Source organism: Trachurus japonicus, chromosome 1 (genome assembly GCF_045865225.1).
Source record: "Trachurus japonicus isolate A0001 chromosome 1, Traja_1.0".
Lineage (NCBI taxonomy): Eukaryota > Metazoa > Chordata > Actinopteri > Carangiformes > Carangidae > Trachurus > Trachurus japonicus.
This window is the reverse complement of record NC_140907.1, coordinates 13,564,016-13,673,142: the sequence shown is the minus strand read 5'-3', so window position 1 is coordinate 13,673,142 and position 109,127 is coordinate 13,564,016. Positions and strand designations below refer to the sequence as shown.

The window sequence follows — 109,127 nt, the reverse complement described above, 5'->3', positions numbered from 1 at the left end:
GTGAAATCACCATGTCAACCTCTGAGGGCAGGCTGAGGCTGACCCTTAGGTGTTTTACACAGACAGACCGACGTAACATGAGTTTTTTTTTGTTTATAAAAAAAAAATTAAATTTTGTTTTGGAAACGTGCTATACAGTATAAGGAGGTTATTATTATTTGTTGTTATCGTGTCACGCTGGAAAGTCCTACAGGTTGCACGACATGAAGGGTGACGCTAGCGAATGAAATGTTGCTGATTATCACTTTGACACGATCAGATGACGTGAGTGTGGACATACTGTAGTGTAGGTGTGTGTGGTATGTGACCATGTGAACAGACCTGCTCCGTCACCCTGAGCAGGTATCTTTCAAATAGGACACATACCACACACACCTACATACACACAGGTAGAGATGTTCTCACTCACTTGATCTGTTCTAAGGAGATATATTATAGTAAGGGCATTTTAGCAGATATTTGACCAATCTGGGAACTAAATCCTTACCAAGAAATTTCTTCACAATTGTCTTTAGGAACGTGCGTAATATCATTCGCCTATCCAAGGCGTACCCAAAGTAAATTGAATGCTGTTCTTGAACTGTTTGGAGAATATGGATGGGCTTGGTCTCTTTTGAAAGGTAACACTCTGAAGTTTTTCCCCAAACTGAAATAATCACTATAAGTGCTACTATCATTGAGTAATCTAAGTGGGAGCACACTGAATTAGAATGTTTTTATTCTCGCCTGAATTTTTTTGTTGCAATCAGATGCCTGAAGATGAGTGTAGCTGAGAATTTTAGCTGGAAAACACAATGGGACTACAGCATGAAGCCTTACCTGGCCCCAGTTCAAATTTGATAACAATCCTGCTAAAAATGAGTATTTTACACATGTTTTTCTAAGTGTATATCTAGGCGTTTTCCTAAAGTTGCCATTGACAAACAATACATGCGCCAAAGTGCAGCTTTTGCAAAGTTACGCATGGAAATGGCAGTGCTGCCTTTTCCCAGGGACCGTGAATGCAGCACATCGTTTTTTCGGAATTTCATTGGCTATTCAATGCTACAGTGTCATCGGGATCCGTTTCTATTGGCTGAAGCCATTCAGCGCTGTCGGAGGGGATGTTCCTCATACAGACACAGCCACTCATTCGCTATTGCAGGCGGCAGCCGGAGAGAGGGAGCTTGTGATTGGTCGAGTGAGCTGTCAATCGAAAGCTCAGAGTGCAGCGCCATTTTGTGAAGTGAAATAAACATTGGGTACGTTTACATGGACAGTTTCAAACGGTTTCAGAAAGGTTTGGTTTAAATCAATCTGTTTGAAGATTTCAGCTTGAGCGTATACATGGGTTACAAAGTAAACTGGTTGGGTGTTTACATGCGCCGACGAAACAAACGCTTCGAATGTGCCCGCAGCCGTGAGTGATTGCGTTACTATGGTTACAACAGTATTGATTATGGAAGTGCTACAGCTGTGCCGAAATACATCGTTTGTTGAGCGCAGTCTTTGCTGTTATAATATTATTAAACAGCAGCGTGGCATGTTCCTAATTTTAGCAGGAAAAGAAGAGAGAGTCTTTCCACTTGTTGTCCGAAAATTCATGCAGAGAGAGGAGGAGGAGGAGGAGGAGGAAGCGGTGCGCCGCCGGTGTTGTGCCGAAAAGAGACTACCTGCAGAAAAACGACTGCCCGGGCAGGCGGTCTCTTTTCGGCACAACACCGGCGGCGCACCGCTTCCTCCTCCTCCTCCTCCTCCTCCTCTCTCTGCATGAATTTTCGGACACCGAGTGGAAACAGAACTTCGTATGACCCGCCAGTCCGTTATGAAATTTCTTGCTCGACATTTTCCCATATTACACGGACATTTTCACTGAGACAGCCAGGCAGGCACGGCTCGTACGTGCTCAAGCGTGCGTGCGTACGTACGTCAGGTCCTGAACGAACGCAGCCAGGGGCCTCATTTATCATTGTGGATACACGCTTTTTTACACGCTCTTTCCCCCATTTTGTGCGTACGCACTTTTCTCCGCCTAATTTGGGATCTATCAAACCAAAACTTGTCGGGAGTAAGAGCAAAAATTTACGACCAGTCCGACCATGGCGTACCGGCATTTACACGCTTTTTGAAGAACAAGAGGAATTGGCGACACCGCTGCTGAGTCAGAGAACTGCAGTATGCGAGGGAGAGAGGAGCGCGGACACTGTTTTGAAAGTAGCAAGTGGTGGTGATGATGACCCCCCCCCCCCCCCCCCCCCCCCCCCCCCCACCACCACCGCACACGTGTTGACGTCGGCACTTTACATGAAAAGCACAGCGACTCAGATTTTTCCCCTGTGCATTTACACTAGTTTGCTCCTAAATACTGGCTTTATAAAACGAATTTCGTTTTCTTTTGATATCATATTGATAATTTTCCCCTGCATGTAGGCTACACCTCTTCCACAACCCGTCTGTCCAGTCTGGAAAATAATTTCTGCGACGTGCGTGTGTTACGTAGCCAGACTGGACACACACAAGCAAGCAGCAAGCCCAATAATGTCGGCACAAATCAAAGCAAATGAGAAAACATGATCGATATTTTTTGTGTGAATAATTATTGTATTTAACAAAAATGGGTGCTGCCCAACATCATTTTAGGAAAAGTCACAGACTGGTGGACTTCAATGTTTGTTTGTTTGTTTTTTTTTAATATATAGCTATGCACAAATGAAAATCAAAGTCTTCCAGTGAACGGAAGTTGGGGGTTAGTGGAAAGGGGTGCAAAGTAGTAGTACTGACTGGCAGTGGAAACCCTGCTTTAAATTATTATGACATTATCTAAAATAAGGGGCAGAATAAATATGATTCTTCTTCTTTCTGTTCTGTTTCATTTAGATTTGGGAGTTTTTTGTTTTTATTGAAGCCTTTCAATGCAAGATGATGTTTCTGACTGATATTGCCGTGTTACCGTGTATCTCGCTTTCAGAGAAATTCCGCTTCTTTCTCCGCTCTCCGTCCGTCTGTTGTCTTCACCGTCTTCCACTGACGTCATTCCACAGGTTTCCAGAGTGCACATGGCTACTTAATATGCACGTAACTGATTTGCATTGACCACATATGGTTGTGTGGGGCTGTTTAGGGGGCTGGGTATGAGGCGTGTTCTCATCCACGCTTTTCTCAGGTCCGTTGTGATCTATCAAGGGAAATACCGTGCAGCCGTGTGTCCGCGGAGTTTGATAGATCTGAAAAGAGTGTATATTTTTTGGTCGTACGCACATTTTGCCTTTCCGTCGTACTGAAAATTTAAGAGGACTTTTACACGCTCTTTGATAAATGAGGCCCCAGGGATCAACCCGTTTCAAGTGTATACATGACAGACAGATCTCTTTAGAAAAGGTTTAAACCACCCCCTTCAATCTGGTTGGAATTTCAACCGGTTTGGGGTAATTGAAACGGTTTGAGGTGTTTACATGAAGTATTTTCAATCGGTTTGGTCTCCCAAACCTTTCTGAAACCGATTGAAACTGTCCATGTAAACGTACCCACTGTTTTCATGTAAACGCCGGACTTATGAGGAGAAATAAACGGATTTACTGGATATACAATGCGTAATTTCATAAGATGCAGCAGCGGGATGAGGTTATCTACCGGTACAACCGTGTGTTTTGGACTAAATACTTTACTGGATTGAATTTACTGGACTTTTCTGAATGTAACGACACCAAGTTTGTGGGGAAACCCTGTGATCCTGAGCCTGCCCTGACACAAATCGTGAGTTATATCGGCTTTTTACGAACTTTGTTAGCATGTTTATAGTCTGATTCGAGTGTTGCTGTGATGATTATATTTAGGAATGGTCGGCATATCTTTAATCACAAGAGTTTTAGCTTTCCAACGATATGTGGCATGACTATTTCAAGTGACTGGTGACATCCTGATGACACCTCCCTGATTAAAACCCCCCCGACGGCCCGCCGGCGGGCCGTCGGAATGGCAACAGGTTAAAATGTTGAAATTCAACTCCCATGGGAAACCCCCTGAAAAACTACTCAAAGTTGGGGTACCCGTAACTGGATTATTGAAGTAGGGGTTTTTCATGATTCTAAATTGATCGCAAACATTAGTTTTACGCCCAAAACACTCCTTGGTGGAGAAAAAAACAGCCACACCCACTTTTCTTGTTCATCGGAACCCCCACCACCACCAATAGAATGTATTGCAGAGAAGCCATTCCTTAGCATTGCAGAGGTTGTGTTACATAATATTACTAAATACTCAATATAATGTAACTTTTATTCTACCATTTTTCTATAGGACATTATACAGACCCTTCAGGATTTTGTGGTGTCGCTAAATTTATTTAAAAAGTTATTATAAATGTAATTTATTATGCAGATCGGTAGCAAGCAGCGAGAGAGAAAAGACAGTGGACATGCACCAGATTTCACACATCAGCAACAACTGAAACAAGTTTGTTTGAAATGAAGATAGGGAAAGCACAAAAAATACACAGTGGTGCCATCGAGCATCCAGGCTCTTTTTGAAGAATGGAAAAAGATAGATGTTGCAGTGTGTCACAAACACGTTCATTCCAGCTTGGGCCTATTGCTTGGTCATGACCGTATGGTAGCTGTTGTAGTGTATTATGGGATTTGTAATGTGAGTAATGTGAATGCTATATTGGTGGGCCATTATTAACATAATATTTTTCTTGAAGGCCATATAATATATATAACATATCGCAGGACAGATCTGGCCCCCAGGTTTTTGGCATGAGATTGACGTGTGTGCTAGATTAATGTCCAACAATGTAAAAAGGTAGAATATAAGTTATATTAAGTATTCAGTAGTAATAGTAGAAGTTTTTTATGTGACATTAAAGAAAACCTCTGTCATGCACAGGAATAGCTTACTGTATCTCTAATGTATTCTATTGAGTATAGTAGATCACCGCCTAAACCTAACTGCAAAAATCCTCGTGAAGACAATAGGCCTACACCATGTTATCCTAGTTTGATAGCTAATGGAGCAGTCAGCTAGAATTTAGGAAAATAAAATGGTCAGATGGTCATCAGATTCAGTCGCACATAGGAGTTGGCTAACTAACCTATTTACTGTTAGCCAACTAATAACCATTTTGGTAAGACTTTGACGCCTATCTCTATAATGCATTATAACCATACTTATAATGAGTTTAATGTGGTTATAGCATTGTATAACTACAATTATAAACATTCATAAATGATCATAATATTTTATAACAATAATCAATACTTCATAACAATAATCATAACACACTATAAAACATTTTATTGTGACTTATAAGGTCAGGTATTATAATACGTTATAATTGTTAGTAACTCGCTGACCATGCCCAGGTCGATAATACATTTTAAATATAGTTATGTGTTATTATTGGCTTATAAAAGTGTATAACCATCATTATAAATACTCATAAATTATCATAAGACTTTATAACATTTAGCATAACATATTATAGAGCATTTTATAAAGTATTATAATAGAGTTATAATGCTCTATGATGTGTTAAGCTTATTGTTATAAAGTCTTATGATCATTTATGAGTGTTTATTATGATAGTTATACACGACTATAAGCCAATTGTAACACATTATAACGTTATTTATAATGCATAAATGTGGGCATTGTCAGCCAGTTACTAACAATTATAACGTATTATAATACCTGACCTTATTAATCATGATAAAGTGCTTTATAGTGTGTTATGCTTATTGTTATAAAGCATTATGATCATTTATGAGTGTTTATAACTATAGTTATACAGTGATATAACTGCATTGTAACTCATTATAAGTATGATAATAATGCATTATAGAGATAGGCATCAAATAGTGTTACCACAATTTTTTTTTTTAAGTTTCTTATGCATGTTATCAATAACAATAACCAGTAATAAAAACACAGACATGCAAAAAAAACGTAATGGAAACACTGTGGCAGCTGAAAACAGATAACCATAGCGTGCCATGATAGCAAATTTGCTGAAAAGTTGCAGTGGCAAGGCCAAAGAATTCATGATTGAATTTGCATCAATAGTTGCAATCGTGACATCATAAAATCCTGGAGGGTCTGTATAATGTCCTATAGAAAAAAGGGTAGAATAAAAGTTATATTATATTGAGTATTTAGTAATATTATGTAACACAACCTCTGCAATGATAAGGAATGGCTTCTCTGCAATACATTCTATTGGTGGTGGTGGGGGTTCCGATGAACAAGAAAAGTGGGTGTGGCTGGTTTTTTCTCCACCAAGGAGTGTTTTGGGCGTAAAACTAATGTTTGCGATCAATTTAGAATCATGAAAAACCCCTACTTCAATAATCCAGTTACGGGTACCCCAACTTTGAGTAGTTTTTTAGGGGGTTTCCCACGGGAGTTGAATTTCAACATTTTAAGACATGATATTACGCACGTTCCTAAAGACAATTGTGAAGAAATTTCTTGGTAAGGATTTAGTTCCCAGATTTTCATATGTTGCCCTTACTATTATCATCACATAAACACATCCTCTGGATCTATGAAGATATTTATCTCAAATAATATTGATTGTAAAATATGTTTGTTGTTTCTTTATCTGTTGTTAGGGTCCAGGCAGCTAAGCTGCCAGGACACTACTGTATTCCGAGGAATTCTTCTTCTTCTTCTTTCTTCTTCTTCCGAGGAACTTCCCATGGGCGAGAACTCACCAAACTTGCTCAACTCCAAGGACATGTGCCCTGGGCACAATAAGCGTTTAAATTTAAAAACTTTTAAAATTCCTACCAAAGCAACGGTACATGCTACAGTTTTGCAACTTTCACCAAAATGTCGCCCCAATACTGCTGAAACCCGACCCATCGCTGCGCAGCAGCTATAATTATTTCTGTATTTCCACATTTCGGCCTCTGTATGTGTCAATAAACGTGTCCTGCATCTCTGACATTAAAATCCAAAATGATGCATTGAACTCACTCTCCATGTATCCCAGGGATGTACCTCGTTTTTAAATTCCACCCTCCAGCAAAAAACACTACATTATTGGTTCTACTCTGGGTACCAGATGCATTGCTGCAGTGTAAAGGGTGGCAGAAGGATACAGTGATTATCACTTTATAATTATAAGTTACTGTAAACACTGAAACCTGTCTTATGACAGGCCGGCATTATGTTCATCACTTGCTACCAGCTGACATGATCAGATGATGTCAGCGAGGAAGTTAAACTTGGAACAGACCTTTTCTCCACCACCCTGAGCAGTTATATACATACTGTCCGTATATAGTATATATAAATATATATAGACAGTATAATGTATATATATGACCAATACATCAGACAAGCTATTTACTATTTACATGCTGTGATAGACTACTGTAGTTGCCAAAGGTGGGGCTATTACAGTTTTTCTCGATTGTTTACACACATTTTCTGAAAGCATGCCTCATACTCTCAGAACTCTACACACAAATCCAAAAAAACACACACAATGGGCAAAACCCTTAACTTCTCCTGCAAAATGAAACTTTACATTCAAAACAATGTTATTTATTCCCAAAATGCTATTTTAGTCTCAAATGACACACACAAACCATCATATGACTAGACATTTATAAGAACCAGTTGAACACTGATGTGCTCAGTGTAAAACACTATGATGAATGGAAAACACTTCTACTCCATTCCTCATAATGACTTAGGTTTTTTTTTTTTACTGTAACTACAGACAGTACATAAATGTGTTGTAAAATTTTAGAATATTGTTTTGATACTCAGAACACTCAAATACATGGTAACAAATGAAATGCGTGAAGACGCGACCAAGGTGGTCGTGTGACGATGCAGCCGTGCTGATCTGACCACAAAAGAAAAAAAAAAGTGTTGCTCGGGGTCAGCTGGGTTACGGCCGAACAAATTTGAAAGACTGAATACATGATTTTGACAAAATGAGAGACTACTGTAACATGTAGCTCACCTAGTAGAGCAGCACTCTTTGTAGTCAAAGACTTTGTTCTAGTCTGGGTTTGAATCCCTCTATCAACATGCAATTTTGGTGATCAATGCATTTTCTTTTGTCATTATCATCATGATCACTGCTATATATGTGTGTGTGTTTGTGTTGTGTGGCCTCTCTGTTTGGTTTCTCTCTTTTTGGTGTCAGTCCATCACTGCCTGTTGCCCTTTTTTGCTAAAGCTCTGATTGCTAATTGTAAAACTGTGTGACAAGTGTTTACCCATGTGATGAGTCAGTGTGCATAGTAGGGAAACTAACTTTAGAATTTTGAATAACAGTGTGTTACTCATGAACACAAGAGATTTTCTTCATGAAAATTGTGCCAAATGCAGAGAATTGTGTGTAGTGTTTTGAAAAAAGTGTGTTATAGAACTGCAAACTGAGTGTAAAGCAGGAATTGTGCTTGTAGTTTAGCAGATTTGGTCAAGGGAGTTGGTGCATGAGTTAGATGTTGAGGCCATTGTGTCTCAAGTACCAAAAATTGTGTGTAAACAATCGAGAAAAACTGTAAAGGGAATGTGTCATCTGTAACTCTGATCATTTCACATTACAGTAAAAGAAATTTTGACCAATGTTGCCCAAACTTTTTCATGCCACTGCAATACATCCTCTTGATATATGAATATACTATATTTATCTCAAATACCCATTGTAAAATAAAAATTTTGTTTGTTTGTTTTATTAATCTTAATATATGTATTTAGTAATTTCTATTTTTCTTAATTTCTGCTTCTGGATGTGACATTTAAATCTAAAATGATGCAGTAAACTCACTCTCCATGCAGGCATGGACCTCATTTTCAAATTTCATCCTCTAGCAAATTCCACCTGACATTGTTGGTTCTATTCTGGGTATCAGATGGTATCAGGAGAACAGATTTCTTATTTGTTTTTTCAGCTTGAAGATTTTCACCAACTATGTTTCTGATTGAGACGTTGTTCTGCGGTGCAATGTCACTGTTTCCTAAAACTGCATCTCGCTCTCGCTCTCTCTCTCTCTCTCTCTGACGGAGAGTGTCATAGGGCAGGGCAGCTCTCTCACACACCTGGCAGTACCATACAGCACTGACACACACACACACACACACACACACACACACACACACACACACACACACACACACAGGTACATTTATGTGATTACATTTAGGATATTTTAAGTCGTAAGCCTGAGTTTGAGACATAGGCCTATTTACAATTTGAATCTCACTCAGTTAAGTCTCAAATCACCATGGCAACCCCCGAGGGCAGGTTGACACAACTTTGTTTAGAAAAGTTCCTTATGAATAAAGTTATTCATATTTATTGTAATTATGTTACACTGGAAAGCCCTACAAGCAAAAGGGTGATGTGTACAGGTTGCACTACTGCAGCATGTTGATCATATGATTATGTATGTTTATAATTATATGTTTAACACTAAAATCTGTCTCATGACAGTCAGCCATTATGTCTATTGTTCTCCATCAACTGACACGATGGCGTGAGTGAGGAGGACTACCTGAATGTAGGTGTGTCTGGCATGTGGTATGTTCCATGTAAAACTTGGAACAGACTGTACCACCACCCTAAGCGGGTATCTTGAAGGTTACACTTAAATCACATACCAGACACGCCTACACTCAAATACAGGACAGTATAGATGCCTTTGATCAAAGGATCTATCTATCTAGTGTAGCCACATGTCTGAGCTACATTGTCCACTTCATTTACATCAGTGAAGGAGATCTCTGGGCATCATGTAAAATTACAAAGTAGCCTACAACATAATAGCAGAATACATTTGATACACCTGATATTTAGTAAATATAATAAATGACTTGGGGAAAAGTTTGTTTGTTTGTTTTTTGACACAGTATCTCAAATCAAATGATCTGAATATAAATGTCTTATGTATGTCTCACAGGTGAGGAAAGGATGTTGATTGTGTTGTTTTCTGTTGTGTGCTATGCTAAGTAATGCATTGCATTGCACTTATTGTACTGCCTGAGTTGTCAACCCTGGTGAAAAAAAAGTGTACTTTATTGTATTTCAAGTATATTCGTATTTTGAATAGTATATTGAAAATGTAATTATACAAATTGTACTTTATATAAATATATAAAAATTACACTAACATCACACTTTCACGCTAACACTTTTAACACACTTGAAAATAATTATACTATATTACACTTTATAGAAATATATTAAACTAAAATATACTTAAAGTGAAATTTATGTGTAATTTCTAAAGTGTACTTATTTGAAATTTGTTTTCACACATACTTTTGATATATTTTAAAATGTATGCTAAAATTGTCATTGTAAAATACAATGATAACATATTTTGAAAGTATACATTTTAATATCAACACTGTAATATTAAGTTTGAGTGTATTTTAAGTTACATTTGAGTTTAATTATAAAGTGAAGTTATTTATGCTTGTAGCCTACTTCAGGACATTTTGGAAAGTGGTATTAGCCTATGCACCTAAACCCGTTTATTAAATTTTGTGCTGTGTGTTTGGCAAAAAAAAAAAAAAGATAGGCTACAACCTTACACGCATGAAATCACATGAAACAATACACTTAATTAACACTTAACAATCATCCACAAGAGCGTTGTAGAGTTGTTGGATTGTGTGTTTGATAGTCTCCGTAGCGGTAGCTGAGCAGCTCATGTCTCTGCCCCGCCGATCTAAAAACAGCTTGTAGGTTACCGTCAATTACAGTAAAAGTAACGAACCCTATCCCTAAGACTAGGGATTAACGGGCAAATCTGCCAAAATGTTGAAATATCCCTTTAAGCACATTGTTTTAATGTTATAATGTCTGTTGTAACCAAGGTTAAAGCTGTACAGAAACGGCCGTTTGTCCTGTTTGTCGCGCCGAGTTGTCACGAGCTGCAACACGAGTTTTCCCGAGTAAGGAAAACGAATTTGATTGGTCGTTATCGAGCGGGCGGGATATTCAAAGCTTGGGGCGAGACCGAGCTCCGTGTGTGTGTGCGTGTGTCAGACGTTTGAATGACGGATGACGGATCCAATATCAGTGGCTGGTGAATCGTGTACAGGCTGACGCATAATCCGTGCGCCTGCATTATCCAATGCGAAAAAAAAACTACACTAAAATACATACTTTCATCCCGGATTTACTCAAAAATAGAATTTTGCACAAAGTTTGGCCTACATCGTCTGATAGATGAGTTATTACACTAATTATATGACCCAGAGTGGGCTTAAATTCAATTTTCTTTTCTGTACACCTTTAAAAGTCTGTATTAAAAATTAGTTGATTGCATATTAAAACAGCTGAATTCATATTTAAAAAGTTAATTAATAAATACTAAGTTATGTTAATAATTAAAAACAGATACTTACCTATAAAAAGAAATTGAACGGTGATAAAATATTTTTTTATACGTTTATTTTGAAAGAGATTGGCTGGAGATGAGCTGTCAGCCAATCGGGAAGAAGCTCCCGCCCCTTGACCTGCTCAGAACAAGGTTCACTTCCTCCGGAGCCGTTGTCAGGAGAGCGAGCAGCCCCGCATCGAGCACGACACTTAGCTTGTGAAGAGGAGACACTAGTAAAAGTTGATAAAAGTGATTAAAAACTACGGGATAACTCCGGTGACGCCCTGGACCTGTGAGAGTGAAGCTAGAGGGACCCGACATCTCCACCAAGAAGAAAACGCATCGGTGAGAAATCGTTTTTTCCATGCTAAATGCTAACCGCCAGTGCTAATCAGTGCTAATACCAGAGACCTTACCCACTCGTGTGAATCACTAGCGTTAAAGCTAGCACTAGCTTCATTTTGAAGGTGCAATATGAGACGTTTTGAGAATTTGTTGCACACTGAACTGTAAAATCTGATGATTTAGTACAGTATCTGCGTTTTTAGCACGCCGAGTCACTATTTTATGCTAAGACATGGCAGAAGGTGCACACTGTACGTCTTCTTACTGGTATTAATGTTATATTTGCATGCTTATTACTATGTGAAGACGTTATTTTTATATTATTGATGTGGAGAAGTTATTTTAATAACTTAATCTCTGATATTTTGAGAATGTTGCTATGATATTATTGGGTGTGGTGTCATATTACAATGTTTATTCAGTTAGAAATATTCTCTGTGAATTGAGTGGATTTAACATGATTTATATATTGTATTTCATGATTGAGAGTTGAGAGAATTAAGAGAATGTTCTGACATTACTCATCATAGGTCAGGTTTTCCTGTTGGATCCTTTGAACCTTGGACCTACCCGGATGTTGGAGCCTGGATCGAGACGTTTGATGGCGAACCACAGCCTGGAGGACAACTAGAGATATGGTGCCCGCAAAGAATCAAGAACCTGGATCCTTTCATCACTTCATTACACACACACACACATACACATATCCAACACATTCAACCATGCGGTAGGATAGATCCTCTTCACTTCCTCAGTGGACTGAACATTTCATACTGGGAGTGACTGAAAAAAGAGGTGACTTGAACTTTCAAACATAGCTGCAATTTTTTTTTTTTTTATGTTCCTACTTACCTGGGTAAGAATTGTGTTACACTGTGTATGTACATGTGTTTTGCTTATCCTTCTTTAAAGGACAATTCCAGGCAAATTCAACTTGAGGGTGTATGTTCTTATCATTTTAAGTCTAAAAGAAGGAATGTGAAGATTTTCAGTTTAACGTCTCCTGTTTTGCGGTAGCTGCGTCTGTCCCCGCATCGCTACGGCAGCAATGAATGGGAGTGGATGCAAGTTCCGCTGGTTAGGCTGTTTACAGCCCTCAAAGCCGCAATTTTTTTCCACAGACAGCGTCAGATGGCTACTCAAACATGCACCGAGAAGTTTCTTTACTTCAAGCAAGCCGACATGCTTGTAAAACTAGATCTAAATTCAAAGTCTCACGCGAGACCCTGTTGCCGTGCTCGGTGCATTCAGGGGTAGTCAGAAAACTACCGTTTGTGTCATAAACACAGGAATATCGACTCTTGACTTGCTTCAAGTAAAAAATACGTATCGGCGCATGTTTGAGTCGCCACCTGACGCTGTCTGTTGAAAAAAATGTACACTTGAAGCAAGTAAAGAGTCGATATTCCTGTGTTTATGACACAAAAGGTAGCTCCTACTGCACCTGAATGCACCGAGCACGGCAGCAGGGTCTCGCACAAGACTTTGAATTAGATCTAGTTTTACAAGCATGTCGGCTTGCTTGAAGTAAATAAACTTCTCGGTACATGTTTGAGTCGCCATCTGACGCTGTCTGTGGAAAAAAATCTGAAAAAAATGCGGCTTTGAGGGATGTAAACAGGCTAACCAGCGGAACTTGCATCCACTCCCATTCATTGCTGCCGTAGCGATGCGGGGACAGACCAAGCTACCGCAAAACAGGAGCGATTAAACTGAAAATCTTCACATTCCTTCTTTTAGACCCAAAATGATAGGAACATACACCCCCAAGTTGAATTCACCTGGAATTGTCCTTAAAGGTTTATTTGTAATGTTTAGGTCTGCTGCCCGAAATAAACCTATTTCTATTTTCGATTTCCTATGTACGAAAGAAGCAATATTTGAAAATGTGTTATTAAAGTTTTCCTTTGAAAATGTTTAAAAGCCATATGTAAATGTTTATACATTTAGAGATAGTACAAGTTTCTGTATTATTTGCAATGTATTATTATAATTTGGATGTGGTTTAAATACATTAAAGTATGTTTTTTTACCTGGAAGTAGTCCCACAAGTCTTTCAGCCTTTAGTATACTTGTAACACATTTGCATGAAGGTAGAAAGTAGTATACCAAAAGTATAATTAAGTATATATTTTAATACACTAACATCTAATTTTAATGTACTTATAATACAAACAAAGTACACTTTAATTTAACTAATTAGGCATGTATTAGTACATGAAATGTCATGTACTTAAAGTGCACTAAATATACTTTAAGTTGTTCCACTTTAGTACACAAAAGTACACTAAATACACTTTAAGTTGAGCTTTTCTACAACTTAATTACAATTTAAATATACTTAACACAAAATTAGTTGTTCCAATTTAGCACTCTTCAAGTTAACTAATCTTAAACACACTTGAAATATAATGATGATTAGTGCGGCTTGAAGTACACAAAAGTATGCTAAATTTTAGTACACTTAGTACATTAATTTTTCACCAGGGAATGCTTGTCATGTTGTAGTATTGTGTGTTGGATGTTGTACGTACAGAGTGACAATCAATTTCCCTTCACAGGGATTAATAAAGTAAACCAACCAACCAACCAATAAGCATACATGGAAAAAATCAACATCTTTATCTGTCTCATGAAAGTAGATTTATTTTATTATTATTATTTAATGAGTCTAAGAAAATTCATTATTGTGTCAGCTCTAGTTTTATAACAGAAAATGTTCACACATTTTTTGTTTTACAAACATGTAAATAGGAAACATTTCCTTCAAGACCAACGGGAAATAAAACAAACAAAAATCAAACAGTAAAAGCGGGGTAATCATATTACTTGTCAAATAAATAAAAGTAAATATACAAACATACACATAGAAGGCAAAAACATTGTAAGAATAAGTAGGATATTTGCATCCATCATCGTTTTAGGGAGGGCCCTGGATTCCAAGCATATTACAAGCAGAAGGCTGATTCACAGGTCACAAAATGTTTTGTACAAAAAAACGTTTATAGACTCCCTGACAGCTCCTTCTGCGCGTTGAGAGGAATTTATGCATCAACAGGTCAGAATGACAGTCTGATTTGAAAGTAGAATGATTTGAACAGACTGCTTGTTGTCTTTACTTGAATTTATTGATTTTATCGTACATGTATATGTGTGTATATATTTTGTGGTTACCTTTAAATACATGGGAAGACAACACAAGTGTATGTGAAATCACCAAAACTCAAATCAAGAGATTGGTTGCTACACACCCCAACAGACCAAATACCAAACACAAAAACAGGGAATATATTCTAAAAGCAGGAACTGAACTGAAGAAAAACATGCATCATAACATTATGGGAAAACACTGGGGGAAGTGAGAAAATGTGTTAACAGGCTAAAACATAGGAAAATATGTATAACTGAAATAATAAATAAATAAAATAAAAGATTAAATTAAAAACGTGAGAATGAACTAAATGCAGGAATAAAAACATAGGTCTTAGTTTGCTTTTATAACAGAATCTGATCATTTGACTCGTATCAGCATCTTTATACTCCTGTTTCTGTCGCTTCACACATGTTCTTGGAAAAACCAGACAACAAGCGTTTTGCAGCACACTAACTTTGAGAGGAACAGGCATGGTGATGACACACTTAAAGAAATAGTTCAACATTTTGGCACATTGGCCCATTGTCATAATCCTTATAGTTTTAGCAGTAGGTTTGTTACCTTTAAATGTCAGTGCAAGCTAATTTTAGAACGGCGGAGCCGAGCCGTGAGCTGCTCAGAGCTACGCTACGGAAGCTAATGGGATTTTCTTGGTTTTCCTCATCAAACTCAAATACACAATCCACCAATCCAAAACACTCTAGTGGACAAGTTGTGACCAGCACATTCACCAGCTAAGAGATAATAACAGAATGTTACATGCAAGACAAAGTTGTTTTCAAGGCAAGTTTATGCAAAAGGGGTTAGGGTTCCCGTCGGGGGCAGTTTTTCGGCAAGCAGTCTCTTCATTTGCCTCGACAGTACAGTTTAGCCCCAAAAACCTAATTACTGAGGCTGTAAATGTCCTTTTCTTTATCATTTTAATCAAGTCACAGAATGAGCAAATGAACAGTCTTGAAGAAGAAAATGAAAATGCGGTTTGGAATATTGATTATTCATTTTATTTATGAGTCAAAAAATGCAGCTATATTTTGAAAATGAAAAAAGGATTTCTGTTGAGAGTGAGACACATTTGCTTCGATAGTGAACACACACACACACACAGGTGGAGCTTACAGGGATCAGTAGTCTCCTCCCTTTTATACTCTGCTCCCTCCACAAAAAGACTGGCCACTAGATGGCAGTCATTCACTGGCATTTACAGGCACTGGAGTGAAGGGAAAGGGGAGATCAACAGACAGGACACAGAGGAAGGCTGAGGTGGCAGCCCACAACAATTTACTGTCATTTACACCATCCTCCCAATCCCATCAGTAGTGGAAACCAAAAGGCTGCTTGGTTTTGTTAACCTCCTGAACAATGTAGCCTACTGACATGGGATCTTGAAATTAGGACAGAGAGGAATTGAGGAGACATGACCATTGATGAATATTACAGTAAAATGAATAAATGACAGATCAGACTATTTATTTACCATCAATAAACAGCACTGCCTCAAACATTAGAGATTAGAGATTAGAGGCCTTTATTGTCACTGCAATACAATTAAATTGCAACTGCCCATCACAGTGGTGGCATACATACATAAAATCACACACATCATAAAAGCAGGAAAACAGAAAAGAAGAAAGAAAAAAACACAAGTTAAAAGAAGATGAGGAGACGAATACAACATGGCAGGTTACGTGGGTTAAAGTGCTTGTGCATGTGCTTGTAAGTGGTGGTGTATATGGGTGTATGGAGACACACACTGTAAGTGTAATGCTGCATCTACTGTACAGGAGCCAGACTTATTTCATGAACCGCTCCACATGTTCACTGTCACTTTAGCTACCACTTCTAGTTGCTCCACTTCCAATCATTTCCTCCCTCTTTTCCAACTTTCACTTTACCCTTCTTCCCTTTAGCTTTAACTGCAGCTCAAACAACCTATACATTCACGGCAGGAGGCACGTCTACGTGCACAGACGGGAGACTGACAGGCTGCTTTCTGGTTCATTTCTTTCTTATGACATAATTTCATAAAACTCGGAGAGAGCGTGGCGGACAACTGCGGACTGATTGAATAATCCAAAACTGTAATCCGTCATAATCACAACTCAAGATCCTTTCACAAACTAACAGTTGTGCACTTTGCCTTCGTGATGAGCAGTGGAAGTTGATTCATTGCACAAATCTCTGTAAAGTTCATAGAGCACAAATACAAGTGGCCAAAAGTGCAACAGGTAAAACTTAAAGCAGAAGTAAGCGATCCGGTCGTTTTGGCTAACTTCTTGTCAGCCGATGGAGTTAGCAGTCCCCGCCCTCGTCATGGATCTATTGGTCCTCGTCCCTACATCACCACATGCACGCGCATCCCTTGGCTGCACACACAGCCCTTCATGCCGTTCTCTCTCCTCATTGGATAAAGATTGTAGGATACAAGGAAGTATACAAGAAGTTTTCTCCTCGGCTTACAGCAGAGCAGAGTGACTGACAGACCCGTGTTTCGGACAAAACACTCTATGTAAGTGATTGATGTCGGAAGATATACGTAACTATTTAAGACTTATATTAACACAAACATTCCGCTTACTTCTGCTTTAATTAAATATCAGAACATTATGCATGCAGTCTGATGTTTCAATAAATTGCTGATAATGCTCAAATGAGGAGTATAAATTATTTGGAAGGTGTCTGCTCACATATTTAATTGTATTCTTATTTTCTTACTTCAACCAATATTTGGGCCTATATATTTTGTATTGCCCCTATATATTTTGTATAGCCATAATAATAATAATGGCTTAATACTCACCACCTTATTGTGAATGTGAAGAAGATTGAAGAAATGTTCCTATTAATCAGGATTCAGGTCACCTACTACAAATATCTTGGTGTCTACATGGACAGCTCCCTTTCATGGCATGTGCAAAAAATTAAAAAAAATTATTAAAACACATTTGCAATGCTCACAAAAACAAACTTTGTGACTTGTGTGAAAATCATTGTTCTTTATTCTTTTTCTTTAACATAAATCAGAGCAGAATTTACATCATCACATTAAAAATTTATTTATTTATTTGAATGGGACAGTGCACATTAATGGACATAAGAACATGCAAATATGCCGGTTTAAATAATAATCTGCCACACAAATCAGCTATATCACTCTCTTTGATAAAGAAGGAAATTGTGATTACATAATTCTGTGGATTCATTCTTCTATTCATTGTATGTTGTGTGAGAGCTTCTGGAAGCTCATTTGAATAAGTTTCCCAATGCTTTAAATCCTTGTACTATTGATTTGCCAGCAAAATCTACAGCTTTTACCAGAGCAAAGAGTGGATTAAATCCTTCAGCTTCATCTCTGGCCTCATTTTCATGTCTGGACTGCAACTTGTGCCTTTCCTCTCTCAGTTCTCTCTCATGTTCTTCCTTCATTCTGTTCATCACTCTTTCCATCTCCATTTCTTTCTCCTCTCTCTCTCTGCTTCTCTCTGCCGCTCTCTCTTCCCTCTCCCTCCTTCTCTCCTCATCCATCTCTTCCCTCTCCCTCTCCCTCTCCTCCTCTCTCTCTCTTCTCTCCCTCTCTCTCTCAGCTTGCAGCTGCTCATTCATTTTCTTCATCTGTATTTCATATTTTTCTTGAAGCTTCCTCTCCAGTTCTTCCTTCTCTTTACGTATTTTCTCTTCTTTCTCTTTCAGGATGCGTTGTTTCTTCTCCTCAATTGCCCTCTCGGCTTCCTGGAACATCTCATTGGTGTAGTGGCTTCCTCCGTTCCTCTGGACCAAAGCCTTGATCTTCTGGAGCAGCTCTCTGACCTGAGAGCCATCCTTCAGCTTGTTGTCAAAAACATGGTATTGACCATTACACCTGGCCACGAGTTCTTGGAGGTCTGGGCTCTCATCCAAGAACGCCTCAATAGTGTTGCCTTCAAGAAGGTCACCATGTGTGAAGAGGACCATGCTGTATCTGTCTGCAGCCTGGCCAAACATTTCCTGAATCCTTTGCACCGTCTGCTTTTCCTCTTCAGTGTATCTGCCCAGTCTGATGACAACCAGGAAGACATGGGGTCCAGGAGCAGCAAAAGAAATGCACTGGCAGACATCTTTAGTTGTTTTATCCATGCCAAACCTGGTATCAAACAGGCCTGGGGTGTCAATGACAGCAACCTGCTGTCTATCTACTGTAGCTCTGCCTTTGGAGCAGTCGACAGTCATAGACTTCGCACTGAACTTTGACTCAAAGCAGTGTCGACCCAGGATGGTGTTTCCAGTGGCACTCTTCCCAATTCCAGTCTTCCCCACCATCACAATCCTCAGCTCTTCATCATTTGTCCTGCTAAATCCTGTGTTGAGGCATTTAAGACAAAGAAATCCAATCATTCAATACATAATATAAAATGTTTACAGTAACTGCTAGCATATCTTAAGCAACTTCAGACTCAAAAATGTCCCAAATCCTGAACATGTTTCAAGAATCCATCTATTGATCATTCAGTTCTATAATTTTTTCAGTCACACATCATAACTGAAAAAATACAAATGTATATGCCCCCAAGAATTTGTTTTCAGATTGTGGAAACAACAGAAATACAAAGTAATACATTCCATTGAGTAAATACATGTATAAGTATACGTATGTCTGTAGGACCTGTACATTATACAGACTTAAATTTTTCATTGATGGAATTTACTTAAAACATTTAAGCATGACCTACCTGAGTTGTTGGCCATGTTTGGGTTGTACAAGTTGCTGCCCGTGTTCCACTTAAAGAGATCAAAGTTGGCACTGCAGTCAAATCAAAAGTGTTGAGAATGTGTTAGAACAACTTCTTTTATTAAAGCCAGACGCACCAAACACACCCACATACCACATACACAATGAAAGAGAAACTAAAGCCGTATGTGACCTTTTTGGTTGTACAAGGGTTTTTAACATAAGTAGAAATGAGGATATATTAAAAGCCATCTATCTAGCTTTCTTATTTCCTATATATACAAGGGCACCTACTGTACAGTCTGCACGCCGCTGTCAGATTCATTCAGTAGACCTGTGACTGTGGTGTAATGTACTGCTGCTGAGCTTGTATGTGGGAATATGGTTAAAAAGTAGTTCTGTTTTCAATGGAAGATAAGAAAAATACTCATGAAGAGATATTGAATTGTTTCAGTGGACAGTTTTGAAAGTGTTCGAAATTTGTTTTCCTTGTTGACCCATGCACATCAACACACAGCTTTGCTTCTGTCCCAGTGCTCCCAGTCAACTCTCCTAACTAGCTGGTAGTGTACCGATGATACTCCCACACACAACCCTACACTCTCCCTTTAAATTGTCTCTGAGGGAATGACTCTACTGGGCTGAAGGAAGTGCAGAGAAGATTTTCTCAGGAATAATTTCAACTATGCAGCAGGACCAGCATCTAGTTAGATCAGCAGCTCTCTGACAGTGTACATTCCAACATGCTCATGTAGCCCAACTGGTCCAACATAGATTTCTAGCTTTTTTTTGCCTTTTTTTATTTGATAGATCAGTAGAGACAGACTAATAATATATAGAATAAGGGAGGCAGAGAGAGGGGGAATGACATGCAGGAAAGGGCTGCCCGACGCGGGAGTCGAACCGGGGCCGCCTGCAGTGAGGACTATAGCCTCTACATGGGGCGGCCGCCTTAACCACTGCGCCACGCACCGCCCCCCCAACACACATTTCTATTTAAATTGTATTTTAATCAGAATAACCTTCAGCTCCCTCTTTTCTTCGTTGTTTTTATAATATGTCAATTGCTCTTAGACTACAGCTCCATCCACAACAAGTCAGCATGTGCAAACCAATTATTGTGCATATTCAAACTAAACAGCTGGTAAAGATAGCTACTTTTCCTCCTGTTTTTATTACAGCAGACAGAATTGCATCTTATTTACCATAAGATGCGTAACTGTTAACTTCTTCTTCTCCAGAGGAGGGTCTGGCGAGTGAGACTACTGTTTACATGAATGGAAAACCCTTGTCCATACCAAACATACTGTATTTTGATTGGCTTCTTTAAAACTCAACTAATGACTTGTAAAGGGCAAGATGGAAAAGCTCTTACCTATATTTTTGCCATACTGAGTACTGTACAGTACTGTACTACCTTTTTTTCCATTTAGGTCAAAATAGCTCTTTTCATGGTTTCTAAATACAGTAGGCTACATACTTGACTCTGCATTAACTGTGATGGACCGTGAACTGTGGAAAAAAACACAAACATCTTTGAGCTGACTATGGCTCTCTTCATTATGATTAAATAAGACTCTTATTTTATATTTCAATAAAATTGAATACTAAATAATAGTGTAATATGATATAGCAATATCATGATATTAATGGAAACCCACTGTGGGAAAAGCATGGTTATTCCAAATCAGATTTGTCCTGGACATTAAGTCAGTTTTACAGGCATTGATAGAGACATGTTGAAGTGATGAGATTTTGTATGTTACCATTACAAACTTTAAATCATTACATTTAACAAAATGCTAGTTTAAATTTTAAGTTTGTTATATTGTGAGGCATATTAGTAACATTGATAAACTAAACTATTGCCAGACTACTAGAGCCGAGCCGTTCAGCAGCTGAACATATTGTGTGAATTTGAATACACAGACATTACACACATATTGGATTCTGTGTGAAAAATGTTGTATCATGAGCTTTTGTAACACTGAGATTGGGAGCTGATAAGTGGCTGTTCAGTTTCTTTTAATGGGTGTGACCTACAGTACAGTATTCCAAATATGCAGGTTGGGAAAACCAGTCTTACAGTCTGCAATTATACCAGCAGCTCTGTTGATATACTGTTAACTCAAACTTATGACAGGAGAAACAACTTATTTGTGAATTTAAAAATGAATTTTGACATACAATATTTTCACTGGCCAAACTTGTAATGGGGGGGAAAACTATAATCAGTCTGTCTGTTTGTGCTAGCTGTGTTGTTGATGCCATGTATTATTATCAGATCTTGTCATTCAAATCACACAGTTTCCGAGCTGAGAGTGAGTGTGTCCGCCCATCTGTCTTATGCTCATGGTCATCATAAGTTACACTTTGATGAAAGCATTTAATAGGACTCAAAGAAGCCTTGATTTGATTTTAGTGGATAAAGGTCAAAGGTCAAGATCATGGTGATTTCACAAAACACAGTTTTTGTGAAGGTAATATCTTAAGAATTCAGCAATCTGTCATCCATGTAGCCTACAATCTACAGACATAGACGTAGCACTCAACTTTGAAAGCAATGTTGCCTCAGAGTGGTGTTTCCAGTGGGACTCCTCCCAACCCCTGCATATGCAGGAGGTCGGAAGATGGTTGGATGATGGATCTGAGCTCAGAGTGTTTCTGCTGTTTTGTCAGATGACTGTGCAGCAAACCACTCCCACACTCAACATCAGAGTGAAAGTGAAACTGAGGTCTGTCCATTCAAGCAGGTATATTTGCAGTCTAAGGGGAAACGATATTATATTGTACTCTAATGGCAGTACAAGCCTGTTACTGAACCATATTTAGAATCCCCTTATTTAATCGCCTCTATTATATAAGGTTAACCTGATTTAAGATTGATGTGTCCACAGAACCAGGTGGTCAGCAACAGTATTAATAATATCTTTGCCTCATTCTGATCCTTATAATACTCTAATTTGGTTGTAGTAACCTCTTAAAGAGAAAATACGTCCTGAGAACCAGAGAAAAAAAGTGTCTTACAATTTCTTTTTTTTTTTGATTTCCTATCTGTTTGGGCCTAAAAGAACACCTTACAATTTTATTTTATTTTAATATATTTTTAATTTTAATTTTACAGCATGTCCACTGTAGAGGACAACAGGACGATTTCCGTGTGAAAATACAACTGAATTGAGATAATTATAGTAATATAGTTATAGCAGTGTAATAGTGATATTAACCCAAGAATACATTTAATTAGATAAAAAATACTAACCCACACACCTCCAGTCGCTTCTTGCTAATGCAGAAGCCCTAACAAGTCGATTACAGAATGCAGTTGAAAAGTGAGGAGTCACAATTAGTTCCAAAATACACACACACTTTGCTGACTGTGACAGTATTAGCAACTCAACCTATTCATTTCCCTGTCAATACCTGCTAGTGTTATGTTAAGAAAACAGAGGACACACTGGTTTAGTGTTAGGCTAATGTGGCCATGTTTAGTTTTTTCTTGAGCTCACCACAACCTGGTAGGCCTGCTATGGCAGCCTCGCCAAAAGTCAAAGTAAAAACAACAGGGTCCATACTATAATCAAGTGAACTAACTATTTAACTAACCCAAATACTAACTGAGAAGCATATCTAACTTAAACACTTAAACTACGTACTTAAACACAACAACAGCTAGCTATTGTTAGAAACAGATAGGGAAGACAGATAGGAACATTGATGCATTTGGTAATTGACTTGTCAGGGATTCTGCATCAGTAGGAAGAAGCTGGAGGAGAGTGGATGAGTTGTGTTTTTGTTTCTTTTCAATAGAAATCAGTCAAAGCTAGCAGGTGTTTGATGCCTTGTATGGGATGGAACCCTGTTTGCACTGCTGATGAAATTTGGTGCTGTTCTGAGCATTATTTGTCGCTATCAGTGGCTTTTTTGATTACGTTGGCTCGTGGCTCCATAGACAGCAGTGTTTTTCTATCTGGCTGTCTATGCTGAAGTCACTACAGCTAGAGAAGTTTGCAGTCTAAAAACTTGATCTCTGGAGGGGGAGTTCTACTGGGTCTGATGGTGCATTAGACCATAGGTTAAACTTGTGCCGGAATATCCCTTAATGCTGTGTTTTAATTCCAGTGTCATGGATGTGATCTGACTCCCTACTGACCAAACTCATAAGCATATTTTTGGCAATTTGCAAATATTCAACAATAGTGACACATAGTACAGCAATAATCTAACATATTTAAATACATTAACCTGAAACAAAGCAAAAAAACATAGCCTACAAGTTAGTCTGGCCAACAGAGCTAGACGACTTCCTTCTCCCTCTCTGGCTCTGAGTCTGTCTCATCAGATTCTCCTACATCTTCTTCCTCTCCTTCTTCATCACCACCTTTCCCTATCATAGGCTGATTCTCATCCCCATCCCTTTCCTCATTTGACAGCTCCAAATCTGAATCTCTCTCTATTATCTACTAGAATCCCCTCTGCTTCACTTCTTTCTCCTACAACGATGTGCAGTCATTAAATACATTAAAATGGTCCCGGTGTCCACTACAGTTGACATTCATAAGAGGACTGTTATTTCAAAACAGAAATTATGAAACTGTTTTCAGATGTAATAATATTGTTATTGACATGTTAATAAACAAGAATATATATAATTATCCTGGTAAATATAGCAATAGATAACAAATATTTGTGTTACCCCTCCTCTCTCCATGAAATGTGTGTTTTGGTATGGCGGCCATCTTGATAGAGAAAAAAAGTAAAGTTCCCACCATGCAAACCCATCACATGACACATCACTGGAAAGCCCAGGATGTCCTCTACAGAATACTATAGGGCTTGATAGGGTAACTCCAAATACTTAAGGAAGATACAGGTGAACAAAGTGTCCACTACAGAGGACACACATGCATGGGCCGGGTCTCAGGAGGTTAAGCAGAGGTAATGAAAAGCTTAAAAACATGAGCCATATGTTGCTATAATTACTGTTTGATTTATGTTTATATTTTACTTCCAAAGGAGTGACACTGATTCAGTCACTGATTCAGACACAGCGTGACCTGTTGTCTTGGAAATCCCCGGTTTAATCATACACACCCAGTGTTGCTTTGCTCTTCCCTCTACCTTTTTCCCACTTCCTTCTTCTTGTGTCTCTTTTCCCCCTCAATTTACAAGAAATGTCTACTGGACTCACTGCTGCACAAAGAAGCACACAGCCCAAACCTTTTTGAAGCATTTCTATGCAGTTCTTCTAGGCTCCACATTGTTCCCCTGTCAAATTGATTGATGATTAAATGTATTTGTATATCAAAGCAATGTAGCACTTAGCCTACACATGACATTACAATATACCAATGTAGAAATAACTTCAGTTATCATTCATCTGAGTTGGTCTGAGTCACATTTGAAATTAGTGTTGCCTTTAAGGAGTGAAAAACTTTTACAAGACCTTTTCATGCAGTTATGTCACCTAAACACATGCTGTTAGCATCACCTACTGTATGAGTGCAGTTCTTGTTTTTTGTGGTTATAGCTCCTGAAGAACTTTTTTTTCCAAATATATATGAATAGTTATAGACATAAAACATTTTCAGAAATGGTAAAAGCCTTAGTGCACATACATGCAGTATGGAAGCTCTTCTATTGTGTCCTGTTTCTCTGTGATATGTTTGAAAATTGGAAAATTTGGTGTTTGAAGGAAGCATGCAGGAAGCAAGAATAGTGCCAATGCAATGATAAATAGGCTACTATTCATGTCTATAATTTAGGAAAACTGAACTCAGAAGAAGACAAAAAGAAGACAAAATTTCTTGATTGTGTTTGGATGAGAATAGGTTATTGTTAAACAAAAATTAATTTATTTTATAGCCGCACCAATTTGTATTATTCGACCGTGTGCTCCAGCGTCCTCTCTAATTTATTTTATGTTAGCCTATGGAAATTCATTGGAATCTATTGTAAGGGGAAACAAGTACCACCTCTCTCACTGTAACTGATTAACTTAGTGCTCTTTTTCACTTCTTCATTAACAAACTACTGTATTTTACATTAAATTAAGTGGTGGGTTGTAGTAATGTCTATCTTTATGCAACAGGGGGCACTATTCAAACACAGTAAAATGGGTTGCCTGTTCTGTTACAAAAAAAAAAACATACCGCAGCATTTTTACAAAAAAAAAAAAAATTCCTGGGTCTCCCATTGAGACAAAGGGTGAACTTTTGCAGACTGCAAGCACCTCATCCACCCGACATTGTGGATAATTTTTTTATTCTTTCAATTTATATTATTCTTTTCTTCAGGGTTTGTTTTTATGATGTCATACTCCCATTGTATTCACATGCATTTGCCTTTGTTTAAATTGGTTGCTAAAAACACAATATAGGCCTATTATTATTCAAAATAATTTTACGAGACGAAATAAGATAAAGAAAAGAATGAGAACAGATAGTATAACATGTCATTAATCACCTAGGGGAAATTAGGCATTGACATATAAAATGAATAAGAACTGAGATTGGATAGGCTGATGCTGGGTTTTTCTCTGTAATGTGCCCTTGAGATTATGTATATTATTATGGCACTAATAAAACTGAACTGAATTGAATTGAAGTTGGATTTAATATGGCATAACATAAAGTCCGGTGCGTAATTTTAATTATTCCAAGATTAATTTGTTTTTGTCAATTTAATCGAAATGGTAAATACAACTAATGTTTCCAATATGAAAAAAATCTGTGACAAATTGATGATCTTACACTGTCTACAGCCAGCAGCATCCATCGGCTGCAGGTGTCGGTATCTTGGGCGGCAGGCGTGAACTATCAAAGTTTGGGGATGGAAATTATTTTTGCACCAATCACGGGAAGAAAATAAGACTTTGATGGCCAATCATATTCCAGAACAGCGTTGTGGGCGGCACCCAAAAAGAGTGTGCGGCGGTGCGGCGCATCCATCCTCCCTGGCCGGCTGAGTGAGTTCGGTTGAGAGGGTGCTGGATGGTGGGGGAGTACCACTGATGAGAGAGCGGGCCAGAAGGACGGACTGATTTAGCACTATTATACACATCCGCTGGATACTGTTGAACGCCTGGGCAGTGTTCCTTCATCTTCTGTGTGCGGTAAGTTCAGCAGAAACGCCAGGGCCGGCGGTCATTTCGGTCGGGATGTGGTGGTTAGCAACAGTAACCGTTATCGTTAGCTAACGGATTATTGTGCCGTGACTTTTCAATGATGGACGACCGGAGTCAGCTTTGCTAATGTTAGCGGCGCTGCAGAGCCGCGGCGCGGTCGCTGTTCGTATGAAATAGTATTGAATTAAAATGCGTGCCGCATGTGCCCCTGTGTAGAAGTTTAAGCTTGAGGAGGTACTGAGAAACGGTGTGGTCGTGGTCCGCCTGCCTTTATCCGCACCCAGACGTCTGTGAGCCACCCACACCCATGATGGGGCTCTGCCTGAGGAGGAGGCTGCCCGGTTCATCCCCTTAACTCCCCTCTGCAGGGAAACTGGACTATTTTGGAGTTGTGTTCGCCTCACTTTGGTATAATATAGTGGTAAACACGCCATTATAGACCCGCCGGTTGTGCAAAGCTGGTCGCTCGGTGCTGGGTCCATGCAGGCATCTTTTCATTTCCAAGCGGGTGGTGGGATGTGGAGCTCAGCAAAGCCAACTTTGAGCTAACGTTAGCAGGCTAACCTAGCCGATGCAGCTGTTTGGCCTGGTCGGTGTTTGTCAGTCAGCGGCGAGCTTTTTTCACAGCCAGTGTTGAAGTATCCATCGGGGGTACGTTGTGCTGCATATCCCCCCCGTGGTGTGATTCTGTCCGAGGGATAAAACACCTAAAACTAGGTGTTTTCATGCTCAGAGTGAGGGGATGCACTGACTAGGCAGCCACACTGACCCCCCCCGCCCCCGTCCCCGTCCCCGTCCCGTGACCTGACCCAGATTCATGTCTAACCAGCGGCTGATTTAAGCATGGGACTTGATTGTAGGTTAAATATCTCTGAGCGTTCATCAGCTGAGGTTGTCTGAGATTAATAAGAAAGAGGCTGAAGTTGTATCGTCTGTTGTGTCTCATATTCAGTCTGTGCATCAGCTGTTGAGGGCATCAAGTGCCAAGTATAACAAACTCACCACGATTTGTCTGCTTCTGTTAGTGATGCTGCTTTTGTTATTATTACTGTGTCCTATATTTTAAATGTAAAATCACTTTCCAGTCTTGTCACACTGAATGTAGGCCTGCAAGAAATTATTGAAATCATTTTGACTTAATCTGGTGATTGTTTCTGTGATTAAGAGAATAGTTTGCTCTATGAGGTGTAGGGAAAGACATGGAAATAACACTTTCTGTTTAATTAAAACCATGGTAAATCATGTAGCAGATATATGTTTGTTTTGTCTCACCCACATTGGCCTGCCACCTGTAATGACAGATTCTTTGAGTCGCCCACTTCCACATTCCACCAGTGTTAAAAAAATAAGAATAAAAAAATGGCATATTTACTGGTTGCACATGTGCATGTAGATGAAAGATTAACCTGCACTGCCTCAAATTCTGGGGGCAAAATGCCCCCATTTAGGGGCAGTCTGGAACCCTGATTTTTTAAAACCATAAGATTATATTTTTTAGATATTAGGTATACTATTAAATAAGACAAAGGGGAGAAGCAAGTACTGAAATAAGAGGATATTGCGATTTGAATAATTAATCTATAATTTGAATTTTGCTTATTAATATTTGTCGGCCAATTCTTTATTAATATTATTTGGATGGCAGTTTAGGGATTATTTATCTGCCTTATTATCATTACAAATCACAGTCAGGCTTCAAGAGGCTCAAATGCTGAAGTCAATGTACAGTACATGTGTGTTGCCCTAAGCAAAGAAAAAGAGAAAATGAATCCAGCCACCAAACAGAAAACACAAAATTCCGCCTAATTTTAGTTAACTTGCACTTATTAGGTCAGAAAATTATCATATCTGACATGATGGTTGTGGAAGTGCTTTTGTATTTCATGTTTAATTATCTTTATGTTTTTCAACAGTTAGTAATGTATGTCCAGGAGAGGGCCTGGGAGCTTCCAGATCAGATGACCCACATTTTTTACTAGCAGTATACCCTCTTAGTCATCATAAGCCCCTGCTGAGTTGTGACAGACGAGCAGCAACCGTCCATCACCATCACTGAGACACTTCATTCAATCAGACATGCCCCGAAATATTCCTTTTTTGTATTACCTCGATCAAACAATAATGTGGTCACTAAGAAACAATGGCATTAGCTATTACCATAACATTTTGTGGAAGAATTGCACATATATGACAGATTACAGTCACTTAAGATACAATGTGGAGGCTTTTCCAGCATTTCTAGCTTTTCCAAAAGCCATTTGTGTAGCTCCATCTTCAAAGCACCAGCATCAGCATTCAGCCGTATTTATTGAACCATAGTCTAATCTGAATCTCACCTCCAGTGGTCAAACTGTTAGTTATTGTGACACCATCATCTTCTACCTTCAACATATTTTAAGTATTTGGCCTTTTTTTTGTTGAATATCGCTGAGCCATATTATAGTTTGACAGAATTAACATCAGTTTTGAAGGTGTTTCTTTTTACAGAAGACAAAGGAGATAATCTCTCTTTTAAAGACTTTTATATAGGGATATATTCTTATTTGAAATAACGTACATTCAAATCGGTCATTTTGTGTTGGTTCACCGTCATACTGTCATGGTTGGGTCGGTCACATGATCACAGTACAGAGCCATCATTAATGTTATTAGTAAGTAGTTAACAAGATTTTTGCACACTGGTGATCTCATCTGTTTTGTACAGAGTGAAACACAGCGTTAGTCAGCTGTGTGAATTTTTAACAAACAGGTTTTAGTTCGCCAGATGAACATTATACTTTCTCTTTTCACCCCAGGTGGCCGAGCGTGCTCTGCTTCTGGTTTCCAGCAGCAATGTCACAGAGGAGTGGGCAGGAGGACCCGGAGCGGTACCTCTTTGTGGACCGGGCGGTGGTCTATAATCCAGCCGCCCAGGCTGACTGGACTGCCAAGAGACTAGTATGGATTCCGTCAGAACGCAATGGCTTTGAGGCTGCCAGCGTTCGTGAAGAGCGTGGAGATGAAGTGGTGGTGGAGCTGGCAGAGAACGGGAAGAAGGCCGTTGTCAACAAGGATGACATCCAGAAGATGAACCCACCAAAATTCAGCAAAGTAGAGGATATGGCTGAACTGACCTGCCTGAATGAGGCATCTGTGCTTTACAACCTCAAAGACCGCTACTACTCTGGTCTCATCTATGTGAGTATTTCATAAGAAGTGCACTCACATCTAAAAATGCTCGAAGATCTTTCACATTCTAGAAAAACTAACTTAAAGCAACTACAAAGAACTTTTAACTGGGTATGCAAAAGTCTCTCGTTTCTGCTGATGTCTCTGTATGACCTACAACAGCAAATGAGGCCATCGGTGGGAGGATAAGCTATTTCTTAATCGTGTAACTCTATACCTTCGGGAGGCAGTGGTAGTGTCGGTCCACCGGACGAAATGATTTACGGCACTCAGACCAGAGATGGCACACGCGAGCCAGAAGCGTCTTTACGTCAATACGCGCTAGAGCTCATAGGAAATGCAGTCTTCATTCTGGCAAAACACTACTGCTTTTGTCCTCAGGGGCTGCTAAAATCAACACAAAATGAAAGTTCTTTGAAGATGCTTTAAGGTCAAGAAAAATATAATTTCATAGTTCAATTCTAGTGATATATCCCTCTTGTCATTTTAAGACATAAAACAAGGCTGTTAGTAAATGTCACACAGAGAGATTAACTCACAAACAGTCACACTTGACCAAGTGATCAATAAGAGCTAAGAGGTAATTTTGGAGAACATTGACATTTTTGGTATGTGCAGGTGCATCCATCTTACTGGCTGTAAACATTAAGAGGAGTAGCAGCAACAAAGTGTGGCGTCACACCTCCTTAGTAAGGAGGAGTCCATATATCCAGTCCCTTCTCTGTCCCAGTAACGTGTGTGAATTGGTGGTGGTTATCGGCAAATCCAGCACCAGAAAGAAAGAATTTTACTATATTCATTGCTTGTTTTTTGAGATTATTTGTCCACTTCATGTACCCAGCATGCTTGTTAAACAAGCCTTACAATTGTAATGGCTAACATATCCATAGCATTTTATATATGAGTCTCTGAAATTTCCTTCACTGTAGAAGCCATCATGTCCTACATAAGATGCAGATTTCCCCTGTGATTATGCCCCACTTAGTGACATGCATTCCTGGAATAGCCCAGACATAGAGCTTGTGGGGCTCTCGAGACCTGAGGAGGAGGCAGGGGCCGAGGGTTCACACTTAGAGGCCCAGTCTCAAAGACAGAAATGAATTTGCTAATCTGGATTTTTAGATGTTTACCATTTTGACACTGGGCATGAAATCATTTCAGACTGAGGGGTTAGGGCTGAGATTGTCTGAAATCATTTGCATCTTTTACTGTAGGTCATGATTCATTAGCTGTTCCAGTTTTTTAGGTTATAGTGATTTAAAGATTAAGTTAAAAGTATTTTGTGGTTTTCTGCATTGGCGAGCCAGATGGATGTTTGGAAACGATGCAGATTAAGTCATGGCATTTGAAAGTTTAATGAAGACGCTACTGTATTCTTTGCGTCGATGAGGCATGATTACGTCAGTGTCATCATCCAGCAGGCCTGCCAAACCACAGGGCATTATGTCCCTCAGTGGAATAGCTAAAGGAAATAATCCACTGATTGAATCCACACAAACTGAATCCAAGCAGAGTAGGAATACCTGCATATTCCTATTCTGCTTGGATTCAGTTTTCCTTTTTGATAGTTATGTTTTGTGCACTTTGCCCTATACTGCATATTATTTAACCAAAGTTAATAATTTACTATATTTCCCCATGGCCTTTACGAGCTCACATAATGATCTTATGGTCACTTTCTGTGAGCATTTTTTTTATTGACAAAAGAAATTGTGATTAAAACTTCCCAGAGCCCAAGGTGACTTTTACTTGTTCTATGCAACTAACAGTCCAAACCTCTTAAAGATATTTGATTCACTTTTGCAGAAGGCATTGAAGACCAGCTATTCACATATAAGTATTATGATAATTGAATAATCGGTTTGAGTAGTTTTTTAAGAAAAAAAAAGTCAAAATTCTCTGATGTCAGCTTCTTAAATGTGAATATTTCTGGTTTCTTTGTTCCTTTATGACAATAAACTGAGTATCTCTTTGGTTTGTGGACAAAATAAGAGATTTGAGGACGTCATCTTGTAGTCTGGGAAACACAGCATTCTTTAAGATTTTATTGACCAAACAACTAATCGATTTATCGTTTAAATAATCGACAGATTAAAAAAAGCCTGCATATCGGTATCGGTTATAATCAGAAATCAGAAACTAAGTGCTGGACAACATCGGATTCGGACATCCCTAGTAGCAAATATACAGCAGCTACAATAAGGGGAGAAATGCGGACAAAATAAAACCTGGAAGTGTTTGCAGCAAAATTTAAAAAATAGTATGGATTACATTAGAAGTTGATGTCAAGTTCATGAAAGCCATCCTGTTGATGTCATCATGATGGGGGATGTGAAGTCCGTGCGATGTGTAGTAGTGTCAGCTCTGCCATGTGGTCACTGTCTGCTGATGGCTCACTGCCAAGAGTCTGTTTGGTCTGTTTGTATCTCCTGAGACCAGAGGCGGTTTGTCATATTACAGGAATAATGACCTTCACATGACCATGACCTGACTTCACAAGAATTGTCAAAGTTTTTTTAATTTTTTTTTATTCATTTATTAATTTCTTTGTAGCTCTTCACAAAAGTTATTAACTGGTTCCAAATTCTCACTCTGCACGACCTGTGAAATAAAAAACTCAGGATACAGTGTGACCTCTTGTTTTAGCCTTTTTCCAGCATGAGCTACAACAGTATTGTCATGAAGCTCACTTTTATTCAGTCTAATCAAAATTCAGCCCAAGTATTGTAATTTTTGTATTTTCAGAGGGCTTACAATGGAAAAGGAAGTGACCCCAGCCTCATCCCTTAGCTCAGGGAGGCTTGTGCTGAGTCACACTGTAACCAAACTATCTTAACAGAGTTCTTTGTGTTCTCTGATAAGCAACAGCTGTCTGCTCAAATAACTGATTTTTTTTTTCCACTTTTGCTGTCAAAAACTGTTATTAACAGTCAATCTATGCCAGCTTTTTTATGTTTTTGCTGTTCTGTGCGGAAAGAGACATGCTTTTGTTCTGATTTCATTTGCACGCATGTTTTTTTTATCATGATTTTTCCTCAAAGCTAAAGTGTGACGCTATTGACTTTTAAGGACATGAATTTTTAAGAGCTTTGACTATAATGCATGAAGATCTCTGCTGCCTTTGCATTCCTGACTCTGCGTGTTTTCCTGTTCTGATTTTGAGGATTGTGTGTGACCTTTTAAGTCAGAGCAACATAGCCTAGCCCTGACTTAACCTACTTTGGGACTCTCATCCACACAGAAGCCAGTGGATAGAAATGTAATAATCATAATACAATCAAATGGTATCAACTAGAGAAATAGAAACTTTAGAAATGTGTAAGTCATTGAAATTTCAATAGATAGACTACACCACACTTCCATATATCATGCTGCTGATTATTGTGTGTGACAAAATATGGTTCAACCTAGTGGCTGAGGAGAAAGGAGGACACAATATAGTGATGTCACTGTGATGTTTATTGAATGAAAGCCTCTATATGGTCATCCTTTGTTACATTGTTGGTGCAGAGTGTACATCCTGAGGAGGATGAGTGGCAGCTCCAGGCTGAGAGCTTCTTGTGAGTGCCTGTATCAGGATGCTATTTCTCTGTTCATTAAGTCTGCCTCTGGTAGTAGAACTGCTCTGTTTATTCAAAACTCAAACCTTGACAAGACCATTTCTATTGATATCCTCAAACCGGGGCCGGTGGCAGCGATGACTGTAGCCTCTGGGGGGCCTGCTGCTTAAAACAAAAAAACTTGGGGCAGCATATAACTCAGTGGGTGCCAAGTTTTTTTGTTTTAATGAACATTGTGATAATGTTGTGAGTCAGCTGAGCAGAAGTTTCTAACACAGTTGCTTCACTGGTTCCTATTCACATTTAGACCATGATGTTGTGTAATGTCATGTCATCAGTAGACTAATGGTAGTTATAACTCCGTTTTTATGGTCAGGGTCAGGGTTATGAGTAAAAGGAGAAGTGCCATTTTTTTTACAACCTGGACCTTATTTCTGGCATAAAATAGGGTTGTTTACTCACCCATATAACTTGGTGTCATTAGGAGTCCTTTATACAGTATATACGATATAGATCCATTCGAGAGCCACGTATATCCATATAGTGGGAGTGATCGGGGCACCGAAATGCAGCCTTTAAATAACGCATTATCTGCTGCCAAACTCGTTCATTTCACCAATATTTTGTTATGATTCGCTTGTGCTATTCCACACAAAAAAACACCAATTACCATCTACTCGCGGAGATGCAGCGGTTTGTTGTTCTCTAGACAGCTGTTCCTCTCTCTGCCTTCGCATCCTCCTTTCAAAGAGCTCCTCATCCTTATACTCTGGCTCTAAGGGTAAGGACGTCCATCATATTCAAAGTCGTCGTCCACAACCTCAAAATCTAACAAATATTCAGTCATATTGTACAAAACTAGCAGTAGCAAATTCCAGGTAAACAAGCTGACCGTCACAAAAAAAAGGCTGACTGTCACAGAGTGAATGAACCTTTTTTTTAACAATCATATGTAGTCATATGTAATCATATGAGTGAACGTGCCTTGCTGCGGCTGCACACGGCACTCAGAGATGACATAATCCAGTTCAGAAGTTAGTAGGTCAATCTGCAGACCCCGGGTGACGATAACAGTCAACTCCGGTCTCAGGCTACGTTTACACGGAAACGATCTGAACAGAAAACACAAAAGTGGCGTTGCGTTCTCACTTCTAATTTCGCATTTAGACGAGCGTTTTTGGGGTGGAAATCTGTGTGCATACGGTGACGCAAAAGTCTGTGCAATTCAATGTTGTATGCACGCCTATGTATTCTTCTTCTTCTTCTTGATTTCTGGCAGGCTGTACGCCGGCCATCGTAATGCTGCCCTCCATGCCCTCCACAGGTAATAGCAATCGGCGCAGACGTTTTGTGTTTTCACCCTTTACATGGCGGAGCGTTTTCAAGATTTCCACTCTGGAGGGTGGTTTTCAAGCCCCCAAAACGCCGTCGCCGTCTAAACGAAAGGCGCATCCGATGAAATATTTTGCCGTTTTCATCCGCGACCGCGAGCATTGTCGTGTAAACAGGGCATCAAAGGGGAATAGCACAAGCAAATCATAACTGATCTAAATACCGTCCGAAGGACTCCTAATGACACCAAAGTTACAGTATATGAGTGAGTAAACGACCGTATTTTATGCCAGAAATAAAGGCCCAGGTTGTAAAAAACGGCACTTCTCCTTTAAAAGACTCTGTTCCAACACCATACTCACTTGTGTATACATTAGCAGAACTGTACTGTTTGAAGGAGGCACATGATGTTTACACTGAAATTACTCACAGATTATTGTCATTCAGTTTTTCCTAATTTTTCACTGTTTTCCATCTTCCTTATTGCAATGGTTGTTCCATGTCGCATCTGCTACTCTCAGCTGTCACAGCCATTTGAATCTATGTTGGCTCCCTCTCATAAGCACCAAAAAGCAAAGTAATGAAAGTTTTTTTTTCTTCCAATTGCTGTTAAGTGTTGTAAAGACTAGCTCATGGTTTAGCAAAAGCAGACGTGCTTTATTTTCTGAGTTGCAGTTAGCTAAAATTTTCCGTTTTGGGCCAGTGAACTTCCTCATTTACTTGGGTAAGAGATAAAGATATCTGCTTAGTGCTTATATGGTTTTTATGGTTTAAAACACATTTAAAGTCCATGTCAGAATGGGGAGCATTGATTCATGCAGTAGCAGGACCCCTTTTCCCATTGAGAGGGGCCCTGTTGCTAAGCACTGCCTAGTCCACAGACGTTTATTTGGACATTTCCGGAGAGAGTTGGGATGCCTTTCAACTGTGTCAGGGTTCTCATCAGTTGACTATAGTTTCTCTGGGTAGCCGGCTCATTTATGAGCTCAAAATAACCTGCATTCAGTATTCAAGCCATCAGTGGATATTGACTGAATAGATGTTCCTGTGTGCAAACATTGCATTTTAAGAGAGGGAGCACACCACAGCACACTGGCTGTGTCTTGGTATGCCTGGTTGTCTGGCGTCCAGCCTCCTTGCCCTCAAAGCACCACTAATCCCCCAAATGCCTTCTGGGGTCCACCGTCAAGGACAGCCAGCTGAGTCATCCCTCACCCCATTGCATGTGGCCCATGCTGGGTCAGGGGCACTGATCTGTCTGCCTGGCGCTGTGCCCACCATAGGGGGCCTGGGACAGGGTTATTCTGACTGCAGCCCCACAGTACATCCTGCAAACTGTGCTTGATGTTTCTGGTCAGTGCCAGTTAGCAAGGCGTAAGAAAGTTGATCAATGTAAGAGTCCACTGACAAATACCAACTGGTGATGACAGATTAACAAATACATTATATGACCAGGTTACAACACAGAGCTGTTTCTAAAGCATCTGTGCACATGGTAGAGATTGAGGAGGGGGCTTGATGGCCATCTGGTGATCTTGAATCCACCCTCAACTCACAGGCTACAAACAAATATCCGCCACCACTATGACAGCTGTAAATAGGCATTTCTGCAGGTTATTCTTTAACCCGTTTTAGTCATTATCAGCAGTTTGTGGATTAAATTTAAATCTGTAAAAAAAAAAAAAAAAGCTTGATTTGGAGCAATTCTTTGAAATTATTATTTTATAGGACTTGAAACTGACACATCTTGTAACTCTGGGTGAATTCAGGTCAATTATAATAGACAGAGAATTGAGCTCAATCGGACTGTGTGATTGCATTGTTTAATCATGTTTTCCTGAAATGTGTGATTGTATTTTATTTGAGTCTTGTGTGATGTGCAACTGAGCTGCTGTGTGCTGCCGTCTTGGCCAGGTCACTTTACCTGGTTAAATAAAGGAGATTGATTGATTGATTGATTGATTGATTGATTGATTGATTGATTGATTGATTGATTGATTGATTGATTGATATTAAGCTCTGTGCATGATTAAAAATAACTTAATTTCTTTTTGTTTAGCCAAGGGAAACTTTTCTCTGTTTTTATTGATGAAATCCCTACTTTGTATGTGACTGCATGGAGGTGGTGGTATTCTGACTTTGTCACTGGTTTCAAATTCTGCCACAACATGGAATTTGCAATACTGTCAGTACTAGTATAAAAGACAGACACACATTTTAGTTTAGGTTCAACATGCATTTTGGTTTTAGCATACATTCAAGGGAGATCTTTTTCCCACAACACCGGATGAACATACTGTGTCACACTGGTTGTGCCCAAGCAACGGGCTCATTCAGTTTTTGCTGACACTGCAGAATATTATCATGTTGCATATCATTAAAGTCATGGGAACCCAGCGGCTGCAGTTATCTGGGTTGAGTGGCGCAGTTTTTCTCTGGCGACTTTCAGTTTCTTCAAATATGTGAGTTGCTTTCAGTACAAAAAACTCCTGAAATGATAAAACACAAGTAAACTTGAAAAACATATGATTTGTCAAATCAGGTTGCTCAGTGGTGGAGTTAACTGCATACAGTTTAGTCAAAACAGCAGCATTCAGATGCGTTTCTCTCACTCAGTCACTCAAAAACCATTCTGTTCCCACAGCATGCTTTGGTCATGTCACCACTCTTCCAATTCAACTACCCAGTTAGCTGGCCCTGGGCCCCCAGAAGCCCACTGGCCACCACAGACAAAATGATTAAAAGAATGTGGCTTTGCAGCCCAGTCAAGAGCAGAGACCAGAAAGGTGGAAAAAGAGTTAAGAAAACAGTGAAAAGGAAAGGAGAGCAGATGGAAAATTGGGACCGTTTATGGATGAGAGAAAGTTTTCATTGGCAGATGATCAAGATTTTTGATCTCAGTTGATATGTGATTCAGAAAACCCTAATCCAGTAGTGTCTACTGTTTACTGTTTATCCCTTTAGTTCATGGAGTCCTCACGGAGCAGCAGACATGTAAAGGATTAACCCTGTCCTCGGCTGTCTGACTATGAATATGCTGCTGTGAATTAAAATCACCACTCCTTCAATCTCAGTTTTGATGTCAGTCAGTGGCTGGTGAAATTTGCACCAGTTTAAAAGTAGTAGCAAAGGAGATGGGGAATTGCCACATACTGTATTAGGAGGATAAGTGAGTGGAGGAAGAATCTTAAATGCAGACTGTGGGAAAGTACAGTAGGTAGTGTGGCAACAACCTGCAGCGATGCCGTGATCCATGAATTAGTCCTCTAATGGCTTTTTAGCTTTGAGCATCCACTTTTTATGTTTTATGTTTCGTTCATGAACATGCACTGTCCCACCTCAAATAAATTGAATTGATTGATTCTACAGTGATATATCGCTATGCAAAGGGCGTACTCCACCAACTATTGTGATGTGGTAGTGTTTTGGTAGTAGGCTAACTAATAAACCAATACATTGTAAAATTGAATCTTAATTTGTTAACATCACCTGTGTTCAGTAAAAACCACACCGATTGCTCTTTGCTCCAAGTTCCTCAAATGTGATTCTGCTCCCATGGCGCCGCATTACAGAGATCCTTTTGTGTTTGTTCACTGTCCATTTCATGCTCAATGTAATCAATGCATATGATATATACATACTAGAAAGTAGCAACTGTAACAGCAGTGACATAAGGACTGTGTGATGAATTAATAGTCAACCGTGTTGTCTTCTCTTTTTCTAGACATACTCTGGTCTCTTCTGCGTGGTCATAAATCCTTACAAAAACCTGCCCATCTACTCAGAGAACATCATTGAGATGTACAGGGGCAAAAAAAGGCATGAAATGCCCCCTCACATCTACGCCATCTCAGAGTCTGCATACAGATGCATGCTACAAGGTAAGTCACAACAATGTCAAAATTATATTTTAACATATATATTTTACAACATATTTTGTTACACACACACACACACACACACACACACACACACACACACACACACACACACACACATACAGTATATACAGTACATATGTATATATACAGTATGTGTGTGTGTGTGTAATGAAATATATAGGTACTTCAACAAGTTTGTTTTCCCACTTGATCTTGTCACCACCATTTTCTAGCATTGTCCACTTATTGACTTATTGTTAGCCTTTCCCTGGCACTTTTGCGTTTTTATTTTTTGACCAAAACTGGTGGCAAAAGCCTTTCGGCAGCAGCACATGCCATGTTACATTAGTTTTATGCTGGAAACAGCAGCCATCACAGTGTTGTGAATATCAACTAGTGTTCATGTGTTCAGCTGCAAGTGAGGGGAGGGGCCGCATGCCTTCCTGTCTGCAGCGGTGCTGTGTGAAGGTGCGTGCAAACTAAAGAAAGCAAAGAAGCCACTACTGGTATTGAGTCCAATGCCAATGAGTATCTCATCTCATTTTTGATATCAAATTAGTGTCTGAGTATCTTTATTTCTCAGAAATCCCTTAAAATCATTGAATGTCACAGACGACTTATTTGAACATCAATCTCATTTAATTTAGGCTGCCGACTATTAAGGGCCGATTGTTTTAATCTTGGATTATCTGTGTTACAGTGTCTGGGTTTGTTGTTGTGTCAGCGTTCATGCTGAACATTTATTTAGAAGGTGTGCAAGCATCCAGTAATGTTTTACATCCAACAGATATTTATGCCAGCTCTACCACACAAACACTTTGTTATAACGCAATAGCACATTTATGTCTTAATCCAGTAATCTGAGAAATGCAGAGAACAAGGGCCCCAAAAGTAAACATATACAAATGTAACTAGTGTAATATTTGCCCTGAAATGTTTTGTAGATCTTCTTCGGTTACATATAATATTTGTGTTGTATCTTCTGTATATGAGTGCAAGTTGCAATGCAATGCATTCACAGCTTGACGCTGCAGTCACGTGTGGCACCCAGTCTGCCTCAGTTGTCACATTTATTCAATCTGAATTCATTTAGGGACATAAAATCTTGGAAGTGAGGGCGCTCCATGGTGGATGAGGTCTTCAAACATCCTTGCCTGTTGTTGGCAAGCTACCAGGCTCTATGAGCAGTGACTGACTGGGATCAGACCAGCAAGAACAGAGAGGGTGACCCCATTGCTCTCCACAATAGGCCCTTTGTGTGATTGTGAGGGCCGACCAGTGGGGGTGGTGACAAACTGGACAGTCCCATCAGTGCTTTTAGGCTTTGCTTTTCCCATGTTGGTACACAGAGCGAAGTTTTGGAAGTGTCAACAAGTAAACTTACGATATCTTGGTCTGTTTTAAACTTAAACTGCAGTAAATCATTGGCAGCAGTCACATTAAATTAGAATTTAAATGCATTGCTTTTTTATTTCTATACTTTGTAAACTTTACGCTAAAGATGCTTATAGCAGCGTTGAATCACATTGTCTCTGCAGTCTATGACGTTGATCCACGGGAGAACATTTTCAGTAGTAGCGTGACGTCGCTGTAGTTGTTGTTGAACTCTGCCAGCTTGTTACTTTGTCCAGCTAGTTTCTTGCCATCACCTCCTCCTCTTCTTTTCACACCCTCTGTTCTCAACACACTACGCGTTTCTACATGGATGATCATGGATGGCCATGGGGGTAGGGCTGGACAACCCTGTCAGTTAGTGATGTTTTCATTGCAACATATTTGTGCATTTTCTTGCTTTGTTTAATTTGAATGAAGCAATGACCTCTGCCCTCAAGCTTCTCAAACTGCTGCCTTCGTTTACTGTACATCTTTGAGAGTGCAGGGCTGACCTGTCATTTTTAATGCATTACTACAACCCATTTCTGGGCCCATCAGAATTAACAGGGTTGTGGTTGAAAAGGAGGTTTGTAGGTTGGAGATTAGTGGTGGCCAGCTGTTGTTCAGCCGTGGCCCTGAGCATTTCAGCAACCTGGTTAATATAAACACATATCCAGCTGTATAGATTAGCACTGGTGTTTTTGTTTCTTGATTGTTAAATTACCAGTGAGCTCTCTCCTATCACCCTGTTGTGATTTTCACAATGTGAATATAATTCTCTGGATGAAATTTAATGTTAATGTATTAGGCTACTGTATGCAATTTAGTTATTTCTTTGGGGACATGAATGAATAGTAATTTGGTGGTCTAAACAGACAGGAATGTGTGCTTTTGGCTCCTTAAGCAAATCAATTGCCTGGCAAATGAAAACACTTCAAAATCTAGGATTGCCAAAAAGTATTCTTGGTCTAATTAATCTATTAATTGATTAGTCAATTACTGGAAAATGTCAATAATTTTGATAAATTTATCATTTATCAGTCAGTTGACATCCACAGTTTTTATCTTGTATTTTTATCAATCTATATATTAGTGTTTCTCTTACTATTGTGCAGGTTTGGCCAACGGCCAGGCCTATGACACCCCCTGCCAGGCCAACGACAGGCCCAAAAAGATTTTTCATTATAGATTCCAGCACCCCACTGCTGCCAGATTATGAGATTAGGGGAAACACTGTTGTATATAATTTGGTTTTGCTGTAATAATTGATCAAAGCAAGTGATGCTGCTATTATTATTTTTCAGTAACATTATTCTATAAATTGTAAAAATGCTCGTCAGATTAACAAAAAATTAGAATAATCATTAGTTGCATTGCAGTCCATTACAAACAAAGATATCAAATGGAGAACTATCTGACTCTCCCATCCCAATCTTAGTCTCCCTGATTTCAGATTGATTTGTTAAATTTCAGTGATTACAAGCACTTCCACTATCATTTTTAGACTTTTTTAGTGTCAATTGCCAGCCGACCAAGAAAGAACATAAGGGGCAAATAATTTGTTGCCTCTAATGTAGGACCTTTACACCTTGTACAGATGGGCGAATCATATTTACAGCCGACGGGTGTCTAAACCTGACAGGGTTCTGTTAATTACTGCAACATTGCTGTGAAGCCAGTCAGCGCTCAGTTTGGGAGGTTAAATGAGGTGTTACCTAACAAAGACAGGGTGTGTAAGTAGACCTCTAGAACTTGCTGCACATCTGTCAGTGATTAGAGGTCCAGATACTTTACATAACTGCCCTCACTGCTCGACTGACGTGAACTCACTGACGTACAAGGAACTAATTTTATCATATCCGGAAATGTGTAGTTAGGAAATGCTGATGTACGCTTGAATGAAAACATGTGTCAGAGGAAACGGTCATGTCAGCAGTAGTGATGGATTCCAAAAGTGGACATACCTCAGCAGCACTGCAAGTGTCCCTAGGTGTGGTTGTGAATCAGGGTCTTTGTTCAGCGGGAAAGGAGAAAGACCCCCTTCTCAAGTCGCTCCCTGGTGTTTAATCAGGGCATTAGGTCAAGTCCAGCAAGATCCATCTGGGCTCAGTGAAGATTTTCCCAAAGCAGAGGTCTTTCATTTCTCCCCTAGTGGTACAATTTATCAACAATGAACAAAGTGCTCCTCACCTCACATGTCAGCACCATTAATGATATTAAGATCATGAAGAATGTAAAGTATGTGAGCTGTACAGTGTAACCTGTACTGTCAGGAATGTGTGATAAACTGGGCTTGGGAATGTTTATAATGGAGCAGTGTACACTCTCCACGGACACCGGTCCACCTAGCACCAATAAGGTCCATAGCAAACAATAATGGCTTTGATGGCCTTTTGAACTAAGGCTTAATACCAGACTCTTTCCACCTCAAACCTCCATTGCAAACCAGAGCAGACACAGGACATTTTTGCTTATCTTTTGAAAAGGGCAATCCACTACCACTTTTCTACAAGGAGATAGATAATAAGCTGTGGCTGGGACGCAGATTTACAGTCACAGAAGCTATTGTTCTTTTTCTTTGAAACAGAGCTCTATTTTTTCTCCAGAACAACTAGAACAGATGTGGTTGTGGACAGTGAAACTGTTCAGTTAGTAACAAGAGGAGCACTCGTGTTTCATTTGTAATAGATTGCAATAAAGCTAAGCTAGTAGAGCTGGAGCTCCAAGTATTGCTTAAATGTTTTTTCTCTGTCCTTTAAATCAGGCCTTACTGGACAGGAACTAAGGCGACCAGAAAATGACTGCAAAATACAAGTGTGTCTGCTCTGTGCTACTGAATTCAAGGGGATCTTACCTTAGCCCTTGTGCATACTGCCTCAGTGTTGTCAACCACAATGAAAAATACTGTGGTCTTGGTTTACATGTGTGCAAATCTAATGCTTTTTCTCATTTTTCCTTCTTAAAAAGAAATAGTAATATTTTATAATACAGTATTATATTGAGCTAAAGTACACTTACTCTGCTGGTTCCTCTTCTTGTTCACTTCATAAATATGACCCTCTTTGTGTCCTGTATTCCCCTTTCCACTCATCAATTTCCTGTCTTATTCCACCAGTCATCTTTCTTTGGCTGCAACGCTAGCTGTCTTCACTGATTGATTTTGCACCTGACAGAGATATTAGGTACAGACTGCCTGAATGATTTCCATCAGTTCATTTTGCATAAATACCTTGGATTAAGAATCAAAATTCTGTCGTCAGTGTTCCTCAAACACAGTTAATCTTCCTATCTGATTTCATAATTTTCCTTCTCAGAAATGCTCTTCATGAGAAACCAAATTCTCTGGATCTGCACTGCGTTGTTTCCATTTGTAGATCCTCGACTGAAGCATCAACCGCAGTTATGGCCACACTGGAGCTCTTTGATATCCAAGCCCTCATAAGCATTCATTACCTTGACTTTTACAACCATATTGACATGTACTGTACTGTAGTTTCTGTCAGGGACTAGCCTTGTCCATTTTTGACCAACCACCGATTTTCTTTAAAATAGTAAGTTGTGAGTCAAGTACGTCACTAAAAACCTGACTAAAGCCTTAATTTGATTGGCTCAAAAGACAGACAGATTTGACAGAGCAGTATAATTGCTCCGACGTGTTAAACAAATTGACAATCACATCTGCGTCATGAGATTGCTTTTTTTCAACGCAAGTAAAGACATTATCCAGTTCTTCAACATCAGCAGTAATTCATATTTCTTTTTTGATGTTATAGTTGAGATTCATGTCAACACTCTTGTTCTATACAAGTGTGAACAAAAAAACCCTTACTGATGTCTTCCTTACCCTGCTGTTGGTTTTTATGCACCTGTCAATGTGAGACAACCGGGCTGAACTCTTCTGCCTTTATATCCTATATAATGTAGATTTGTAACAATCCACATTTCACAGAAGAAGACCACCCCAGACAGGCTGTGTCCGAAATCACTCACCCATTCACTACTCCCTACTCACTATATAGTGAACTCACTGGTCAAATGAAAAAACACTTTTGTGCACTACTCAATCGCACAATTAATTACGTATTACGTCGCATAATTAAAACGTTCCAGATCAATGCCGACTGCAATCATAACTGCGATCCGTGACCGTAATGCATGATTGGATATCTTGCTTTGGTTAGTTACCATCGGACGTCCACTACATTTTGCGGTGAATTGTGGGATACAATGAGTGCACTATAGTGAATATTAATAATCACTAAACATTCAGACACCGCTACAAAACGGTGTAGTCACTATAGTGCACTATATAGTGAGTAGTGAGTGATTTCAGACACAGCCCTAGTCAGAACAGAAGTGTAATTACCCAGGCTCATTGAAAATTCATGAAATCATGACGTACATGTGTTTGTGTTGGTCCTTTTTAAGGAAGCATCTCCATTATCTTTACAGTTCATTAATAATTAGTAATTAGAATTTAGTTTTGCATTCAGAAGAAGAAAGGACAAAGAAAGGAGAAAGGACAAGAAGCTGTGGACAGTCCCATATGGTGCTGAAGAAGAGACGAGGGATGAGGGCTTTTTACAGTCATTTTTACCCTGAACATTCAGCCAGTCTGTCCCTCTGTTTATTCCATGGTGCTTTTGTGGAGGTTTTTGTCCTGCTGCAACACTAAAATAACAGCTAGATCAGCGTGCAGGTCTGGTTTCTAGGTGAGTGTTTGCACTTTATTCCCACTCCTAAATACAGGCATTAGCCATCAGTGGTAGACACTGGCCTAAGCCCAGCATGCCACAGCTTCACAATGAGCTCACTGTCGTGAGCTGAGATCAGTCCCCCCCCCACTTTCCCTCTCTCCTTACAGGGAGAAACACCACATGCAGAGCTGCTGTGTTTATGTCAAAGCCGCAAAACCTCCTCAAATTTTTCACTGTCACAATTTTGTTAAACCATTGACGCTGACCTTCTCTATCTGAGGACTAATTTCAACAACATCTGTATAGCCCGTGGCAGAGCCATTGTATTAATCTGGTCTGACAACTTTTTTCCTGTTCATAAGATTTGAATCCAGTACTAATGATGATATTCAAAGTTCTTAGTTTTCCCTTAAACTAATAATATTATACATCCTGGGGGAATGTTCACTGCCCTCAGACATAATGGAGTCATGTGAAGCTGGCAAAAGCATTACCAATCATGCGAAACCCACAAAACAGTCCTTATGACCATCAAGTAATGTTACAGAAATAACAGCCCTTGTTTGGGTAGTTCTCATCCACACAGACTAAGATGTGTTCTGCCAGTAATCAGCGCTTTACAGTCTGGAAAGGCTGTTATGGGTGCAGCCATGCTGCAAAGCTGGTGAATGGCATTGAGCAGTCTCACAATGAGTAGATCATATCTTTCCACTGTGTCTGCAGCCAGTCTGATAAAGAAGACACAGGCTTTCTGAGTGCTGTTGTGTTTGTGTGTGATTCAGATAGGGATGTGAATGTAAAGACGTGTTGAAGAGGTGGGGCTAATGGGGGATTGCATGTGTTCTGTCATGCATGGAGCGGCAATTGACGTCATTACATTTAAAGTGCTGTTGCTTTGGTGTGTGCTCTTGCATGCACGTGTGCGAGGTCAGTCCCTCTTGTTTAATATACTTAACTGCAGGAAGCGCCTGTTCGAAGTCAGGAAAAGCCAGGTTTGTCCCTAATAAGCCATCCAGCTGTGTCCTCGGTCAGATAACCTTCCATCATTTTACCCCAAAGGAACACAGTCAGCACTTCACTGCAGGAAACCTTCACCTCTGGCAGAACAGTCCAGCCCAGGTCATAGCTTGTGTGACATGAGCTGAAATATTCACAGCACGACTTAAACATAGCCATTCTCAATCTTTTTTGCGATTAAGCGATTGTGTCAACAGCTTAACTACAAGAGTGTCTGTCTTTGGTTGTGTTAATTCATCTATTTAAGATGCCTAAAGTATCAAAAGTGACCAGCATTTCACAATAAAAGAAAAATTGTTTTGTGCAACAAATTGTCCTCTAACTCCTAAGGTTTATATGACTCCTGGGGCGGTTCACAGCCCACCAGAATATGTAGTACATCTAAGTGTTTTTGCATGTTTTTAAGTAGTCTGGAAGCCTGAATATGAAATGAGTGTCCTAATTCCTCCTTCACGAGAAGATCAGAGAGCCATCAGAATTACGACACTGAACTAAATTGGTACTGTCATGGATTAGACTCCAGCATACTGCTAAAATGTGATCTGCTGCTCCATGTGGTTAAATGATCAGGCCTTTCATTCAGCTACCTCAACCACTGTGTTTCAGTCATGGATATTACATTATCCTGTTGCGCAAATGTGAGAGGAACCTACAGTGAATTTTCTCTTTTCTGCTCTAACAATTTCTTAGGAAACGATCATTCTTCAGAATAATAATAAAAAAAAAAATGCTGGCCTCTTTGGCTGCTGCTGCAGAATTGACTTGTTCAGTTATAAAGCTGTATTTAAATTCAGATAATATGTGAATTCCCTTGAGTTACTGATGGCGTACCTCCCCCAAGTCAATCTACTTAGCCAGCTTGCCAATCACCAGCTACTGGTGACTCCTTCAATTATCTAACATGCAGACTTGGCAGTACAGATACAGTATTAATGGCCTGTGAGTCAGCCCCCTTGATGAGTAGGCACTTGCTCATCAAATAGAAATAAAGGAAACAGGCTTGGCTGAAATTAAATGGGAGTACTACTGTATGTGCAGGAGTTTCCGCCTCCAACATGCTTTCAGAGACAAACTACAAGTATAATGTTGGTGTTTTTTCCGTTAAAGGATAAATTGATTCGATTTTAATACATCTTGTGTTAGTATGATCATAAATTAATGATTCAAGATGATACTGGGATTTTATATCTAATTCCAATGAAAAGAGTTACATACTTCACTAAATCATAACTTAACTGCTGTTCCTATTAATCAAATCGTACACACAGGAGGCAGTGTCAAGTTAAGTCCAAGTTTTAGCTCTGAATGAACAGTGTAGAATCAAGTCGGTTTGCTGCAGAGAGTCTGATGACTTTTATCTAATCTTTGAACTTCTTGCTGCTTAGCCAGCCATGTGACTGACCAGGAGGCCTGATCCATGGTGGGGTGGGTCTGTGTGTGAGCACTGATGGGAGGACAAAGAACTGTTTTCCCATGACATCAACACTATTTTCCCCAATAGGGCCTTAAGAAGGACGTGCACCACTGTGATACCCCAAAGATTTATGGAGACGCATTAGATGTTACCGTATATTTTGTAACCACATGACCACAGGGCAAATATTGTCATCACCACAGCACACAATAACATTTTCAGTAACACTATTTGTGACATTATACTATAAAGGCCTTCGCACACTGAGTCCGTTTTTTTGTGTCCAAAATCGCCACACGTTAAAAAATATATTTGACCTCTTGTTGTGTCGATCATGCTTATACACCGACTCCGAAACTTTAGTCCGTCATTTAAGTTTTCGGAACAGGTTCGATTTTCTGCGTTTTTCGCATCCGAAAATGCTTTCTGACCACTCACGTCAGCATTTTGAGGCTGTTACAGTAGGTCCCACTGAGCTGCCTGCCTGTGTGTAAGTGTGTGTGTACCAGTGTGCCAGCCGCTGTTCAGAATCACGGAAATTGGTCGTCTTCTTTTTAATGTGTGGCTTCAGGAGAGTTAATAATCTATGAAACTGGACCACTGACATCCTAAAATAAACTGTTGAAGTGATCATGATAATTCTGCTGCTCATTTACAAGCAGGTCCCCTCGCTATTGATGTCCTCTCAGGATTGGATGGAAACAATATTTTCTTTTACTCTTTTTATTTCTCGACAAGTGAGAGGACCACAAAGTCATCCTCACTGCGTGACGACTTTTGTCTCCCTTTCTTAAGTTTGGAACAGAATATAAAAACGCATCGGACTCGGACTCAGTGTGTAAGGTGTCTGTGCGTAACGTTTTTCTGATTAAAATAACGCATACAAAAAAAACTGACTCAGTGTGCAAAGGCTTTAAGTGGTTGATGTCATGTTCAGTTCAACATGTGTACTTGTCATTTTAGTTTCAGACTAACATTTTTATAGATTATCCATTATAATAGTCTACACACAGGACATCCTGAAGAAATGAAAGTAATATGAAGTACAGGTCCAGGTCCAGGTACCTTTTAATACCTGCCATACATCCCCAAATATTGCTATATTATACAGTTAAAAGTACAAATGTATAGCATCAGTTTTTCATATGTGTTTATAAGTTGCCCCGGTCAAAATCATTTAAAAAAAGAAGACGAATATAGTTGCTGATGGTAGTGAATGTGTCTATAGATGTTTTAATGTCATTCCATTAAGCTCTATGCAGCCTGAAATTGATCAAAAGTGTTTTACTTCATTGTGCTCCAGTTCTGGGTAAATGGGTAATTTAAAGTCTTTTTTTCCTAAGTTGTGGAATCTGTAGCTGGTCTTTGTAAAGTCAGGGTTACTAGCAGACAGTCCGCGCCTTCTGTTTGCCTGTGTGAAGCAGGAATACAGTTAGCTTATCTCTCCTGTGCAGTGATTTGACTTCATAGTGCTGTTTTTCTGCATTTCTGACATTTCATCCCAGTATACAGTAAGCTGTGTGCCTGAACCCACTGAAGAATTTGCCCTTTTAAAAGTAATTTTGCTATTCTGATAAAAGTGTATTGCAGACTGAAAATGTGATATTTAAGACATTTGATGACAAGTTCACATACGCACACCAAGCTCAGCTTTGACTGATAAAAACTAAAACTCTGTTTTGCTGATAGTGTTGACAGCAGAGTAGAGACTGAAAGAAAGACAGATTGCTGAGGTTGACTTATCACCCCCTCTTGTCTCCACAGATCGAGAGGACCAATCTATTCTTTGCACGTGAGTATACAGCTTCCACTACTTTAAACGAATAGCCCAGCTTTTACATGCTTTGTATTTCCTTTTCCTAATTAAGATGTTCATGATAAAACCATTTTAGGTACCCAGACCTCACATAAGGTTTATGGTTCATACATTACTGTCATGCATGGCTTCTTTCCACTCAATATACTGTAGCTTCACAAGTGACTGTATATTCCCCTTTAATGTGTTTGTGCCTCTGCGCTTGACAGCCAGAGTGAGAGTTAATGGTTCATGGTTTCATTCTTTTCTCGTGGACACGATTTCTCACTGATACGTGGACAGAACTTCCTCAAATTTGGCACAAATAACCACTAGGACTAAAGGATTCATTTATGAAATTTGAAAATCAAAGGTCACAGTCAACATGGTTTTGGCCTTGTGAACACAATTTCTGCATATTGCATTGAGGGAATTTCTTAACATTTGGCAAAATGTTCCCCCTTTAGATTTTGGTGGTTCAAGGTCTCAAGGGAGTTCTGTGAGACAAAAATGCATTTAGACTCAAGGACAAATTAATATGACTTTGGTAGGCCAGGGTCACAGTGACCTCAGGAAACACTTACTCAAGCCATCACTCAGGACTTCACAATGCAATCATGGCAAAATTTTACAAAAATGGTTCATATTCTACATGATTCTGGGCAAACAAGGATGTTGAAAGTGAAAGTGAAAGTGTGAGTGATGGAGGCATCCTACCACAAGGTGCTAATTCTTGTTTATGTTTACCAACTGGTAGTTACAAACATGGAGCCTTGATAGTTATTTTAAACTACAGTATGTATGTTACTCAGTGATAGTGAATTTTCTGCTACACTGGCCTCTGATGACTTTTCCATGACAAGCATCCAAAGATGACAGGAATGTTGCAAAGAAAATGTCAGAGATGGTATCAAGACATAAGCCATGCAAAAGCTTTGTTCCCCATCTTGTGTGAATAGTGTAATTTGTCACGTAACAATATAATTGTATTAAACAAATAAGTCACTTGAATACAAAGCCTTTACAAACAAAAAAATATTGAAGTATGTTGTATTTAAAAAAGTAAGTTTGAATTTGAATCAAGAACTAACATGTTTAATCAAATGAATTTAACCTCAATCCATGAAACTTAGTCCTAAACAAAGACCTTCATTCGCGGTACTGTCACTGAATGACTACCAGCCAAATTCAGATTTGTTGTTTCGGTATTGTGGCAATATGAATTTTACAAAATTGGGTAAATAGCCTTATGCATGATTTTCCATCTATGATGATAAATCCAAAATGCTCTCATCAACACTCTTTTGGTGTCATAGTTATTCATGAAGCAAGGCATTTTGTAAAGATAACCTAGACTACTGAGGGCAACAGGCATGCAGTGAAGTCACCATACTTTCTGTGAGGAGGGCAAGATGCATGATCCCTAGTAGAGTTAGTAGCAGTAATTGCAGTTACCAGTATTGGTTATTCTGCTGTACTGAATTGTGTTGCTGCTGTTGCGCTAAAAAGATCATGTACTTCATCAAGGGCTTTTGCACTGAGGTGCGAAATTGCAAATCAATTGCAAACTAGCATGGAAACACTAAATGTGGCCTCACTACACATGATGAAGTCAGCACTCCCTGTTCAAATTGCTCGTCTTCTGAAGTGCAGGAGTTGAGGAATGTTACACCCAGCGGTCCAAGGCCAACAACAGAGACATTTGACGCAATCCCTCCGTGATTACCCTGTGTGTACAGTAGCCAGTGAGACACACTAACCCTTAACACACCACTCTGCCAGTGTTTACTCTCAGCCACATCACACTCCATCAGTTTGAAAGCAAAACAATATTTTGTGCATACTTGGTGTATGCAAATTTGCACTTACTGTAAAACCGCAGGTATGTTCTAAATCTAAACTGCTCCCCAAAGTTTTTGCAAGGCTTGGAGGACTTGAGAAGATTTCTTTCAGCCAGTGTATGACAGACCAGTGAAAAGCAGGCTGAACATCCACACCCCCACAGCCACAAGCCTGAAATTGAAACTGAAATTTAAAACAAATGTATACACCAGTGTTGATTTTAATGAGTATGTCTGTGATACAAGATCACCTAGTAGCTTTAGTAGTATGCTTTATTTCAAACAGTAGTATGCTTTATTTCAAACAGTTTCGTATTTAGCTATTCTGAAGATGTCTCTTTGTTTGTTTTTTGCATGGGTTATCTTCTTCTTTTTCTTGCAGAGGTGAGTCAGGAGCTGGCAAGACTGAAAACACAAAAAAGGTCATTCAGTACCTGGCACACGTTGCCTCCTCCCACAAAGGAAGAAAAGACCACAACGTTCCTGTGAGTATTTTCCATATGCATACTGTAACTGTAAGCCTTACTGCTTTCAGCTTTGATTTAAACATCCTATTATTATGTTCATCATGTTGATGGCAGATTTGTGTGAAAAATGAATTACCACCTCTATGCTCTGTCATACATTTTGTACACTACTGCAACTCCTTGAAGACCAAGTTATTGTTTTACCACTATAGAGATAAAAACAGTCACCTGTAGTAGGCAACATGGCTTTGTGCACCAGACCTAGTATGTGCGCACAATCTAACAATTTGCATTTGTTTATCTGTAACAAACAGCCAGAATCACCTAAACCAGTGAAACTGCAGGCAAGTCTTTGTGTTTTGTTTTTTGTACACTATCTTCATGTGCATGCTACGCCAACATATTCCTGTCAAATAATATCTAATATAACAAATACCTGTTGAATTGTGAGCCCACTGAGGTGAGTCTGAGCAGTCTTCATCAGTAATTCCAGTGGTATTAGTAATTATATTAAACAATTTTGTTAAAAATGCTTGAAAATAAACAAAAACATAATTAGTATTCACTTTCATCTCTCTCTGTCAGGCTCAAAATGCAGTTGTAAGTAAATTTTAAAACTAGCATGATTATTCAGACGCTATTGTTTTAAGGTGATGTGCCATCATGTAAATTTGCTTGCCGTTATTGTGATTCAGTCAAAAAAACATTTCACATGCATGTTTTTATTTGTTGTTGTAGTCACATGTTAAGTCTTGACTGCCATCTTGTGCTGTATGAAGCCTAAATAGAGTTAATATGCTCGCACAGTGAAGTGTTATGTAATCTGAGTTTTGGACTGTTAAGGTTGAGCTTCTTACCCGTCTGTCTTGCCAAGAAATGTCAGCTGCAAAAATCTACATGAAGCAAGGGTTTTGGTTTAAATTTACCAGCTGTACTGCAGTGATTTCCCTATCCTGGTCACCAGGACCCAGAGCCCAGCAAGGTAGTCCTTGTAGCTGGTGACTGAATTATACCTGAGATGCAGGGTGCAAACATTTAACTACGTGTTAACCTAGAACACCAGCAGTAATCTGGGTCTTGAGGGTCAGGATTACAGACCACTGAGGTATTATAATAACACCTGTTGCTAATTCCATTTTCAGACTGCTAGAGTTCGTGCTTAGATTTGTGCTGTAATTAATCATATCAGAAATGCTCTGCGTAGACTACCGGTTCACTTGTATCCATGATTAATGCAATGTATTATTTTCCATAATAACAATTGAATCTTCCCATATCCTACAGAGTGGACCCCTGTTTTATGTGAGTAGTATGTAGTTTCTCACCTACAGTATTGTATTTCACTTCACTGACAATAAAGGGGTAATTTGCCCACTCTGTTGCCACCTACTGTTTAACAGAATTACCTGACTATTAACTCCCTAATACTGCCTGAAGTTGGATTGTAGATGATTTCCATCCACTTCAAGCCACCTGCTTCTAGTGTTGCCTTGCATGATTTGTGCTGACTAATTTAATACCACTTTAATCTTTAACAGACAAATAGGCCCCATGACGCTGATGGATAGCATGTTTATTAGGTACCTGAAATGAAGGAAGTCGTAAACCTTCCCATGTGAGAACCTTGGCGGGTTATCACTGCAATTTATATTTAGGGCAGGGTATTGCCACTAACTTCCTGTATGGAATCAGTTCTTAATCACAAGATCCAGATACAATATCAGTTTCGTTAGAGATATTTCAGTTATAATAATAGACATTTTGGTTGGATATGAATGCTAAAGATTGAACCTCTGACCTGCTGTATTATTAAGACCTTTAACGGTTTTATCATGAGTGGACATGTATGTACAAATCAAATTTACGTAATCATAACATTCAAAAGTGGTGTTATACTGATAACAACTGCATAGGTGGCCAGATATAGCACAACTGTATGTTAAATACATCAGACATAATATTGGATTAACCCCAATTAACAGTGTTGACAGATGTGTAACGTGTGTTAACAGCTTAGGCAGCTACACAGACCGACTGGGTAAACAGAACTAAATCTGTTTTTAAGGTGCTAAAGAAAGAAAAGAGCTTTAATAGAACCTAGGTACTAGGTAGTACAGGCACTGGTATGAAGAGGTTATCAGTTGTTGTTTTGGCAACTCTGTGAACTGATTTTATTCACAACTCAGTAAAATTGCACACAATTGTCATCATAGAGGGTGAAATTAACAGTTGGTGTAAATTTGCTAGAGCCTGTTAACACTGTTAATAGCATAAGTGTAATACATTTTCAATTTTTAAAAAAAAGACCTAAAATTATCTAAAAGGGTGACTAAAATGCAGAGCAGCAATAAGCAGTAAATAATTTAGCTATACTGCTGGGCTTCATGTGCACTGCACCTGGCCATAAATGACTTGGTTTCAAATCATCAGAGCTTTTTATTTCACAACAAGATATTTAGAACATGTCAATGCTAATTATGATTGGAGAAGTTCACGGGGTTTAAAACTGGACCATTTTAATCACTTGATCTTGTGACCAATGCAACATCTTGAGCTTTGTTACATTAAATTGCGATCAGCCAAGAGGATTCTGGTGGTTCAAATGAATTCTCCACCTTGGCTTGTTTTTCTCCACATTTAAACTTTATGCTATGTTCAAAGAAGTCCACTCTTTTTTCTTGCTGTTAGAAAAAGGGACTTGTAATATCTCTCAGGCCCCGTGACCTCTGGAGCAGATGTTGAGCAGTGAAAACACATCCACAACTGGCCTCTGCCTCAGAAGATTTAGTGTGACAGTTTTGGCTGATCCTCTTTGGCTTCACTCAATCTACTCTAAAATACTGCTTTATGGTCTGCCTGACACACACACGTGTAGCTATATCCTGTAAAGAGTTTTCCATTTTAAAAAAAGTGTTTGAAGGAGTTTTTTTTTTTTCAGCTTCAAAAGCTTGGGTATATCTGTAGTGTTGACTGATAATTAGTCAGATTGCTTATCACAGTTACTTAATAATTGGCCTTTCAAAGTAGAGGAGCCAGCTCTGTTGGCTCTCAGATGTCTGACTTACTCATTTTGTTGTAGGAATGTGGGTCAAACCTCTAATGCTGCTAAATTGGACCCCCCCTGGTGTTTGTAATCTGCTCTTTGTTTTTATGTGCGGACGGCAGACCACACAGATGAGTAGAGGTTGCCAATGAGCAATTTTAACTACCAAGTTGCACCCCAGGCCTGTGTTTATGTAGAAACAAAGGCTTTTGGTTTAAATACTCTGGCCTCTGTGCGCTTTGCGGCTGCTCTGAGACCTGGAAAAGAACCAGGTTTATCCTGTTCAGCCCTGCTTCATTCCAGCTGCTCAGAAACTCAATTAAAAGCAGCCCATCATGCACTCCTGCCAAAGATCACATTACGTGTCCCACATCAGTAAGCACAATGCTGATTCCTCAACTCCTTTTTGTGGAAAATGGCCCCCACATACCCTTCAGTGTATGTACCAGCTTTGACATAATGGGAACATTTTTCATGTAGCCACAAGAAGAGAAAAAAAAGTGCAGAAGAAATTATTTTTCTCTCTGTCATCTTGGTTTCCCTCGTCATGACGAAGCCCACGATGTGTCTTAGATGGAAATATAGCAGGCCACCTGTCCAAACATCTGTATAAGTCGTTTGTTTGTTTCCTCAGCCACTCAAAGCGTCCAGTCTGACAAGAAGAAAGCCAGTGTTTCCGTGTTGCAAATTCACTCAACCCTGCATGATAAAGTGCCTATCCAGCTAAAAGTTTCCCCAGACTTTGTTTCTCTATCACTATAAAGCACTGCCGTCTTAGTCCTCCGTCAACCAGAGCGAGGCCCAGACCAAGACCAGTATTGATTTTCTCTGCAGTCTAAACTTCTGCAAATGGAATTGACCTGGTTGTGGAAGGGAAGCGATGTCGTTTAGGAGTAAACCGTGTTTGCAGAATTAGTGTAGATTTTAGTCACTTGAGCAAGTAAACGCATCTTCTGCATTTTCATTCTTTTTGTATTGGTATGCATTAATGTATACTGTATGATCAGATCAAGAGCTGCTACTGTCTATCATTTACTTTCAGTTGAAATTGCTGGATTTGTTGAAACAACAGTCCAAAACCCATTTATGTTTAATTTGCCATTTTGTTGATGAGTTAATGAATAACATGTTTATCAGAATTAATTGGCAATGGGTTTTTTTTTTCTGTTTGTTTCTTTTTTGGGAAATTACCTATCATTTAGCTACTGATCAGATCAGTGTGGAACTTTTAATTGATCTGTAGTTGGATTTAAATCTATCTTGATGATTGAGTAGTCTTTTGATCATTCATTTATTAACTGCAGCAGGTGTTTTAATTGTGATGTTTCATTATACTGATTGCTAAATGATGGGGTCACATTTTGTCTACCTTTGCTTTGGATGAAATGACATGGTGAAAACTCCCTCACACATTTTAGATTCTGCTGCAGATCAACAGACTCAACAACCCTGAAAACCACTGAACGTTATTGTAACATGTTTTTCCATCACCTCACAAAAAACCTCAATATTATCAAGCTGATTTAGGACCTAATTTACTTTCGTATTAGTCTAAATATTTCCACATATTATGTTGATCTGCACGTCTGAATTACGAAATCTTGTTTTAGGTTCATCTTTATAAAACACACACCTGTTTTCTAGATTTCTGCTGCTTTTGCCTGCATGTTTGTGTTTATTCAGTTGTCAGTGAAAGCCACAATTAGTCTCAACATTTTCCACCATCAGTCTTAACTTGAACATGTTAAGACAAGGGGCTGCTCTAACATCCCTCTGTTTTTACAGGGTGAATTGGAACGTCAGCTTTTACAAGCCAACCCCATCCTTGAATCTTTTGGGAATGCTAAGACAGTGAAAAATGACAACTCATCACGATTTGTAAGTACAAAAAAGTCATATTTATTAAGTGGGTAATCTTTGTACTCTGTTGTTTCCAATCACTGTCTTAAAATATCTAAATCAGTGCTTGTGATTGTTACTGTCTGTGATGGCCTCCTCCTATCTCAGCACTATTGTGACTATTTATTTGACTTTATAATCAGATTATTTTTCCTTGAGCAAGTGGGGCAAAACTGATTGAAAGTATTTCAATCATTCTGTTTTTCCTGTAAGCAATTACACAGGCCAGGCGCCTGTTTGTCATTAATAATTCCATTGATATACTAGAGTCTTTAAGACTGGAGACAACTCCATTCAGCAGACTTCTTAATAGTGATATAGGAAAACAGGACATGAGTAAAGCCCTGGCTTAAGTGTTTCTGTGGTAAATGAATATAAAATTCAATGGAAGGTTTTTCTCCAGTTATTGATTCATGAAATGTTGGCTCAGGTAAAACTTAATCTACATGGACAGTAAATATTACCCCCATTCGTCATCAATGAAAACTTAGTAGCACTTCTGTGATGTCATATTGCATGCCCCACGCAATCCAGAAAAACAAACCAATATGTACTACTCGTGTTAAAATAAAGAAAGCATATTAATGTAGGAGAGGCCTCAGCGGGTGTTGAAGGAAAGTCATTATGTTTGAATTGATTTCTGTGTACCTTGTCTTGTGCATTTCCTGAACATTTGTCTTGTGTTAATCTCTGCAGGGGAAATTCATCCGGATCAACTTTGATGTCACCGGATATATTGTTGGAGCCAATATTGAAACTTGTATCCTGTCTCAAACAATTTTTGCTGACATTTCATTGCAATTGTATGTAATATATTTGTAAACAGGGCAGTCAGTCAGAACTGTGATTCTACATCAGACCTGCTCAGCAAATAGATTTTTATTTCCTTGACCAGTCTGTATCAGACTTATTGGAGAAATCTAGAGCTATACGTCAAGCCAAAGATGAGCGCACCTTCCATGTTTTCTACCAGCTACTGGCTGGAGCTGGAGAGCACCTCAAATGTGAGTAAACTGAACTTGAATGTAATGAAAGACTTGAAAGACGATTATACTCTATACAGGAGGGCCTTTTTCTTCTCCTCTGTCCGTCTACTGTCCAAGGCAAATATATAATTGATTATGTTATTCAGCATGTGTTCATCTCTAAAAATCAAATGTTAACACAATCTGTCACTCCCTCTTATAAACAATCTGCCATTTGATCATTTTAATTTTGAAGAGTAACTGCAACTGTGTTATATGGTGTTTATGTACAGCACTAAAAATGATCTGTCATCACCATTCAAAGGCCTTCCCATTTTTCTGTCCACAGCGGACCTACTTTTGGAAGGGTTCAACAATTACCGTTTCCTGTCCAATGGTAACATCCCCATCCCAGGACAGCAGGATAAAGACAACTTCCAAGAGACAATGGAGGCCATGCACATCATGAGCTTCGCCCATGAGGAGATTCTAGGTATACTTTATAAAACACCAGCACAAAACCTGCAGACACATGAGTTTCTCCAGGAAGTTGCTCTCACTTGTAGTACTACTTGTTTTCTGGTGTACCATATAATGAAATCATTGAAAAATGGTTGACTACCAGCACTACATACAGTACTGAGCTATAGGGCTCTGTTGGCTTCCATCCTCATTATAGAGAAGGTAGAAATTAGAGTACAAATATGCTCTCTTGGAAATGTAGACAAAAGTTAATGCCATCGATTCAAAACTCTCACCTCCTCCTCTGATGTTGGTCTGTTAGCTGCTACTGTTTATCCCAAGTGCTGACACATAAATGACAGATAGGTTGAACTAGTCTCCTCGAACCACATACAGGACTAGTTTTATTTTTTATCTGGTTTTAATTCATCCAAACAGCAAACTAATGTGCAGGATAAACCATCAGAAATATGTTGAGGGATTGTAGGGTAGACTGGAAAAAATAATCAGTCATGAGGTTCGACATGTTTGTTACAGTGCATCCCAAGGGAACAGAACATTAACACTGGATCATCTGATTACAGTTTGAAAAAGGGTATTGTTTTATTTCACTTGGTTCTACATTAGTGAGTACTAATGTTATTACTTTGATATTTTCTCCTAAAGTGTTAGAAATCTGTGACTGACAAACTCCAATGAAAAGACATTCTGTCAAGGTTTTGTACCTTTACGGAGATGAAGTTGAGCCATGTTGATCAGGTTGGCTAACAGTCATGTGAAGCAAATCTGATGTCTGACTCTGGTAATTTTATTTTCTCTGCATTCTTATATTTGTAGCCATGTTGAAGGTCGTGTCCTCAGTGCTTCAGTTTGGTAACATTGTCTTCAAGAAGGAGAGGAACACTGACCAAGCCTCAATGCCTGATAATACTGGTAAATACCTCTCTCTCTTACACAAATTCACTCATACACACTCTTTCACCTACTCACTGCAATCCTTTTGTGTCTGCTTGACAACCTTGTGGCTTGGAGCTCACAGGACAAGACACTCTTTTCCTCTTCCCATATATACTTCAATCCTTCTCCTCCCCTTTTTCCTACCTCCCTCACTCTGTCTCACAGTGATTTATGTCTGTCCTCTGCCCGAGCCTTGTCAAACTGCCATTAAGCCCCACATCATTATGAGGATTTACTCCTGAAAGAAATGAGGCACAGCCCTCCAGTTCCTCCACATGTGGCACAGCATACTTGGCACTCAAAGGGGAGAGACGAGGAGAGAGGATGAACCTAATGCCAATAATGCAGCTCCGCCAGATATTCCCAAATGTGACGAGCAGAATCCAGGGCTGAGGCAGATGTTGTTTGTTTTTTTTTTTCTTTGTAGAAAGTTGATCTAGACTGGATTCTGCCTTTTCTGCTTTTCCACAAGCTCCAGCCATGTAAAATATTACATTTTTCCCATTGTATTTCACATGAAAGCTTAACATCTTGAAAAGATTTGTGATAAATCTTAATATTATTCAGCAATAAGAAAAGATTACAGTTAACCTATTATCTTAGACCGACACTTCACTTATTGTAACTGATGTTTCTTGGGCTTTTAAGGTGGTCTATGAGAATGTCTTATAAATAACATTCTTGTTTGACTGCCTGGATACTGTCAAAATAACACAAGGAAAGATCCTCATCTCCTCATTACTCTCGAAAAATAAAGCATAGTTTCCACACATGATTTCTGCTTTTTGTTTTATTTCTCGGTTTGACAAAATAATTTTTCATACAAGTGCAGAAACCGCTTCAGTTCTCCTGGTGTGTTCTGGCCATCTTTCATTCTGATTTCAACTAATCTTTCTTCCCTTTGTGTACTTTTCCACTTCCAATTTCCAGCTGCTCAGAAGCTATGTCACCTGCTGGGTATGAATGTAATGGAGTTTACCAGAGCTATCCTCTCACCAAGGATCAAAGTGGGAAGAGACTATGTCCAGAAAGCACAGACTAAAGAGCAGGTCTGCTGGATGTTTTTTTTCCCATTGGCTTACTAACATGATTTATATCTTCTTTTGTTGTTGGCTAAGATCCTCAGTGACACTAATAATGATCTATCGAATAGAAAGGGAAATGAAGTTGGGCTTTTGTAATGCAGCTCTCTTTGATTATGAAGTAATAGAGTTACATAGTTGTATCCTCTCAGGGATCAGGTTGTAGAATTTGTTTTATATTCTGCATATAATATTCTGCACTTTGATGGTACATAAACGTTTTTTTTTCATCATCAGTTCAAAAGAAAATGACTGCCAAAAAAATAGTATATATTAAAAAAAGACAGAGTCCTGTACATACTGTATAATTATGAAAACACAGTAGATGAGTCAACTACAAGAAATATCCAGTCACAGAGGATTCAGTTATGTCTGCCACTGCCCAGAAACAAAGTTCAAAATAATTACCACTTGTGGCCAAAACGGTGTAGCTGTGCTGCGCAGTTTGCTTTATTATTGTTATATATTGTACGGTGCAGAAGACAATATTAGTGCACCTGCTGTGAAAGCAGTCCAAAGCATGTCACCTGTTTATGAATCATTCATTGACATTTAAAGTGCAGTACTCTTGCAGACTTCTGCTCGACAGTTCGATGGATTCAGGTTTTGCTCCAACAGTTTGAGAGAGTCTGACTCAGAGAAGATATGGAACATTAACAATATGCAGACTTGCCAAGATGAACTTGTCCATTTGTCCAGGCTTGAGTAGATTTTACTTGTAAAGGTTTGGCAGCGTGTCTGAATCCTACTATCCCACTGACTGGCCTCACATGTTTAGACCCACTGCTTGTTCAGCACACACACATTTTTTTTTATCATCTTTCCATCATTCCTCTCTTCCTTTATTGTGTCACCAATCTTCCTCTCTTGTCCTCTCTGCCTCCCTCCAGGCTGACTTTGCTGTCGAGGCCCTGGCTAAAGCAACATATGAGCGTCTGTTCCGCTGGCTGGTCCATCGCATTAACAAAGCCCTTGACAGAACCAAACGACAGGGAGCCTCCTTCATTGGTATCCTGGACATTGCTGGTTTTGAGATTTTCCAGGTTTGGATCAAAATCTCTCTCTTTTTTTTTAAATCTCTGAATAAGACAATATGTGCAATTGAGGTTTGAGGAAATAATTATTTTGTTTGTTGGTGTCGGTGTTGTTAGAGGGTATTAATTTTTGCCTTGATTTTAAGAACATTTGAATGATAAAGCATTGTTCTGTGTCTTCCTCCTCCATTCCAGTTGAACTCCTTTGAGCAGCTGTGTATCAACTACACCAATGAGAAGCTGCAGCAGCTCTTCAACCACACCATGTTCATCCTGGAGCAGGAGGAGTACCAGAGGGAGGGCATCGAGTGGAGCTTCATCGACTTTGGCCTGGACCTGCAGCCCTGCATCGACCTCATTGAGAGGCCGGTCAGTCTAAACCCTAACTCTAACCATTTAACTAGTAACTGAAGCACAGAGATTGTTGAAAATACACAGTTAAAATATGCCACTCTCAATACATGAAAGGTCACTTTTGCAATGTGATGGGCTGTATTCATTGCTCATCTGTTCTTCTTTAGTCTTCCTTTTTCTTTAATTCTGTCTCGTGCTGTTCCTTCAGGCAAACCCTCCAGGTGTGTTAGCTCTGCTGGATGAAGAGTGCTGGTTCCCCAAAGCCACAGACAAGACTTTTGTAGACAAGCTGATCCAGGAGCAGGGCACACACACCAAATTCCAAAGGCCCCGTCAGCTCAAAGATAAGGCGGACTTCTGCATCATCCACTATGCTGGCAAGGTACGCTGGTCTAATCCCCTTCAAAATCACACTCAGCAGATTTCTGTAACAGCTTCATTGAAAACAAACAGTTGTGTGTAGTTGCTTCTTTTCAAACCTGGAAGTCCACAACTCACAAATCTTCAAAGGAAAAAAAAAAAGAGAAAAAAAAAGATTTATCTTGGACATTACAGTTGAGCAGTAAATCTCTTATATCCTAAAAACCCCTCACCAGAAGTAATTATGTAAACAATCATAGCTGTTTCAGGTGATTCTTATTGCGTGATATATAGTATGTGATATTTTTTATGCACTTGGATATTCAGTCACTTCAGTTTATCATGAACTGGGATGTCAACACTACATAATCAAAGCACTGATTGAGTTCCTGGAAGAGTACATTTAGTACATTTACATGGGTGTGAGACATGACTTACCCCTAAATCACTTGACTACACAAATCATGTGTTGGACCAACTTATTTATTTCTGTCCACTTTCATATTTTCCAAGCGATCTCTTTACCTCCATGATCTTCTCCTGTAATAATCAAGTGAAAGATTTCTGCCTGTCAGGGCTGTGATAAAGTAATGACACATGGTTCTCCTGTCGGGGGGTCCTAGAGAAGTACTGAATCCTTGATTTATATGACATTATATGGGAGTGAATCTGGACATTGTCAGTGGTGTTATGCAATAGAAGAAACAGCAGCATTTGCCTCACAGAGAGACCAGCTGAGCAGCACATCTGCTTGTCATTAGGTGGAGTGTCGTTTTACACCAGTCACAAACTTTTGAGGTCTAATAATGTCGCTGTGGAGAATTAAAACACTGTGAAGCTGTTGTAAATGTTGTCAAGATTGGCTTACGCAAACAATTAAATGATGTGTACAGTCTGAATCATTTCAATAAGACAGACTTACAAATATGTCTTTAAGTTTTGCCTTCAAGTGATTCTTTCTATGTTTATATAACCTGATAGGTAACACTGCATGGAAAGACATGTCATTGTTAGTGACATTATCATTATCACTGAGTTCCACCACTCAATTTTTACAGGTGGACTACAAAGCCGATGAATGGTTAATGAAGAACATGGACCCTCTAAACGACAATGTGGCCACTCTTCTGCATCAGTCAACGGACAAATTCATAGCTGAGCTGTGGAAAGATGGTATGTAACTGCCTTTTTATCTCCAAAAACTTCACTCCACACTAATGCCTTTATCTGTGTACACTATACATCCTATGATATTCATTATCTGTTTGCTTTTCAGTTTACAAACTCTCACTCAACCATACTAACAACAGCTGCCTGCCTTGTTGTCTCAGGCTTGTACGTCTATGGTTTCCAAGAAATAATGTAACATGGCCTCCCCTCCCTGTCTCTTTCTCTGTTGTAGAGATTCAGACCATTCAAAGGGCTTCATTCTATGACAATGTCACTAGTCTGGAAGAGCCAGCAGGTGAATGACTGGGTCGTGCTGTAGCAGACCTGGGCCAAAATATTAATAGCTGAAAAATGAACAGTGTTGACTCTTGAAACGACACTGCTCAAAGTCTGGGGAGACTAAACAGAAATGCTCTCTGAGCAGGTTCACCTCTGTATTTGTATATTTTTGCCCAGATCTGGCTCTATGGTTCATGCTTCAGCCGGTACTGTGTTTGCCATAGCTACAATGGCTCCCATTTGCTTCCAGGCTGCATGGCTAATGTCTGCCAAAAGCAGTAGTGCCTATATCCTAGATGAGTTGAAGTAGCATAGAGTCAATAGTTCCCTGTAGTTCAACCAATGTGCCTTAATTTGTGTCAGTGTTTCTATGGGCCAGCACTGGTCTTGTGATCTTTATATGGTTAGCAATCCTGACGCAAGCATTCAGGATGTAGTGCAGCTGTTTGGAGTCGTCATTGCTTATTTCTGATCGAGTCCCTCCTCTGTGATGTTATACATCCAGGAGCAAATTAAGGATTTGAAGCTTGACTGAAGGATTTTTAATGATGTTAATTTCCCGCCTTCCTCCTTCCTAGATAGGATCACGGTAGCAGGGAAGTGAAACCAGATGTTGCTCTTGGTATTTGCTTTGGCTCTGAGCACAGACGTCAGTGCAGAAGGTCCAGACAGCAGGCCATGCATCACTTCAGTTCAAACTTCAGCAGTGACTCATAATACTTGTAACTTTAATTTTGCCAGTGGGATATTAATAAGTGACATGGTGTATATTTATTTCAGTGTTAAGTCGTAACTCATGTGCTGGGTCATTTTGTTGAGCTGTTGTAGAATAGTTCTGCTGACAGAAGTGGGAGAATATAAAGACGTAACATTTGTTGGATAATTCTGGTGATATTCAGTATTTTTCCTCTGTCAACAAATTCCACAAAAAGTCCAAAACTAACGAAGTGATCCAGTTAACAAGTGTTGTCATTGTTGTTAAATCCTGATATACTGTCCAGAAATGACAAAAAACTGATTAGTCAGCCAATATTCTGTCATTACAGTGAACAAGGGCACTGTATTTTATTTGAGTTGGTCCCACCTACTTTCTTAAATAGTCACTGCCGTATTAAATGCATACAGTACCTGTAAGTAGTCCCCAAAAACAGGTAATTCCTTCCTCTTTTGAGTAATGTTTTCTTACCATGTTGGTGCAGGTTTTGTGTTATAAACAGTAAAATGTTATATAATATACAGTAGCTGCCATCAAGCATTGTTTTTCATTCAGGTGGACCCGAGAAGAGCTTTCAGGTCTTGCAGACATTAATTTGTATTGAGTCATATTAAAAACAAGGTTCTTCCTTCTAAGGTACCACAAATTGCTGTGTATGTAGGAACTAATAGGCTTTATGCTCCATCTCCATCTGCAGACGCTAATGGTAGTGGTAGACGTTAATGTTATTAGACTGCTGCTGTTTGATAAAAGTGTGTCATCTTGTCTCTTTCATCCATCTGCACTTTGGTCATGTAGTTACATTATGTCACTGTGTTACAACCAGTGAGGGTGTGCTGCTCTGTGTGCTATTCGTGCACTGACAAGTTTTCTTTTCTTTTTTTTTCATCTCCCCTACAGTTGACCGTATCGTTGGTCTGGACCAAGTGGCAGGAATGAACGAGACAGCTTTTGGTGCTACCTACAAAACGAAGAAAGGCATGTTTCGCACAGTGGGGCAACTCTACAAGGAGTCACTGACAAAACTCATGGCCACACTGAGGAACACGAACCCCAACTTTGTTCGCTGCATTATCCCCAACCACGAAAAAAGAGTAAATATTTAAAACTTATTTGAAAGAAGCTGTATGTCAACCAGCAGAAAGTGATGGGCCTGTAACTTTTTAAATTATATCGGAGACACTATGTACATTACATGGATTATCTCCTCTCTATAATATTCGACACACATGATGCATTAGGATCCAAATACAGTAGTTGTTTTAGATGAGAGATGAAACTGTATCTAGCAGTTAACACATTCATGTATCTCTTCCTTATTATGTCTTTTTTGCCTTCAGTCGGGTAAATTAGAGCCTCACCTGGTCCTGGACCAGCTGAGGTGTAATGGAGTCCTGGAGGGGATTCGCATCTGCAGGCAGGGTTTCCCCAACCGCATCGTCTTCCAGGAGTTCAGACAGAGGTAACAAGCAACAAAGAAGCTTTTTGAACACGGCAATTCCATTATACACAAAGGAAAGATTGGCTTCATTTATTTTCTTTTGTTTGCAGATATGAGATCCTGACACCCAACGCGATCCCCAAGGGGTTTATGGATGGGAAACAAGCCTGTGAAAGAATGGTAGCACATTTGTCCTATCACTTGCAGTAAAGCAGTAAACACAAGTTTTAGCAAAAGAGATGGCATAGAGTTTTCCACAATCCAAATCATGAATCAAGGAAACAAGTCAATTGAGGCAAATGCTGAATTTGTAGTTTTGGGCTGGCTGTATGCAGATACTTGATTAGCTACTAACCTACATCCATGAAAAATATTGACAGAAAAATGGAGCATAGGTAAGTTTGACTCAGCTAGTCAATCAGTGTAAAAATGTAAGCATCATTATAACTGCTGCTTAGCAACCACTGTCACAACTGCGTGACAATGACATTCAATCACTTGCTTTTGATTGTAATGCTAAATTATATGTCAGACTTGACAAGAAATATTTCCTTTCTTGTTAAGTTGTTAAAATATGAGGGTGACCACAGGGACCACAGGCCACAGGGTTTTTTTTCTCACCAACTCTGTGTTCATTTTATAGATCCGAGCCCTCGAGCTGGACCCCAACTTGTTCCGCATTGGTCAGAGTAAGATCTTCTTCAGAACAGGTGTTCTGGCTCACCTGGAGGAGGAGAGAGACCTTAAGATCACTGACATCATCATCTACTTCCAGTCTGTGTGTCGCGGATACCTGGCACGCAAGTGAGTCTCAAGTCTGCATTTCTGGGGTGTATACATACATGTATAGCTGTATTTGGATAGCCAAGATGCATTTAAGTACAGTAATCCCATTGTTCATAACAGAGTCAAAAAGACACACACAAAAAAAACTTGTTATGAACGATCTACTCAGCACCAAATAGCAGACACACAATGTTAGCAGGTAGCTGGTTAATGTATCTATTTAGTGGCTGAAGAACCAGATATTGTATCTCACTCAGGAGTTGGTGGGGACCAAAGAGGAGCTAACAAAGAGCTGACTTTGTCAGATGGCTGACTCCAAATGTGAATAAGCTATATAACTATTTGTCAAGTATCTTAAGCTTAAATGATAAGACTCCGGTGTCCAGAACTTGTTTTTTGTTGCATGTCCCCAACAGGCAGAAAATATCATTGCAGACTTAAAAACAACAAAAACACTGGTGTGCTCTTACATGGATTTGTTTTCTTGTTTATTTTTTTTTCCAACAGGGCCTTTGCTAAGAAGCAGCAGCAGTTGAGTGCACTGAAGGTCCTCCAGAGGAACTGTGCTGCTTATCTGAAGCTACGACACTGGCAGTGGTGGAGGCTTTTCACCAAGGTGCCGTTATAAAACCTACAGTCTATGTATAAAACACACTTTTAACACTAGGTGATAAACTATTGTAGTACAGTGACAACATCACTAGCTAACATCCCTTTGAGTCAACCAGATCCATGGAGAAAACATGCAGTCAGGTTGCGCCCGCATCTGCCGTGTTGGTAAACAAATAATCCTTCTATAAGAATCTCTCACATGTTCTTCATCAACAGGTACAGTTTGCTCTATTACCAAGGAATTTCAGACATTTAAACTTTCTACACTGACTTGAGAAAGGAGCTCAAACATCTACATTTCCATGGCAACTAAGCAAACTCCATCCACTCGCAAACCATCCTCTAGAACAAGCCAGCAAACGGATGTTGGGTCAAGGTTTTTCTAACTTACAGTATCAGAGCAATAGTATTGGAGTATGTGTAGTGTTGGTCAGCACCATGAGGGACCGTTTAGTAAATTTTTTCAAAAGCTTTTTTATTTGTTTAGTCCATTTCTTGGCAGCCTTTCTGGGTCCAGGTCATTTTGATGAATTAATTCATATTCATGGAAATTGTTATTAAATGCAGCAGTGAGGAGTTCTGATGCTGTGGTGATGTCCATAAATACTAACACTAAATAAATAGTCATGCCTTTTATTTCCCCTGCCGGTTTTTTCATCAGTCTTCCAGTGAAACTGTGAAAATGGTATTTAAGATTAAGATTAAGACATTTTAAACAGGCAGAGGTTCACCCCCCACCCCTCTCTCCCTCAGGTGAAGCCTCTGCTACAGGTAACCAGGCAGGAGGAGGAGCTGCAAGCCAAAGATGAGGAGCTGATAAAGGTGAAGGAGAGACAGCTTAAGCTGGAGAATGAGATAGTGGAGATGGAGAGGAAACACCAACAGGTAACCCTGCCCTAACCCTTAACATGTCATCTGTTAAAGTGAAGCATTATTTCAATTTGTGAGAGGAAGTAAGGAGGATAAGAAGTCTAGGTTTAAACTGTTTCCTCTCTCCAGCTCGTCGAGGAGAAGAATATTCTAGCAGAGCAACTCCAAGCAGAGACGGAGCTGAATGCCGATGCAGAAGAAATGAGAGTTCGCCTGCTTTCTAAGAAGCAAGAGTTGGAGGAGATCCTTCATGACCTGGAGTCTAGGGTGGAGGAAGAGGAGGAGAGGAACCAAAGCCTTCAGAATGAGAAGAAGAAGATGCAGTCACACATCCAGGTTTGTACAGTATTTTGTAGACACAAAAACTCAATGATGAGGTCAGAATAAAACTACCACATTTAGGTGCTAGTGTTACTTGGTTTATGAAAAAAAAGGTTGTACCATTCTGACTATATGGGGGTGCTTCAACAGGACCTGGAGGAGCAGCTTGATGAGGAGGAAGCTGCTAGACAGAAGCTGCAGCTGGATAAAGTGACAGCTGAGGCGAAGATCAAGAAGATGGAGGAAGACATTCTGCTGCTGGAGGATCAAAACTCAAAGTTCCTCAAGGTGAGAAGATTATACTGTATGTGGAAAGATGGGAAGATAAAATCAAACAAGAAGCAGAGAGTTCTTTAACTCTTAATCATTGAAAGTAAAGCAGTGATGATATGGATATTTTATTAATGAAAAAATTTAATTTCTGTACCAGTATTAAAATAGAACACACATTGATGTAAATCTTCACAACTTTTTACTTTGCCTAAACCACACTTTGATTTTAATTTACAGGAGAAGAAGCTGCTGGAGGACAGGATTGGTGAGATGACCTCCCAGCTGGCGGAGGAAGAGGAAAAAGCAAAGAACCTTGGCAAGGTCAAGAACAAGCAAGAGATGGTGATGGCTGACCTGGAGGGTGAGGATTGCCACCTAGCTGCTCTTCTGGCTTTTGATTGTGTCCATGAATGGGAACAAAATAAGGACACAATGAGTAAACAATAAATATTCTCAGTTAAAGAACAACTTTCGACAAAGGTCAGATGTAGGATATGCAGTATGACTGTCTGTGATATTAACTGGGTAAATTTACTGTTTACAGTTGTGATTACTTAATGCACTGCAAAGCAGTTCATCTAATTACTTTTAGTTGTGTCAGGCTGTTTGAGATTAAGTGTGTGTGGTTTGTCACATTCTGTGACCTTTTATAACCCCTCTAAACTCATTGCTTTGCCAATTCACTTCTTGAGATGAACTCTTACCAAAAGTGTATTTTCATTGGCCTTGTTCTATTTACCATTTTCTTTATTTAATTGTTTTTTATGTTTGACTTGTGCCTCCCTTCAGAACGTTTAAAGAAGGAGGAGAAAACCCGCCAGGAGCTGGAGAAAGCCAAACGTAAACTGGATGCTGAGACGACTGACCTGCAGGACCAGATCATTGAGCTACAGGTCCAGATAGAGGAGCTGAAGATCCAGCTGACCAAGAAGGAGGAGGAACTGCAGGCTGCTCTGGCCAGGTCAGTCAGAGACATAAGGACAAACAAAATGTCAAAACTAGAGAAAAAAAAAACAAGAAAACTAAAGCAGGCAACTGCTGCAGAAATAAAACACTGAAGAATGAAATCCAAACATGAGCTTGTTGGCAGTGATGAACTGTGTAGTCTCCAAATCAGCCAACTCAACTGTGGTACTGTTCATAACTTTGAAATAGAACATTTAGTAAGTTAATAGAATCATAGTAATGAAACGAGAAGCTCATGTTTAATCATTCATGGCTCAGTTTTATATTTTATGTTGCTGACACACTTTGGGCCTTTTCTTTCTTTCCTTCCTTTTTTTTCTTTTTGTTTATGTTAAGCTTTTTTTCTCATTCCTCTAATCCATCTTCTCAACCTTTATGTACCTTAGCAAACAACAACATCAAAAATAAATATGGTATCATGACATAATTACTCATCAAGAAAGGGAATCTATAAAAAGAAAAAATGAACTGGAATTGAATCAACAAAATTCTTGTAATCAGGGAGATTCTTATACTTTTTTTGTCATATGACCCCAGTATAATAACTGAGCAAAAATAGCATCAGAGGAATTCCTCTTTTTTGCTTTTAAGTGGCTGGAAACCCCAAAGATAGCTATTTTAAGCTTATAGGCATTAATTGCAAGTACAAAAATAAACATCTGATGATAATAAACCAATTTCATATAACATTTGGTTGTACAAAAGTATAATATTTTAACCTTGTGCTAAAGGATACTCTACACTCTACACTGAATTATATTTAAGCCAGTATTTTGCAGATGTTTGCAAACTTGCCTCACTTGCAAACCTTGAACTGCTCTGGTAAATCTCCATTTGTTATGTTTCTCATTTTCAGTGTATATATTCCCACACATCCTCTCAATAGAGCCCATTTCCATGACAACTACACTTCACTGCGGCACAGCTAAGTCAATAGATCTACTTAAAATAGACATTCAAACAAAGACAGGACAGATGAACACAGACAGAGTCAACTCTGAACTCGACTTACAGCTAACGTCCTCCTCAGCAGCTGCAGCCAGCACACGTCCACACTTCATCGCTGACTCCCAGCTGCAGTGTTTTCCGTCATGATGTCGGCTGTGTCCTTTCATCATGGTGGTAGCCGTGTCTTATTACAGGCAAATTGATGTTGATTGATGCTCTCAGTTCTGGGCTTTGCACTAGTGTTCCCACATGGGGCAAATGGATGAAATCAGGCTGTCAGGCTTGTTAACAGTTTCTCCTTCACTGTGAACTGTTTTTTTTTTCTCATTAGGAAATGTTTGTGTTGTGGCCAGTGTCTTCCCATTCTCAACCCGGCATCAAAATGTTCCTCCTTATTTTCCACACTTTTGGCCATATTGAATTACTTCCTTTATTTACCGGCATATGACCACATGCAGCTGTGTTGTTGCTCAAGAGTAAGCTCAGATCGTTTGAATGTGGCTTTCAGTAATTTCCTCCCATCGCCAGGACAATAGTCATGATACAGCGGGCGATGGAAAATTTCTGTCTCACTCATTTCACACACAGAAATCATCAGTTTAGTCACAGCTTCAGATAATTAAGCTTTCATTACACTTGATGTGCCTCATTTTAAATTCTGCAGCTATTCTTAGAGCAATTATATTATCTTTGTTTGGAGAATAGGGAATTGCTTTATTATGGGGATATGGGAATCATTAGTGCCTTTCATCAAAGTGGAGCACTGTGTTAATTATTAAACAGAATTATTATGACATTCAGTGTTTAATCTTCATAAGTGAGGTATGAAGCCAGCATGAGTTTCACTTAGGCTCTCTACCACTGTATGTTCCTGTGACAGAGTAGACACACACACACATGCACATGCTTTTGTTTAGGCAGCTTCAGCTGTGAACAGTTAACTACACTGCCACCATGTGTGCACTATTGGCCTCATTTAATCGTTAAAAAGACCATTGCTGATTTGCTGTTCATTTAGAGTTTTTCTGAATTGCTAAAACAATAAATATCATTCTCAAACCAAATCATCAGTAGGTTCAACCAAATTATTGAATCAATCAGTCTTAAGAGAAAACCATTTCCCCTGCTGTGACACACATTTCAGATGTCATTTCACACATTTTCACACACTAAGAACTTTAATTTATGTAGCGCCTTTAAAAAAAACCCAGGTCACTTGAAGACTGAAGAACTCTGAGGGCTGTGGTGCTGAATTGCTGGGACTGCTTTACCTGCAATAGCTACTAACTTTTTAATCCTTTATGTCAGAAGAACCTAGAGCAGCCTGGTTCACATCGACACTCAAATACACACCTGCAAACTTAAAGGACCCAAAACTTAATTTAACCATCCCAAAGCGGCCGATTTACTATTAACAGAGCAACTGAAAAGTGCCTGATGAAATATAATGAAATGCTGAATATGAATGAATGAATTAACATCTTTAAAAGAGCGTCTATAATAACATAAGAGCAAAATTATAACACAAGTTACAGCACACGTTTCACCACTTAGATACAAACAAATCAAAACTGTTCACATTTACTAATGATGTGATGAAACCAGACCAGGTCAGAGTGCTCCTTGCATTAGACGTCTACTTCAATGACAATCAATCAAAAATGCAGTAAGGTCAGCAAATGTTTAGAGTTAATTTAATATTAATTTGGTAAGATATTCAGATCTTGATGAAGTTCTAAGCTGAGGAGATGTTTTCATTGTTGTCATTAAGTTGAGCTGTTAGGGTCAGCTTTGTAAAAAACAATTTGTGCTCTGTGTCTTCCTCCCCAGGAGTGACGAAGAAACCGTCCAGAAGAACAACGCCTTGAAGCAGGTTCGGGAGCTGCAGGCACAGCTAGTTGAGCTTCAGGAAGATTTGGAGTCAGAGAAAATATGTCGAAGTAAAGCTGAAAAACAGAAGAGGGACCTGAGTGAGGAGCTTGAGGCTCTGAAGACAGAACTGGAAGACACGCTGGATACCACTGCTGCCCAGCAGGAACTCAGGTGCTTGCTTACAGCTGGTCTGTTGCCCACCCCCCATTTCTGTATGTGACAATATACCCTGACTGCCTGCTCAGAGGACAGTTCATTTGGATTTAATTCAAACAATACTAGCGATGTTTTCATACTGTACCTTCAAGGTGTCCTGTCCATTTAATCCTCTCTCTTGGGTCTAAACTTCAGGACAAAGCGAGAACAAGAGGTTGCAGAGCTGAAGAAGGCCATAGATGATGAGAGCAAAAACCACGAGGCCCAGATCCAGGAAATGAGACAGAGGCATGCAACAGCACTGGAGGAACTGTCGGAGCAGCTGGACCAAGCCAAAAGGGTGAGTCGATTGTGCTGCTTGTTCCAGATCATTATATCCCAATCTACGCTCTGATCATTTCATAGAAACCTTATAGAACTACAAATGTGAAATCTTAACACCATTACTGTTTGTCCTGTGCAGTTCAAAGCCAACCTGGAGAAGAACAAGCAGAGTCTGGAGAATGACAACAGAGAAATGGCCAGTGACGTGAAGAGTCTGCAGCAAGCAAAGACAGAGTCGGAGCACAAGAGGAAGAAACTGGAGGGCCAGCTGCAGGAGTTTATGGCCAGGACCACGGAGGCAGAGAGGGCCAAGGGGGAGCTGGCTGAACGTTCACACAAACTCCAGGTAAATACCTCCACAAGTTACAGACCTGGATGTTTTATTTTAAATGAATTGACTTATAAGAACAACAACTATGTTTTGTGACTTTAGGTCAATATTTTTGCTTTACTGTGGATTAGTTTTTTGTTCTATCATCATAACCCTATATTTGTCTTTTGTTAGACGGAACTGGACAATGTTTCAGGTCTGCTGGAGGAGGCGGAGAAGAAAGGTGTCAAACTGGCCAAGGAAGTTGACAGCCTGAACAGTAAACTGCAAGACTCAGAGGTGAGAAAGACATCAAAGCATTTCCAGTCTCATGTAAGGTGAAAATGCACCTTACATGAGATGTAACACACAGGTCTCCTTGCTTTTCTTTTGTCTGATCATCATTTCTGTCTGTGCTCTGTTGTGTAGGAGTTGCGGCAGGAGGAGACGCGTCAGAAGCTGAACCTGAGCGGCCAAATCCGCCAGCTGGAGGTGGAGAAGAACACCTTGATGGAGCAGCAGGAGGAGGAGGAGGAGGGACGACGCAACCTAGAGAAACAGCTGCAGTCAGTGCAAGCCCAGGTACAATTACACACAATAAACATTAATTAGATAGGTTTCATCAACATGCATCCACAGGGCACTTGCAATATATATATATATATATATATATATATATATATATATATATATATATATATATATATATATATATATATATATATATATAAGAGGCAATTGTTCTAAGGCTACAAGGGGAGCACTGCTTCCTCTAAATTGTCAAAAAAGAAATGGTCAAATATGTACTATTGTGTTTACATTTCATTGACTAAAAAAAGAACCTCTAAGACAAGTTTGTTCAGAATCAGCTACTTACCTCCAGGTCAACTGATGCGATTTGTCGTCACTGATATTAATATTAGGGTGACACACTTTTCCTGTAGCACTGCTACTCATCTCAGCACTAAGGGAAGGGCCAGGCAAAAGTTTCTAGATGATTGGCTTGTTGCAATGTTTTTATATATACCAGTAAGTGAAATCAGCTCTAACACTCACTTTGTAAAGAACATTCAATGATGCGTTTTTCCTGTAGCTGTATGAGACAAAGAAAAAGCTGGAGGAGGACGTGGGGGCAATGGAGAGCTTGGAGGATTTGAAGAAGAAACTCCAGAAGGACATGGAGCTGACCAGCCAGCGTCTGGAGGAAAAGACCATGGCCATGGACAAGATGGAGAAGACCAAGAACCGACTGCAGCAGGAGCTGGACGACCTGGTGGTGGACCTGGACCACCAGAGGCAGATTGTCTCCAACCTGGAGAAGAAGCAGAAAAAGTTTGACCAGGTAAAATGGATCCCTAAAAATGTTTCAGAAATCTCACACTGAGGTCATCGAGGGCTGTCGGTGTATAAAAGGTCTTTGTCTGTCTGTCTGCACTAGATGCTGGCTGAGGAGAAGACCATCTCCGCTCGTTACGCTGAGGAGCGTGACCGTGCAGAGGCGGAGGCCAGAGAGAAGGACACCAAGGCTCTATCTATGGCCAGAGCTCTGGAGGAGGCCTTGGAGGCTAAAGAGGAGCTGGAAAGGTTTAATAAGCAGCTCCGTGCTGAAATGGAGGACCTGATGAGCTCCAAGGACGATGTAGGGAAGAACGTGAGTGACCATTGACCTACTAACACACCTTTTTTGTAATGCCATGAGGGTTTTCCCAGGGACTTTCCACCTGGACTCATCATCCTGTCGTCATTTCACACTGTCTTGTGTCTCCTGACTCTGTATCTCAGGTCCATGAACTGGAGAAGTCCAAGCGTATGTTGGAGCAACAGGTGGACGAGATGAGGACTCAGCTGGAGGAGCTTGAAGACGAGCTGCAGGCCACAGAAGACGCCAAACTGCGTCTGGAGGTCAACATGCAGGCCATGAAGGCCCAGTTTGACCGAGATGTGCAGGCCAGAGATGAACAGGGAGAGGAGAAGAAGAGGGCCCTGGTCAAACAGGTACACAGAGCACTTGAGTGATCACCAGGTTTTATATTTTAACCCTGAAAACTTTGAGAAATAAAGAAATTATACACAGTTTAGCATTTGTCCCTTTTAGATTTGCCTTCAGTGCAGAAACCCTGGATTTAACGTGACCTGTTTTGTTCCCTCAGGTGCGTGAGATGGAGGCAGAGTTGGAGGATGAAAGGAAACAGAGAGCTCTGTCTGTCGCTGCCAAGAAGAAGCTGGAGATGGACCTGAATGAGCTGGAGGGACAGATCGAAGCTGCCACCAAAGGCAGGGACGAGTCAATCAAACAACTCCGAAAACTACAGGTACACATCCTAAAAACACACCTGTTTCCTGAATAACACCTCAGGTCTGAGGCTTAAAAAATGACTTTTCACTACTTCTCCTCGGCTTGTGTATTCCTCAATACCACTGCAATGACTTGGTCCACACTGTGTCTGTTCTCATGCAGGCTCAGATGAAGGACTATCAGAGGGAGCTGGAGGAGGCCAGAGCCTCCAGGGATGAGATCTTCACCCAGTCCAAGGAGAATGAGAAGAAACTCAAGGGCCTAGAAGCTGAAATCTTACAGCTGCAGGAGGTGGAGATCCTGATTCTTAACATTGTTTAACTTCTCTCAGATTTGTGAACTTGTTCTGCCGATTGATGTGAGCTGCACAGGAAATGGTGGAGTGCTTTGCCCTAATTTGTGTTTGTTTGCGTGTAGGACTATGCAGCTTCAGAGAGAGCCCGTCGACATGCTGAGCAGGAGAGGGACGAGCTGGCTGATGAGATCTCCAACAGCGTCTCTGGAAAGTCAGTGTCACCTTGTTTATCCGATGATTTGAGTAAAAGCTGTTTGTTTGGGACCTGCCATGACTTCCGTAGGTAGTTGTCAGGACAAGAAATGTAATAGAAATCTGTGCGCCAGGTCGTCGCTGCTGGAGGAGAAGAGGAGGCTGGAAGCTCGTATCGCTCAGTTGGAAGAGGAGCTGGAGGAGGAGCAGGGCAACATGGAGATGCTCAACGACCGCTTCAGAAAAACCACCCTGCAGGTAGACTGTCTGCAAGATGGAAATGCTGTAATAGTCATAATCACTGTGCTTCCTTAATGTGTTGATCTAAACAAAAAGACAAGAATAAACACAGTCAGACAAGTAAATACATCACATGTCGTAACTGAGCACTACTGCTGCACTCAGCGATCAGTCTTTGCATTAGGTAAATGAGTTTATACTTTACATCAACCTGTCCCTGTTTCTCCCTGTTTCTCTCTCTCTCTTAGGTCGAGAGCCTCAACACTGAGTTGTCTGGAGAGCGCAGCACTGCACAGAAGAGTGAAAATGCTCGACAACAGATGGAACGACAGAACAAGGTCTTGTGTGCTCATACACATTAACTGTTATTAACTGACTGAGAAGCTTTAATGTGTCCTAACCATAGACTGTAAAAAGAATGGACGTAGCGTCCGTGACGTCACCCATTGGTTTGGGGGAGTCTGTTTTGTGCCGCTACTACGGGGGTTTGAACCGCACCATGTTGGATTCTACTTGCCATATTTGGAGAGGTGCGGCCGTTAGCCGGCCGAGAGCCCGCCCACTGGCCTCGAAGCAGCGGTCTCCGGACCTGTCACTCAACGTTTCCGCGCCCTGATTGGCCAGAATTTTAAACCTAATAACAGTAAAACGGTAGAGTTTTAAAAAAAATTCACCCCCCTCAGAGTGTGTGCGGGGGTAGAAACTATCGGTTGAGACCAAAAAACGTAATGGTACCAGGCTTTGATCATGTTTATTGAGGACGTAAAGTCGGCGATTTTAACATGGGGCTCTATGAGGAATGCTCCCTTCTGACACCAGCCCCCAGAGGAAGCCGGGGGGATTGCAGTTTTTTGAACGCGGAAGTGAGCTTCACTTCTCAGACCGACAACTGCCCCCTTGGTCCTAACTGCAAATAAACATATTTCCTGTTTTTTCAAATCTACTCTGTAAGCACTTAAACATGCAGGGATCGCTGTAAATGAAATGCACATAACTTATTATTGCTGCTAATCCTAACAGTTGTGATATCATAAATACAGGATTTGAAAGCTAAGCTAGCAGAGCTGGAAGGAGCTGTCAAGTCAAAGTTTAAGGCGTCCATCGCTGCCCAGGACGCCAAGATCCTGCAGCTGGAGGATCAGCTTGAGCAGGAAGTCAAGTAAGTTTTGAATACCTGGATAGATTTTCTGTACTAGGGATAAATAAGGATCAATACATCACTCTGACTTCACTTGTGAGACATTGATGTTTGTCAGTGATGAAGTTCATTTGAGTCTTGTTTAAACCTCCAGGGAACGAGCAGCAGCCAACAAAATAGTTCGTCGCACAGAGAAGAAACTGAAGGAGGTGATGATGCAGGTGGAGGATGAGCGTCGTCATGCCGACCAATACAAGGAGCAGGTACTGAGTCACGGCCAGCAAAGTGTCATGCGTAGAAAGATTCACTTACTTATGTTCCCACTGAATAGTTCTGCCAACTATCCACAACCTCTCACTTTCTCCCATCTTTCTCCCCACGCGTCCATCTTCTGCTCAGATGGAGAAAGCCAACTCTCGTTTGAAGCAGCTGAAGCGTCAGTTGGAGGAGGCGGAGGAGGAAGCCACCAGGGCCAACGCCTCCCGCAGGAAGCTGCAGAGGGAACTGGACGATGCTACTGAGGCCAGTGAGGGTCTCACCCGAGAGGTCAACTCACTCAAGAACCGCCTCAGGTGAAACTTGGCTTTTGCTTGTGTGGTAGAAATGTGCTCAGATTCCCTGCTGACTTCCACAAAGGAAATTTAAGGGCATTTAAAAAAAAAAAAAAAAATGCGACCATAGGAAAAAATCCGAGAAAACTATGTGCAGCCCGGACCTAGCCCTCCTGCTAGCTGCACTACACTGCAGTTAAACAGCGAAGCAATGGGGGCAGTTCTTCTAACCGCGACTCTCTATATAATGCTCAAAATATCACTACAAATGCTTTGCAACATCCACCAGTTCCTTACCACACAACACTGAGTGTGCATAACTCCGTTCATGTGAGAGAGCAGTGTTAGCGTGTGTTTTTATCACGTACCTCTGTTTACTCTAGCTTCCAGGGTAGACCTTACTAGTCGACTGTCGAGCTCAGGACTGTTTCCATCAACAAAGATAGAAACACGAGGAAAACACGGATTTAGGAGTAAAAATGATTAAATGATTTTGGATGGGGGAAAAAAGCAACAATATGAATATAACTGCTTTTTTCCCCTCCTAAATCCATGTTGCAGGGAAACAGGTAGCCTGGCTCTGTCCAAAGTCCATAAATATTTGTACCACCTCCTCTAACGTTTTCTAGTTTGCTGGCATGTGTATAATTTGTACATATATATGTTATGTAACATTTTTAGATTTCCAACCAAATCCAAAAGCTAATCAGCTCCTGGCTCCAGTTCCACATTCAGCAAACTGTACATGGGTGCTGATCTTCTCATCTACTCCCACCAAGAAAGTGTATTTGCATATTTTTTATCCTTGTAAGCAGCAGAGGTTTAACTTGTATCATTGATTTCTTTCGACCAGGCGTGGAGGTCCGGTCAGCAGCTTCTCCTCCAGCCGATCAGGCCGCCGCAACCTCAACCTGGACGGTGCCTCCGTCGACATGTCAGACGACGACGCCGACAGCCGCGCCAGCGACTTCAACGAGACACCGACCTCCAACGCGGAGTAGTTATAGTGCCACCCTTTCTTTGCTTTCCCCCCTCTTCTCACCTCACCGCTCCCCACCTCCCTTCCACCTCTTCCACCCGCGCCCACTTCTCCTCAAAAGATCCACGGCGTCAGCTTGGTCGACATCCATTTCAAACCACTGACAGGACAGAAGGTTGGAGTGATGAGCTGTATTCGGTGAAGCTGGGCAGAGTCCCCCTGGCAACGCACCTCTGCTCTTTTTGTATCAGACAACACTGCAGGGAAAATCCACCGCCCTCCCCTGAAGAAGAGCCTCCAGGCCTGGAGCGTCACAGCGGCAAACGGACAACTCTGCCTTACTCTGTTCTCCTCTGGCGAGCTGCCAGCGCCGGCTCATCTGTCGGCCACGTATCATCTCAGCATCACAAAGTAACAACCCCCTCCCATCAGGCGTGAAGTTATCTGCTCAGCTTATTGAGAAAGTATGCATAGGTACAAAGTGCTATTTATACATCTGAATCTGTGTGTGCGCGTAATGTAGGCAGAGGATGGTGATGAGGTGTGTGCACACGTGTGAACGCACTCCATACTGGAAATGCAGGACTACAAGGAAACGTATTTTACTCTGGTGTTGTTGTTGGTGTTCTGCTCACTAGTTGTGTAAAAGCCATCTGAGGCACGACACACTCCCTCCTTCAAACTGACGGTCCTTTCAGAGGAAACACACAAACCCATCCTCACACTGGCCTTTGGAATGCCATGTCTGTTGCTTTGTTGCATGAGTCTCCCTCCGATGTACAGACCACAGCGCTACAGGAACGACTAACATCTCGGGACATGCAATACAACAAAATGGACTCTGAATTGAAAATGTATTACTTTGGAAATATAAGGTATTTTATTTTCTCTGTTGCTTCATCTCAACATGTAGAATGTCTAGCTGAGGTTTAACTGGGAATGTCGTAGTTCATGTTGACCATTGGGAACACTATTGTAAGTTTATTGTGTGGACCGACTTGAGCTGCGAATGATGCAGAGATGCTGGAAAATGCACAGAACTGCACAGGAAGGTGTTTGAATTTTTAACTGGAAACCAACAGGTGACAAAAGCTCTTACTGGAAGCACTAAAGTGGCACTCAGTCCACGTTTTTAATGTGAAACTAAAGCTTAGGTTAAACATATACAGTAGTTTGATTTAGAAATGGAGAGTTAATCTCAGTGTTTGTGCCTAGTCCCAGTTTGTGCTATTACATTTGAGTCAGAGTTTAAGAACCAGTGTTTCTGAATAATAAACTCCTGGTGATCTTCTGAAACCTTGAAAGATCGTTTAACACAACGTTTTTTTTGGTTTGTTTTGTTTTTTCTAAATTGTCCAATGACCTGGATGAAAAAATATTTTCCACCTGTCCTGAAAGTTGGTATGAACGATTTGTCCTGAAGCGCCGAGGAAATTACAGAATTTCAAATTATTTTTAACGATTTCCCAATACTATTTCAAACAAAGATGATAGCTGGAAAAAACTAATTGAAAAGCATTTTAGCTGTTTCTCTCTGTATTTATTTCCCCACGTTCACAAAATGTATTTTTCTTGTCATTTCTGGCCACCAAACTCACCACAGGTCCATTAGCACCGGAAACCATTCTCAAACTTTTGATCATTTTTCATTATCTTTATCAAAAGGGTGTCGTTTCTGCTGCTGTGATTTTTTAGCCCTTTGACAATGTTGCAGGTCATGCACGCCTGTTTTCTGCAACAGACTGAATATCCTCAGGCCATGTGAACAGTGTTGGTGCAAGCTACAAGTCACTGTCATTTGAAAGTAATTAGTTACATTACAATATTACTGTCTCTGAAATGTAATGTTTCACTGCTTCTGCATTACTTTTGAGTTACTTTAATCAAAATACCCGCTGAAATATGACTAGGCGTTCTAAAATGCCAAAATGTAGTTTATTGTGGCTGATTACATTGAGTAGAGGGTGATGTAGCATAAAGACTGTGTAGGCCCCTAAAGCTACTAAGCTACGTTTTGATCATTGTGATCTACTAAGATTAATGATTAATACTGTAACCTTAATGGCAGCACTTGCAAACGGTAGTATTGAATTGGGAGTCTTGCGCATTGTAACCATGTCCGCCATGGAGCGTGTGGAAGGAGAGCTGGATCGCCACAAACGCAGAATGAAATTTGATCCAATTAATTAGAAGAAATGAAGAAATTAAAGAAGAAATGTAGGAGAATATCTGAGAGACAGTTGATAAAGTTGTCTACGTTGAGCAGGTAACTGTGATACCAACTGTCATGACCGGTGGTGCAAGCTATGGCACAGCGCTCAGGTGGGACACTCGGGCTGCACTTGGATTTAAAAGCCCAGGCGAGAGGGGATCAAAGACGGGGGTGAAAGTAGAGGTGAGGTCTCTCGGTCCTGGACCCAGAGCTGAGCAGCCAGGTACTGGACAGGGAGGAAAGGAGCGCAGCGAGGGTGTAACAGCACTTAAAACACACTGCTACTGTAGCGAGAGTGACCCAGATGCAAGGAAATGCAAAGATGAAAAAACTTTTGCCCAGGCAGGTACTAAGACAACTAATTTATGAGTGGCTCCAATTAATCAGCCTTTAGTTCATCCAACAGCTTCAAAATGCTCTGGCTGAGAGATGATATGAAGTTTTCCTTTGTCATTCCAAAAATATCAACTACTCTGAAACTGTGCCTGCCATCTCCTTCTCATTGTAATAACAGCAGCCACTGTGCGTAATGCTGGGCTGAATAGCACCTCCTTTTTAAACGGATTCAATGCAGACCCAGTCACAGTCCCCGCAACTGACAAGTGTCCCCACGTTTTTATACAAACAAACCCTCAGTAGATCAGACCCCTCAAAATGCGTTGCAACACGTGCTACTTAGATTGTTAACGGGTAAAATATTACCAAAATTGTATTAGTAATGTGTTATAGTTCTGTGTTACAGCAAAAAGTAATACATTACTGTAATTGCCTTACTTTTGTAACACGTTATTCCCAACACTGAATCATGTCCATTGGTCGTGTTAGAGTGGGTTGGTAGCTGAGTGGACTGTTGTGCTGTGAGTCCCCTCCTGTGGGGCATGGGAGCATAAATGCCATGTTCATTATTGCAACTAATAATTTCTTTAATTTTTATTTAAAGAAAAGTGTTAAACAGCCTTTTGGGGTTTTCAAAGATATCCAGACATTTACTTGTAAGAGAAGCATGTCAGCTCTGTGACACATTTGTAATGTTAAAACATGATAATAAGGAACAAACGAGGACTGGTTTGTGCCATGATTTTGTGAGTTGAAGCCTGACTCTTCACACCACCAACAGACCGGGGACAGATTGTCCGAAAACATACAAGTAAAAAAAAAATAAAAAATCTTGCAATTTCAAGCCCAAGTACCTTTAATAGCATCTATTAGTGAGGTGAAGACAGGCTCTGAAATACAGTGGCTAACTCACAACTTGAACCACTACAGTGTGAACAAACATGTCAGGGTCCTCATATCCATCCACCAACTCTACTTTTATTTAGTCTTTGTTCTGAATATGCTGATTAGGATGGTTGTGTATGGTCGACCACTTTGCCCTTCTCCTCAAATGTTAACACTTAACAGTATGTTTCTTTAAAAGTGCCTTAGACACTAAATAAGAACATAAGTGGGCAAGGATTTCATTCCAGATGTGAAACAAAACCCTCATAAAGCGAAACAGGTACATCAAGAAGATACTCAGCGCTTAATCTTTTCTTTCTTTCTTTTGTATCGTTGCTGTGCTTCATATCATATCCACTGTGTACCTCTGTGTTCATAATAACCTCATAGCTAGAGTGTTTGGGACAAAATCAATATTACAGTATAATGATTAACTACATGAGAAGCAGAGCCCTTGGCAGCTGCATGTCCCAAAATTTTTGAACTGAGATTTTTTCCCCCTGGTAACCACTCACAGGTGAGGACTGAAGTAATTTTGGGAAATGATGCACTGCACAAATTCATTTGGTTGGAAGCTTTAACATCTACAAGTAGTTAACTCATTTTTCTTCTTCTATTATTGTTCAGCTGGCTGTCGACAACCAGGCATTCGACTGCAAATACTCCCATCTTATTATTTCTTGTATACCTGTATTTCTAGATGGTAATTTTTTTCTGTTTTGTTTGTTTTTGTAAAAGGAAAATAAAGCATATTCATTGTAGCTGTGATGCAGTTGTGGTTTGTTTTGGGGGAAGCTGAGTATTTGTTTGTGTTTAATTGATTTTATTTCATCTATAGTATCTTTCATATCAATATTTTGAATATTATTATATATTATATTATAATATATATATTATATTATTATATACTAACCCTAACCCATGGTGGACTGACTTACCTGAAACAACATGCTTCCAGTGGTGGGCACATGCGAAACATAAGGGAGAACAAAACTAGGGGAACCCAAGATCACTTTGTTGTCCAACAGGCAATACCAGAGGCAGATATGGTATGTAAAGAATGATTTGTTTTAACCCTTTGGTTAAGGTTAATATGGGAAAGTGCAATGAATGTCAGCATTGTATTGGACAAAGATATTTTAATATTATTTTTTGTGTAATAAAGAAGTTCATTTGATAGATGAGTACATTAATTAGATAAAAGTAATACATAGATAGATAGATAGATAGATAGATAGATAGATAGATAGATAGATAGATAGATAGATAGATAGATAGATAGATAGATAGATAGATAGATAGATAGATAGATAGATAGATAGATAGATAGATAGATAGATATAACATGCATCATTTGTACTGTACAGGCAGTTGATACACTACACAAACTAAGTAAAATGTCTTCTTTTTTCTAATTTACAGGTGACTGCTGCAGAGGTATCCCATATCTACCACACTGTAAAGCATGTATGTTAAATGCACGATGTTTGGTGCCACACAGTGCTATGTGCCACTACGCTGTGCCAAAAGCAAATTCTGCTGACTTGTTGTGCAGTCCTTAATAAATGGATTGAAATGGTTTAGGCTACAACTCAGTGTACTGTACTGTACTCTGAAGCTGACTCTCAGAATATTTAATGACTCCAACATTGCCAAGAAGATGTCCAGTGGGAGGACGAAAGCTGTGGCAGTTGTCACAAATGTGCTGTCTCCAAAGGCAATAGAGCCTTGGGGTTGTCAACAAGGTAATAGATTTCGTTGAAAATCTGGATTAGTCTGCAGAGGGAATAGTGAAAACAATACAAAGCTGAAAGCTCTCCTGAAAACATGGGTCTATCCCTACATACCTTTCTGCATTCTGTGCTGACAATGCAAATGTCATCTAGAAAAAGCATTTCCGTAAGGAAAATGCATGTGAATGCTGAAAACCATTGCTGAAGCCATGCTAAATTAGCAGAAGAAATTGAAAAATATTATACATATTGTCCATAACACTGAAAAAAGTCCTGGACAAGCTCTCAGTGGATGTGGAAAATATTGTCCTCAAGATATACAGTTTCTTTTTCACCTCTGCCAAAAGGAGAAAGTCCCTGAAGGAGTTCTGTGAATTCTGTGACGTTGAATTCAAATAAACCTGCACCATGTGGTGACAAGATGGCTGTCACTCAACCCTGCAATCACCTGCCTGCCGAGAACAGGGTCCCGCTGAGGTCCTGCCTCAACAGCATAGATGAGGAATGTCCAAGGCGCCTGAAAGGAGAAGATGTTGCTGGAGTTGAGGAAGAGGCAGACATTGTGGAAGTGTATCTCCTCTTCTGTAATATGTCATGTCCCTGTTTGAAGAGGTGGTGAAAAAGCTGGAGAAAAATGTAACCACGCCCAAAAGATAATCTCCCTGCATTTATTTTAATTTTATTGAGAAGAATTATTTTTATTATTATCATTTTATTATTTATTTTAACTTGATACACATTTACTAATGGTCCAGATGTTATGTTGTTTAAAAATAAAAGACTGTTCAATGGAAACCTTTTTTTTAGGCCTACCCAGACATTTCAAAACAACACATTTTTAGAGCTGTAACTGCAATAGCAATTTTTGCTGAAGGTTATCATACTGTCAGAATCTCATACCGGTGTCGTGCCAGAAAACGACTGCTTGGCAAAAAACAACTGACCCCAACGGGAACGTCCATCGGGGTGTTACTGTCTTTCCACAGCAAATGACTGCCCGCGACCCGACGGGAACGCCCATCTGCGTACTTTTATTGTTGTTTCTGCTGCTGCTGCTGTTGTAAGATTAAAAAAAACCCATAATATTTTGTAATGTGACATGTGAATTTACACCGTTTTAACCTATAAATACCAATTTCAGTTCCAATGATTTTAGGAGGATTAAATAAATGGCTATCGTCTAAATTATCTATTGAAGGAAAATATTTGATATTATTGGAAACATGTCGATTTGATTGATTCTTTATTTCTTACCGAGTGTTAGGAGATCACGTTGTTATGTTAAATATGGAGTGAGAGCCAGGAGACAAAGTTTAAACAGGGTACAGTAACAGGTAGCCTGGCTCTGTCGAAAGTCCAAATATTTGCACCATGTTCTTTCATTTATAGGCATCTGACTTGTTACATTTGAACATAACATAAATGTAAAAACAACATGTTGTGGTTGACTAGTTCCAGCACATGACTCTGTAAAACTACAATTTCCAATTTTTCCAACTAAATTCCTATAAGGGAGTTGCAGAAGTGCTGGGTGACATGTTTGAACTTGCGACAGAGCCATTTCCATTCAGTATGATGAGCTAAGCAAATCACCTCTTGGCGCCAATATGCCTGTGTGGTGTTGATCTCACCTAACTCCAAGCAAAGAAGTGCATTGGCATTTTTTTTATTCCTGCAAGCAGCAGAGGTTTAAGGTGTTTTTATCAGGCTTCCTGACAGTCATTAAACGTATCAAATATCTTAAATTAAAACAGAGTAAAATAAGCTTAAGCTATAAACTTGTGCAATTATCATAACTACAATTATAATAAAAACAATCCTGAAGTGACGTTACTGTGGCAGTTATTTCTCTGACAGAGTTGAAAATTCAGACATTTTACCCAACAACACACCCTCCCTCCCAAAGTGTAATTTTACTGTGCTGCTGCAACAAACTGCTTTGCAGTCTGCTATAACTCCTACACAGCAGGGGTCACTTGTAACAGTCCCACTGCCCACAGGAGCAGTCAGCTCCACTGTCTGCACCTGCATCATTGTGGCTAGCTTGTTTAACGCACACTTCAGGGTTTAACGTTTACCAGCTCATGACTGACCCTTTCAATTACAGTCTTACAGGCTTAGTGTTTCATGAGCAATATAATCATTTAAGTATGTAAGAATGAATGTGCTGAAGTCTAAAATGCATTAACATTGGTGGATAGTCATGAGGTACATTTACTCTGTAGGCTACTGTACTTTCAGGTCCATTTAATGCTACTTTACACAAGAACTCTTACTACTTTATTCAACAACATTATGATAAAACAAACAAATAAGTGGCCAGTTTTACTCAGGTGTCCTCTGAGCAGATGTTTTCAGTCCACCTGACGGTCCATAAACCTAACACTCATCCAGTGCAGGAGTGTGTGAGCTCAGCATCAACATCAAGTTAAAACACAGGTGCTTTGTCAGACACAGCACTGAAAGATGGAGGAAGACACAAGTCAAGAGGAGTCGTCATGAAAACCACCTGTTTTGTTTAATTTCATAATTGACACACAAAAATAATCTACAAAAGACCAAATTATAGGAACCAGTTAAACCACGAAATGTCATTTATACCCCCACCCCACCCCTCCCCCAAAGAAAGCACAATTTATAAGATGTCACCCACTGCTCCAGTCACATGACTTCACAATGACACTCATGGGTTTACAGCTCTAAGGAAGATGTCACATCAATCATACACACTGACCAGCAGCGACCCCATCTATAAAAAGGATAACAGGAGCAATCTTTGGCGTCGTTCTCGGTGCTGCCGGTCAGTCAGACACACATGGAGGGTGGTGGGGAAGTGGTCAGGGGGTGGGGGTGGGGGGTCAGCGAGACTCAGGAAGAACTATTTTGTTAACAGAGGTATTCAGCAGAGGGAAGGTATCTGTCTCACGGTGTTCAGACCGACAGCGAAGGGAAGCTTTTTCACAACTTTCATCACTGACAAGTTTTGTGTTTCAGCCAACAGTGCACACAGCTAATGTCGTGTGTCTAACCTCACCAGAATCTCTGGGTCTTTGTGTTATTTCTCTTCAGTCTCTTTTGTCATTTCAGTATATTTATAAAGAATGCCACATTCACAGAAAAAAATAAACAGAACAAGCAACAAAAACAGTTACTCTTAAATGTGGAAGTGTTTAAGCATCGTTCCAAGGTCTTAAACCTTAGATTAACCTCAAACTTCAATTTGTTTTGTAGCAGTTCATTACAAAGTACAAACTAAACAAAAGAGTGTACAGCTCCTTTAAAATCAGCTCCGTCATCAGCATCACAAACGATGAAGGCTTAAAGGTTTCTGTCACTTGGAAGTAGGAATTTCTTTTGATACTGATGACCTTGCACACTTGGTGAAAACAAACATTACAGACATGTCAATAAATCTTTGACTACAAATACAATCCAACATTAACACTAATACAATCAATTCAGCTGATTTTACAGTAGCTCTACACTTCATTGTATGGCGCTTTAAATTTGACTGCTGTGACTACAATATGAGCAGGTGGGGCTAATGCCATGTTCATGGCATATCAAGACTACGGTAGTTGTAATTACAAGTTTCCAACTTGTAAACAGCCATGTCAAACTAATTACAAGTGGGAAGCTCAGATTTTTCTCAAAGCTCCAACACAAACAAATGTGAGAGCTCAACATCTTTCAAAGACCGCTCATTGTAATTAAACCATATTTAATGGATATAGCATTATACTGTCAGTGCAGAATAATGTGAACTCCTACACAACCACTTCTGCAATGACACAGTTGCACATGTTGTGCACATCATGGGAATCTTGGAATAATGCACAAACACTTCCAAGCTGGCAAAACAACATCTTTTCCCCCTGTGCTGTGAAAGCTGCATCTTCTTGTGACATGTGACGTAGTAAAACTTTTTTGCTGACCTTGAAACATTTTCAAACTCATGCAGCAGCCACCTTCTTGCCAATGTGTGCCGTACATCTAATCACATCAGTCCATTGACCTTGTGTGCAAACACCTTCCTAGATGCCCTTCGTGGTCGGTCTGAACACACAACAGAAATGAAGGAGTCTCAAGTGACATGATAACATCTACAAACATTCACAACTCCAGAAATGCACTGACCAGTTGAGTAGAGGTTGAAAGCCAAGCGACAACTTGCACTTTTGCATTGAGCGTTTTACAGTCCTGCATAGATCTTTTTCATACTTTTTCAATACAAACTAAGGCGTTGTGTTATATTAAGTTGGTTTGAGTCAATAAGCAGAGAAAGTAAATAAAATAAAAAATCTTAAAATAATTCAAGTAGGCTACTTCTTGACGTTTTCCCCCCTCTCTCACAGGCGGCTCCTCTCTCCAGAAGAGGAGCCCGAAACTTTTTCAATTCAAGTCTTTTTTCCAGAAAAGGTCCAGTGTGATTAAACAGCACCAAAAACACACTGAGCAAGAGAGGGGCATCAAACTTACACTCGCTCATTATTGTTATAAGGGGATACACGTCCTTACCCATTCATACAGAATAATCTGGAGAGAAATTAACAGTATATTGTGTTGTTTTTGTACATACACACATTCAAATCAACCTCAGCTTTCTCTCTGTCTCTCTCTCACACACACACACACACACATACACACTCTCACACCTTAACATGTTGTTGTCCCTGTGTAAATTACAAATAATTTATTAATATTAATTTAAGCTACTACTTAACAGTCATTTGTGGGAGCAGAGGTGACCAACAATAAAATTTCTACGGACACAACGATTCCCACATCTGAGACAAAAGACAGAAAAATAAAAATTCATTACTCAGTCTGTTTTTCTTTTTTCTTTTTATACTGCAAGAACAAGAGTCCTGTTATTTTATATAAGCTTAAATACAAATTATATTACGTAGCATACTACTACTCTCATCTGTACCGCCGCCGCCACCTCGCTCACACTCATTCCACAGTGATCAAGGTCGGTCATATGTAAACATGTTGACAAAAATAAAAATAAGCTGAACAAAAATAAGTGTTCTCATCATTCACTCCGTCTTGTTCTCATACCCGGTTCATTAGAAAATACAGTTAAATTAATTCATCATTGCCACTTGTAGCGAGGATAAACTGATTTCTCCTTTAGGTCCGTTTTAAAAGAGGCAGTGGAGCCCCGCCCCTCATACCACACCGTCGGGTCACTCAGTCAAGTGAAGGGTTGGTGGATGCGTCCAGGAGCCCGTGATGTCGCTCCACTGGTCTCCGTCTCCGGTGCTGTAGTTGGTCAGTGGGATTTCCTCTTCATGTCTCCACCCTGGCTTTGGTTCGCATCTGAGCAGAGAGGACGGAGAGATTTAACAACTTCTGACAGCAGAGACAATTTCTTATCAGTGTTACATCAGAGATCCAGCACCCGAACCACCAACTACACCTGAATGCAACACATCAACTCACATTGCTCCAAAAAAGGCAACATATCAATTAATCACTGATTATTAAATCATTTTTTTGAAATGTCAAATGTTAAATGTAAATATTGAAATCAAACACTTTTGGTTTTAGCCGTTGATTCATCAATTACCAATACTTAATCAAACAAGAGGCAGTTGATTGCCTTACGTACTGTCAATCACCTCCTTGACAAAAATAACATGCTTTAATCAAGAATGCTGACAGAAGTTTCAAAATAAAATTTAACCACATTAATATGCACATTTATGCAGCCAGCAAACCCAGCTCAAGCACAGATCATCAACTCTGTGACAATGAAGTTTCTACACTGTTCATGTGAAAGTGTCTACAGAGTCACAGAATAACAGAAAATAATCTCACAATTATAAGTATTAGTTACAGTTAGCTGCAGCCCATGCAACATGTAACTTTATATTGTACTGATTTATCATGATTTATTAAGTCGACTGTTTGTGTTTATATCAAATAACTGAGCGGGAATGTCTGGATTTGACTTTTAGCTATCACAGTTAATTAAATTATTGATTGTTTTACTTCATTACGTTGATGAAAATATCTTGAATCCAGGGTTTGCATCAAGTAATGCTGCCTTAACAGGACAGATATTTTAGCAAGAGGTTCAATCATTGAGTACAATGTCCAACTGGTGATAAATGACTGTTATTAGATCATTATGCACATTGTGCCAGTGAATAAATCAGCCGATGCAGAAAAGGGACAAAGGTGTGGTTGAGTTAATCAGGAGTGATGTCTGTTACTCAGACCGTCCACCAGAGAGCAGTGAAGCTGTGAAGCATCCTGTCCACAGAGCGTCGCAGCTCCGCAATAACCTGCTGAGTTTCATGAGAAATGAGAAAGAAAAAAAAACTTGCAACAGGGAACAAGTGGACTGAACTGACAACACACTGAGACAGCTGACGTGTGTACGTGTGCACTTTTCCATTATTTGCTGGAGCAGTTATTAGACTGGGGATTAATGTTTGGTGAAGAGTGAAGAACTACTTTTGGTCTTTTCATATGAACAGAAGATATATATATATATATATATAAATATATATAATATTTAGGTTTGTTGTGGACAGTGCTCTGTTGTTTGAGATGCACTTTTTTACAGTCAAAGGTGCAGCTTGAAAAATACACAGCTTCAGTGTGAAACTTCATCATAATGCTTTGAGCTTCATCCCATGTTGAGCTGGTGCAACAGGCTGCAGGTCACGCTTTACAGGTTTTACAGCTGCTGCTGACCATCAGACAGCAGCTGGTCACTTTTGCTGCGTTTGAGTTGTTGTTTCTTGGCCAAGGCGTTCAGACGGTTCTTTGATCAGAGGGCTTTGAATGATCCAGGCAGCTTCACATCTCTGTTTACGGCTAAAAATACACCTGAACTCAGCTACAGGTAAAGATGAATGTGAGAAAACAGCTGCAACAGGTCCCACGCAAACAAATAAATGTGTTCAATGAGGATGATCAAAAAAGGCCTATTGATTCATGATGGACACAATAGTGTCACATAACCGCTGCTCTCAAGCCAAAGAACCATCTGCACTGAAAAAACTAAACCCCTGCTGTATTTTCTGCAAACTACTGCAGAGACAATGTATCTGAATAGCTTTGGCAGCTTTATAACATACAACTAACTGTGCTAGAGCTAGAGGCATGCCAGACACCAAGTACACTGAAGCAAGCAGAAAGACACAGAACAAACAAGCAGAGGACGGCAGGTCGACTTGACACAGACAGATGGAGAGAGAGGGGGGAGGGGGAGGGCGGATGCAGATTACCTGAGAAAGCAAGCTGCAAGTGAGGAGGTAGGGCAGCCTGCGACCCTGACTGGAGACTCTTATACAGATCTGAGGAGAGATGGAGGAAAGGATGGACAGATGAGAGAAGAAGGCAGCAACAACAACGAGGGCGAGTATTGAAAAGATGACGCAAAGAGGGGAGGGGGACATGTTAAAACTGAAGGCTGGCAACAGAAGAGGAGAGGATCAAAGCAAAGTGGCAGTGGGGAATACAAGTACAAAAGGTTGAGATGACAGAGATGGACACAAAAGATGGAGAGAACAAAGGAGGGAGACAGTGGTTTTATAAAAAGAAAGGAGAAAAAAAAGGCGAGAGATGTGGAGCAGAGCAGCACGGTGGAGGTACTGCAGGTATTCTTCAGGATGAACACACACAACATACAGAAGATAACCTGTTAATGAATCAAATTGATCACTTCAATTCCCTTTCTGAGCAAAGTCCTTAGTTAAAACCATCACACACTGTATACACGAGTAAATCTTCACATAGGGCTGAATACATGTGTGAGTGCTGCGGTTATTTAGACTCAAATTAAAAAACACATTAAACTCCCTGCCTGGACTGGTTGTCTACATAGTGTTGAACTAAGTTAAACTTATTTCAATGTGACAGAAGAAGAAAAGACAAAGAGGGAAACATGGGTTAATATCTTAAAACTCTCAAAATCTAAAGTGACATAAATTAAATTTCACTTTAGTCATTCAGCCCTAGACTGACCTGTCTTTTTTAAATGAGAAAAAACTGTAAAAAGGTCAAATTAAGTAAGATATATTTGTGCGTGTGTTTATTCAATACTATATACACTTTTCCATTGCCATAAACACTACTCACTAAAATGTGTGTATGTATAATACAATAAATGTAATATCAACTCTCTTTTGAGTTATGTTTGTTAAAAGCCAGATACTAATATGTCATGTAAAAATACATAAACCTGGAAAACATTTTTAGCTGTTACATGAGTTTAGCTTAAGGTATAATGATAAAAAGTCACTAAAAGGACGTCTGTTTTAGTTCAATCTGTGTTAAGTGACAGTCTGTGTGCCCGCTCACCAATTAGGTCGCTCTGTGCTAGGGGGTATCCTGAGTTGGAGCTGGGGGCTGAGCCCATGCCAGCGGCCCCTGGGCCTCCGGGAGGGCTGAAGTTGAGCAGGTGGGGGAACTGGAAGGGTAGTGAGACGGGCACCAGGCCTCCCAACATCCCAAAACCCAGGGGCAGAGCAGAGGGGCCGCCCAGGAGGGGAGAGCCTGCTGTTGATACCTGCAGAGAGTCAGAGTTTAGTTTAGTTTAGTTTAGTTCTTCCTTCATTCAGAACCGCGACTCTTGTGCTCGTGGCTGCAGCACTGACCTGTGAGAGGTGTGACGTTGTGGAGGACGTGGCCAGAGTTCCTGAAGGCGCCCAGCCGTTTCCTGCCTTTGAGCCCTGGTTGGACCCGCCCACCACCCGCTGTCTCTGCCCATGATTGGCCGAGACTGAGGGCGAGGAGGCCGAGGGGGTTTTGTCTGAGTGGCTGCAGACGGCCGACACCACTCCCTTGTTGTTGGAGGCGTTGATGCTACTGTTGCTCGTGGCGGACTGAGGTTTCTGGCCTCCGGCGAAGCTGCAGCCGCCCTGCGTCTGCTTCACCTGCCCCCCGCCGCCCGAGGACACGCTGAAGGGGGGCCTGAAGCTTTTGGGGGTTTTGGGGGAGTACTGGTGCTGCTGCTGACTGGGGATCATCTGATGGGGCAGCGGGTGTGAAGGCGAGGAGGACGGGGAGGGGGAGGAGGAGGAGGAGGGCGGCGGAGTGGGCGCCGGAGGCCGAGGGGTGAGCTTGATGATGGGGGAGGAGTTGCTGCTGTGGGACTTGGTGAGGGTGGCCTGCATGGGCGTGATGAAGTTGGCCTGGTGGTGGTGGTGGTGTGTGTGGGGCTTACTCTGAGAGGAGTGTGAGGTGTGCGAGGTGGGGGAGGGCGAGGACACCACCAGGGAGGGGGGGCAGAAGGACTGCAGGCCGGGGTGGGAGGTAGTGTTGGCGCGGGGCTGGGGGGAGGGCGAGGAGGAGGCTGCCATGCTGCTGCTCACGGCGCTGCCGTTGCTGCTGATGGCGCTGGCTTTGGCGCCGCTCTTGGGCAGCGCTGGGGGGGCTCCCAGAGCGCCCAGGACCCCCGCCGGGCTGACGAAGCCCTTCTGATGGGGGGGCAGCAGGGGGGAGGCCGTGGGAGGAGGTCGCTGCTTGGGAGGCGACGGGGAAGGGTGAGGGTGCATCTTGTTGCTCATCACCGGGCTCGGCCTGTGGTTGGGCAACGTCATGGCAACGTGTCTCTGGTTCGGGGTCTGGTGGGTCGGGCCCACGGGACCGGACCCTTTGATCGGGCCGTAGGGTCCGTCTGCAGTTCTGGAGGCCAACAACAAGCCGGACGCCTGCACGCGAGGCATGGCGGAGACAGCCGGAGACGAGGAAGAGGAGGTAGAAGAGGAGGTCGGTAGCGTTGTCTTCGTCGTTGGCAAGGTCCCGGCAGACACGGCTGCCATGGGAACAGTCTCCACCTTAGACAGGGAATGATGCTGCGTCGTAGACGTGACCGAGGCAGAGAGCTGAGACGCCGAGGGGTAGTGAGGAGTGACGGGGGGAGGAGAGGAGGTGGGCATCTGCAGGGGCGGGGGTGACAGAGGGCTGTCCGAGGGCCCCAGACCCTTGGAGGCGTTGCTGAGGAGGGCGAGAGCGTGGGAGATGGAGTCCAGAGAGGGCGCCGTCAGATCCTCGTCCAGAGAATCCGACAAACAGATGGGCTCCGATGGCGAGGACGAGGAGAGGGGCTGGCGGTTGGCGGTCACAGCCGAAGTGGAGGTTATAGTGAGAGGCGCTGTGTGGATCCACGGACCCTCCTAAAAGGAACAGGAAGCACTTGTTGAGCACGAGCAACACAAAACACAAGATTATTCTCTAATTCAGCGGCAGAGACGGAGGCTTTGATTTCAACATCTCCATCACTTAATGCAACTAAAACCTGCAGGTTAACGCCGTCAGAATAATGTTGGGTCAGACACTCCTCTTCACCTTCTTCTCTGCACCATAAATTCAACTCAATACTTTCACATTAAGAGTCCTGCAGCCTTAGTTTTATGAGTTTTAATGTGTAAATCAAACATCGCAACGTGTTAAATGATGGAGCCGGGAGCAGTGACACTGAGTACGGGAAAGAAGAAACAACTGAAATCAATCACAACATGAAAACAGGACAAATGTGGAGCAGCAGACAGATGAGTGTAACACGACTCTGCTGTTCTACTGATGAAATTAGCGGAAATATGCAAAATACTAAATCTATCATGTGACCTGTTGAAGTGGGCTACAGACAATTTCACCAGCCTGAGTGTTTTCTTTTTTTATGCGGACTATTTTTGTTCAAGTTTGCCACAACTATTTTTGGAAACTCTTAATTTGAACACTGGCCTGACCTTTTCGGCTTTTGCACCATCGTGAATTATAAAATGTGAACCTTGAGGAATCATAGGTCTTCACTATCTCACCACAAATCATTTCATCACAGAACGGTGTTTAACACACAGGCTCAAGTTAAAGTATCATTGTGGGTTTGAACAACAACCATACTGTGTGGGATATTTTTAGACAACATACAGTACATAGTGTTAGCTGTCACTCACCTTGGCTTTAGCTTTGGGCCCAGGCACCATTCTCCTCTTGACTCTGTACCAGAAAAATACAAGTAAATATTCAGCCTTTTCTATTTTCTATATTTACAGTCAGGTTAGTACTCATTAGGAAACACAAGCTGTTTGAGATTAAGTGAACACTCACAGGTTTCCAGTGAGGTGACTGTGAACGGCCAGACTCTCCTTAAACAGAATCCTGAACAAAGAAACAAGAGAAACAGTGTTGAGATCCGAGGACCAGAGGTTAGTTGGGCTGAATCTCTCAACTAAATTGCACAGGCTCATTTTTTCCCCCCAATTACAGCTGAAGCATGAGGAGGACCAAACTGACTGGCTTTGTGTTGCACAGCTTTTAAAATACGCCCAGATCAATACTTTTGGTTACATTTTGCTCTAACCAACTCTCATTCCTCTGCATGTGGTTACAAACAGGACTGCTCATTCATGTCCTGTTGCTCTGCACTCATTTGGATACATGCAAAGTGGTCCAACGTGCCAAGCAGCGGACGTGATCATTGTAGTATCCACAACGTTTTGCTTCCTTCTGCTGAGTTGTATGATTTGCACACTGTTTTGTGCGTGTTGATTTTAGCCTCTTATCGTTTGATCTTCTGCTTCATGTACATTTCTTAACCTCTCCTTGGTTTAAGAACATCTTCCCAAAGGCCATTTGCAGGTCAACTCATTTGCAAACATGGGTATATTAAGGAAATGTTGCCTAATGTGCATTATCCTCATGAATAAAAGCACCCAAACAAACACATTTCTTCAGTTGACACAATTTAACAATAACAGCACATTCTCCGTCCATCCTTTTCCTGACCTCACTCATTCGGCTCGTGTGCATGACATCATCATCTCTCTTTTGGGGACGGCGTAGCGATGAGTACACGAGTTTGTGCTGTGAATTGTGTGTGTGTACATGGAGAATGAAAACTTGTAAGTCCCATCGTTGTGTGGCCATGACATGTGTCACAGCACCATGGACAGCGCTGTTTTTTGTGTGTAGTGGGTGTATGTGTGCAAACAGGTGCTGTGCGATCAATAGTTTAAATTTGTAAATTTAAAAAAAATCAATTTTCCCTCCATTGAAGGGAAACGACATAAAGTCAGATGGACAGAGACAGAGAGCGAGACAGGCGGACCCTCTCTCTCCCTCTGACCCTGGAGGAACCACAGCACCAGAACCCGCTCGGTACCGGGACCACCTCCTCCTCCTCCTCCTCATCAAATCAACGAATCGTGGACTATTCGAGATCACCCCTAACAACCATAATGCCAGTCCTCCACCACCATCTTTACCCTTCAATGTGGGGATATTTACACACTGAACACGATAACTTTGTAATGACCTGTTTCTGATGATAAGGTTTAACATGCCTGGAAAATGATGTACTTACTGATAAGATACTAATAGGATCAGTTGAGCCATTTAGAGTGTAAATGCAACAACAGACCAAACTGATGCCTCACACACTCTCTCACACACACACACACACCTGGCCTGCATCCAGCCCTTGGGCCATAGTGGTTTGACCTCATTCTCTAAGAAGGCCTTGAGGTAGTCCTCCACAGACAGAGAGCACTGGTTCTCCATGTCGTAGCAGCTCAGCTTCACTCGCACCAAGCTGCACAGCAGGTTCCTACACAAACACAAATGTACAATTCAACACAAATCATTTGATATTTAAATCTAAATTAGGCTGCAGACAGAGGCGATTCATTTTTCAATTTTCAGGGAGTCAGCGACAGACGTAAAGAAACATTTCCTCAAGTGATGATTGAAAAGCAGCTGTTACTGTACAATAAATAAATTGGCCACAATCACAAAACCCATTTTATGCAAGATGGAGTGAAAATGTCAAACTGCCAAACCTACCAGCTGCAGCACATTAATGATTCAGTTTCATTTTTATAAATTTTGAGGCCTTGTTTGTTTTTCCTCCATCTCACCAACTGTGAGGAATCATTAAAGCATGTATAAGGTCTGTAGACACCAACAGTGGACAGCAACATGAAGAACAAGGTACAGTGTTTGAGAAAACACCTCAGGCTTCAGCATCAAACCTGAATCCCACAGCAGCCTGACCAGCTACTCCAGCGAGACGGTCCTTACCTGAGCTTGTCATCCCAGACAAACTTCTTCCGTGGGCCCATCACCCTTTTGCCAGGTTTCTCCTCATCCTCCTCCTCTGAGCCGTTCTTGTCGCCCTCCTCTGACTGATGCCTGCAGGACACAGAGAAATATTACTGACTAATATTACTTACTATCAAAAAATAAAAACATGTCAGCTAAAGTTTGAATTAAAAAGTAAAAGTCTGCCAAAGCACAACTAACAGTGTAAGAAAAGAACTACACACCACTCATTTAATTTCAGTTTCTTACTAATCTGTTTTCTGAAGTGATTAAAAAAAAACAGTTACTTACTTGGCAACCTTTGCCATACAATCCATGTTATATCTCGCTATCTGCTCTGGCATCACACTGCACACCGCCAGCTTCAGCTTCAACAGTGGCGTCCGTAGTCGGTCGTCCTGAGAGAGGAAGAGAGACAAAAGAGTGGGTGTATTAACGACAGAGGGAGACAGAGATGGAGGGGGAACAGCATGAATGAGATTGGGAAAAGGTGGACAAAGAGCAAAAGGAAAACAAGATAAACAACGGAAAAAAGAGAAGAGGGGTGGTGAGAGTAAAAGTCAAAGAGAGAGAAAGCGGGGCAGTATGTTGATGTGTTTTGTCAACAATGCTACTTAAATGGTCCATGACAAAAGACATTTGGATTTCAGCGGCAGTCCTCGTCTGCCTAAACAGGGATCCTCACACATGAACAACTTGAAGCAGTGAGGACGGCTGGGGATTAAAAGCTTTATGAAAAGGCAAAAAATAATGTGGAGAAATTACGGAATAATGTTTGGTGTTATACAGCAGGAGCTAAATGAAGCAGCCCAAAAAAAAAAGATTCAATAAAACACTTGAAGATATTTTTCTGCTTCCCTATGTGTTTGGTAGGGAAAATCCCAAATAGCTAACATTTTGTGGTCGCAGATGAGAGTGACTTTGTTGCCAAATGAGCCACAGGGGTCATAAAAAAAATCCTGGGTATGATGATGCACTAAAAAAATAAAAACAGAAAAAACAGGAAGTGCTTAGAAGAGAGGAGAAAAAACAGAAATCTAGTCAGATGACTGTACAGATGTAGGGACAAGTTCAAGAGATGTGTCAACACCTGCATCTTAAACGTGAACATTTGTAGTTTAATCATGGTGAAGTTAGCTATTTCTTTCATATATGTGGACTTCTGTTTTTCTCTGCACAGCTTCACTTCTAACTGTAATTGTAATAAGAAATACATTTTTTTGGAGACCAGGTACTCCAAAACTTTAAACTTAACAGTTGTTTCCTCTCAGCAGCCACCTCATGCAGCGATTGGCCAGATGTGCAGAGGAATTTAAGTTTGCAAATGTGAACTTTTCTCTCTGCCCTCTGTATTACTACCTCCGCATATGTTTTTGTCTACACAAACAAGTGCAACACAATGAAGACCGTTAGCGCTGTTATCTCTATTAGCGCAGCTGTCGCGTCTCAGTCCTGCCAGTGACCACTGGCTTTTTCACCCCGCCTTCGAGTGCAGCCGTTCCCATGAGCTACGAACACCTCTGCCTCAGATACATCGTATTAACTAATCATTGGTGTGATCCTAAAGCCTGAAGCTCAGTTGCTGTTCAACTTCAGTGTTTCCATCTGGCAGGGTTCACACATCAGGTTTGTCTACACGCCTCCCTGAATCTGACCACAGAGCAATCAGACGGACTGCAGCAGGAAACATTTTAATATCATTCACAGTCTGGATCAATGTAACATGAGGAGATTTCTCTTTCTCTCTTTCTCTCTCTCTCTAACTCTAGATGAGTCTCACTCACCTGGATGTTGAGGCTGAGCTTCTTCAGGCGCTTGAGGAGGGCTTCTTTGTTGCACGGCACAAACGCCTCCATGTGCGAGTAGATGTCTGAGCGCCTCTCTGGAGGCTGCTCCTGGACCTGCAACTCAATACTAGGAGGAGGAAGAGGATGGACAAAGAGTCAACATTGTGGGAGACAATAAGGGATAGACAAATAAAAAGGGAGGGAGGTGGTGAGGTAGGTAAAGGTTGTGGGACAGAGAAAGAGAGAGAAAGAATAAAATAAAAAAAAATACTTGGCAGAGGCAGAGGAATGAGGGGGATGGACATTAAGTTGGAGAGGCAAGAATGGAAATGAGAAGCATGTCATTAACACGGACAATGAGAAACGGAGAGAAAACAAAACACTTAATGGCAGATGGCAGGAGAGGTGACCAGGGAAATCTGCTGAAAATGAGTGAGAAAGACCGAAAAGGGGGGAAGGGAGGGGGAGGAGAGCGCGCTGGGATTTGGCTGACGGTGATTTAAAAGCTGTCCTACTCACTCCAGGAGAATGTTATTCATGTCCAGGGTGAAGAATTTCTTCCTGCCCTCCTGATCAAACTGCCGCGAGGCCTGTGGGAGAAAAGCTTGAGTCAGCACACAGCGCTGTTCCATACAGTACAAATACATATAGATAGATGCGTGATGCCGAGCCTCTGAGGACTCCACTGACAGACACAAATACTTCCTCTCTACCTGCCTGAAGCTGACCTTACTCACCTTGCTCTAATTTTAACCGTGCACCTCAACTGTCTGGCTCGGTTAAAAGAAACTGGTGCACTTCAGTGCAGCTCAGTTGGCCGGGTGTGAAATTCCCAATCAAGCTTAAAAACAAAACAACGGACCAAAACAATCAGACAGAGTCCAGTTGAACAGAGCGGCCTGGGTCCACTAAGAGGGGACCGGCGTGAAGCTGAAGCCACAGGATCTTTTAACAGTAAATAAGTGATTCTCCTGATTTATTTATGCGTCTTCCTCCGATATGAGGTACCGGTAACAAAACGCCTCTTTTCCCTCCATCACTCCTGACAAATAGGTTCAAACTGAAGATGAATCAACCAAGACCACATTGGCTCAAATAAACCAAACTATAGGTCAAACTGGTGCGGGCGCTTGCCTTCATGAATTAAAGAAAAAAAATCTCCTGAACCTCCGAAGATCGCCCTGTGTCTTTGGAAACCACAAAAAAAAAAAAAAGAATTCCATCATCCCTCTATCTCCCTCCTCCTCCTCCTCCTCCTCCTCACTCTTCTCCTCTTCACCTCTGCATCCTTTACTTGCATCATTCTTTTCAATTGCCTCGTTGCCTTTTCTCATTTTTGCCAACATTTAGAAAAAGATTGACTCTGTTATAGAGGAGCAACAAGAAAATAAGAACTTCTGCTAAAGCGGCGATGCCAGCCCTGCTGTCAGAGTTACATAAAGCCCCCGGGGTTCAGTTTGGAGCCGATACTTTAGAGGATGCTATTCTCGTTGGGCTGAACAATAACAATAAACATTCTGTGCCACTTCCTCGGCTGATTGACATTCGTGTTTAACTTCAGTAAAGAGGCTTCGCCGGTAATTGCAGCCACCCACAGACAGGCTACAGTTAACTCACCGCCCGCAGGTCCTCGATGCGTTTGATGAGAGGAGCAGGCAGTCCATCCGGCAGCGGGGGCGGAGAGAACAGTCCGCTGGAAGACCCCAGGCCTCGCCCTTGGCCCCCTCCTCCTGCTGCTGCCTTTTGAGTCGGAACGCCGACTCCCAGGATGCCGTTCTCTCTGGCCGACGCCATGGCGTGCTGCTGGTCGGTGTCCAACAAGCCGAAGTCCAGGTCACCTAGGAGATCCTGCAGCTCCTTCTCGTTGGCCGAGCCCAGCAGTGACATCACGGCAGCGTCCGAGGTGAGGTCTGCCAGCGAGACGTCGTTGCCGGCTGCGTTGCCCGGCGGGTGGGCGGAGTTCGAGGCTAACAGGTGGTTTGTAGAGTTGGCAGAGTTTGGCTTATTGGCCACGCCTCCTGCCAGGCCGGGGTGAGACATGACGGGGTTTCTTTTCCTCATTTCCTCCTTCTCCCGGGTGAAGCGGCGGAGCATGGCTGCCAGGTACAGAGAGTCCTTCATTAGCTTCTTCCTCTTCTTCTTCTCCGGCCGATGGAGGTTGAGCGCCGTCACTCTGATGGGAGTAAAACACAGCAACGCCTTGTGCTTAGCAAAATGTCTCATACAATGTTTTGATATTTCAAGTCACTTCATTAAATGTCGACGGAGCTCATATTTTTGTCTCATGATGTCATACGACATCTCAGCAACGACGATCTGCGTTTTTATTGGCTTCATCCAGGTTTATGATCTTAAACTGGGATGTTCATGTCAAGTCTGAGGCTTCTGTGCTAGTAAACATACTCACTGTGTTCGTGTGAGTGTATTCTTTTGGGAGGGAAGATATATTACCATGCATTTGTCTTGACCAGTCAGTAGTGAGCGGTGTATCTGTCTTGCTGATACAACTTTCAGTCGGCACAGAAGCTGCAGCAGCGTTTGTTTCAGTCATAACTAAACAGGTCACACAGCTCATCTCCCTCGCACCATGCTTCATGCACTCAACGGTTTCAGCTACCGTGCCCTCGTCAGGCTGCTGACCCACTGGTGAAGAAGGCATGGTACGCTGGAGAAGAGTCATGCAAAGTGTTTCAGTTTTGATACGGTCGGTTCACAGCAACATCCACAGTTGCAATGATCTCATCCACGCTCGTTGCCATTTCTCTATTGCAAATCTATGTATGAGTTGTATTAACGTGGCTGGCTGCAGGAAAAAGATGCCCACGTTCCCGATCCCGCCCTCTGAACTTAAATTGGTTAACCGTTTCCCCTGCTGCTGGAAACACCTGTAAATGGGCAGATCTGAGACGTAGGCAGCGACTCCGACACCAGGCTACTCTGCTTATTTTTGTCATTTTTAACAAATCCACCCGCTGGAACAGGAAACTTAAGACACTCGGTTTGGTCTCATTCAAGAAAGACATAAAAGAGTAGATGCAGGTGAAAGTGCAAGATGGGGAATAAAATAAAACAAAACACATCATGCTACAAATACAGTAAGTGATATTTTTACTGGCAAACTGAGGCGTCAACGCACGCTGACAAAGACGACTCAGAAATACTGGGGGGGTGAAACTGTAGGGATTCTGAGGGATTAACCTGCAGTCTGCTCTGAAAGATCTGACACACACATATACTGTATATATAACATCATCCGTTTCGTAATGGCACAATGGCAATAGCTGATGCTATTTTTGGAAGTTGTTTTCCGAATGGTGGCATGCTGGAGTATTGGGCCTATCTGAGTGTGGATAATGGAGCGTTTTCTAGAAGGTGGCTCTGGCTCGTCACAGCAGCAAAGAGCAAGTCACAGTCAGCATCCCTGCCTCATGATAGATGTATGAGAGGGTGGGCACAAAGGCAGAGGAGTATTATGTCTCACAGGGTGGTGGATTATTAGCAGGTAGAGTGGACAAATGCGTCATCACATATTCACAACGGTCCACAAATCCACGGGTGTCCAAAAGGTCGACTTCTCAAGCACGGAAAAAAAAAAGCTTGTCCATTTACATAACAGTGTCTGTGTGTTGGCGACATTTTGAACTGATATTTTTTTCAGGAGAGTGATTTAATGGTAATGAATGATTTGATTATCTGGGAGTTTTAGCTTTCTCAGCTCAGCTATTAATTCCACTTTCTAATAAACATACACAAAAATAAAAAAGACAGAAAAACTGTACTGAGTCTCTCACCCTTGTTTAGGTACTCTGTTCTTCTTCGGGTTCTTCTCTTCCAGATTGTTCACTTCCTTCTTTTTCCTCTTCTTAATCACCTGCTCCCTCTCGTCCTTCGGCTTCTGAAACACGACCACACACAGTGATGAGAGCGTAGAGTGTCAAACGATCAATTTTCTGTCTGAGAAACACACCTTGTGCTACAGTGCTGTGTGTGTGTGTGTCTGTAAACCAGACATTCATGACTACTTGATCATATCTTACTGAAACCTATGAAAGTCAAGCTCATGTTTGTCTGTTGGGGAGATTCATTGGTCTCATCAGAACAACTGTGATCCAAACTGTGGTTTGGCCCTGAACCCCGCTCTCCTCCAAGTCACAATTTATAACTTCTATTACACATTACAATTTCCTGGACCAGCATTTGTCCAAAATGTCCACGGTGTTGTTTTGCTTCACTGAACTTCGCACAAGCAGATCAGGATGTTTTTTATTACTACAGTAGAGCGTTGAAAACACACGACTAAGAGTCGATCTGTGCTGGTGGAGCTACGAGGTCACACCTGGTCACAGTGCTGCTTGGAGCTAAATGTTACCGTCAGTATTTTGACATGATCCCAGTGACAATGCTAGCACATCAACTGGCATCATTAGTTAAGCAGGTTTAATATTTATCATGTTAATATTGAAGTTTAGTGAGTTGGCATGTAAAAAAAAAAAAGTTAATTAGCGATGGCAGAAAAAGTTTCTCTCCTCCGGGGAACACGAATGTCTGTAGCTGTCAGTAGCTGTTCAGAAATTTCAGTCTGGACCAAAGTGGAGGCCTGACTGACATTTCAACTCCTAGAGCCATGTTGTTATCATAATTAAAAAATAAACAATTTTAAACATATGAATTGTAAAAATCAACCAAAGTGAATTCATGGTCATGATCTTCTACACCCTGTTGCAACATTGTTGGGTACATCTAGCCAAAACTAGAGAGGTCTAAAACAACAGTCCTGCAATCAATCCTCCTTTATGAAGATTAAAATGTGAAGTCGAAACTGTTGTCGAGGGGCTGATTCAACTTTATGGTTATTTTGAAGGCTGCTGACAGCTTTGCATTTCACTGAAAGGCGTTTCTATTAATTTGTCCAACCTAATTATATCAGTTAGGACAGGCTAAATACAGTATGTAATATGCAGTATAGTTGGACTATGTGTCAACCTTGTTTTGTTTTTTTTCGGTAGCAGTGTGTGACTTCATGGACCCATTCACACCATGTCAAGTAAAGAAAAATTAAAAACCGTATAAAGAAAACCGAGGTAGACTCACCTTGTCCTCCTCTCCCTCAGAGTCAGACGCCGCTCTGAACTGCAGCGTGCCAGTGTTGATGTAAAATCCCCCCAGCTTTGTGGTCAAAGAGGCAGGCACCAGCTCATCATACTGAGAAGAATAACAACAGAAGACAGATTGTGGTGTAAGATCACTGGAAACCAGAAAACAATAAATCCTCTTACAAAGCAAAAAAAACCAACATGGCCTCCACATTTCAAAACATTTTGAGGAGCTGATAATGTTTTCTGTTAACATTTCACGAAGCAGCCTGCGCTCTTCTGTTGGTCAGTGAAAATGGTTGACTTGTGCGCCAAAATAAATAAATCACTAAAAAGAATTGCAGTCCCTCAGGCCACAGATGAAAACATTTTCCATCACAGAGCATATCAAAACAGAGAAAAGGGTCAAACAGGCGCTGCCGATGTGCGAGTGCAGAGAGGACAGCTATCAAAACAAAAACAACAAATATGGTATAATGGCAGAGAATCCATACAAAGAGCATAATTCTAGCTATTACAGTCGGACAGAGAGTGATCCGCTCTGAATACTGAGCGGCAAACACTGTCAGACAAAAACAATGACATCCCCGTGTGAACACAAGGAGCACGTACGTATCCATGAGTCATGAGGACGGTTTTAGACTGAAGTCTCAGGTTGGTCGTAATAAGGGACACGTGTCTATCTTTAGAAATGCCTTCGACTGTAACGTATTGAAACATCTAGCCTGGAAATAAATATTTAACCACAGAAAAGTAATGTCTACCTGAACACAATGAGACAACAAGAGAACAACAGTTCAGGAATGTGAGCAAATAAACCAGCAGATAATAAAAGAACGGAAACAAGACCGTTATTATAAAGACCAAAGAGCAACATCTGACTAAGCTAAAGTGACAAACTGGAAAAAGAAACAGACACACATCAGTGTTAAAGCACCTTATTATGAATAAACTAAAGGATACTCACAGCTTCTGAGTTGTCGATAAATGGGTCTGTCTCGTCGTACCCAAAGCCTATGTCAATCAAATCTTGCATTCTATCTTTCCTCTTCTTCTTTCCTGTATTACCCTACAGAAAAAAAATTGAGTGACTGTCGTATCTGAGTGAATCTGGTCCTCTAACGAAAACTTTCTTTATATTGGTCATTATTAGCCAAATATATTGTCTTTTGTTGTAAAATGAAAAGAGTATCAGACAACATGTGTTACCAGAAAAACCTTAACAAAAACCAACAAACTAATGACAATAAGAAGTTACTAAAACAAAAACAAAACAAAAAATTGAACCAATACATGGACTGACAATAGCTTGATGCTGATAGGGGATGCCAAAAGATACATGACATTGACTGACAGGTTGATTTTTCAGCTGCAAATGTCCCACGTGTTTGTTTATGTTTTGTGTTTATCAGCCAATTTAAACAATCTAAAATATAAGTTTTGATAAATCCAACATCAGTCAGTCGGGTGATCATTTTATTTTACACGATGAGACATGCTCCACTTCAAAAAGCAGCAACAGAATAAAAAATAACTCACATATTTATTTTCAAACTTTTTTGCCAGGGCCTCGACCTGGACCCGCTCTCGCTCCTCATCATCGAAAGGGTCGTTGGGATTGTGGGCTGAAGTCTGACTGGGAGGTTTATTCTTTGCCTGGAACAAATGTTGAAGAGAAAAAAAGAGAAAATCACAATTAAAAAAAAGGTTGTGGGCAGGAACCATCAGATGAAGGGTTGAACAGTTTCAGTGGTTTCTGTGCTCAAATGATAAAGAAAATAATTAATTAATTAATCACAATTATTGCCATGAAACCTAACATAACTAAACCCAAAAAAAGAAAAGATGTGTGCCAAACAGTGATGCAGACATGATGGTGTTTTGGATTTTTTTTTTTTTTTTTAATTGTTTGTTTGCAAACTTTTAATAATTGTTCCACTTGTGCAAAAACCACATCACGGCCCAGCCTGCACGGGATCAAAATGAGGGGAGCGTGTGTTTGATCCCTGGCTCTGACATTTGCCTTGGTCTCTCTCTCATGCTACATCCTGGTACTTCCATCAGCAGTGCTCTCTCTCTCTCTCTCTCTCATCTATCTATCTATCACCCGCAGCCAGAGGGCCAAGCTGCATGTGGCATTCCCAAGTGCTGAAATGGCTGTGTGACTGAGCTGTTGCTGGGCAAGTCTGAGTGAACAGGACACAGGTAGCAGCACAGGATCAGCTTCATCCACACATGTGCATTATAGGGGGAAAAAGAAAAAAAAAAAAAAAAAAAAAGAGGAGGCTCCGTGTTAAAAGCCTACAATCTGTTAGAGCGCAGCTGAAGTTGAAAAAGCGCAGAGTCGTCGGGCTGGATGAGTGGTGAAATAAAAATAAAAAATAAGAACTGCCGCTGTCTTTTGTGTTGAGTCGCACTAATGGTCAGCCTCCACCACGCTAGTCCACGAAGGACAAGGTGCACTCTCCCCTGGCTGCTCCACTCAGCAATGACAAGTCCACACAAACACTTCAGAGAGCCGTAAATGCAACTCCAGCCCGCTCCCCCCGGCCGGGCCGCTGCTGGCCAGCCCCCGGTCCGAGTCCCTCTCCTACCTGCAGGCTCTGGACGAGTTCCCCGTAGTTGAACTCGGCGGAGGAGCGGTCGTCGGGCTCGGACAGAGGCAGGTTGAGCCGCACCGTCGCCCTCCTCTCGGCTGCCGCTGCCTTGTCCCTGTCGCCGGTTTTGCCGAGGCGCCCGTCGCCGGCGGCTCCTCCTGCCCCGGTCGCTGCCTCGACCTCCCCGGGTCTGGCGAAGCCGCGGTCGGCCTCGTCCTCCAGCCGGCGCTTCCTGCAGTCGGCGGCCGCCCCCGCTGCGAAGGCCGACAGGGTGACAAACTGCACTTTCCTCGGCTCGGCCATTTGGATGAGCCGCCTGCCTGAGCCTCGCTCCGGACAGACAGCGACAGCGAGGAGGAGAAGGAGGAGGAGGAGGAGGAGGAGAAGAGGAGCTACTTCGCGAAACTACTCCAAATCTGTGGGTTGAAGGTGGTTTCGCGGAGCTCCGGCGGCGGTCGGTGCTACTCGGGGGTCAGGGTCTCCTCCGCACCATACGAAACGAACTCCAGGGGCGGCGACGGTCGGGGAAAAGTTGTTTTTTCGGCAGCTGCTCGCATCCTCAATCTGCTATGGGACCGAGACATTCACAGGAGCCATCTTGGGTTTCGGGAGTAAATAAAATATCAGAAGAGAGGGGTCGCTGCGCCTGCGCAATACGCACGAAGCGGAAGCATCGTGACACGAGGGGGGGTCGCGGCGGCCAATCAGCGCGTGCCCCGACCCTAAACCCGCCTCTGTCACAACAGGCGATAATAACAACACTATTAGTACTATTATGACCTTTATAAAGTGTGCGAGAGCCGTGTGCCTCCGCACGCCGACTAACAGCTTCATCTCCGCCGACGACAGCTCTTCGCCCGGCGCCCCCCTCTCCCTCTTTCTCTGTCCCCTCTCTCTGTCTGAAAATGCTGAACTGAGCTTTTTTCCACAAAGGCAGGAGCTCAAACACCAGATACCGAGCGGAAGCCAGGTGACTGGCTGTGTCACCCCCCAACACAGCTGTTTAACTTACATACTGACCACCACCACCTGTTGACATAGGCCTACTGTTTTTCCCACCACACACTTACCTACTAACCAGTAGTCTCTGCGATTAATAATGATTGGTTTTTCCATCAAAGAAAAAGATTAACTGTGTGGTTGACAGTTCTTAAAATGATGTGTGCACCTCTCTACCCCCCTCTTTTGTGAATAGCTATATTCTTTACTTTTAAAAAGTTAAACACCTGAATAAAGGGTTTCTCCCTCTCAGCAACATCACACCTGTGTGAACTGGATCAGGACACCGTCCATCAGGATAACCCAGAGTCAGATCCTAATGTTGATGATTTGACATGGATTCACCTCCAGGGTGATCCAGATGTGACAAATCATGCTGGTGGCAACTCCAGTTTAGAGTGAAACCACCACTGTCAAACTCTGCTCATGCATCATTCAGCACAGCGAGGGTCGAACATCCAGGAGAGGTAACAATGACAGAAATACAATTTGACTTGAAGCACAGCAGCGAAGCCTCTCATTTAAAATACATTTAAATTTGACAGTGATCCCTGTAGTTTCTGTTCTGTGATAATTACAATGGGCTGATACCTGGCTGCTACGGAGCCCAAGGCTTGGAGTTTGATGGTGTTGACTGTTCTAATGCCCCACCTTTAATGCTCTTTGTACAGTATGGAGAGACCTGCCCAAGCTGACAGATTTGCAATTGAAAGAGCCTTTCCCCAGTTTTACACATTAGGACCAGTCTAATCATCATGAGGTGAACAACTCGGCTGGAGAAGTCAGAGGAAACCAGACCTGGATCATGTCATCACCAGGGTCAGGGTGGACTTCAGATTTCAAACGTCCAACAGAAAATATGGGCGTTTAAACAGACATTTGAGTTGTATTGTAGGAACTGTAGCAGCCCATGTTTCTAAATCCTGACTAACAGTACACTTGGGACTGAAATGTAACATTTCAGACTCTGCTGCTTCGACTTCTTTGAGAACTCGTGTTTCAAACAGTCTCTTGCCAAGCTCCAGCACTGTGCAATAATAAATCAGCGAAGTACACCTTTAAACTTGTTACATGACCGCAAAGGAGCATTTTGGGTGTCAGTGCACGTTGATTAAACTGCAACTTTGATATGCCATTGCCACACAGTTTCTACACATACACAAATATATTCCTCCACTGATTTACGTATACAAAACTATCACAAAATAAACAAAAAACCAGTCGTGACCAGTCTGTGTTTAGTTCGTATTGATTATCTCATTTGTTTCTTTTCTTTCTCTGTCCCACCTCTTTGTTACATTAAGTTATGTTCATTACCTAACTGTTGTTTTTCTTTGTTCTTATACTTAATGGAAGCGTCACATGAAGGAATCGCTGACAACCAAAAAGTCAATTACAAAACACTTCACATTTTAATACAAATATATAAGTAAATAGAGAATTGTAGTTGAGACTGTGTACTTTGAATACAAAACACAACTTAATATCAGAGACAATAGCTAAATATTTCTTCATGTGGCATAGATATCATTCTTAGAAGTCGCTGAAAATGACCAATTGCACGGCAGCAGCTGTTTATTTCTGCATAATGTATTAACTCTTGATGTCGGTGAAGCCCAGCGCCGAGGATTGTCATGACAGGAGGACTCTGTTCTCTTTGGCCCATTTCCTCAGAGCTCGGATGATGTATTCAACCTGAGGGTTTCCTGAATTTCGCAGCAAGGCCACCACCTCTTTAAGTGTCTCCCTAGAACACAAACAGGATATGTGAGGGAACAAGATTAGATCAAGAATGCACCATCTCTCATTCTTATTTATTTAGAGATCACACCCACTCGAGCAGACAAGACATTTGATATGCAAGTCCAGCTGTTGTTCAGCTTTACTGGGTAATGACAGGGATAATGTAGTGAAGCGTTTTTAAATGTGTACAGGACAAAACAGGACCCAAACTACTGCACAGGACAAAAAGGAGACAAACATACTTGGGCTCCTTGTTTGCCAGAATGAGCTGGAAGATGCCGACACATGCCCCTCGCTTTCCCTCCCAGTAGTTGGATTCTGGGTCCAGCTTCTCCAGTGCATCAAAAGCTTTGGCTGCATAGTAGAACTGGCCCATCTGAAACGGCACGCCGTAGTCTTACACACTGCAATATTGACTTTCTGGGCACAGATGATAGCACCTCTTTATGGTGGCTTTTGTAAGCAGAGAGCATTTTACTGTCTGCTCACACTTCTGGTTGCATTTAAAAAAATATGGCAAGAAATCTGAGAGCACGGATGGACAGCACATGACAACAAGACGGCAGCCAAGTTAAACTGTCATC

At 40.9% G+C, this 109,127-nt stretch overlaps 4 protein-coding genes across 9 annotated transcripts in view; 1 reads left to right on the top strand and 3 right to left on the bottom strand.

Annotated features, from left to right (window-relative positions):
• Window positions 1-17,909: 17,909 nt before the first annotated feature.
• LOC146991508 (GTPase IMAP family member 9-like) lies at window positions 17,910-19,613 on the bottom strand. Its single transcript, XM_085773818.1, has 2 exons — window positions 19,533-19,613; window positions 17,910-19,160 (listed from the first exon to the last, which is right to left on the bottom strand). Exons 1-2 carry the CDS (start codon window positions 19,546-19,548, stop codon window positions 18,070-18,072), a joined length of 1,107 nt encoding a protein of 368 aa, XP_085629944.1. The 5' UTR covers window positions 19,549-19,613; the 3' UTR covers window positions 17,910-18,069.
• Window positions 19,614-26,484: 6,871 nt separating this feature from the next.
• On the top strand, window positions 26,485-78,967 carry myh10 (myosin, heavy chain 10, non-muscle). 3 transcript variants are annotated; one of them, XM_085773784.1, is made up of 45 exons: window positions 26,485-26,645; window positions 29,453-29,834; window positions 38,442-38,598; window positions 48,865-48,892; window positions 51,119-51,221; window positions 51,518-51,547; window positions 51,789-51,803; window positions 52,488-52,505; window positions 56,032-56,124; window positions 56,842-56,905; window positions 57,051-57,149; window positions 57,460-57,603; window positions 58,410-58,505; window positions 59,460-59,578; window positions 60,502-60,654; window positions 60,841-61,014; window positions 61,208-61,381; window positions 62,418-62,532; window positions 64,424-64,617; window positions 64,864-64,985; window positions 65,075-65,144; window positions 65,608-65,768; window positions 66,258-66,366; window positions 67,116-67,247; window positions 67,362-67,568; window positions 67,704-67,841; window positions 68,064-68,187; window positions 68,616-68,787; window positions 71,571-71,783; window positions 71,964-72,108; window positions 72,232-72,438; window positions 72,598-72,702; window positions 72,832-72,984; window positions 73,496-73,744; window positions 73,841-74,053; window positions 74,185-74,397; window positions 74,553-74,714; window positions 74,861-74,989; window positions 75,116-75,204; window positions 75,320-75,443; window positions 75,674-75,763; window positions 76,466-76,584; window positions 76,718-76,826; window positions 76,963-77,135; window positions 77,968-78,967. In XM_085773784.1, the coding sequence occupies exons 2-45, from the start codon at window positions 29,490-29,492 to the stop codon at window positions 78,113-78,115; spliced, it is 5,997 nt and encodes a 1,998-aa protein (XP_085629910.1). In that variant the 5' UTR covers window positions 26,485-26,645; window positions 29,453-29,489; the 3' UTR covers window positions 78,116-78,967. The 3 variants fall into 3 exon arrangements, with proteins under 3 accessions (XP_085629910.1, XP_085629920.1, XP_085629930.1); XM_085773794.1 differs by lacking the exon at window positions 51,789-51,803; XM_085773804.1 differs by lacking the exons at window positions 51,518-51,547; window positions 51,789-51,803; window positions 52,488-52,505.
• An 8,970-nt stretch (window positions 78,968-87,937) lies between these two features.
• Window positions 87,938-106,454, bottom strand: ubn2a (ubinuclein 2a). Of its 4 annotated transcripts, XM_085773742.1 has the most exons (17): window positions 105,799-106,454; window positions 104,744-104,860; window positions 104,172-104,273; window positions 103,203-103,313; window positions 101,903-102,006; window positions 99,729-100,284; window positions 98,631-98,701; window positions 98,109-98,238; window positions 96,616-96,722; window positions 96,304-96,414; window positions 95,687-95,830; window positions 94,333-94,383; window positions 94,179-94,221; window positions 91,878-93,398; window positions 91,582-91,789; window positions 90,507-90,575; window positions 87,938-88,584 (listed from the first exon to the last, which is right to left on the bottom strand). In XM_085773742.1, exons 1-17 carry the CDS (start codon window positions 106,102-106,104, stop codon window positions 88,538-88,540), a joined length of 3,798 nt encoding a protein of 1,265 aa, XP_085629868.1. In that variant the 5' UTR covers window positions 106,105-106,454; the 3' UTR covers window positions 87,938-88,537. The 4 variants fall into 4 exon arrangements, with proteins under 4 accessions (XP_085629868.1, XP_085629877.1, XP_085629887.1 ...); XM_085773751.1 differs by lacking the exon at window positions 90,507-90,575 and having other exon boundaries at window positions 105,799-106,426; XM_085773761.1 differs by lacking the exon at window positions 104,172-104,273 and having other exon boundaries at window positions 105,799-106,426.
• Window positions 106,455-108,189: 1,735 nt separating this feature from the next.
• The window catches only part of ift56 (intraflagellar transport 56), a 9,382-nt gene continuing 8,444 nt past the window's right edge, over window positions 108,190-109,127 (bottom strand). Inside the window, exons 17-18 of the mRNA XM_085773704.1 lie at window positions 108,786-108,919; window positions 108,190-108,547 (exon numbers count right to left, since the gene is read on the bottom strand). Coding sequence (XP_085629830.1) covers window positions 108,433-108,547; window positions 108,786-108,919 — 249 coding nt within the window. The 3' untranslated portion in view covers window positions 108,190-108,432. The remainder of the gene's footprint in view (window positions 108,548-108,785; window positions 108,920-109,127) is intronic.

What these genes read in the sequence shown, in the direction of transcription:
- myh10 (XM_085773784.1), top strand. Translation starts at nt 29,490, where the DNA reads ATGTCACAGAGGAGTGGGCAGGAGGACCCGGAGCGGTACCTCTTTGTG. An exon ending in GACCAATCTATTCTTTGCAC is followed by an intron (nt 48,893 to 51,118) that starts GTGAGTATACAG and finishes TTTTTCTTGCAG; the next exon opens with AGGTGAGTCAGGAGCTGGCA. An exon ending in AACGTTCACACAAACTCCAG is followed by an intron (nt 72,439 to 72,597) that starts GTAAATACCTCC and finishes GTCTTTTGTTAG; the next exon opens with ACGGAACTGGACAATGTTTC.
- ubn2a (XM_085773742.1), bottom strand. Translation starts at nt 106,104, where the DNA reads ATGGCCGAGCCGAGGAAAGTGCAGTTTGTCACCCTGTCGGCCTTCGCA. An exon ending in TTATCGACAACTCAGAAGCT is followed by an intron (nt 103,314 to 104,171) that starts GTGAGTATCCTT and finishes TATTCTTCTCAG; the next exon opens with TATGATGAGCTGGTGCCTGC. An exon ending in AGTCACCTCACTGGAAACCT is followed by an intron (nt 94,222 to 94,332) that starts GTGAGTGTTCAC and finishes TTTCTGGTACAG; the next exon opens with AGTCAAGAGGAGAATGGTGC.